General features: G+C 47.0%; 1 long non-coding RNA gene across 1 annotated transcript; it reads left to right on the top strand.

Annotated features, from left to right (window-relative positions):
- The first annotated feature begins 15832 nt into the window (after positions 1-15832).
- Positions 15833-116029, top strand: LOC147103352 (uncharacterized). Its single transcript, XR_015072996.1, has 3 exons — positions 15833-15890; positions 88312-88583; positions 115635-116029. It is a non-coding gene; the product is annotated as an uncharacterized LOC147103352 (long non-coding RNA).
- Positions 116030-121192: the final 5163 nt, after the last annotated feature.

Here is a 121192-nt window from a genome sequence, read left to right as displayed (position 1 = left end):
TCAAAACAGGTCTTTTCTCTTTCAATCCACACGAGGACTGGCTGGTCCCGCCCTCTACCTCTGACGTCATGACGTCATCCCGTTTCCCACCGAAGGGGACGTCACGTGACCCACATGATGACGTCATCGCGTCAGATCGCGATGTTGCCGATCTAGCTCTGTTTAACCAGAGCCAACTTGAAAGGTAATAACATTGGTTACAGACAATTAATGCTAGAGGTAATAACATTGGTTACAGACAATTATGTAAGTCACTTAGTGGTTTTGCCACATACGCCCCCCCAGAATTGTCTTTAACGAAAAGAGTCAATCGCTGAGGAGGTCGGATAAGTCTGTTGGACCGACTCCGAAATTCCCGGAGGGGAAAACGCTGAGCAGGCGGCGAACTGGTAGGCGGTACGGCGATGTCAGGTGTGGTAGCGGCCGGCGGCCGGCCCCGGCACGGAGGCTGCGCCAGCTCGATCGGTCGTTCGAGGTCCAGGTGCGCAGGCTTGAGGCGATCGACAGAGATGTGATCCGGTTTGCCCCCGACGTCAATCACGAAACTCTTGTCCCCTGCCTGCAAAACCTTGAAGGGTCCGGCATACGGCAGTGCGAGCGGGGTACGATGGCCGTCCTGGCACACAAACACGAACTTGGCTTTCGACAACTCCCCCAGGACGTTGGACGAAAGCAAACCGTGCCGTGAGGTCGGAACTGGACGGAAACAGCGGGCCGCATCCCGGAGGGTCTCTTTTTGTGTGGCCGCGGACCATGGTCGCGTAGGTAACAGCAGAAATTCACCTGGGACTCGAAGTGGTTGCCCGTAAACCATCTCCGCCGCCGTCGACTGGAGATCTTCCTTCGGTGCCGTGCGGAGTCCTAACATCACCCACGGTAGTTTGTCGACCCAGGATGCATCCAGCAGGCTGGCCCTGAGCGACGCCTTCAAGGAGCGGTGGAACCGCTCACACAAGCCGTTCGCCTGTGGGTGATAGGCCGTAGTGCGGTGGAGTTTAACGCCCAACACGGAAATCACCTCGTTCCACAGTTCGGACGAAAATTGCGGCCCCCGATCCGACGAAATATCCGCAGGGACACCAAAACGGGCTACCCAGGACGAAACAAAAGCTCGAGCAACGTCCGCAGATGTGGTGGACGTCAGGGGAACTGCCTCCGGCCACCTCGTGGTGCAATCCACCATCGTCAAAAGGTACGTAAAGCCCCGGGAAGGTGGGAGTGGTCCCACTAAGTCGATGTGAATATGGTCAAATCGCCGTTCCAGGACCTCGAAGGTGGCGAGCGGGGCTCTGACATGGCGCTGCATCTTGGACCGTTGGCAAACAACACAAGTGTTCGCCCAGTCCCTGACGTCCTTGCGTATTCCCCTCCATATGAATTTGGAGACCCACAGTTTTTGCGATGCCCGCACCCCAGGGTGCGATAGGCCGTGTAAGGCATCAAAAATCGTACGACGCCATTTAGACGGGACGATCGGACGGGGTGCACCCAGCAAAACATCGCAGAGCAGAGTGGTACCTGCGGAATGGAAAGGCACATCCCTCGGCTGGAGGCTGTTTGGAACCGAACGAAAACCCTGGGTCTCCGGGTCGTCCGCTTGGTCAACCGCCATCTGTGCGTAGTCAATGCCCAATTGGACGGCCTGGACGGCGGCGTGGGATAGGCAATCGGCGACAACGTTGTCCTTACCGGCCACATGTCGGATGTCGGTGGTGAACTCCAATATGTACGTCAGCTGCCGTTGCTGCCGAGCCGACCATGGTTCCGCAGACTTGGCCATTGCGAACAGCAATGGCTTGTGGTCGACAAACGCGATGAAGCGTCGTCCTTCGAGGAGGAAACGGAAATGGCGGATGGCCAAAAACAAAGCCAACAGCTCTCGGTCGAAAGTACTGTACCGTCGTTCATGCCGTTGTAGCTGGCGGCTAAAAAAGGCCAGGGGTTGCCACGCGCCGTCGACCCACTGCTCCTGGACGGCCCCCACCGCGTAGTCTGACGCGTCCGTCGTGATAGCAATGGTGGCTCCCGGCAGGGGGTGTGCTAACATGGTCGCATTGGCGAGTGCGGCTTTCGTCTCCTCGAAAGCACGATCCATGTCCTGTGACCATTCCACAGGGTCCTTTCCCGTCGAGCCTCTGAGGGCCTCATATAGAGGACGCATGAGCTGTGCAGCCCTGGGGATGAAACGATGATAGAAGTTAACCATCCCCAGGAACTCCTGTAAAGCTTTCACGGATTTCGGTTTCGGGAACGTTGCAATTGCCTCCACCTTGACCCGAAGTGGCGTTGCCCCCGTGAGGGTTATGCAGTGGCCCAGGAAATCCAGTTGCGATAGGCCAAAGCGGCATTTGTCCGAGTTAACGATGAGGCCGTGCTGCTGAAGCCATCTGAAAAGGACCCGAAGGTGCTCGAGGTGTTCCTCCTTGGAGGTGCTGGCAACCAGAATATCGTCCAAATAAACAAAGAGAAAATCAAGGTCCCGCAGGACTGAATCCATGAGACGCTGAAACGCCTGTGACGCGTTCTTAAGCCCAAAGGGCATTCGCAGGAATTCAAAGAGTCCAAAGGGGGTAATTACCGCTGTCTTTTCGACATCCTGAGGGTGCACCGGCACCTGATGGTAACCACGGACGAGGTCGATTTTGGAGAAGATGGACGTCCCCGCCAAATGTGCTGAGAAGTCCTGTATATGGGGAATGGGGTAGCGGTCGGGCGTCGTTATGTCGTTGAGGCGGCGATAATCCCCACAGGGCCGCCATCCCCCGCCGAGCTTGGGGACGATGTGGAGAGGGGAGGACCAGGGGCTACTGGACCGACGGATGATCCCCATTTTTTCCATCATGGCGAACTCCGCCTTTGCTGCCGCTAGCTTACTGGGCTCTAAACGTCGCGCCCTGGCGTAAACGGGAGAGCCGGTAGTCGAAATATGGTGCTCCACCCTATGCTTGACGGTCGGAGCCAAAAAGTTGGGCTTCGTCAGCGCGGGGAAATCCTCGAGGAGCTGGGCAAAATCGTCGGGCTGCGGCCGCGCACATGAAATCGTGTGTGACGCAGCCGTGCTGCGCGTCGCCGAAATATCGTTGAGCGTGGCGGCGCGAACGAGGCGTTGATTTTTCACGTCCACCAACAGGCCGTTGGCGCCTAAAAAGTCAGCACCCAACAGGGCCTGTGAGATTTGAGCGGTGATGAAATTCCAGCTGAAAAACTGTCCACCGAAACATACTCGGACGAGGCACTTCCCGCAAGTGCGGATCGAACCCCCGTTGGCCGCTTGCATAGGGGGACCACGGCTGCCGGAGCGAAGGTCTATGACCGAGGCGGGCAGTATGCTGCATTGCACCCCCGTGTCGCATAGAAAACGACGGCCGGAGATGGAGTCGGTTATGTAGGTGAGATTCCCGGAAGCACCGATCGCCATCGCGGCAGCGGGGGAAGTACCGGGACCAGCGTGCATGACTCGCGGCGGTCTATTCGATGGTCTGGTAACGAAAGTGCACGGCGAGCGGCAGCAGCGTGCCTTCGGGCCGAAACGAGCGTGGTAGTAGCAGAAACCGGTCGTCGGAGGCGCCTTTGTCGGAGCCGGGGCCGGGCACTTCGTGGCAGGGCGTTGCGCGAGGGCACAGTATTGTTGCCGGACCGCGTAAATCTTATCCGCCTCTTCGGCGAGCGCGACGCAGTCTGCGGTTTCTGCTCGGGCGAGGGACGCCTGTACTTGCTCAGGAAGTTGAGTAAGGAACAGTTTGCGAAACAGAAAGCACTGGGGCTTGGACCCCAGGAGAGTCAGCATATGACTCATCATTTCCGAGGGTTTGGAGTCTCCTAACCCTGGTAGAGTCAGTAAACGGCGCACGCGCTCCGCTTTGGTGAGACCACATACCTGCAGCAATCGTGTCTTGATGGCGACATACTTGTCAGCAGTCGGAGGACTCTCCAGCAGGCTGATGATTCTCGACACCATTGAGCTCTCGAGGGCGGAGACCACGTGGAGATATCTGGTCTGATCCTGAACGATGTTGCGGAGCTCAAATTGCGCCTCGGCTTGCACAAACCAAGAGGCTGCCTGTTGTTCCCAGAATTGGGGGAGCTTCAAGGCCACTGCGTTGGCCTCCATCACTGGCCTGTGTTCGGCGTTCACCGTGAAAAACGATCGCGAGGAATCGGGGTCACCAATGTAGGAGTCTCTGCACTCCTAACAAATAATCTATAACTTACTGGAAGTTAACAAACTGAATTTATTGTCTAAGAACTTTACAAAACAAGAAACTACAGGAGAAGCTTAAAACAGGTCTTTTCTCTTTCAATCCACACGAGGACTGGCTGGTCCCGCCCTCTACCTCTGACGTCATGACGTCATCACGTTTCCCGCCGAAGGGGACGTCACGTGACCCACGTGATGACGTCATCGCGTCAGATCGCGATGTTGTCGATCTAGCTCTGTTTAACCAGAGCCAACTTGAAAGGTAATAACATTGGTTACAGACAATTAATGCTAGAGGTAATAACATTGGTTACAGACAATTATGTAAGTCACTTAGTGGTTTTGCCACATGGTTACGGTTTTGGATGTGGTTTATACATGAAACGTTAACCTGTCTTTTCTTTTCACAGATGCTGGCTGGCCTGCACAGCATCACAACAGTGACCACACTTCAAAAGTACCTCATTGGCTGCAAAGCGCTTTGGGGCGTCCTGAGGTTGTGAAAGACGCTCTATAAATGCAAGTTCTTTCTTTCTAACACCTAGTGACTGGAGGAAAGATTCCTTCATGTCCTGTCACAAATATTTACACAGCTACTCCATTCATGGGACGTATGCATAAATTTATACAAATTTAAATCACAAATATCATAAAGGCAAAGCTTTCTAAAATAATTGGTGAACTGAAATTCCATGGAGGAGTTTTTTGGGGCACAGTCCATGCGTATTAAAGATGAAAGTCACAGGGGCAAAGCACCTGTTTTGGAGGCGGGTTTGGAGAGGGTTCAGGACCCGCTCCCATTCTTCCCAAAGCGCCAATGAAGTTCCTTTTTTTTGAAGTGTAGTCACTGCTGCAATGTAGGAAAATGTTAGTGACAGTGTAATGATTCCCTGTGTTCGTGAGTTCTAGCAATCAGAGCAAATCTTCCCACTACGCTTATAATGTTGCTCGTGTATAGTAACCAGACTAAATCTTCCCTCATCTCCAGGGTTTGCAGTGAATTCCAACAGGTAAAACAAATATCTTCTCAGTGCCTTTACAGGATTGTCAGATTCTAGATTAGCCCCAGGAAAAGAAGACAGGAACCTAAGAGATTTGAAGTTAATTTACGGTTAGTCCTTGGGGTTAAGCTGCACAGTGCAATACAACTCATTCAGATGATCCATCATTCCCTGGGGATGCAACTCCCAAACGAACGTGGGACTTGTCGACAATAGAAACAAGTGTTATTGAGGCCAAAACAAATAATGACGGGAAAGCTAACTGATAACATATTTGCAGAAAGGCATGATCAGGTCAGTAATCAGGAGGGCTGGCGAGGGGTGGAGGCTGGAGATCGGGGTTGGGAGGAGGCCAAAGGCTTCCTTGAGGGGCCTGCGGGGGGAGCACTCCTGCTCCTCTTGGCCCACAAGGATTGCTAAAAGAGCCAATTACCTTGGGGAGCCGGCAGCTCCCGTCTCGGTTCAGTCGCCGGGAATCCCACAGCTCGGATCTCCCCCTCACTTTCTGTTAAATTTAAGTCACGGCGCCAGTGATGTCATCAAGCCACCACTTTGGTGTGTTAATTTTGCCCCTGACTGCCGTTTGCGGGACCCTCATCCGTGGCCTGATTTCTGCGCTTTAATATTTAAAGGGGAGGGAATGCGATCAGGTTGGGGGGGGTTAAAGTTGAAGCCATAGGCTGGATTTTACCAGTCCCGAGGAGGCGGGTTTGGAGGCGGGACTGCTGGGAAAGTCAAAAAGAATGGGAGCGGGTCCCGAACCCACTCCCAACCCGCCTCCAAACAATCATCCCGGGAGTCGGGTCCCCGATTTGCGCAGGGACCCGACTCCTAGCGGCGGGAAGAGGATTATAGCCACTTAACTGCCTTTTAACAGGTAGTTAACAGGCAGTTAAGAGGCTTTTTCCCATTTTTAGACTTCTGCTGTGGGCTTCCCGACGTCGTGCTGTGGGTCTGTTGTAATGTTTCTGTATAGATAACAGCTGCAGAAGTGGTGTGAAGGATGCAATGGGACACTGGTGAGTATCAGAGGTAAAGAAATGTTGGGAAAGTCATTTTTAAAGTATTTAGATTTTTCTGTAGGTGACAAACTTTAAAGTGTTTGTGTGGCCTCACCTCATTGGGAGAAATGACAGATCGCTTCTATACCCTCACCTGCAGCTGCCATCTGTTTCATCCTAAGGAGAGAGTCATTGGAGAGCCTGGGTACAAGGGCTCACCTGTGTACAGTGATGGTCAGTGTTTGACAGCACCTCAATGCTATCAAACACTGTCAAATCATCTGTCAAAAATTTATGGTTCATGCGCCTTTAAGAAAACCGGCAGATGAAGCATCATCAACTGATGTCATCTGTTGGCCAACAAGCCCGCAGGGCGGGGCTTAACAAAGCCAATCAGGGGTAAACAGTGTCTGTACGTTGGACGTCGCTGGGGGCGGGACTAGAACCCGGAAGGCAGCAGTCCCACCCCCAACTCGTCTTGGCAGGTAAAATCCAGCCCCATAGTGTCAATATGGCCAACCTTTCAATGAGTTTTCAGGTTCTGCAGTTTCTAGTTATTCCTGAAATTTAGCTCCCCAATGAGGTTAAAATGCTTAATTTAAAGAGTGAGATTGGTACTGGGTTCAGCATTATAAATTTTAAAATAAATACACTTTGTAGAGTGCACAGCGGGTCAGTCAGCATCTGAGAGAGAAATATTGATGAACATTTCGGGAGACCCTTTATCAGAACTGAGTTCTGACTGTTCGGCCGTGCCTTCTGCTTTATTTCAGGTTTCCAAAATTCACAGTTTTCTTTTTTATTTCAGCTTTATAAATATTCTTTGATTGATTGGGCGTGAAGCGTCTGCCAGATTAAAAAGTAGGCACGAGAATGGCCAGAATTCCCATAGTATTTAAAATCTGTGTCCTCCGAAGAGGACACCTGAGGGCTCTGCTCCTGGCACGATGCCTAGGTCACTGGGAGTGAGGGCTGCACAATCTTCCCCACAGTGCTAAGCCACATATCTGTGACCAATCACGCAAGCCTCTAGTGCATTGTACATTTACAATGCTGTTTAAGCTTTATGGCCTTGTCACAGTTCCTTAATTATGTTGCAGCTCTGCACAGACCACAATTGTCACTGTCTCAATATTTTGTAATTTCATGATTCTTGGCGTGAGCTCAACAAATGCTTGAAAGAAAACAACAGGATCAGCAGAATCCAAACAAACTTTTCAATGTAAAGGGCTCAATAGCAGCAGCCTTAGCATACAGCTGCACAGCCAAACACTTCCCTCCCAGAGATGTTAACAACGCTAACTAAATGTATATAGCACCATTAACGCAGTGAAATCTCCCCTGGTGCTTCACAGAGTTGGAGTACAAGAGTAAGGAAGTCTTGCTGCAATTATATAGAGCTTTGGTGAGACCACACCTGGAGCCCTGTGTACAGTTTTGGTCTCCTTACCTAAGGAAAGTGACATAAGAAAACTACGAAGCACTTGGTTTGAGTATAACACAAGGCTTTAATCAACTGTTTCACAACCATGAGTTCTAGTTACATCACTAGTTCCTGGTTACAGAAACATCCTGAGCAAGCTGGGCCCACGCCCGAGTATTTATACTTTCCCTGGACGGCGCCCCCAGCAGGCTGCCCAGTGTTATCCCATGAGTCATTTCTACATGAATGGCAAGATTCATGACAGAAGGTTCACTAGATTGATTTCTGGGATGAGAGGGTTGTCCTCTGAGGTGAGATTGAGTAGAATGGGCCTATATTCTCTGGAGTTTAGAAGAATGAGAGGTGATCTCATTGAAATGTGTAAAATTCTTACAGGGCTTGACAGGGTAGATGCTGAGAGGCTGTTTCCCCTGTCTGGAGAGTCTAGAACTAGGGGGCATAGCTTCAGGATAAGGGGTCGGCCACTTAGGACTGAGATGAGGAGAAATTTCTTCACTCAGAGGGCTGTGGAGGCTCAGTCGTTGAGTATATTTAAGACAGAGATCGATAGATTTTTGGACACTAAGGGAATCAAGGGATATGGGGATCGGGCGGGAAAGTGAAGTTGAGGTAGAAGATCAGCCATAATCTTAATGAATGGCGGAGCAGGCTCAAGGGGCCATGTGGCCTACTCCTGCTCCTGTTTCTTATGTTCTTATGTTCTTAGAGGCAAAAGAAAGCAGATGTTCAACAACTGGAAAAGAGTTAGGGAAGGTGACTGAAGGCGTGCTGATAGAGATAAATCTTGAGAAAGCTCTTGAAGGTGGGGAAAGAGGTAACAGGGCAGAGGGGTTTAGGGTGAAGAGTCCCAGAGTGTGGGTCCAAGATAGCTGAAGACTCTGCCACGGAGAGAAACTGGAAGAGCAGAGGGTGAGTAATGGCACCCAGGACTAGAAAAGGTTGCAAGTTGGGCGGGGCAAAGCTGTGGAAGATTTTGAAAATGACAATGCGGGTTTCAAATTCAAAGCGACGAGGGGCTGCCGGAGATTGGTGGGGACAGGGATGACAGGACAGCAGGACTTTGTGTGGGGCAGGAAATGGGCAGCAGACTTTTAGATGAGTTTATGTAGGGTGGAACTAAAGAAGTAAGTGACAAGAGCATTGGGAAAATTGAGCCTCACGGTAACAAGGTGTAAATGACGGCTCAAGTAGTTGGAGATGGGGGGAGCGATGATGTAGATTATATGGTCCAGTTGGAGATAGATGGACTTGGATATGAGGTGTGAAGCTCAGATCAGGGTCAAATAGGGCACCAAAGTTGCACAGCCTGAGTGAACCATATGGGAGAGGGATGAAATTTGGGAGCTAGAGAATGGAGTTAAAGCTTGAGTTAGCAACCATCGTTTGGACAATGTATGAAATAATTCAATGAAAGCAATAATTAGAATTAGACAGCAGGAAGATCCAGAGAAAGATACTATTTCCATGGAATAATCTCTCCTGAAGTTCCTTCTCTACTTCCCCTGAACAACAATAATAGTTTACATTTATAAAGCACCTTTAACGTAGAAAAATATTCCAAGGCGCTTCACAGAGAAAAATAGATGCTAACCAGACAAAAGTAGATGCTGAGACAAAGAAAGGGCTATTGGGAGGCGTGGTCAAAAGCTTGGTCAAAGAGGTGGGTTTTAAGGAGGCTCAAGAGAGGAGAGGGAGGTCGGGAGGCGGAGGGTTTAGGGAGGGAATTCCAGAGCATGGGGCCTAAGTGGTCGAGGGCACGGCTGCCAATGGTGGGCTGAGGGAAATAGGATGCAAGAGGCCAGAGTCAGAGGAACGGAGAGCTTGGGGTGGGGGGAGGGGGCGTGGAGGCTTGTCGGGCAGTAGCAGGTTAGAGACAGGGAAGAGTGAGGCCATGAAGGGATTTAAGCACGAGGATGAGATATTTAAGTTAGAGGCATTGGTGGACTGGGAGCCAATGTAGATCAGCGAGGACAATAGTGATGGGTCAGTGCAACTTGGTGCGGGACAGGATACTGGCAGCAGAGATTTGGATGAACTTTATGGAGAGTGGAGGATGTGAGGCTGGCTAGTAGAGAATTAGAATACTCGCGTGCGTCGATAGTTCACAATTGCATGGATGAGGGTTTCGGCAGCAGATGGACTGAGATAGAGGCAGACGTGGGACATGCTACAGAGGTGGAAGTAGGCAGTCCTTGCGATGGAGAAGATATGGGATCAAAAGCTCAACTTGGGGTCAAATAGGAGGCAGAGGTCGCGAGCAGCTGGTTCAACCTGAGACAATGGAATCGGTGGCAAGGTTAAGAAGTTTGTGTGTCTGTGCGTCCCCTCTTGAAGGAGGGGAAGTGCTTTTCCCTTCCCTCGGGTAAAGGGTGGTTCGGTGTGGCAGAAATGTGGTGAGTCACATTCAGAAAGCTATTGCACGTTAATAGTGTGAAAATAATGTTCCGCACTCAAAGCGTTAAAAGAAAATTCAGCCTTGCTTAAGATCTGTTTGACAACTTAATTTTCAAGAAAGCAAACACATCTTTCAGCATCGAGATTTTATTAGCTCTCTACCAAACCTCACACCCTTCTGATAGTTACATGCCACTTTTCCAAATATGTACAGCAAGACTGTCCTGATAACTACAGCTGATGTTGCCTGGACTAATTACGAGCGAAGTTCATGCTGGTGGTATTGTCATGCTGAGCTTCAAAGTCTTCCATTTCCTACTGATTCTAAGGGGAAACCGAACCACTTTAAAGACTGTTTGTGTTGCTGTTGATTCTCCTGTGCTTACAGAGGCAAACACAAAATGAAATAAAAACTGAAAATGCTGGAAATACTCAGCAGGTCAGGCAGCATCTGTGGAGAGAGGAACAGAGTTAACGGTTCAGGTCATTGACCTTTCATCAGCACTGGGAAAGGTTAGAGATGTACCAGGTTATAAGCAAGTTCAGAGGCAGGGAAAGGGGGAGGGGAGGAAAGAACAAAAGGGAAGGTCTGTGATAGGGTGGAAAGCAGGAGAGATTGAATGACAAAAGGGATGGTGGGATCAAACACGAGAAGGGAAACAAAGCTGGGTGGGAATGTAAGTTGTGAGGAGGATGCAAAGAGGCTTCAAGGGGATATAGACAGGCTAAGTGAGTGGGCAAGAACATGGCAAATGAAATATAATGTGGAGAAATGTAAAGTTATCGGGCCCGATTTTGTGGATTGTGTGGGAAATGGTTGGATTCCCCGAATGTGGGGTTCTGACCCGAAAAAAAATGGGTCAGCCATCTGCATGCAATTTTCCCTCAAGTGGCCAATTAATTTCCAGCATGTGGACAGCCTTGCTAATTGTCCATTTCCAGTCAGGAAGCCCCACAGTATGATGTCATCATTCGTGGTGCTTTCAAGGTCCACAGCATGCATTGCTTCCTCTGTTGGCTTCCAAACGAACCATACAGGGTGGCAGAGGAGCCTGCAGCAGCTGTGGCCAGTGCCAGACCCCGAGCTGCCTCCAAATTTGACGAAGCATCACTGCAGGCATTATCGGATGAGGTTAAGGCCCACAGGGAGGTCCTCTTCCCTAGGTCAGGCAGGAAGAGGCCTCCCACTGAGACCAAGGCTGCATGGATGCAGGTGTCAGCAGATGTCAACTCGAATGTGCATGTAACCTTGGCATCACATCTCTAACTCCTTCCTCTACTCCCCCACAGGACCATCCAGAGCCCCCGTCCCCACTGTGGAGGAGGAAGATGCTGTGCAGCCAGACTCCTCAGAGGAAGCTCCAACTTTTGAGGGTGCAGCGTCAGCAGAAGTAAGCGCACCCAGCACCAGCGCAGACACTCACACCTCGGGGGGACCTTCGGGACATAGAGTAGTGCTGTTACCTGGTGTTTCACAGCTCACAAGTGAACCTCAGCAGATTCTGGAGACAGGGACAGCAGTGGAGAGTCCTTGTCGGAGGGCGCAGGACTCTGCCAGCTCAGCTCAGCTGTGCTGCATGTCGACCCTCTGCCTCTAGGTCCATCCACAAGAGAAGAGGTGATGGATCTCCATGCATAGATGCAGGAGTCTCTGGCAGGTTTTGTGTCCAGGGTCGCTGCGAGTGTGGAGCGAATGGAGGAGTCCATAGCGACCATGAGCAGAGCCTTTGTGGAGTCATTGGCGCATGAACGCATCACCATGGAAAGGTTGGCAACCTCCATGGAGGAGATAAGTCGCCAGGGTACGGAAAACATGGTGAGTGCTCATAAGAGAATGACATCTCTTGAGGAGCGATGGCCATCTATTGAACAGAGAAACCAGACCTTCATGGAAGTCCTTCTGAGTAGGACTGCCAGTGCAGATACGGGTCCCCATGCCCCCCTAAAGCGCAGCAAGGTGCTCTCAAGCCACTTCCAAGTGCTGGCCCCTTCTGGCCTGTGCAGCTTCAGGTGAGTGAGCAGCAACCTGGTGCTCCTGGTGCTCATCCTGCTGTTCCTGGTTCTGCTGCTGCCACCTCTGCTGCTGGAGATCCTCTAATGGCAAGAAGGGAAGGAAAAAAAGGCGTCCCATGCTTCTGGTAGATGCCTCCACTGAGGAAGCGCTGAGTGAGGGTGGTGAGAGGGGCTTCCCAGGAGATCACATTGGAGAAGTGTGTGAGGCTCCAACCTTCCACAGCTGTGCCTAAGGCTTGAAGAAGTAGCCCCAAGCCTGCAACAGCAAGGTCCTTCAACATACAAATGCTCTCCGATTAAATCGCAGCTTTCCCGAATGACCTGCAGCTGAGAGCAAGCAAGCCGGCAAGCTTCATGCCAGGTTTCATCAGCGGGGTACCCCGCAGGCGTGTTTAGCGTGGGGAACCCTTGAAAATAGCAAGGGCCCCTTAAAATGGCATTAAACATGTCAATAATTGGTGATCAGGGTCCCGACGGCCAGTCCCGCCAGCGGCGGGTGGGACTGATTCGGGTCGCAGAGAAACGGCGGTCCGAAAGTCGGACGGGGTGGGGAATCAGGCGGGGGGGGGTCGCGACCCCCTATTTCTGCGATTTTCAGCCCCCGCCCGCCTGGAAACCCGCCCGACGGCTGGGAGAAAATCGGGGCCATCCACTTTGGTGGGAAAAATAGAAAAGCGGAGTATGATTTAAATGGTGAGAGATTGGGAAATGTTGGTGTTCAGAGGGACCTGGGTGTCCTTGTACACGAATCATTGAAAGTTAACATGTAGGTACAGCAAGCAATTAGGAAAGCAAATGGTACGTTGGCCTTTATTACAAGAGGATTTGAGTATAAGAGTAAAGATGTCTTACTGCAATTATATAGGGCCCTGGTGAGACCACACCCGGAGTATTGTGTACAGTTTTGGTCTCCTTACCTAAGGAAGGATATACTTGCTATAGAGGGAGTGCAACGAAGGTTCACCAGGCTGATTCCTGGGATGGGGGGATTGTCCTATGAGGAGAGATTGAGTAGACTAGGCCTATATTCTCTGGAGTTTAGAAGAATGAGAGGTGATCTCATTGAAACATACAAAATTCTTACAGGGCTCAGCAGGGTAGATGCAGGAAAGATGTTTCGCCTGGCTGGGGAGTCTAGAACCAGGGGTCACAGTCTCAGAATAAGGGGTCGGCCATTTAGGACTGAGATGAGGAGAAATTTCTTCACTCAGAAGGTGGTGAATCTTTGGTATTCTCTACCCCAGAGGAGCTGGGGCGGCTCAGTCATTAAGTATATTCAAGACAGAGATCGATAGATGTTTGAATATTAAGAGAAACAAGGGATTTGGGGATAGTGCAGGAACGTAGAGTTGAGGTAGAAGATCAGCCATGATCTTAATGAATGGCGGGGCAGGCTTGATGGGCTGAATGGCCTACTCCTGCTCCTATTTCCTATCTTCTTATGAAACAGAAAGCAATGAAGGTGAACAGGGTAAAAGAGACAAATGGAAATTCTGTCGGTGAGAAGAGCAGAACTTCTTCAAGGTGGGCATTCCTGGAACAGACATGGCAGTGAATTAAACACTAAAACAAAAGCAAAATACAAAATGGAACTTTGTAAGAGCTCTGTTTTCAGTGAGTAAAGTAACCCCGCTGGTAACGTCAGATATTATCAGAGTCCCGCACTAACATTGCTCGAGACTATCTTGGAATTATCAGAGAGCCATTCCATTTGTCAGCTGTAACTCTTCATTCAAAAGATAATAGCGCTGTGGAATAAGTTATCAGGAAAGGCATTGAAGTGGAGAGTTTTTGAATGGATTCAAGAGGCAATCAGATGTATTTCTGGAGAGGGAAAGGATCAAGGGATACGTGAGAGGGCTGGTAGGCAGGGGTTGATCTATGAAAGAAGGAAATGTTTTTTTGGACCTAAAGGCCTTATCCTATTCCTAAGAAATTCAGTTTTGGCACAAGCCTTTTATGCGCCTAAATGTAGAGCACAGAGGATCGTAAGCCCGGATTTTAACCTGGGTCGTAACTGGGCCGATGAGGGTGGCAATCCGTTGGTCTAGGGTTGTCAAGTCTGGTTTGACATAATCCAGGAGGTTTAATCACAAGACCGACCACCTCCAACCGCCCCGCCTCCATGCTCCTGCCATTGGTCGGCCAACACGTCCGTCCTCGGGGCACATCGCCTTCCCGAGCCAGTGGGGACGCAAACAGACAACTTCATTACCCAACTGATAATTCTTGACTCTCAATCAAACAGTCTGCTTTTTCTCATTCCCCTATATTTTGATACTAACAAAGAAAGCGTTCAAAGAAAATTTAAAAGAAAGCACACAGATTTTTATAATGCCGCCAAGATTTTTCTCCAGGGTTTGCTCGCAGGAGCGACCTGGAGATTAATCTTTAATTCCAGGAGACTCCAGGGCAATCCTGGAGGGTTGGCAACCCTAGTCCGACCTCCCCCCCCTCGGTCTGAGGCCTGGGCCAATTTAACTCCCGGGCCTTGTCTTCATTTCTCCACGCTGACTCCCGCCCGAAACAAGCGGGGACGTCGTGGAGGCCGGTGCGCGGGAACAGAAAACGTGCGGCTGCAGATCGCAACCAAGGACCCAAGGGCACGGTTCCTGGCAAGGTTGAGGGGGTGGAGTGTCTGACATGATCACAGTCGGGAGAAGTGAGGGGGGTGGGGGGGAGCTCAAGATGGAGAAGGCCCAAATTTCCTTTGAGGGGCCAGGAGGGGCATGCCTGATCCTCTTGGCCCACAAGGGAACTGACATGAATCTTGTCATTCATGTGAAAATGACTTATGTAATAATACTGGGCGGCCTGCTGGTGGCGCTGTCCAGGGAGAGTATAAATACTCGGGCATGGGCCCAGCTTGCTCAGGACATTCTTTAACAGGAACTAGTGAAGGACACAACTAGATCGCCATGTTGAAATACAGTTGATTAAAGCCTTGTTTAATACTCAGACCAAGTGCCGAGTAGTTTTCTTATGTCAGAAACGTTAAAACATTTTTTTTTAACAAAACAACTTACTAGGGACTCTACCGGCAGTGATCTTTCTGGGACCGTGCGTGATTCATGCACCTCAGTGTTAAAATGCCGTTGGAGTCCGAATTAAATATTTAGGAGGTCCCTCCGCAGGCCTGTGTCTGGTTCCTGAGCACCCTGGAGTTAAAATTGCAGGGGTTACATATGCTGCGGCAAGCGCCCGGCGGCCATTTTAAACACCCCCGCGTGCGTGTGCGCGCACGCACAGACCATTCCCACTGTGCCAGCAGGGTTAAAATGGGGGCTGCACTACCAACACACTAAGCATTCAGTTTTAAGCTTTGCCAATCAGAATATACACTCCAGTGTCTGCAATAATCAAAGGCTTGTTGCCTGGAGGCAAATCTGCCGTCAATGAAGAAATGTCAGGAGCGCGATTTGCGATCAAAAAGAGAGCAAGTGACTGCGGATCCATTTAGAAAGCTGGAGCCGTTTTTCAGCGTGAGAAATGGCAAGACCGTTGATGATTTTCAAACCAAAAGAACGAGCTGGTTTCACTACCAATGAGTGAGAGTTGACTAGTAGTTTACCTCAAAGGCCTTCCTTCAACTTTGTAACATTTGCGTCTTAAGTCAAAAATAACATTAAAATTAAACCTACTTATTGCTTTTTATTATGTTATTAAGAATAGCTTAGTGATAGGGGGGAAAAAAATGTAGAATTCAGGGTTGGTACAGGACTCTCTGATATCTAGCCTTTGACCTATGATGTCACAGGGAGGCCTTCAGAATCTGCTGGCTTTGCGAGTTTGGTTGAACAATGGAAGACGAAAATGATTTTCTGTCAGATTCTCAAAGGGTAAGTGCAGGCCTTTCAAATCTCGCTCACTGCAAATGACTGTCGCTCATTTCGGTATAAAAAGGTATGGCATTTTGATGTATGACACTCAGAAAAATAAACACAGCTCCACATGTTTGAATAGGCTCGCAATCTGGTGTCAGTTTTGCTGATCATAAATCTCACTGCTAATACTTCCCTGCTGTTGACAGCCCTGAAAGCTGCTCGTATGCACAAGGAATATAAAAAGAACAAATAACTGAGACAGTACAAAACAGCGCATGGATTGTAATAGTTGCATTTAACCAAAAGGATCCACTTGGGTGAGCTTATAACACTTCACAAAATTAAAAGGATGGTCAAAAATTCATGATCATTCATAAGCGCCTTAATTTTTGGAAGATTTTCTTGTTTCTCTAGCAATTCAGCTGTGGCTCAGTGGGTAGCACTCTCGCCTCTGAGTCAGAAGGTTGTGGGTTCAGAGTCCCACTCCAGGGACTTGAGCACAAATATCTAGGCTGGCACTCCTAGTGCAATACTGAGGGAGTGCTGCGCTGTCGGAGGTGCCGTCTTTCGGATGAGACGTTAAACTGAGGCCCCGTCTGCCCTCTCAGGTAGACACAAAAGATCCCACCGCACTATTTCAAAGAAGAGCAGGGGAGTTCTCCCCGGTGTCCTGGCCGATATTTATCCTTCGATCAACATCACTAAAACAGATTATCTGGTCATTATCATGTTGCTGTTTGTGGGAGCTTGCTGTGCACAAATTGGCTGCCACGTTTCCTACATTACAACAGTGGCCATGCTTCAAAAATACTTCATTGACTTTGGGAGGTCGTGAAAGGCACCATATAAATGCAAGTCTTTTCTTAAAAAAGTCATGGGGTGCACAATCGCTTAAGAATGTTGGCAAAGCCTCATCCTTGTTTTCAAATCCCTCCATGGCCTTGCCCCTCCCTATCTCTGTAACATCCTCCCAGCCCTACAACCCTCCGAGATCTCTGCTCTCCTCTAATCTGGTTTCTTCCGCATCCCCGATTTTAATTGCTCCACCACTGGTGGCCGTGCTTTCTGTTACCTAGGCCCTATGCTGTGGAATTCACTCTCTAAACCTCTCCGCCTCTCTACCGCTCTCTCCTCCTTTAAGGCACTCCTTAAAACCTACCTCTTTGACCAGGCTTTTGGTTAGCTGCCCTAATGCCGCCTCCTGTGGCTCGGTATCAAGTTTTGTTTGATAACACTCCCGTGAAGTGCCTTGGGACATTTTACTACATTAAAGGCACTATACAAATGCAAGCTGTTGTTGTTACAGAATTGTCTTTTACGCAATATTTATACAAAACGAAATACCTGGTGGGAATCTTACTTGTGAGGAACATTCCGGAAGCAATAGCAAATCATTTAAATGAGATAGGTAAGGAGAGGGCAGAGAGGAAAGAGTATCCCAATTGAGACAGATTGTTGCGTAGAATGCTGCCAACACATGGGTCTGGAGACAGACACCGTGGGAAACATACAGAACCAGAGTCCAGCTATAGGCAGACACCGGGGAACTTGCAAGTAGGTAGATTTTATGCACCTTCTCCAGTGCCTCTATATCCATTTTTATAATATGGAGACCAGAACTGTGCACAGTACTCCAAGTGTGGTCTAACCAAGGTTCTATGCAAGTTGAACAGAACAGGGGGAATTTTAAACCCCCTCCCCAAAACCCCCCACCCCCAGAGGACGGGTGCGAGTGGGGTGGGGGGGGTGAATTAAGTTCTTAAAAATCTGAATGCCGACCCCCCAACCCACCGCGAATGTGCCACTTTCCTCCTTGGACCCTCAGTCGCAGATGCGAGGGGGCAAGTCGTGCAATTGTTAAATTTTTCATTTTATTGACATGTAAAATGTTGGCCCAGTAATTCCCTTCCAAATGCGCGAGTACGGTCAGGGTACTTACGCATCTGGCCAGATGAAATGCCGGTTTTCAGCATGCACAGTGCATGTGGGGAAAACCGGCATTTCCTGTCCTCTGAACGAAGGGGTTCAGAGGCAGAACGCGTGCGACTGCACAGGCAGCGCGTGCGCAGTATAATTCGCCGCTTTCATTAATGCTTTCAGTGAGGTCAAGTCATTACAACTTACACATGAAAAAAGCATGGGTACAGTTGCTCCAGAGGCTGCGGAGGAAGATATTTATTATCGTGGAGCTTCTGAAAGTATGTATGTCTGTATATATTCCTTTGCGTGTTATGTATATATTCCTTTACTTATGTGTATGAATGTATTATTTAATTATGACTTTCAGAGAAAGTAACTTATTGGAAAATCATAATTAAAAACATACATTCATACACATTAGTAAAGGAATATAAAACATACATACATATACGTAAAGGAATATATGTGGACATACATACATAACTCATTCTCACATTCCATTCACACAGCCACAATTGCTCCTTCTACCTACCGTTCTGAAAACCCTTTTTAAAAAAAAAAAAAAAATTTTAACTTTAAAACTTACTTAAAATTTCTTAAAATAACTTCCCTCCCTTTCCCAAACAAAAATATTGCATTTCAGAAGCTCCACGATAAAATATATCTTCCTCCGCAGCCAATGAACAACTTTACACTTGCTTTGTTCAAGTGTAACTTCTAAGGACTTACCCTCACTGAATCCATCATTGAAATCCACAAAGTTCACTGCGCAAGCGCTGCCTGTGCAGTCACACGCGCTGTGAATAGACCTCGGGTCTGGAAATGCCGGCGTTCCCCGCATGCGCTGTTCCTGCTGAACGCCGGCATTTCCAACGGCCAAATGCGTGAGTACCCCGACCGTACTCACGCTTCTGGCCGCGAATTTCTGGCCCATTATCTGTTACATCGCCAGCTTTTTCCAGTTCTGATGAAGGGTCCCAGACCTGAAACGTTAACTCTGTTTCTCTCTCCACGGATGCTGCCTGGCCTGCTGAGTATGTCCAGCATTTTCTGTTGTTATTTCAGATTTCCAGCATCCGCAGTATTTTGCTATTGTATTTGTGGCAGTGTATTTGGATTGTGTGAGAAGTCGCAGGATTCATTTGTGAAGGGAACTGGCTGGGTTGTTGGGAACAGAGAGGCTTTCTGAAGGGGAAAACTTTTTTGCCCAGAGTGTGATGAGAATGTGGAACTCGCTACCACATGGAGAACTTGAGGTGAACAGCACAGATGCATTTAAGGGGAAGCTAGATAAACACACGAGGGGGAAAGGAATAAAAGGGTATGCTGATAGGATTAGATGAAGAGGCTGGGAGAAGGAAGCTCGTGTGGAGCATAAACACCGGCACAGACCAGTTGGACAGAATGGCCTGTTTCTGTGCTATAAATTCTATGTAAAGACTGCGCCTGCTCTGATCACAAGGTATTTATGGATGAGGAAGACCATTCAGCCCATCTTAATTCACCCGTTCATCCAGAAACCTCCTAAAATCCCTCTTTGTAACATCTAATTGTTCCGGGATTTTTGCCTTCATGGCTCCATCTCAAAGACCTTTCCAACTGTTAATCGCTCATTTTGTGAAGAAGTTCCTGATTTCAGCCCTAAAATTACCCATTGCCAGTTTCGACCTGTATAGTTCAACATCCTGTTGACTTTGTTGATTGTTGCTCTGAGTTGTTTAGACACATTGAGCATTGAGTCGACTGAGACTCCTAAACTGTTTAATAAGGCCATTAAAAAAAAAGCCAACAAAGCACTGGGGTTCATTGCTAGAGGAATAGAATTGAAAAGCAGAGACGTTGGCCCCGATATTTGCGTGGAGGGAGCGGGGGCAACTGTCAGCGGCTGGGAAAACCGGAAATACAGAAAAGGCGGAGGTCCTGCCGAATTTAACGGTTATGGGGTGGGGGGAAATTCCAGGAGGGGGTCTGCCAATAGCAGGGAGGGGGCTTGGAGATTGCTGGGAGGGGGGTCGGCCGATCGTTGGCAGGGAGGCAGTCACGGGGAGGGAAAAGGCGCAGGAAACGTATGGGTGTCACCTTTTGTGCGGAGTGGGCCTTTTGCGTAGCAGTAAGCATCCCCGCCGCTGGGCCAGAAGGAGTAGGGTTTTGAACCCCACTCCAGACAGTCCCGGCAAGTGGAGTCGGAGCTCCAACTTTAAATTCTGGGTGGACATCCAGCGGGATACTTGCGTCCGTGGGTGTTGGTGGCCCCCCCCCCCCCCTCAGATGGGTTGTGGGAGCCCGTAAAACCCTCCCGCCATAGGACTAACCGCCCTAATGGCTGGTTCAAAGATGGTTACGGTCACGGAATGAGCGTTAATCATGGCCATAAATCCTTCCACCACTTCATACAGTTCCCCAAAGGGAACAGTGTGAAGACACGTATGACGACGACATTGCTAAATAAATAAATGGAATTTAAAAAATTCTTTTAGGGCTTTTAAAAGTCTTTAAATTGCTTTAATTCTCTTTAAAACTACTTCAGATTACTCAAAATAATGTAAACATTTAAAAAAGTTTATAAAAGTTACCAAAATCTTCAAAAAACTTCCAAAAACCTATTTAAACTGCTGCTTTGCATGTAAAAATGCTTAGCAGCTTGACAGAAACATTGGGGGCGTGTCCAGTGAAACTGAGACCTCAAGGGGCGTGTCTCACTTGCACTGCACGCTCCTGGCTTCGCGCTGGCTGCACTCCTGGGCGGCGTGACGTCATACGCTGCCCGGGATTCTTCTTTTTCAAACACCAAGTCCAGGCGTCCCTGGAGCTGATCGGCAGTAGTGCGGGGTAAGTGCATATACGGGGCTTGCACGCGCGGCAAGCCCCGTTCACCAATTTCTGGCCCATTAAGCAGGTGCAGAGACAGGGGGAGGGGGGGTGCGGGGTTAGGAGGGGAGGAAGGAATTGAAAGAACATACTGTGAAAATGTTGCAAATGGGAATGGCCAAATTATACAGCATGAAAAATGGGGGCAGGGATTATTATCTGAAATTGTTGAACTCGATATTGTTCCAATGAAGCTCAACGTAAGCTCGAGGAACAGCACCTCATCTTTCGATTAGGCACTTTACAGCCTGCCGGACTCAATATCAAGTTCAGCAATTTCAGATAATAATCCCTGCCCCCATTTTTCATGCTGTATGATTTTGCCATTCCCATTTTCACAGTATGTTCTTTCAATTCCTTCCTCCCCTCCTAACCCACCCGCCCCCCCCGCACCTGCTTAATATCTGTTACATTTCCAGCTTTTTCCAGTTCTGACGAAGGGTCCCAGACCTGAAACGTTAACTCTGTTTCTCTCTCCACGGATGCTGCCTGGCCTGCTGAGTGTTTCCAGCATTTTCTGTTGTTGTTTCAAATATGCTGCCACTGGAATCATCTTAGCCTTCCATTAATAGGCATTACCATAACAACCACATGCTCAGTGACAGGGAACCTGCTGACTCAATCAGTTTGGTTATTAACTAGCCTTAAGCAGGATGCACAGTGCAGCTGTCAGAGATTTAATTTAATTGATCTACTAACAACCATGCACCAACTAACAGGGAAACCATTACTTCAGCTTAACACTAGCAGAGAGCGCGTGTTTATATTAAAAGGAACGACCATCAGGCCCATCAAAGACGCATGTTTCATGCATTGCCCCTCCCTCCCCCCTCACAACTTCTAGATACGCTCATTTCTGAGTCGAAAGTGGAGTTTGTTTAAGAGCTTTACCTGTTTATATTTTTCGCCATTGACCTGAACCTTTGCACATGGTTCAGGTAACATAAATTCAGTGGCAGCTGCTGGGATCGGAGTGTCGCCAGAGCACATTTTCTCACTGGTAGGGTTAAAGATCTTCAGTGGATGGGTGGAATGAAAGCAAAAGAATAAGGATAGATCCTTGAGGGATTCCAAAGGTAACTGTGCGAGGTGGGAGGAGAGGCCATTGATGGAGATGCTCTGGCTATGATCAGATAGGTAAGAGTGGAACCAAGAGCGGGCAGTCCCACTGAGCTGGACAACAGAGGAGGATGGTATAGTCCAACATGTCAAAGGCTGCAAGGAGGTCGAGGAGGATGGGGAGGGAATTCTTTAGTGCCAGCTAAGTTCTAGCGTAGCAAATGGCTTTTTACTTCTTTGGGTGGAAAGTCTTGTGCTTGTCAAAGTGCCGGGGAATGGAGTGCTTTGCATTTCAGACACTCTTTGTGAAGAGGGTTGGTGAAGGTAGTGCGGTTGATATTGTGTATATGGATTTACAAAAGGCGTTTGATATAATACCACATAATACACTTATTAGCAAAATTGAAGCCCATGGGATTAAAGGGGCAGTGGCTGCAATGATACAAAATTGGCTAAGAGACAGAAAGCAGAAAGTAGTGGCAAACGGTTGTTTTTCAGCCCAGATGGTATCCCTCCCCCAGATGTTGATATTAGGACCACTGCTCTTTTTGATATCTTTTAATGACCTGGACTTGGATGTAGGGAGTAAAATTTCACAGTTTGCAGATGACACAAAACTTGGAAATGTAGTGAACAGTGAGGAGGATAGTAGCAGATTCCAGGAGGACATAGACAGAAGTTTGTTCATATTTATTTCAGGTTTACCTTTTCCCCATGTGAGAGCCCCAACCTTTGTTTTTGCTCTCTAACATTTTTTTAAAAAGTCAGGATAAAAACAGGTTCTCATTTCCTGCTTCCCTGTCTGTGAGAATTCTGCAATGTGATTGGCTGCCTAGACAGCTTGTTGATGTCACAGCAGATTGTGGTAGGGATTCCCCACTATAGAGCGTTGCACGTCGAAAAGGGAAAACTTCTCGCCACAGAGATCACGAGAGGCAGCTTTCTTCGGGGCCAGCGGTGAACTTTGCTCCGCTGCTGACCGCAAATTATGGGCCACAGGGCTTCTGCCAATACAGCCATTCTATGAGCAGCCACTAGGGGTGTGCAAGAGCACCCTTGGAGGGCACTGTCTCCAATTTACCAAATCCCACCACCCCCACTCCCCCACCGCTCCTTCTCCATTACCACATTGCTTAGAAAAAAGAAAGATTTGCATTTATACAGCACCTTTCACGACCTCAGGACATCCCAACGTGCTTTACAGCCAATGAAGTACTTTTGAAGTGTAGTCACTGTTGTAATGAACTCAAGCAATGATCCCATTCCCAACCACTTCTGTCCAATTCTTAGGTTTGCAATTCAATTGGTTTTTCACTGGCTCTGAAGTGTTCATGAAATTGCCACCCTTTGCCAGTTGGGAGTTTTAACCAGCCACGCAGTGATTTTGTTTTTGCATCAATGTACAGTATTTAAAAAAAACAAACACAATAAGAGCTATTACAAAATGCTATTATTGAGTTTAGAATGTAATAGTCATCTGTGCTTTTAGACAGATCTGATTTTTAGATCTCTCAGCACTTTGATGGACTACTTAAAAGGTTATTTGGAATTTCTATTAGAAAAAGAGAAGTACCTAGATGTCAACTTGAGCTGTTTTTGGAAATGGCATAGTCTGCAATGATTGCCATCATGGGGATTTTTATTGATAGTTTCAAAGATGCAATTTCAAAGCAATCGCTTTGGTAAGCCCGTCTGCCGAGATGATTTAGATTGTATTTCTCAAAGTGGTTTTCAAACATCATTGTTATGAAAATTAAAGTGAACGGCATTGATGTCTCGTAACAGAGGCAAGAAAGGCACTAGAACCGATACAACATCTTTCATTCTCCTCTGAAGAGAGCAGCTCAATTTCAAAGAGCCTACATTAGATCATGCTCATGTCAGAAATCCTATCTCAGGACGTTGGATTCAAAATTAACTCCACGATGCCCATCTTTCATGCAACTCCGTGTATAAATCTCTCCAATCAAGTTTCTGCCATTGCTACAGCCCTGAAACAGCCCTAATCAAAGTCACAAACGACATCCTCTGTGACTGTGACCGTGGTGCACTATCCCTCCTCATCCTCCTCGCCCTCACTGCAGCCTGTGACATGGTCAACCACAACAGCCTCTATGTCCAGTTCAGGGACATTGCCCTCGCTTGGTTCCACCTTTGTCGATATGATCGCAGCCAGAGCATCTCCAGCAATGCATCTGCTCCCGCCACTGCGTCATTACCTACAGAGTCCTCCACGGACCTATCCCTGTCCCCTCCCATTCCTCATCAGCACATTGATTCTTGGCGACATCATCCACAGATATCAGAGTCAGCTTTCACATTATGCTGATGATACCCAGCTCTACCTCTCCCTCAAATCTCTGAACCCCCCCTCCACTGCCATTGCGTGGTCACATTGCTTGGCCGACAACCAGTCTCTTGGCTGAGCAGCAATCTCATTGATTTCATCTTGAGGATTCCCATAGCTGTCGTCTTTGACACCCGCCATGAACTCCGTATCCTGATTCTGTCTGCCTTCCCGGCCACTGTTTCAAGCTCAGAGGCCTATTCAACCCCAATCTGAGCTTCTGACCCCATATCCTCTCTATCATACAGACCACCTACTTCCATCACCCGCATTAGCCCCCCATAAACTTCAGCTCACCCACCACTCTGCTACCTGTATTCTATCCCGCAGCAAGTCCCACTCACCCACCACTCTGCTACCTCTATTCTATCCCACAGCAAGTCCCACTCACCCATCACCTCTGCCCTTGCTGATCCACATTAGCTCCCGGTTTCCTAATGCCTCAAATTTAAAGTTCTCATCGTCATGTTTAGACCACTTTGTGACCTCGCCCCTCCCTATCTCTGTAACCTCCTCCACCCCGAACTCTCTATTCCTGATTCTGGTCTGCTGTGCATCCCTCACCCCCCACCTTGCCTCACCATTGGCAGATGGCCTTCAGCTACCTGTAGGGGGTTTTGGTTTGGGGTTTGTGTCTGGCCAGTCAGGCGTATCTGAGCTGCTCCAGCCCCGTGCAGTTTGAATCGCTTCCCCTCTGGTTCTGACCACCGGACTTATTACGAGTAGCGATATAAACAAAACGAGACCAGTGGTTTGGTGCAAAGAAAACCAATGTTTATTAAAAATAGAGAAAAATAAACACTATACAGAGAAAATCACTATGTATGTAACAATTACACTTAGCGGGGGAGGAGAAACGGACACATCGAGGGAAAATGACTAAAATGACAATTTTAGCAATCCTCTTAACTCCCACCCTTTACACCTATCTAAGTTGTCTTGCGATGGGCCAGAAAGTTTATGCTCACCAGTCTCAGATGTTAGAACGCCTGCTCCGTGCCCCGTTGCCTGCTGATGTCTTTAGGGTTTTCACCGCCCAGAGCAGAGATACCCCAGTGATTTAAAATGTAACTGCGGGTATCCTGCTTCCCTTGGACGGGCTCTTCGTCGTCGATCTTCTTGATGGTAAGGCAGGGCACCAGAGTCCAGGCGAGAGAGAGAGAGAGAGATGGCTTCCCGAGGGACTACTTATACCCCTTTCTGGGAGCCCTTATCACTCGCCAGATCAGCTTCTTTCTTTGTCTGACCTGGACGTGTTGAAGTCTATACAAAGGAAACCGTTCTGGGCCCATCGACCTGGATGGCCAGTTAATCGGTTTTTAAACGTCCCATAAGTGTTTTCCTTTGTGTAACTGGTCTTGTGATGGGGCCATTCCAGTTTGAATGCCCCGTTGATCGTTTCCAAACAGTGTTGAAGTCAGCTAACGAAGGTCTGAATGCAGCTATTACCCGTTGATTATCTGTGCAAACGGCCTTGATGGGTTTTAATCAGAGGCCCGAATGCCACTGTTTGCTTCTCATACATAAATGCAGAAGGCCTGTCTGCCTTCTAATTTCTGGAACATTCCTTCTTTGTCAGTCCAAAGCTGAACTTTGCAGGCCTTGGCCATGAGGTTGACCGTAGCCATCTTGTTGGGCCCTGGAGCCCTGGATTTTAAACTCAGTCCAGCCAGGGTTTCTCCAATAAGCCAGAAGTAAATCTTCAGGGGAGACATGAAATTTGCGAATCCTTTCAACCTAGACTCCCTCCTCCGCCCTTAACTTCTCCGCCTTTCCACCTCCCTCTCCTTCTTTAAGGCCGTACATAAAACCCACCACTTTGACCAAGTTTGTAGTCACCCCTCCCAATATCTCCTTTTTTGGCTCAGCTTCCTCTTTTCCAATTACGGCTCTGTGAAGCACCTTGGGATATTTGTCGACGTTAAAGGCGCTAAATAAATGCAAGTTGCTGTTGTTGTTGGTTTGCGTGACTTTTGATCCAATTAAATTGTTCACTATGTTGAAGAGTTCAAATAACAGGGAGCTCAAATTAAAAATGAAGAAGCTGGTAGGAGAAAGGGAAGCAAGGTGATTTTTTTTTTAAACACACAAAGATAATCGATTTTGGATTTAGTTACTAATGAAGGCCACTGAAGTGAACAATATCAATAGATTCAAGAGACAACAACTAGTTGTATTTTTAGATAGAGGGAAGAAATTGAGGAAGGTGGTAAAAAGGGGTGAATTATTTGATTCGATAGTGTCAGTCTTGTAGTTAGGGGCTGACATGAATCAGTCATTCATGAAAGAAAGACTTATGAAATAATACTGAGTGTCCAGGGAGAGTATAAATACTCGGGCACGGGCCCAGCTTGTGCAGGACATTCTTAACAGGAACTAGTGAAGGACACAACTAGACCTCCATGTTGTAAAACAGTTGATTAAAGCTTTGTTTAACGCTTAGGCCAAGTGCCTAGTAGTTTTCTTAAGTCAGGGGCTATATATTTTTTTCTTCTTGAACCGCTGTAGTCCATGAGGTGAAGGTACTCCCACAGTGCTGTTAGGGAGGGTGTTCCAGGATTTTGACCCAACGACGATGAAGGAACGCCAATAGATTTCCAAGTCAGGATGGTGTGTGACTTGGAGGGGAACTTGGGGGCGGTGGTGTTCCCATGCGCCTGCTGCCCTTGTCCTTCTAGGTGGTAGAGTTCGCGGGTTTGGGAGGCGTGACCGCGGTGCACTATCCCTCCTCATCCTCCCCCTCATCCTCATCACAGCCTGTTAGCTGCGTACCATAGTGAAGTACTCTATAAAATCCTGAGATAACCCCATCCCTACTCTGTAAAGTCTGGAGGACAAACAGAATGGGAATCTGATCATTACCATAGTAACTGACACTGCCTCAAGGGGTCTAAATCACTGCTAAGCAGATTGCACGAGCCACCAAATGAAAATATCACAAGATTACAATTTTTAAATGTACTAATATTGTTAATTTAAAATACCGTTGCTGTATAATTTAAAAAATAATTTATAGAGCAAATTTTAGGACACCAAACTACAGTGAAAGTCCCTTAAGTTTCCTCCTTATGGGATGTGCTGTAATTATATTTTTCCTGTGAGGGTTGGTGTAAATTCAAATATGAAAACTTTAATTTTATTTTGAAATAATCTCAATGTATAAGCACTTGGGCACTTGGTGCAAATTCACCCTCTCCAACAAAGCCTTCAGAACCATTTAATCCCAACTGTGCCTTGTAATGTGCCATCTATAATAGTGAACCACTGATCCACAGCTCAATTGCTTTGTGTATTTCTCTTATTTGGGCTTTATAATGCTTAGCTATAAATCAGTAAGTGCAGAAAATCATTTTCTTTTTTGCTGGATGATAAGGACTGCTTGTAGCAAAATCTATTCACGGCTTACGATCTCTGTGCAGCTCAATATTTAGAGGACTAATCGTCAGCACCATGGAGTGGAACAAATAATGCTTTGATCCACACTCTACTCTGTTGCTGATCTGAGCTACACCAAGTGGAGGTCGCAGTTCCTCCCTGCACCGAGGAAGGACAATCAGAAGAAGTATCGGAACTGGTGGAGGCCATTCAGCCCCTCGAGCTTTTTCCGCCATTCAATGAGATCATGGCTGATCTGTATCTTAACTCCATCCACCTGCCTTGGCTCCATATCCCTTAATACCCTTGGCTAGCAAAAATCCATCGATCTCAGGTTTTAAATGATTAATTGTGCTACCATCTACTGCTTTTCGTGGGCGAGAGTTCCACACTTCTACCACCCCTTGCGTGAAGAAGTATTTTCTAACTTCTCTCCTGAATGGTCTGGCTCTGATTTTAAGGTTATGTCCCCATCCAAGGCCAAGCTATCCTTCCTAAGGTACTGTAACGTCCGTGTGTAATTGAGACACGGACTGCAGGAGTTGGTTATAACAGGTGTTTACTGAATGGAGACAAAACTGGAACTACTATACAAAGTTACTGCACAGGCTTATATACAGGGGTGGTCACTACTGGTACTGCAGTATACAGGGGCTGCAGAATATAGTTCCTTCTTCAAGGTACATACACTACAATTCCTCGCCTTTTAGCTAAACAGTACATAACATTCGATTAATAATTAAATAACATATTTACAATTACAGTTGCTATATACATTAGCTGAAGTTAAGCAATTATAAATTCAGTCTTTGAGGAGGCTTCCTGATTCTGTCCGGATAACGCCTCTTTGGGGTATCAGGTTCTTCTGGCAAAGTTGATTCGGGATCAACGTCGTTGTTTGGTTCGTCTGCTTCCAATATCACCGATTCTGAGATAGATGCAATTGGTACTTCAGTTTCATCACCAGGTGTATAGGATCGTGCTGTAGATTTGACATTTTCCAGTGACTCTAGAATCTGGTCAGCATGGCATCTTACAATGCTCTCTCCAACGTCCACGGTATACATTAGAGGTCCTTGCCGTGTGCAGATCGTTCCTGGCTGCCATTTCTCTGTGCGGTAGTCCCGGGCCAAAACTGGTTGACCTATCTTAAAACTCCTGGTTGGCCTTTCATTCATATTCTGAAACTGCCTGTTCTCCACATCTCTTCTGATGTTTGGCTTAACCAAATCCAAGCGGCATCTTAGTCTTCGATTGAAGAACATCATGGCTGGAGTTTGGTTGGTAACCGCATGTAGGCAAACAAGAAGTTATCCACCTTGTGTTGTAGGGGTAGGTCTTCATTACACATTGCCTTGATAGCCTTCTTGTATGTTTGAATGAACCTCTCAGCCAATCCATTGGTGGCTGGATGATATGGGGTGGATGTGTAATGCTTAACATCATTGTTCTTTAAGAACCTCTGGAACTATTCAGACACAAACTGTGGCCCATTGTCGGAGCAAATCTGTTCAGGCAGCCCAATTCTGGCGAATATGGTTCATAAGACTGTGATAGTTTTTTCTGTGGTGGTTGAGGACATTTTTATTACCTCTGGCCACTTTGAATGTGCATCCACCGCAATTAAAAACATCGAGTCCATAAATGGACCAGCAAAATCAATGTGTACCCTTTGCCATGGAGATGAGGGCCACGCCCATGGATGTAGAGGGGCTTGTGGTGGGGCGTTTTGGACCTTCTGGCATCCTGTACAGCCCTTGGTCATCTCTTCGATTTCTCTATCAATTCCCGGCCACCACACAAATGCTCTGGCTAAGTTCTTCATTTTTACCCCTCCCAGATGACCCTCATGAAGCTCATTGAGCACTCTATCCTTCAATTTGGGTGGAATTACTACTCTGGATCCACACATCAAGGTTCCTCGGCACACTGACAGCTGTTCTCTTCTCGGCGAGAATGCTGGCAACAGTGGTTCGCCATGTGCTGGCCATACCTTCACCGTTAAATCATAGACCCTGGAGAGTGTCAGGTCATTTCGTGTTTCCTTTTCTATGTTTGCATTCGTCACAGGGAGACATTCGACTATGGTCGAGTGGAATATCTCCACAGGATCCACTGCAGGTGCTTCTTCCACCGTCGGCAACGGTAGGCGCGACAATCCATCAGCATTCCCATGCTGTTTAGTTCCTTTGTACTCGATGTCATATTGGTGTGCCCCTAGGAAAAGGGACCACCTCTGTAGCCGTTGTGCTGTCATTATCGGGACGCCCTTCTGAGGGTTGAAAATGGAGACAAGAGGTTGATGATCAGTTAGTAGAGTAAATTTCTGTCCGTGCAGGTAGTGATTGAACTTCTTCACCCCCCACACCAGGCTGAGGGCCTCTCTGTCAATCTGGGCATAGTTACGCTCGGCTGAAGCTAACGAGCGTGACGCAAAAGCTATCGGCCTCTCTGAACCATCAAGGAATTTATGTGACAGTACCGCTCCAATGCCGTAGGGAGACGCATCACACGCCAGTCTTATCGGTAGTGATGGGTTGTAGTGAGCCAATACTTCTCTTGAAGTGATCAGGCCTTTACACTTCTGAAAGGCCCGCTTACATTCATCGCTCCATTTCCATGCTACTCCAGTTTGTAGTAGGGCGTTCAGTGGGTGCAGAATCGTGGACAAATTCGGCAAAAACTTATGGTAGTAATTCACCAATCCGAGGAATGACCTCAGTTGCGACACATTTTCAGGCGCTGGAGCCTTAACTACCGCTTCAATTTTGTCAGGGGACTTATGTAGCCCCTCTTTATCAATCACGTGGCCACAATACGATATCTGTTTCTTATAAAACTCACACTTGGGGCGATTGGCTCGTAGCCCATGTTCTCTTAGTCTAGTGAGCACCTGCTCTAGGTTGGCAAGGTGTTCACTGTCATTTTCACCTGTCACTAGGATGTCGTCCAAGTAACACTGAGTCCCCGGAATCCCTTGCAGGACTTGTTCCATCGCTCTTTGCCATATCGCCGGAGCTGATGCTACTCCGAATACCAGTCGATTATACTGGTAAAGACCTTTGTGAGTGTTTATCGTGAGATATTTCCTAGAGGATTCTTCAACCTCCATCTGCAAATATGCTTGTGCTAGGTCAATTTTTGTAAAACGCTTCCCTCCAGATAGTGAGGCGAAAATATCTTCTATCCTTGGAAGAGGATACTGTACTGTGTGAAGGACTGGGTTCACAGTCACCTTGAAGTCCCCACAGATGCGAACCTTCCTTGGCTCCTCAGACTTATTGTTTAACGTTTTCTTCGTGACAGGAACGATGGGTGTCGCCCACTCGCTCCAGTCTACCTTAGATAACACGCCTGCATTCTCCAGATTCTCCAGCTCTGCCTCGACGGCTGGGCGAATTGCATACGGTACCGGTCTTGCTTTGAAAAACTTGGGAATTGCATTCTCTTCTATTTTTATCGAGGCAGCTATGCCTTTAAGAGTTCCCAGTTCTTGTTGAAATACCTCTTTAGCGTTAGCCAAGATTTTTGACAATCGTCCAGGTGTGACGTCGGCATCCTTTTTACCAGCCACCGTCAGTGCCTGAATGGAGTGCCAGTGTAAACTTATCTTTCTGATCCATTCACGTCCCAATAACGGTGGTCCACCATCTTGCAGTATGTACAGATACAATTTCTGTATTTCCTTGCCGTTGTATTCGACAGGCACCCTTATTTTCCCTCTGGGGTATACTTTCTGCCCCGTATATGTCTTCAAGACAATGGATGTGCCTTTCAAGGGTATGTGTGAGAATAGCCGCTCGTAGTCTCGTCGATTCATGACGGTCAGGGCTGATCCTGTATCCAATTCCATTTTGACTTGGGACCCTGCTATCGTGAGGGTGACCCAAATGGTTCGGTGATCCTCTTTTGTGATAACGTTGTGTAGTTTGAGACAGCTTAGTCTCTTGTTCCCGGATTCACTATCGCTCTTCTGGTCTTCGGAACTACTGTCCATCATCTTTTGTACTTTCCTGTACTTTTCCTTAGTAGTCTTTTTGTTGTCGTTAGTCTTCTTCCCGGACCTGCAAACTCGTGCAATGTGTCCCATCTTTCCGCATTGCCTGCATGTTTTGTCCTTGGACCAGCAGTCCTTCTGGTCATGGGTTGTTCTGCCGCAGCGATAACATTTTTCAAATCCCCGTGTCATTTCATGGGTGCCGTATTCCTGTGGCTTTTGCTGTATTTCCGCAGCTCCCCTTGCTGCTGCTTCGTACGATACTGCCTTATCTAGCGTCAGCTCTTTCTCTGAGAGCAACCTCTTCTGGGTTCCTTCACTCAGGAGTCCACAGACAAATTTGTCCCGTAGGGTATCTGCCAGTCCTGTTCCGAACTGGCAGTGCTTTGATAGCTTGCGTAGTTCCGTAAGGTAATCAGCATTGCTCTCATCTTTATGCTGATTTCTCTTGTGGAATTTAAATCTTTCTGCTATCAGCAGCGGTGTAGGATTTAGGTGTTCCTGTAGGATATCAACAATTTAGTTAAAACTCTTCGCCATCAGTTTGACTGGAGTGATCAGGTTCCGCAATAGGCCGTACGTTCTTGCGCCCATTAAGTTTAGTAGTACCGATGCTTTTTTCTCATCGGCTACTTCATTTGCCTTGCAATATACTTCGACTCTTTCCACATACGTGGTCCAGTCTTCTATTGCATTATCGAAGGCAGTGATATTGCCAGTCTTCGGCATCTTGGAGATCTAAGATGGCGCCTCCCGCGCTTTGCCTTCTTCCCCGATTGAACAAAATGGCGCCTCCCGCGCTTTGCCTTCTTCCCCGCTGGATTAAGATGGCGCCTCCCGCGCTTTCTGTCTTTTCCGCTGCTGCTAGCGCTGTTGCTGGCGTTTTTATGCTTTGATGGCGACGCCCTATGGTCTTCACGCACTTCCCCCCTGCGCTGCGGCCAACGCCGCTCTCCGCGGTTCCCGTGGCAAACTGCAGCTCCTCGCAGCTTTCTGCGCTTCTAATTTCTTTAATTTTAATTACTGTTCCCGTCGTCAGAGCAGACCCTATGGGACACTTTCCTCCCTCTTCTCGGGTCTGTACGCTGCCCGGCTTCGTAGCACCGGCCGCGCCCTGTGTGCTCCACCCTCTCTCTCTCTCTCCTCTTCCCGACAACGCTGCTCGGCCCCGTTGAAAAGCCACCCGATCGAGCTCTAGCCCGCCGCAGCCCAGGAAGGATCAGTGTACTACTTGCCACCAGCCCGATTAGCTGGAACACCATAGACTGGATAACCAAGCCCAGCTCTCGACAGCCTCTCCTGCAAATCTTCGAATTCGATGAATCAGAGGGCGGTTGCCCACGGTCGACGCCCGTTTCTTCTGTTTGTTTTTTTTTTCTTTTTGGATTTCTTCCTTCTGGCCTCGACCTCTAACAACTTCGCTTCAGGGATGGATCCCCATGAGGTGGTGCAGAACTGTAGGTAAGTTCGGATCTGTTCGTTGCCAGTGTAACTTCCGTGTGTAATTGAGACACGGACTGCAGGAGTTGGTTATAACAGGTGTTTACTGAATGGAGACAAAACTGGAACTACTATACAAAGTTACTACACAGGCTTATATACAGGGGTGGTCACTACTGGTACTGCAGTATACAGGGGCTGCAGAATATAGTTCCTTCTTCAAGGTACATACACTACAGGTACGGTGCCCAGAACGGTACACAGTACTGCAGATGTGATCTAACCAGGGCTTTGTATAGCTGTAGCAAAACTTCCTTCCCTTTATATTCTAGAAAAAACCCCATCTAGCACTGCCTCGTGACCAGCCGAAGGAACCCTTGACGCCGGCCTGAGAGCTGGCCTTGCACTTAGGGGCTGCCAACCCTCCAGGATTGCCCGGGAGTCTCCAGGAATTAAAGATAATCTCCAGGACACCGCTGCCAGCAAACCCTGGAGAAAAATCATCGGAGCATTAAAAAAAAACGTGTTTTTTAATTTTCTTTGAGCACTTTTGTTTGTTTATTTATTTATTTTTTATTCGTTTATGGGATGTGAGCGTCGCTGGCAAGGCCAGCATTTATGGCCAGTATTTATTGCCAGCATTTATTGCCCATCCCTTATTAGCTATAAAAATATTGGATTTGGGACAAAAAGCTGTTTGACTGGGTGGGGCTATTGAAGGCAGGAATACGTCCAATCAGAGTTGGTGACCCTACTTACAATCACCATTTTAGCAGTGGAGTTGTGGTTAGGCAGAAGATGGAAGATGGTTTACATGGACAACACTTAATTGCAGATGTAATTTATCTAGCTTTCCAAAAGGCTTTCGATAAGGTGCCACATAATAGACTAATGAATATGGTCAGAGCATGCGGAGTCAGGGGACAAGTAGCAGAATGGATAGCTAGCTGGCTGCAAGACAGAAAGCAGAGAGTAGGGGTAAAGGGTAGCTGTTCAGAGTGGCAGGAGGTGGAAAGTGGGTTAGACTACACGGAGTTCTGGTCGCCATATTATTAGCAGGATATAGAGGCACTGGAGAGGATGCAGAAAAGATTTACAAGGATGATACCAGAAAGGCGAGGGTATACCAATCAGGAAAGGATGAACAGGCTGGGTCGATTTTCTCTTGAAAAGAGAAGGCTGAGGGGTGACCTAATAGAGGTCTTTAAAATTATGAAAGATATTGATAGAGTGGATACAGAAAGAGTGTTTCCACTTGCGGGGAAGAACAAAACTTGAGGCCATCAATACAAGATAGTCACCAAGAAATCAAATAGGAAATTCAGAGGAAACTTCTTTACTCAGAGAGTGGTTTGAATGTGGAACTCGCTACCACAGGGAGTGGTTGTGGTGAATAATATCGATGCATTTAAGGGGAGGATAGATGAACATATGAGGGAGAAGGGAATAGAGGGTTATGCTGATAGAGTTAGATGAGGAAAGACGGGAGGAGGCTCGAGTGGAGCATAAACACCAGCATGGACTGGTTGGGCCGAATGGCCTGTTTCTGTGCTGTATATTCTATGTAATTCTATGTAAAGGAAACATAAAACGTACTCAGAGGGATACAATGATCCTTCCCTTTGTCAGACAGATGAAAAAAACTAGTCAGACATAAAATGTTGTGCACTAGTCCCCGCTCTTTGTGCCTTTCTAAAGAGGTAAAAGTTCATTATTTCCCATTTCTGTAGTACAAGAAAACAGACCTGTGAGTGACAAAGCCTTTATTGATCAGCCTGTTTATATCAGAGGAGGAACGGTTTAATCAAAAGCAAAGACAGGAGCAATTCGGAACCACTTAGCTAGAAATGCCGGGTTTTCCTGTTTCACTTCAACAGCAACTCGCATTTATATAGCGCCGGCAATGTAGTAAAACACCCCAAGGTGCTGCACAGGTGTCCTCAAACAAAATTTGACACCGAGCCTCATAAGGAGATATTAAGACAGGCGACCAAAGCTTGGTCAGAGAGGTAGGTTTTAAGGAGCGTCTTAAAGGAGGAGAGAGAGGCGGAGAGGTTTAGGGAGGGAATTCCAAAGCAGCCTAGGCAGCTGAAGGCACGCCCGCCAATGGCGGAGTGATGAAAATCGGGGATGCGCAAGAGGCCAGAATCGGAGAGATCTCAGCCAGAGAGTTAGTGGATTTGCTCAGCTGCCATTGCAGACAAATCAGGACCCCCTTACAGGCACATATAAGAGATAGACAAATTCAGTCATATTCATTCAATTTATTGGGCATCATTTTAAAAAGTGCTGCCTGAACTCTGTAATACTTTCTTTAGTTATGAATTCCTGTTCTATACTTAGACCTTATAACTTTTACTTTCATAGAGTCATATACAATCATACAGCACAGAAGGAGGCCATTCGGCCCATTGTGCCTATGCCATAAATTGAGATGTCCTGTGCTTTCTATGGGCTATAGGAACATTTGAGCATGAAGTGCAAAGTGTGGTAAAGTTTGCCGTGGTCCAGGAAAATTCCCCGGTGGATGACGGTGCTGGTTGTGCACCAGGTGTACTTAAGCCTGCCACGATCAAACTTAAAAAGTGTGAAAGTGGGGTTTGTACCAGGGGAATAATATGAATGGGAGATGGTTAAAGGCTTGGTAGGAACAGGCACGTCAAAGGCTTAAGAAGTAAGAGAGGGGATAAAGATTGTGAGGTTGAAGGTAGGCAGGGAGCTAGGGATTGTCCGGGAAATGTGGAATGGGTTGGAGGTGGCCATATCACAAATTGGAATGTTTATCCCAGCATATCTTCACGCTAACCTCAGAACCGTGTGCCCTACTTCTCAGTTGGAAATTCTCCATTACCCGCACCCATAAGGTTTCATAAGTGAAACTGTCGAATTGTTTAATTTTTTTTAGAAGATTTAATAATATTTTGGGGGGGTGGGGTAAGTTACGTTTATCTTCTCGATGGATGAGTTAAGATGTGCTGAATGGCTACGCTCAACCCTATCTATCTTGTAATAACAACAGAAAATGCTGGAAAAACTCAGCAGGTCAGGCAACATCCGTGGAGAGAAATTTGAGTTGACGTTTCGGACCGAACCCTTCTTCAAAACTGGAAAGAAAAGGAAATAGATCCAAGGCAGGGCTGCGATCGGACAAAAGAAGTGAAAGAAACAAAAGAGCTAGACGAGATGGTAATAGGCTGAGATTAGGTGTAAAGTGTACTGGCAGGGCAAGAGATAGCTGCCAGGTGTGAGAGAGAAACAAAAGGAAAGGGGGGGGGGAAAGGAGTGGAAAAATTACAAGAAAAAATGTGTAATAGGGGCCGAGGTTATGATCTGAAATTGTTGAACTCAATATTGAGTCCGGAAGGCTGTAGAGTGCCTAATCGGAAGATGAGGTGCTGTTCCTCGAGTTTACATTGAGCTTCCATGGAACAACACAAGAGGCCAAGGACGGTGAGGTCCGAGTGGGAATGGAGCGGTGAATTAAAATGACAGGCGACCGGAAGCTCGGGGTCACCCTTACGGACTGAACGGAGGTGTTCCGCAAAGCGGTCACCCAATCTGCGTTTGGTCTCCCCAATCTTGTGCTCTTAGTCTATAAGAGACTCTAAACAGTTTGCAGAGCCTTAGCCTACGCAGTGCTAGTTAGCTAAATTCAGCCACAGGCAGCTACTCATTCAACGCCTCAGTGTCACAATGACAAAAGCTTCATTCAAGCAGTTCATAATATTTCAAGAAGCATCAGGTCACATTACAGATTTTGATGTAAACAAGTGTGAACTTATTGATTGTGTGGTGAGGGAATGTACTGGGCACAGAGTAACAGCTTGGTGGGAGACAACAGCTGTAATGAAATCGAGGGGTTTTGACAACATCATTACAAATGGGATTGAAGCCTGAGACTACTAACATAGAAACATAGAAACATAGAAGATAGGAGCAGGAGTAGGCCATTCGGCCCCTCGAGCCTGCTCCGCCATTCAATGCGATCATGGCTGATCATCCAAATTCAGTACCCTGTCCCTGCTTTCTCCCCATATCCCTTGATCCCTTTAGCCTTAAGAAATATATCCAACTCCTTCTTGAATATATTTAATGAATTGGTCTCAACTGCCTTCTGTGGTAGAGAATTCCACAGGTTCACCACTCTCTGGGTGAAGAAATTCCTCCTCATCTCAGCCCTAAATCCCTTATCCTTAGACTGTGACCCCTGGTTCTGGACTCCCCTGCCATCGGGAACATCCTTCCTGCATCTAGTCTGTCTAGTCCTGTTAGAATTTTATAAGTTTCAATGAGATCCCCTCTCATTCTTCTAAACTCCAGCGAATGTAAGCCTAATCGACCCAATCTCTCCTCATACGTCATTCCTGCCATCCCAGGTATCAGTCTGGTGAATCTTCGCTGCACTCTCTCCATGGCAAGAACATTCTTCCTCAGATAAGGTGATCAAAACTGCACACAATACTCAAGGTGTGGTCTCACCAAGGCCCTGTACAACTGCAGCAAGACATCCTTGCTCCTGTACTCAAATCCTCTCGTTATGAAGGCCAACATACCATTTGCTTTCTTAACCGCCTGCTGCACCTGCATGCTTACCTTCAGCGACTGGTGCACAAGGACACCCAGGTCTCATTGCACTTCCCCTTTTCCCAATCTATTGCCATTCAGATAATAATCTGTCTTCCTGTTTTTGCCACCGAAGTGGATAAACTCGCATTTATCCACATTATACTGCATTTGCTATGCATCTGCCCAATCACCCAACCTGTCCAAATTGTACTGGAGTTTCTCTGCATCCTCCTCACAGCACACACACCCACCCAGCTTTGTGTCGTCTGCAAACTTGGGGATACTGGCCTAGAAATTCAGTCGCGTTTGCGGACACTTATGGGCTATAGAGTGGTTTGCGCCGGAAGTTTTTTCGCGCCCGAAATTCAGTTGGTCCGTAACATCGACGTTAGCCGGTAGTGCTGCGCCGGCACCGATGACGTCATCGGTGTGCGCAGCGCCCCGGTTCCAATGCAATTCCGGTCCGACCGCCAAATTCAGTTGCGGCCGCCTCTCCCGTGGCGGCCGCAAACAGCGTTTGCAAAACGGTGCCTTGCAGCTCAGAGAGGCCGGCGCATAAATGTGGAGGGGCGGCCGGCCGCTTTCCCGGCGGCCGCCTGGCCGCACCTCCCTCCCCGGACTCCTGCACCACCCCCCCGCGGCATTGGTGTGTCACTCCCGCGAGCCCGGCACTTCTCCGTGGTGCCGGGCTCATTTGCCGGGGGAATCCAGCGGCGATCTCACGGCTGCAGGCAGCTCCTCCTTAAGAGAAGGAGGAGGCCTGCAGTACCCCAGCCTGCCGCACCGCATCGGGTGCCGCAGCGGCAGCTGGACGCCTGAAACTGACATTCTTCGCCCCAAACGAGGCGGCCAAACCCTCCAATAGCGCCCGCCTCCGTGTTGGGGCGGCGCAACTGAATTTCAGGCGGGCGCTACGGGAATCCGGCCGAGCGCTAAATTTCGGGCGCTAAAGACCTGGCGGGGCTATACCTAATTTCTAGGCCATTACATCTAGTTCCTTCGTCTAGATCATTTATATATATTGTGAATAGCTGGGGTCCGAGCACCGATCCCTGCAGTACCCCACTAGTCACTGCCTGCCACTCGGAAAAAGACCCGTTTATTCCAACTCTTTGCTTCCTGTCTGCCAACCAGTTCTCTATCCAAGACAGTACCTTACCCCCAGTCCCATGTGCTTTAACTTTGCACGCTAATCTCTTATGCGGGACCTTATCGAAAGTCTTCTGAAAGTCCAAATACACCACATCCACTGGTTCTCCCTTATCTATTCTATCAGTTACATCCTCAAAAAATTCCAGTAGATTAGTCAAGCATGATTTACCTTTTGTAAATCCATGTTGACTTTGTCCGATCCTGTCACTGTTTTCCAAGTGCTCTGCTATTACATCTTTTATAATGGACTCTAGCATTTTCCCCACTACCGATGTCAGACTTACCAGTCTATAATTCCCCGTTTTCTCTCTACCTCCTTTTTTAAATAGTGGGGTAACATTAGCTATCCTCCAATCCATGGGAACTGTTCCAGAGTCTATAGAATTTTGGAAGATGACCAGCAATGCATCTACTATTTCTAGGGCCACTTCCTTAAGTACCCTAGGATGTAGATTATCAGGCCCTGAGGATTTATCGGCCTTCAATCCCATCAATTTCCCTAACACCAATTCCTCCCTCTCATTAGACCCTATTTTCCCCAACATCTCTGGGAGGTTATTTGTGTCCTCCTTTGTGAAGACAGAACCAAAGCATGTATTTAATTGGTCTGCCATTTCTTTGTTTCCCATTATAAATTCCCCTGATTCTGACTGCAAGGGACCTACTCTTGACTTCACCAATCTTTTTCTCTTCACATATCTATAGAAGCTTTTACAGTCAGTTTTTATGTTCCCTGCAAGCTTACTCTCATAATCTATTTTCCCCCTCTTAATTAATCCCTTTGTCCTCCTTTGCTGAATCCTAAACTGCTCCCAATCCTCCGGTTTGCTGCTTTTTCTGGCCAAATTATATGTCCTCTCCTTGGATCTTATGCTATCCCTAATTTCTCTTGATAGCCACGGTTGAGTCACCTTTTTTGTTTTATTTTTATGCCAAACAGGAATGAACAAATCCTATAGTTCATCCATGCGATCTTTAAATGTTTGCCATTGCCTATCCACCGTCAACCCTTTAAGTAACGTTCCCCAATCCATCCTAGCCAACTCATGCCTCATACCATCATATTTTCCTTTATTTAAATTCAGGACCCTAGTCTCTGAGTCAACTACTTCACTCTCCATTTTAATGAAGAATTCTATCATATTATGATCGCTCCTCCCCAAGGGGCCTCGCACAACAAGATTGCTAATTAATCCTTTCTCATTACATAATACCCACTACTGCGGCACAAGCAGCTATCTGATCTTTGGCTTATTTATTATGTAGGACAGCGCTTCACGGTGTCGCTTACAGAAGCATGAAGGTTGGGCCTGTTAGCCTGACTGCCAACTGCAGCATGGTAAAATAAACAAGCTGGCACTGACCCACTTAAAGAGGTGGGATTGCCCGGCACCTCTGGAGACACTGAGGCCCCCAGCATCAGTAAAAATACCACCGCCTTCCTGACTGCCGGTGGGCTGAGTGACTCTGTCTGCTCACTAGCATTGCCAGCCCTCCAGGCTAGCCCTGGATTCTCCGGAAACTGAAGATTCATCTCTTGGGCACTGCTGCGAGTAGCCCAAGAGGAAAATCTTAAAGACGTTCAAAAAATGATGTGTTGTTTTTTTTTCCTCATATGCTTTCAACATTTTTGTTTATTAGTTATAGAAATATTGGAAATGGGTGGGGCTGTTGGAGGCAGGAAGTGATGTAGTGAAACCTCCAGAATATGTCCAACCAGCCCATTCAGGCCCACGTGCGGTTTAATTCTCGCTGCCATGCACATACCTGCCAGCCATACACCAAGTGGTGTACCGCAAGTTCATTGTGTTTCTGTTTTGGTGCAATAGAATCTGCACTGTTGCATAAACAGGAGTTTTCCCAGCACTACAACAGGTCAGCGGCATTGCAAGAGTGCTGCTCGAAGCTGTTCTGCAACGTAAATTGGCCATAACATGGCCCGGGCAGTAAGCGGCAGAGTACAGCAGAATACCAGCAAGTCATGGCAGAGATGCACTTCCTCTCCAAGCCTTCCATCAGATCCGTTCCTGGCTCTGTAGGTGCTTTTTCGCCAGGGTCCCTCTTTTGCTGCGTTTCATTTTTCAAAGATTTCTGCTCCTTGCGGTTGATGTTGCTATCTTCCAATTTCAGCGGCAGGACCAGGTGTCCCAGTGCCCTCTTGTTTAACCATGAATCAGAAAACAGCCCTAAGTTTCCCTTCTGCAAGCGCAATCCATTATTGTTTGAGCGTAGAATGTATCATTCTGATCCCTGCTGGCTGTCTGCTCATACCGCGCACCGAACATTTCTACATTGTACGGTACTTTCAATCTAGATGTTCCTGGTCACTCTGCAAATCTTTCCTTGTGCAGAAATGGGTCAACTTACTTTTCTTTCTGGTTACGCGAATACTTAATTTGGAAGTGTGGAACTCTTTACTTCCCTCATTCTTCCCTCATTCTTCCCTCCCTCCAACAATCTATAATCTTTTAGAACCCATGTTTGGTGTCCCTTAAGCAGCACTTCCTGGTTTATACTATCTTCTCTTCTAATCGGTTCAGCCCTGGTTTCTTAAATTATGAGCCTTGGCCATTCATCTAGATTTCACAACCAAAGGATGCAACGGGGAGGTAACTTTTCATCTGATAAAGGTCACCCTTAATGGACCAGCAAAAAAAGACATAGGGCGCGATTTTACCAATGGATGCGGCTTGGGAGCGGGTCAGCTGGTTTCCGGGTTCCAGTCCCGCCCCCAACTGCATCCGGCCCATGGACGTGATTTTACGTCAATTGGCCTTGTTAAGCCCACCCTGCGGGCTTGCCAGACAATTAAGAGGAAGCCGGTCAGATGACGTCATTTGATGACGCATCATCTGCCGGTTTTCTTAAAGGAACCACGCACAATTTTTCTTTGACTGCTCATTTCTCAGTGTTTGACAGCATTGAGGTGCTGCAAACACTGACAATCACTGTACAAAGGTGAGATCTTGCACCCAGGCTCTCCAATGACTCCCTCCATAGGCTAGAACAGATAGCAGCTGCAGGTGAGGTTACAGAAACAATCTGTCACTAGCGAGAGAAGTTCTCCCAATGAGGTGGGACTCGACAGCCAATTCAAAACCTGTCACCTACAGAAAAGTGCAAGTGCATTAAAAATGATTTTCCCAACATTTTCTTACCTCTGAAACTCACCAATGTACCATTGGATCCTTCACACCACTTCTGCAGCTGTCATCAATGTAGAAACATTACAGCAGACTCATAACTTGCCACACTCACCTGGTGTGGTGTCCGGACATCGGGGAACCCGAGGCAGAAGTGGCAAAATTGAAAAAGAGCCTGTTAACAAGTATCAAGTACCTGTTAACGGCCAGGTAAGTGGCTATAATCCTCTTCTCGCCGCTAGGTGTCAGGTCCATGCGCAAATCGGGGACCCGACACTTGAGAAGATTGATTGGAGGCGGGTTGACAGCGGGTTTCCTACACGCTGTCAATCTTTGCGATTTTGACAGCGGTCCCGCCTCCAATCCCACACTCTGAAGATTTCCAGCCATAATGTTCAATTACAACAACAGCTTGTATTTATATAGCACCTTTAACGTAGTAAAACGTCCCAAGGCACTTCACAGGAGTATTATAAGACAAAAATTTGACACCGAGCCACATAAGAAGAAATTAGGGCAGATGACCAAAAGCTTGGTCAAAGAGATAGGTTTTAAGGAGCGTTTTAAAGGAGGTGAGGGAGGTAGAGAGGTGGAGAGGTTTAGGGAGGGAATTCAGAGTTTAGGGCCGAGGCAGCTGAAGGCACGGCCGCCAATGTTATCCCATTTTCTACTTCCTTTTCTCTGTGTACCACAAGGAGCAGTTGAGGCGAGTAGCATAGATGCATTTCAGGGGAAGCTAGGTAAGTACATGAGGGAGAAAGGAATAGAAAGGTTATGTTGATGGGGTTAGATGAAGTAGAATGAGAGGAGGCTTGTGTGGAGCATAAACGGTTGGGCCGAATGGCCTGTTTCTGGGCTGTAAATTCTATGTGTGATGTGTATGTAGGGAAATTACACAAAGGCTCCACGTTTTGGAGCTTGGATCTTTTATTCTGCTTTTCTGTACTTCCTGCCGAGCCAGTGGTGGTACATTTTCACCGTCACTGCCTGGTGGTAATCTGGGCGAGTAGATTGATGGCCCATTGTCGAACCCACCCGATCTTCATCACACTGATTGCAATGGGGTGAAAATCAGACAGGTTGTATAACAGGCGGCTGACCCACTCCACCAGATTACCACCCAGGCAGGGAAGGTGAAAATTACCCCCAATCTGTCCAGTTATGTATTAAAGCAAAGCGTGCGGATTACAGCTGATAGGATGTAACAATCCCAGAATATTCTTAAAGCAACATTACCCCCCTTTCATAAGCCTCTCATATTTTCCAGTAGATGAGAAGTGGACAGACAGACGACAGACTTCATAATTGTCAGTGTCATTGATCTGCAATGAAGGAAGTGCATTTACTAAGAGATGAGACAGCCAGAATGTCCCCATTCCCTCCACATCAAAGCCCCAGCAAGAGCCTGACACAGAAAGAAAAGAAAGACCTGCATTTCTATAGCACCTTTCACGACCTCAGGACGTTCCAAAGCGCTTTGCAGCCAATGAAGTATTTTTGAAGTGTAGTCGCTGTTGTGATGTAGGAAACACAGCCGCCAATTTGCTCACAGCGAGGTCCCACAAACAGCAATGTGATAATGACCAGATAATCTGACACAGATCTGATAAATTGTAATTCTCTCACAGGAGCCTTCATTACTGTTGCAGTATTAACGGCCTAATTCTTACAGACAAGCAACATTCTCTTTGGAAAAATCAAATACACAGTGGACAAATGATTGACACACCTTGCTTCAGGAACACGGAAGCTCTGGGTCATTTATTTACATGCTTCTATTGCCACACGAGTGTGCAGCTGAATTTGATGTGCCCATTGCTCTGCAGTAAACCAAGCACACGAGCCCTAAAATATGTCGAGTGGTTTACTTTTCTTTGGCAACAAATGGGAGAATTCTAGAGAAAATAATTTCACAAGATCCGTAATTCCTCACCCGATGTGACCTCTAATGAAACTGTATCCTTACTTATGGTGTCAGCTGTGGCTCAGTGGGCAGCACACTCGCCTCTGAGTTAGAAGGTTCAAGTCCCACTCCAGGGACATGAGCACATAAAGCTAGGATGACACTCCAGTGCAGTGCTGAGGGAGTGCTGCACTGTCGGAGGTGCCATCTTTCAGATGAGACGTTAAACCAAGTCTGCTCTCTCAGGTGGACATAAAAGATCCCATGGCACTATTTCGAAGAAGAGCAGGGGAGTTATCCCCGGTGTCCTGGGCCAATATTTATCCCTCAATCAACATAACAAAAGCAGATTATCTGGTCATTTTCACATTGCTGTTTGTGGGAGCTTGCTGTGTGCAAATTGGCTGCCACGTTTCCCACATTACAACAGTGACTACACTCCAAAAAAGTACTTCATTGGCTGTAAAGCGCTTTGAGACATCCGGTGGTCGTGAAAGGTGCTATATAAATGCGGAGCCTTGGTTTGACACTCTTTTGAAACAAAGCACTTCTGACAGTGCAGCACTCCCTTGCTACTGCATTGCAGGATTATATGCTGAAGCAGAACAAGGTCTATGTGCCACAGATAGCCCCTTTCTACTACATTATGGCCTTTGCTTTCAGCTGCTAATGGATGTACATTAACAGCGTAGCGTGTCTATGTAAGCGGACGGTTACTATTCCAAGGGGATGCTTAATAGGAAAGGTCCCTTTGGTAACTGGCTGGAAAAGCCATTTCAGAGAGGAACTAGCTTGGCCAAACAAAGCTGAGGAAACACCATCCTTTTCAATTTCTGTCAATTGGCTCCTCATTTGAGAGTCTAGAAATGCTGGTTTACAACAGAGTGTGCAGCAATAATGTAATTAACTGAAGTAATCAGTTACACAAGTATTACATTGAACAGACATCCCACTCATTGAATCGTTATTATGGCCATTCTATACAGTTGCGTAACTTTAGAAGGACAAGGAGAGCAGGCGCATGGGAACACCGCCACCTCCAAGTTCCCCTCCAAGTCACACACCATGCTGACTTGGAAATATATCGTTGTTCCTTCATCGTCGCTGGGTCAAAATCTTGGAACTCCCTCCCTAACAGCACTGCGGGAGTACCTTCACCACACGGACTGCAGCGGTTCAAGAAGGCAGCTCACCCCCACCTTCTCATGGGCAATTAGGCATGGGCAATAAATGCTGGCCTTGCCAGCGACGCCCTCATCCCATGAATGAATAAAACAAAAAAATTTAAAATCTTGGATTTTTAAGCAAAAACATGCTATTAGCTGATCAATTGTAATGTGATGTGATCACTGATACCATTCACGTACTGTACCTCTAAATAATAAGCTTGGGAATGAGTCACCAGTCTTGGGAAGACCGAAAGAGTATCTTTTCAAAAGACCAAGCACAAAAGGCAATTTGTATGTAGATGATACCATGAGAAAATGATTGATCTGACTTCGTACCTTCCTCTAGTCTACTTTATATAACCCAATAACAAGAGCCCTTGTTCTTTGCAATAACATTCCTTATCACAAGTTTCAAAGAGTGACTTTTTATATGAATCCTTTGAAATGGAGGTGACACTTTTAAAAGAGAGGCAAAAACTCCCAGTAACGCTCCAACCTGCTGCTATCTTGGACACGCCACTTTAAGGTGGTTCGGTTATGAACCAGAATTTCTTTCTTGCAAAGGAGAAATCCCATGTGACACAAAAGCCTTAATTCAGGCTGTCACCAGTATCTGAAGATGCCCAGTCCTATCTTTCACTGACATTTTGTGGCAGTTTTCTTTGTTTCAAAATCAATTATGTCAAATGGTGGATAGAAACACTTACTTGAAATGTTAACATATGCCGATTGCAATACAAAGGAATAAACAATTCTAATCAGTCTGAATACTGAACAAATTAGAGGAAATGTATGAAAGACGTGTCAATATCAAGACATTAACACCTCACCCTACTAGACATAAGGGGGGGGAAATTCAGTTGGTTTGTGCCTCCCGTTAGCGCCTTAAGAGGGCGCTAATGGGGCGCAAAGCAACTAGCGCCCGGGCGCAGCGATGTTTGCGCCGCTCGCGAAATTAACTAAACATTTTGCGGCGGCGCTAAACACTACCGCCACGATCTCCTGCGCCGGCAGATTGTGACGTCAGTCGAGGGCGCAACGCCCCAGTAGCGCCCTGGACCGGATATTGAGTGGCGCCCCTGCCTTACCGCTTGCCGCTAGCAATGACAGGTTGAGGGGAGCGTTTTGCAGTCAGGAAGGGACTAGGGGAGCGCTATTTAAAGGTGACCGCTTCCTGCCTTTTTTTGTTGGTGACATTTTTCCTCCACGCATTCTGAGAGAGAGATAGAGAGAGAGACTTCTGGAGAGATTCAACGCTGTGTGAAGGAGTTTTGGGCACTGAGCAGCACTTTGCAGGTTCATTTTGATTTGCCCTTCCTTGTATCGATTTAGAAGAGACTGTGGGGGCTGCACTCTGAGCTCTTTCCCTGGATCTCTCCGTTGTTCTTTCCAGCAGATTTGATGTACAGGTCTCTCCAGGCCGAGATTCAAGGCTGCAATGAGCAGGGTGTGGATGGAGAGCAAGATCAACCCTCCCCTTTAAGAACTGGCCAGCGCCAGTGTGTCTGTGTTCCATTGCTGACTGACATCACATGAGCTTTGCCAACGCTCTGAGGTTGCGCCTCGCTCCTCGGTGTTAGCGCCTTAAGAGAGGTGTGTAGCGCCTGATTTAGCGCTCCAATCACCTCATGGGGCGATAGAAGCCAGGTTTGCAGTCGGAGGCAATAATTAGCGCCAGGTGCTAAACTTTGTGCCCGGCCGATAATTGCGCCCCAAAATGGGAGATACTGAATTTTTCCCCCAAGATCCATTATACTGTGTCTGTTTATTGATAAAGAAAATAAGACTTGCATTTATATAGCGCCTTTCATGACCACAGGATATCCCAAAGTGCTTTAAAGCCAATGAAGTACCTTTGAAGTGTAGTCACTGTTGTAATGTAGGAAATGCGGCAGCCAATTTGCGCACAGCAAGCTCCCACAAACAGCAATGTGATAATGACCAGATAATGTTTTTGTGATATAACAACAGAAAATGCTGGAAACACTCAGCAGGCCAGGCAGCATCTGTCGAGAGAGAAACAGAGTCAACGTTTCAGGTCTGGGACCCTTCATGTTGTGATGTTGATTGAGGGATAAATATTGGCCAGGACACTGGGGAGAACTCCCCTGCTCTTCTTTGAAATAGTGCCATGGGATCCTTTACGTCCACCTGAGAGGGCAGACGGGGCCTCGGTTTAACGGCACCTTCAAAAGACGGCCCCTCCGACAGTGCAGCACTCCCTCAGCAGTGCACTGGGCGTGTCAGCCTAGATTTTTGTGCTCAAGTCTCTGGAGTGGGACTTGAACCCACAGCCTTCTGACTCAGAGGCAAGAGCGGTACCCACTGAGTCACAGCTGACAAATGTCAATGAAATGGTCAGAATATGAATTGGCATAAATTATGATGCTGAATGTTCCGCCTTCGTTCTGGCAAGAGATCTGAACACCACGAGTGAACTGGAATTTCCAATTTCTTTGTACATTATCACATCTTGGAAGTCTACCAAGGAGACTGGCTATGACTTCATTGACATGCATTGGCTGTGAAAGGTGCTATATAAATGCAAGTCTTTTTACTGCAAGAAAGGGTATGTTAACCCCTAAGGGAGTGATTCTACTTTTTTCTGCATTGTGCTGATTTAATATTTTGCTTTTATGCTGTTTATGTATTACTCAACCTGTAAATAAATCTGGTAAGTTATTTTAGCCTGTACACATTGGTCTGACATGTAACCTTCTACCTTTGTGAAGGGCCAGGAGAACCTGTTGTGTGTCCCATGCACTGCCCACTAACGAATACTGTGATCAGAGGTTAGTTGTTAAAATTTGGCATGCTAACCCAGATAGAGTATGTACAAAGGTGTAAGGTTAGGCTCATAAGAAACTCAGTAAATTTATAGGAACTACTTTTTTAGCTGTGAACACAAGACAAATGTTGGGGAAAATCCCAAACTGTAAGTAGGTTCTGGACACGCAAAACTATTTCAGAATAGATGGCTTCTGGTCATAAATGATAAAAAAGCATCTTAGATTCACCACTGTCAACAGTATTATGGAAGCCATGAAGGTAGCCTTACATCATTGTGAATGTTCACTTTACATCCACTGATTGGAGTTTTAATGGAAATGGCCGGAAGGCGTTCTGTTGTCATTGTAGGTGAATGAGTGAAAGAGTCTTGGCATCTGTGGAATTTGGCATAAAATGGTCTCTGGTTCCTGGTAATAAACCTAACATGGTGGTGTAGGGGGGCATCTTTTAACTGGTTTAAGGTAATTCACCTGGTCTGCAGCCTTTGCCTGCACTCTGACCAATTCCAATCTTTTACCTGGATTACGGTAATTCACCTGGTCAGGCAGCCTGCTGCTACACTGTAAACCAATTTCCAATAAACCAATTTTCAAACAGCTGTTTCGAATCGCTACCCCACCTTCCAGTTCTGACTGAAGGACTTATAATTAATGATATTAAAATGGACAAATGGTCTAGATGAGAGAAAAATCAAGCTTTATTAACTAAAAGAAACTATAATCAAATATCAAACTATACCACACGAACACAGTAATTACAGTAAAATTGCTTAAATGGAGGAATGCAGACAGCAAAAACGAGGGGTAAGTGGCTACAATGTTAATTAAACAATCTTAGCAATATCCCCTTAATTACCATCCCCCAACTCCTTACTTGGGTGCTTTGCTGAGGAGTCAGAAACTCTGCTCACATGTGGTCCAGCGAAGTGAGAGAGAGAGAGAGAGAGAGAGAGAGAGAGAGAGAGGCTCACCTGTGGTCCCAGGAAGTAAAGAGAGCGATAGCTTCTCAGGAGCTATCATATATACCTGGTGAGCAGCCCCACCCTGCTGTTTGCCTGTCAGGAAAATTCGTGCCCAAAAAGTTCCAATTCACAAGAGAAAAGCTGTGATTGGCTAACTCAAAGTGGTTGGACTGGGTTAGTGTGTCTGCACTGTGGGGCCGAAATGTTCCCACCCACATCCGGAGCTCACCTGGGCTAAAACAAAAGGGAATACAACTGCTCTATTGTCCAGAATGATGGGTGATTTAAACCCATTCAGTTCTTAAATTGTTGCAAATCAAAATCCGTTCCAGGGTTTCAATCTATCATTGTCTGTGAATGCTTTGAATGGCTGTGTAAACAGAAGCAGTATCAAATCGATTGTCCTGCTGTTATTCTGAAGTGGGCTAATCTCTTAATTAAATAAGCAACTTCAAGTGCTTCGAAGGGAAACTCCCTTTGATTGGCAGGTCATTGACTGCCACTGTAGCTCCTCCCACTTTATACACACAGACCTTTCGAGCTGCTTTTTTTTAAGCCCCAGTATTTTGGCCAATGCTTTCTGTGGCCATTTTAAAACCTTTTGTGATTGCCCAAACTCCAGGGAACGACTATATTAAGATGTACTGTCTCAAGGTGTGTGAATATTTTCCACACAATTCCTCGACTCCCATGTTGTCCACGTTCTTTCCATCTCAGAACAGTCTTTTGCAGTTCTAGGCACATTTTAAAACATTGTAGACAAGTCACATCACCCAAATCTTCGTCCACGATGTGGACCAATCTTTTCAATCTTCAGGGAAAAATAGGGGAATTTTGCAAAACCCCTACATTCCCTCCTTTTGATACTCCCAACTTGATTGAAGTATCAACTCGAAGGAGTGAGCAAAATTTTCAGACCCCCTCGCAAATAAGCCCCCCCTGTATTTACCTAAGAGCTATCTGCCACTGATCCCCCAAACCGTCTTTTCCCCTAAAATTCGAGAAAAACCGTGGTACAGTAGGCATCCTACAGATACATCAGTTTACAATAAGGGGTCTCATACCCCTACACGCTTGTAAAATTACAATGCAATCAAAATTTACAATCATTTTTCACATTATAACTTATTACAAAATGTTGCAATCTTAGTTACACAATGTAATCAAAATGATCCCAAGCACGGAGAGGGTCCTACACCTCTGCTCAACTTGGAGTTGTCACAAAATGATCCCAAGCACGGAGAGGATCCTACGCCACTGCTCAACTTGGGGCTGTAACATAAAATACTAAAAAAACTTGAACAACATGCTTAAATAAACCCTGACCATCATGTGCCAATGATGGGTCACAAAATTCGAGTGGGTATTGCTCCTCCCACCCAGGCAGTAAATGTACCTTCCACCCCCCTTTGATCGTCTTAAACTTTAAAACAGACAGAATGGATGTACAGACAAGCCTGCTCTGCCAGCCCCGAGCCGTTCCCTTGTCCCTGTGTGGAGGTGGGGTTCCCCTCATGTTTAAAATTCCCTGGCACAGACCGAGACCGGGGAGTATGGGATCACGACTCCCAGTCTCTCCCCCTCCCGTCTACCCTCGACTGGCTGCAGAAAATGATGGGTGCATGTGTGGCGGCTCTCCCTGGCCCCACACTGAAACTTGGATCCCAGATCTGGCCACCCACTCATCCTTCCCAGCCACACTTACCCTCTTTGCCCGTGGGCCCCCGGGTGAGTTCCTCCCTCCCCCGACCGCACCCACGCGACTCTTGGGTCTCCCCCTCCTCTATACAATCTTTCCCAGGCCATCACCACCCACCCCCGGGGAACGCATCCCTATCAGACAAGGCGCCCGCGCTTCCCCATCATGACTCCTCAACAGCGAGGTCTCCCGCAAGTGAACTTCGGTCAGGATAGTGCTGGGTTGGGGGCCGTGCCCCACCCAGCTGGGACCATCTCTTCCGCGTAGGAATAGTAGGCAAGTTCCTCTGGACCCTGTCCGGTTTCTCCCGAAGACCGCTGCGGGTTTTCCCTCTGGATTCGTCCGGTGGCGAGGTGATCCCCAACATTTCGTATCCATATCTTCATTCGGTGCCCAGCTCGGGCTGGGCGAACACGGCTGCTTCATTTTCCAATCTCCTGCAAAAACTTAAAAGGACACGCAGCCAGGTCTCACTGACCTGCTGCCTTAGGTGGAGACATGGTCGGGTCCCTTGACCTCGGACCAAAATACAAACATTTGGCACACATGTAAACTTAAACTCTTTAAACTTAAACTTAAAACTAGTTATATCAACAAAACTTAAAATACACCTTAAAAGCACGCTATATGCCCACCAAAGCTATAATACAGATGCTGCCCATCTTCGGACAGCCAGGCTAATCTCTGGCACAGTCTCAGATTGCTGCTGGCTGCAGCGAAGCTGGACTACGTCTTGTCTCTGGTCCCCCGCAGCTTATGGCTGTTGAGTGGGGGCCCCTGCCCTTTGGCTTCTCCCTGGTTCGGGAGTCCACCTTACTCCACTATAAAGTGGGTGACCATCTTGTCTCGGGCTTGTGGACCCGCAGAGACCTTCTGAGGGGCGTCTCTGTGGGGGAAACTTTGGCTGGCGGACCCTGAGCCAGGGTCGCAGCCCTAGCTGGCTGGGAGCCTTCTCCCCCTGGTGCCAACAGCCTGCACTGTATAAGATACCTGGCAGCCTGCCGGTACTCCGGGTTTGCCTCCTTTTCCCTGCCCACTCCTGTGCTGGGGGCAGGTATACCCTCGCCATCCGCTGCTGGTGGCTGCAAATCCTCCTCTCCAGGTCCACAACCTGGTGCCAGCTCCCCCCTGTGTCCCCTGTAAGAGGGATTCCTATCCCTGCCTCCCCATGGTCCCACATCATGGGGGGGGACCACTCTGGAAGCGGGCTGGGAAGCTGGTCCCTTTAAACAGGCGACTGCGCCTGCGTGAATCTCCTCCCGAGTCCCATGGCAGAGGCTGTGAAATCTCAGTCTTTAAACAAGCAGGTGCGCCTGTGTGAAAAAGCTGAGGAAGAGCCGCTGTGGTCCCGCCGGCAACTGCGCCTGCGTGAACAAGCAATTTACAGGGCTGGGGAACTGCTACACCAGCGCAGGCAACCGCGCCGGCGCGTTCGGTCTCTTTGAAAAAGGTTGGAAGAACCGCTGGGTCTTCCAAGCAGGCTTCTGCACCTGCGCATCTATTCTGGAAAGCGGGGATCTTTAAACGGTCGACTGTGCCTGCGCACTCGGCCTCGCAGAGGAAAGGAGTTGCTGGGGGTTCTGGGCTCGCGACTGCGCCTGCGCCTGCGTGAACCTCCTGTTGGCAAAACTCTCCTCTCAGGCGCGCGACCGCGCCTGCATGGGAAAACTGAGTAAGGGCCTCTCGGAGATCCGGGTCCGCAACTGTGCCTGCGCGAACCGGGTGTTGGGGAACCTTTTCCCTCAGGCGCTTGACTGCGTCTGTGCGGGAAAAGTAAAGATGATCCGCTGGGGGTACAAAGCTCGCGACTGCGCCTGCGCGAGCCCAGTGTTGGGGAACCTCTTCCCTCAGGCGCGCTACTGCGCCTGTGCGAGAAGAGTAAAGTAGATCCGCTGGGGGTACGGGCTGGGGAACCGCGTCTGCGCGAGTAGTTTCTGTGAATGGATGGGCAGCAGCCTGCTGATTTCTCATCCCAGGCTGCTGTTTCTCCATTTCTGAGCCACCTAACTTGCTCAAATTCAAACTTTGGGCAAAACTAGGGTCCCACTGGGGTATGGAAGTGTCCCAATTTGTGGGCTGGACAACTTTTCCTTGGGAACAAGCCACAGCACCTGTTTTTACCTTCAGTGAACTCGAACTTGTCTGGTGGGCAAACTCATGTTCTCTTACCCGGGTGGCTTTAAATGGGGAATTTTGGACTTGGACCTTCCTTTGGTCTGGGGCCAAAACTATCCCCTGTGTGCCTCCCTTGTCCCGGATTTCTGCTACTGGACCTGCTCTACAGGGGTCCCAGAACTCTCCTTCCCTGTTCCTTGGCTTAAACAGCTTACTCTGCCCAGGAATGGCTCCTCCCCCCACACAAGCCACCGCACTATCCTGTGAACTTGAACCTACTCTGGGCTAAGGATTCCTAGTCTCAGGCTCACTCCCAGCTGCCTGGTTGGGGTTGACTTTAAACCCCTTTCTTTCCAGTGATTGTGGGGAGGCAGAGGTGGGCGAGGGGGCTGCAGCACCACTGATGGCTGCTCCCTTTCCCTGATTGGCCCTCAGGAGAGATTTTAACGTCTACAGGACAGACTCGATTGTGTCTGTCTCTGCCTTCTGAGTTGGGGCTGCGGGGTTCCTGGCTGTATCATCTCTCCCAGGCCTTTTACAATCCCTGCGCCAGTGGCCCTCCTCCCCGCACTTGTAACAAGTGACCTTGTTCTGGGCGGGATGGCTCCCCTCCTGGCACCACTCTTTCTGATATGGAGCCCCAGGTTTATCCAATTCCCTATCCAGCACCGTTCTGGGTGCTGCCTGTGGGATGGTTCTACTTGGGCTGCCAGCAAAATCCGGCTGACCTGCCTTCGGGCTGATCAGGCAAATCATTCCCCTTGCTACCTTTAACGCCATGTTAAGGCTTTCTATCTCTGCCCTACAGGGGCCATGATCTGCTTCACTAAACCTTTGGGCGCAGGCCAGCTTATAAGCTGTCCTTACTTCTCTAAACCTTTGCTCCTGCTCTGTAACCTCTGACATGAGGCAGACATTCTCTTCCCGCAGTCTCATCTCGCTATCTCTGGCCTCAGTGACCTCCTGCACAAGGCGCTCTATCTCTGCCTGGCATTTCTCAAACTGGGACTCCTGATTCTTGGCCTCTTTAAACTCCTCCTGCTCCCCCATCTCACCCTTCTTAATCCAGCCACCAATACCATGATAGATCAGCCTACACGCTGCTGCTAACATCCGCAGGGCTACCCACATACCGAAAACGAGAGAAACAAGAGCTGATGCTTTCTCCAGATCCAGATCACTTACCAAATCAAAAACGGCCTGCAGTCCTGCCGCGGTCACCATTTTGTAGGGGGCATCTTTTAACTGGTTTAAGGTAATTCACCTGGTCTGCAGCCTTTGCCTGCACTCTGACCAATTCCAATCTTTTACCTGGATTACAGTAATTCACCTGGTCAGGCAGCCTGCTGCTACACTGTAAACCAATTTCCACTAAACCAATTTTCAAACAGCGGTTTCGAATCGCTACCCCACCTTCCAGTTCTGACTGAAGGACTTATAATTAATGATATTATAATGGACAAATGGTCTAGATGAGAGAAAAATCAAGCTTTATTAACTAACAGAAACTATAATCAAATATCAAACTATACCACACGAACACAGTAATTACAGTAAAATTGCTTAAATGGAGGAATGCAGACGGCAAAAATGAGGGGTAAGTGGCTACAATGTTGATTAAACAATCTTAGCAATATCCCCTTAATTACCATCCCCCAACTCCTTACTGGGTTGCTTTGCTGAGGAGTCAGAAACTCTGCTCACCTGTGGTCCAGCGAAGTGAGAGAGAGAGAGAGAGAGAGAGGCTCACCTGTGGTCCCAGGAAGTAAAGAGAGCGATAGCTTCTCAGGAGCTATCATATATACCTGGTGAGCCCCCCCACCCTGCTGTTTGCCTCTCTGGAAAATTCGCGCCCAAAAAGTTCCAATTCACAAGAGAAAAGCTGTGATTGGCTAACTCAAAGTGGTTGGACTGGGTTAGTGTGTCTGCACTGTGGGGCCAAAATTTTCCCGCCCACATCCGGAGCTCACCTGGGCTAAAACAAAAGGGAATACAACTGCTCTATTGTCCAGAATGATGGGTGATTTAAACCCATTCAGTTCTTAAACTGTTGCAGATCAAAATCCGTTCCAGGGTTTCAATCTATCATTGTCTGTGAATGCTTTGAATGGCTGTGTAAACAGAAGCAGTATCAAATCGATTGTCCTGCTGTTATTCTGAAGTGGGCTAATCTCTTAATTAAATAAGCAACTTCAAGTGCTTCGAAGGGAACCTCCCTTTGATTGGCAGGTCATTGACTGCCACTGTAGCTCCTCCCACTTTATACACACAGACCTCTCGAGCTGCTTTTTTTTAAGCCCCAGTATTTTGGCCAATGCTTTCTGTGGCCATTTAAAAAACTTTTGTGACTGCCCAAACTCCAGGGAATGACTTTATTAAGATGTACTGTCTCAAGGTGTGTGAATATTTTCCACACAATTCCTCGACTCCCATGTTGTCCACGTTCTTTCCATCTCAGAACAGTCTTTTGCGGTTCTAGGCACATTTTAAAACATTGTAGACAAGTCACATCGCCCAATTCTTCATCCACGATGTGGACCAATCTTTTCAATCTTCAGGGAAAAATAGGGGAATTTTGCGAAACCCCTACATTCCCCCCTTTTGATACTCCCAACTTCATTGAAGTATCAACTCGAAGGAGTGAGCAAAATTTTCAGACCCCCTCGCAAACAACCCCCCCTGTATTTACCTAATAGCTATCTGCCACTGATCCACCGAACCGTCTTTTCCCCTAAAATTTGAGAAAAACCGTGGTACAGTAGGCATCCTACAGATACATCAGTTTACAACAAGGGGTCTCATATCCCTACACGCTTGTAAAATTACAATGCAATCAAAATTTACAATCACTTTTCACATTATAACTTATTACAAAATGTTGCAATCTTAGTTACACAATGTAATCAAAATGATCCCAAGCACGGAGAGGGTCCTACGCCTCTGCTCAACTTGGAGTTGTCACAAAATGATCCCAAGCACGCAGAGGATCCTACGCCTCTGCTCAACTTGGGGCTGTAACATAAATTACAAAAAAAACTTGAACAACATGTTTAAATAAACCCCGACCATCATGTGCCAATGATGGGTCGCAAAATTCGAGTGGGTATTGCTCCTCCCACCCGGGCAGTAAATGTACCTTCCACCCCCCTTTGATCGTCTTAAACGTTAAAACAGACAGAATGGATGTACAGACAAGCCTGCTCCGCCAGCCCCGAGCCGTTCCCTTGTCCCTGTGTGGAGGCGGGGTACCCCTCATGTTTAAAATTCCCTGGCACAGACCGAGACCGGGGAGTATGGGATCACGACTCCCAGTCCCTCCCCCTCCCGTCTACCCTCGACTGGCTGCAGAAAATGATGGGTGCCTGTGTGGCGGCTCTCCCTGGCCCCACACTGAAACTTGGATCCCAGATCCGGCCACCCACTCATCCTTCCCAGCCACACTTACCCTCTTTGCCCGTGGGCCCCCGGGTGAGCTCCTCCCTCCCCCGACCACACCCACGCGACTCTTGGGTCTCCCCCTCCTCTATACAATCTTTCCCGGGCCATCACCACCCACCCCCGGGGAACGCGTCCCTATCAGACAAGGCGCCCGCGCTTCCCCATCATGACTCCTCAACAGCGAGGTCTCCCGCAAGTGAACTTCGGTCAGGATAGTGCTGGGTTGGGGGCCGTGCCCCACCCAGCTGGGACCATCTCTTCCGTGTAGGAGGAGTAGGCAAGTTCCTCCGGACCCTGTCCGGTTTCTCCCAAAGACCGCTGCGGGTTTTCCCTCTGGATTCGTCCGGTGGCGAGGTGATCCCCAACATTCCGTATCCATATCTTCATTCGGTGCCCAGCTCGGGCTGGGCGAACAGGGCTGCTTCATTTTCCAATCTCCTGCAAAAACTTAAAAGGACACGCAGCCAGGTCTCACTGACCTGCTGCCTTAGGTGGAGACATGGTCGGGTCCCTTGACCTCGGACCAAAATGCAAACATTTGGCACACATGTAAACTTAAACTCTTTAAACTTAAACTTAAAACTAGTTATATCAACAAAACTTAAAATACACCTTAAAAGCACGCTATATGCACACCAAAGCTGTAATACAGATGCCGCCCGTCTCCGGACAGCCAGGCTAATCTCTGACACGGTCACGGATTGCTGCTGGCTGCAGCGAAGCTGGACTGCCTCTTGTCTCTGGTCCCCCGCAGCTTATGGCTGTTGAGTGGGGGCCCCTGCCCTTTGGCTTCTCCCTGGTTCGGGAGTCCGCCTTACTCCACTATAAAGTGGGTGACCATCTTGTCTCGGGCTTGCGGACCCGCTGAGACCTTCTGAGGGGCGTCTCTGTGGGGGAAACTTTGGCTGGCGGACCCTGAGCCAGGGTCGCAGCCCTAGCTGGCTGGGAGCCTTCTCCCCCTGGTGCCAACAGCCTGCACTGTATAAGATACCTGGCAGCCTGCCGGTACTCCGGGTTTGCCTTCTTTACCCTGCCCACTCCTGTGCTGGGGGCAGGTATACCCTCACCACCCACTGCTGGTGGCTGCAAATCCTCCTCTCCAGGTCCACAGCCTGGTGCCAGCTCCCCGCTTGTGTCCCCTGTAAGAGGGATTGCTATCCCTGCTTCCCCAGGGTCCCACATCATGGGGGGACCACTCTGGAAGCGGGCTGGGAAGCTGGTCCCTTTAAACAGGCGACTGCGCCTTTGCGAATCTTCTCCCATGAGTCCCGAGGCAGAGGCTGTGAAATCTCTGTCTTTAAACAAGCAGGTGCGCCTGTGTGAAAAAGCTGAGGAAGAGCCGCTGTGGTCCCGCCGGCAACTGCGCCTGCGCGAACAAGCACTTTACAGGGCTGGGGAACTGCTACACCAGCGCAGGCAACTGCGCCTGCACGTTTGGTCTCTTTGAAAAAGGTTGGAAGAACCGCTGGGTCTTCCAAGCAGGCTTCTGTGCCTGCATGTCTATTCTGGGAAGCGGGGATCTTTAAACGGCCGACTTTGCCTGCGCGCTCGGCCTCGCAGAGGAAAGAAGTTGCTGGGGGTTCTGGGTTCACGACTGCACCTGCGCGAATCTCCTGTTGGCAAAACTCTCCCCTCAGGCGCGCGACCGCGCCTGCGTGGGAAAACTGAGTAAGGGCCTCTTGGAGTTCCGGGTCCGCGACTGCGCCTGCGCGAACCCAGTGTTGGGGAACCTTTTCCCTCAGGCGCTCGACTGCGTCTGTGCGGGAAAAGTAAAGATGATCCGCTGGGGGTACCAAGCTCGCGACTGCGCCTGCGCGAGCCCAGTGTTGGGGAACCTCTTCCCTCAGGCGCGCTACTGCGCCTGTGCGAGAAGAGTAAAGTAGATCTGCTGGGGGTATGGGCTGGGGAACCGCGTCTGCGCGAGCAGTTTCTGTGAATGGATGGGCAGCAGCCTGCTGATTTCTAATCCCAGGCTGCTGTTTCTCCATTTCTGAGCCACCTAACTTGCTCAAATTCAAACTTTGGGCAAAACTAGTGTCCCACTGGGGTATGGAAGTGTCCCAATTTGTGGGCTGGACAACTTTTCCTTGGGAACAAGCCACAGCACCTGTTTTTACCTTCAGTGAACTCGAACTTGTCTGGTGGGCAAACTCATGTTCTCTTACCCGGGTGGCTTTAAATGGGGAATTTTGGACTTGGACCTTCCTTTGGTCTGGGGCCAAAACTATCCCCTGTGTGCCTCCCTTGTCCCGGATTTCTGCTACTGGACCTGCTCTACAGGGGTCCCAGAACTCTCCTTCCCTGTTCCTTGGCTTAAACAGCTTACTCTGCCCAGGAATGGCTCCTCCCCCCACACAAGCCACCGCACTATCCTGTGAACTTGAACCTACTCTGGGCTAAGGATTCCTAGTCTCAGGCTCACTCCCAGCTGCCTGGTTGGGGTTGACTTTAAACCCCTTTCTTTCCAGTGATTGTGGGGAGGCAGAGGTGGGCGAGGGGGCTGCAGCACCACTGATGGCTGCTCCCTTTCCCTGATTGGCCCTCAGGAGAGATTTTAACGTCTCCAGGACAGACTCGATTGTGTCTGTCTCTGCCTTCTGAGTTGGGGCTGCGGGGTTCCTGGCTGTATCATCTCTCCCAGGCCTTTTACAATCCCTGTGCCAGTGGCCCTCCTCCCCGCACTTGTAACAAGTGACCTTGTCCTGGGAGGGATGGCTCCCCTCCTGGCACCACTTTTTGATATGGAGCCCCAGGTTTATCCAATTCCCTATCCAGCACCGTTCTGGGTGCTGCCTGTGGGGTGGTTCTACTTGGGCTGCCAGCAAAATCCGGCTGACCTGCCTTCGGGCTGATCAGGCAAATCATTCCCCTTGCTACCTTTAAAGCCACATTAAGGCTTTCTATCTCTGCCCTACAGGGGCCATGATCTGCTTCACTAAACCTTTGGACGCAGGCCAGCTTATAAGCTGTCCTTACTTCTCTAAACCTTTGCTCCTGTTCTGTAACCTCTGACATGAGGCAGACATTCTCTTCCCGCAGTCTCATCTCGCTATCTCTGGCCTCAGTGACCTCCTACACAAGGCGCTCTATCTCTGCCTGGCATTTCTCAAACTGGGACTCTTGATTCTTGGCCTCTTTAAACTCCTCCTGCTCCCTCATCTCACCCTTATCAATCCAGCCACCTATACCATGATAGGTCAGCCTACACGCTGCTGCTACCATCCGCAGGGCTACCCACATACCGAAAACGAGAGAAACGAGCTGATGCTTTCTCCAGATCCAGATCACTTATCAAATCAAAAATGGCCTGCAGTCCTGCCGTGGTCGCCATTTTGTAGGGGGGCATCTTTTAACTGGTTTAAGGTAATTCACCTGGTCTGCAGCCTTTGCCTGCAATCTGACCAATTCCAATCTTTTACCTGGATTACGGTAATTCACCTGGTCAGGCAGCCTGCTGCTACACTGTAAACCAATTTCCAATAAACCAATTTTCAAACAGCGGTTTCGAATCGCTACCCCACCTTCCAGTTCTGACTGAAGGACTTATAATTAATGATATTAAAATGGACAAATGGTCTAGATGAGAGAAAAATCAACCTTTATTAACTAAAAGAAATTATAATCAAATATCAAACTATACCACACGAACACAGTAATTACAGTAAAATTGCTTAAATGGAGGAATGCAGACAGCAAAAATGAGGGGTAAGTGGCTACAATGTTGATTAAACAATCTTAGCAATATCCCCTTAATTACCATCCCCCAACTCCTTACTAGGTTGCTTTGCTGAGGAGTCAGAAACTCTGCTCACATGTGGTCCAGCGAAGTGAGAGAGAGAGAGAGAGAGAGAGAGAGAGAGAGAGAGAGGCTCACCTGTGGTCCCAGGAAGTAAAGAGAGTGATAGCTTTGCAGGAGCTATCATATATACCTGGTGAGCCCCCCCACCCTGCTGTTTGCCTGTCTGGAAAATTCACGGCCAAAAAGTTCCAATTCACAAGAGAAAAGCTGTGATTGGCTAACTCAAAGTGGTTGGACTGGGTTCGTGTGTCTGCACTGTGGGGCCAAAATGATCCCGCCCACATCCGGAGCTCACCTGGGCTAAAACAAAAGGGAATACAACTGCTCTATTGTCCAGAATGATGGGTGATTTAAACCCATTCAGTTCTTAAACTGTTGCAGATCAAAATCCGTTCCAGGGTTTCAATCTATCATTGTCTGTGAATGCTTTGAATGGCTGTGTAAACAGAAGCAGTTTCAAATCGATTGTCCTGCTGTTATTCTGAAGTGGGCTAATCTCTTAATTAAATAAGCAACTTCAAGTGCTTCGAAGGGAACCTCCCTTTGATTGGCAGGTCATTGACTGCCACTGTAGCTCCTCCCACTTTATACACACAGACCTCTCGAGCTGCTTTTTTTTAAGCCCCAGTATTTTGGCCAATGCTTTCTGTGGCCATTTTAAAACCTTTTGTGATTGCCCAAACTCCAGGGAACGACTATATTAAGATGTACTGTCTCAAGGTGTGTGAATATTTTCCACAGAATTCGACTCCCGTGTTGTCCACGTTCTTTCCATCTCAAAACAGTCTTTTGCAGTTCTAGGCACATTTTAAAACATTGTAGACAAGTCACATCACCCAATTCTTCGTCCACGATGTGGACCAATCTTTTCAATCTTCAGTGAAAAATAGGGGAATTTTGCAAAACCCCTACAGTGGTCTCTTGTTAATCACTGCCTTCATCATACTGGCTATATGTTGCAGCTGTGCATAAATGCAGTTGTAAATTTCAAGGGTTAGAGTACTGCAAGCATCGGGACATATTGTAAGCCATTGCTGCCACAGAGCATTGGTTTCAAATACAATGGGAGAGAAACAGTGAAATGGGTATTCCAGAATACAAACATATCAGGAATATCCTGGTCACCAGCCATGGTAGGTGAATGACAAATCATCTCAAATCATCCAGCTATTCACAATATATATTAATGATCTAGACAAGGGAACAAGATCTAATATCTCCAAGTTTGCAGATGACACAAAGCTGGGTGGGCGTGTGTGCTGTGAGGAGGATGCCGAGAAACTCCAGGGTGATTTGGACAGGTTGGGTGATTGGGCAAAAGCATGGCAGATGCAATATAACGTGGATAAATGTGAGGTTATCCACTTTGGTGGCAAAAAGAGGAAGGCAGATTATTATCTGAATGGCAATAGATTGGGAGAAGGGGAAGTGCAACGAGACCTGGGTGTCCTTGTGCACCAGTTGCTGAAGGTAAGCATGCAGGTGCAGCAGGTGGTTAAGAAGGCAAATGGTATGTTGGCCTTCGTAGCGAGAGGGTTTGAGTACAGGAACAAGGATGTCTTGCTGCAGTTGTACAGGGCCTTGGTGAGACCACATCTTGAGTATTGTGTGCAGTTTTGGTTGCCTTATCTGAGGAAGGATGTTCTTGCCATGGAAGGAGTTCAGCGAAGATTCACCAGGCTGACACCTGGGATGGCAGGAATGACGTATGAGGAGAGATTGGGTCGATTGGGCTTATACTCGCTGGAGTTTAGAAGAATGAGAGGGGATCTCATTGAAACTTATAAAATTCTGACAGGACTGGACAGACTAGATGCAGGAAGGATGTTCCTGATGGTCGGGGAGTCCAGAACCAGAGGTCACAGTCTAAGGATAAGGGGTAAGCCATTTAGGACAGAAATGAGGAGGAATTTCTTCACCCAGAGTGGTGAACCTGTGGAATTCTCTACTACAGAAGGCAGTAGAGGCCAATTAATTAAATATATTCAAGAAGGAGTTGGATATATTTCTTAAGGCTAAAGGGATCAAGGGGTATGGGGAGAAAGCAGGGACAGGGTACTGAATTTGGATGATCAGCCATGATCGCATTGAATGGCGGAGCAGGCTCGAGGGGCCGAATGGCCTACTCCTGCTCCTATCTTCTATGTTTCTATGTTTCTATGTGATACTTTGACATTACTTGCTCAGTCCTATGGGTTTGAACAGTGAGATCTTAAGCAATAAAGGCTTCATTCTGTTTCAAAGATCTCCAAACCAAATTCTAATTGGGATGTGCTAAAAGATCGCTCTCTATTACTGCTCATGACACATCTGAGGTTTGTATCACATCCCAACAGACAGTGGAAACAGTTTCCCCTTATTTACTCTATCAAAACCCCATATCATTTTGAAGACTTCTATTAAATCTTCCTATAACCTTCTCTGCTCTAAGGAGAACAACCCCAGCTTTTCTGATCTCTCCATGTAACTGAAGTCCCTCATCCCTGGTAAATCTCCTCTCTCCAAGGCATTGTGTGTGTGTGTGTGTGTGTGTGTGCGCGCGCGCGCGCGCATGTGCGTGTGTGTGCGTCTATATGCTTGAGCATGTGTGAGCGTGTGCGTGCACGTGTGTGTGTGTACATGTGTTTGTGCATGTGTGTGTGTGCATGTCTGTGTGCGTATATGTGTGCATACATGTGTGTGTGTGCCGTGCGTGTGTGTATGTGTGAGTGTGTGAGTATGTCTGTGTGCGTATATGTGTGCATACATGTGTGTGTGTGGCGTGCGTATGTGTGAGTGTGTGTGTATGTGCGGTGTGAGTGTGAGTGTGAGTGTGTGTGTGAGTGTGTGTGTATGTGCGTGCCTGTATCTGTGCGTGTGTGCAATGTGCATGTGGGCACAGATGTTGGGTGAGGACAAGATCGGACTCAGCTGTGATGCCCTCCTCCAATAAATAACCTATCAAGGCTCCTCATCTATGTTCATACATGGAGATGGAATGAGGTACTGGAGAGGTGCCAACATATTATGGAACCAGACCCCAACGTGAATCATAAACTATAGGGCAAAGGTTGGGGGAAAAAGCACTCCTGACAGTGAGACTCTCTCTTTAATGCAGCAGTGATTCTGAACAACCACCTCTGCCTCACAGATAGAAGAGAAAAATAGAATGCAATATAGAGCAAAATGTTACAGTATATATTAAAAAATTTAAATAATTTGCAGTTGTATGGTAGATTATAATTAATGGCAGTAGTTTTATTCGAAGACTTGGTCTCCACTCTAATTACAAACTGCTGCGTTCCCACGCGTCCATTAAATTGCTTAATTAAATGACAGGCTTATAATAACCATTCTGGCCTACCTCACAGTATTGTGGTACAACATCTGAAATGTGTTAAATGTGATGAAAGCAGCAGACACTGCCATTTTTTAAATCACTAAATATTGGCCAACACTGGGTGTTGGCAGCAGTACAGTACAAAATCCAACAGGCATGTTGTGAAGGAAGGACTTCCAAAAGGTCCAACAAGTCCACCTGCACTTACTGCAGTGCAAACGTTTACTCTGATGCCTAATGAGGAAACAGTAACGGGCATTAAGTCAGAACCCAGTAAGATTCCCATTCTAATCCTTGTTACAGTGTCGGCCGTGGCTCAGTGGGTAGCACTCTTGCCTCTTAGATCAGAAGGTCCCACATCTAGAAACTTGCAGCCCGTAATCCAGGCTGACACACCCAGTGCAGTACTGAGGGAATGCTGCACCGTCGAAGGTGCTGTCTTTCGGAAGAGCCATTAAATGGAAGTGCTATCTGACATTCTCGAATGGTCGTAGTATGTCCCATGGCACAATTTGAAGGAGAGTAGGAAATTGTCCTGGCCCACATTGCCCCCTCGACCAACACCACCAAAAACAGATTACCAGGTCATTCATTTGCTGTTTGCAGGACCTTGGTAATTGGTTGCTGTGTTTAGGCTTATATCCAGATAATCTGTTTTTTTAGGTGTTGGTTGAGGGATAATTATTATGCTTACAGCTGCCCACAGACTTTCCGTGGGCTTTTGCGTAGCAACTTATGGTAATTAGGGAGCCATTTTGGCGTGGCGCCCTCTACTGGGGATCTGGGACCTGTGTGAGCAGGACAAGCAACAGCGCGTCTCTTCAACCTATCAGATTGAAGAATCCTTACTGAGACAGGCAGAGTCTGACTCAAAAAGTGTAAGTTAGGATATTTCATTGAATGTAAAATCAGGTACAGAAAACAAAATAAAGAGAGGGAAAGAAAGATGGGATCGAGAGAGATAAAAGAGACAGAAAGAAAAAGTAAGATAAAATGTTCTTTTTAATTTAAAAAAAATCTCCAACAATAATTAAAATCCGAAGGAATGAGACTCCACACTTGTAAAAGTACATTTTCAGGGCCAGAGAGATTGTTTGGCAGTAATGAAGACTTATCACGCCATTAAAAATGTACTTACACTGGAATGGATAAGCCCTAACTTTTTCTGGCGTGTTTAGTGGGTATCTAGTGGGTAAGTACAGCAACTTCATGCCCTTCCTATATTTGAATGCCGAGTCTCTTGGCGAGATACTGTTATCGCGAAGCTTTTGGAGGAGCAGGGCAACTCAGACAGCAGTGCCCAGATTTCTGCGTTTAACTGCACATGTGCGGTTGCCAGAAGATGCTGTCTGATTTACTATTTTATAACAGTGAGCGCTGATAGCCTCACTGTTATTCCTACCGCAATATCCGGGCCATAGAATTTACAGCACAGAAACAGGCCATTCGGCCCAACTGGTGTTTATGCTCCACACGAGCCTCCTCCCGCCCCATTTCATCTAACCTTATCAGTATAACCTTCTATTCCTATCTCCCTCATGTGTTTATCTAGCTTCCCCTTAAATGCATAAAACAAGCACTAATGACCACAGCTGGGGTATTCAGTGTACACTAATTTACGTGCTTTGTACCATAGCAGGATAAGATAATTCTTTTATACCCATATGAATATAGGGTACAGTCCCCCCACCCCCCAAATCTATACTGTTGTGAATCCTGCCCAACATCTGTCTTTGCGTTGCAGTAGAGTATTGTCAAGCTATTCAACCTTGTGGGTAACACAGGCAAGGGTGATCCTATTGTCTCACACACAAACCTTCTAGCTGGAGTCACTGGATAAGGTCAGGAGTGTGAACTCCACTGACTTTTCTCCCTGTGGTATCGTAACACCCCTCCACATAAGATCAGTGAACCCCGTTCAGACTGGAAACAAACCTGGGGCCTTCTTAGTCCCAATGACTCAGTGTCACACTGGGGCAGTGTACTCTGCAGTACAGCGGCCTTGACAACTACTTATAGGCGTCCTTGAACCATATTATAAAGTCCCACAGCTACAGGATATTCCCATCATGGTGCTTAACAGTTACTTAATCAAGTCTTAGTCTTTGTTAATGCTGTGCCAGGCCCATAGATCACTGACTTAAAGGCATATAGCTAAAGACCAATTAACAAACAATGGGATTCATTATTAACAGTGTAACGGTGAAGTCCTGATACAGCTCAGAGGCAATTTAACTGACACCAAGTTAGTGTTCTCATGGATCTGGTGGACTTATTTTGCAAAACCATTTTAACACAAAGTAATCAATGAGAATTCAAAACAACACACTGTAGGAACCTCTGTTCCTTACCAAAAGATGGAGTTCGACTCACGAAGTCAAAACAATAAACTTTAATGAGCAAACGAAGCAAGTTAACAACTACAGGATGAACTGGAAACGTGTCTGGTCTGCTTGGAAACCTTTCTCCAACAGCCAGGAACTGCTAGAAGGTTCCGAGCTATGACCCTCTCCCCAACTGTCTGGAATTGCTAGAAGGTTCTGAGCTATGACCCTCTCTCCAACTGTCTGGAACTGCTAGAGGGTTCCGAGCTCTGACGTCATGACGTCATCACGCAGAGTACAGGAATGAAGCCTGAGTGCAGTAACATCGTCAGACTATATAACAGAGCTGTAAAAAGGAATTATATACAATGTCCATAGCCCAATGGTGGCTCTGCCACATGCGCCCCCCCAGAATTGCTTTTAACGGCGAAGGTAAGGCGAGTAGGAGGTCTGACGAGCCTGTCCGAACGATTACGGTACTCTGGCGGCTGGAACGAAGAGGTAGAAGACAAAACAGCCATAGTTTGAGGCTGGGATGACGTTGCCGAAGCAGAAAAAGAAGAAGACGATCGCAGGCGACTCTGTGCGATGGACCCTGGTGTCTTGGTGGTCGACTGTGGCTGTGGGACACCGGCAGTCGAAGGAGGACGACCGCGACGAGGCGGCTGGGCAGTGACAACTGGTGCGCTGAGGTCAAGATGAGCAGGTTTCAGCCGGTCTACAGAGATGTGGTCACTTTTACCGCCGATGTCGACTATGAAGGTCTTATCGCCCGAGGAGATGACACAAAAAGGACCTGTGTACGGTGGCTTGAGAGGGTCTTTGTGTGCATCCTGCCGGCTGAACACGTACCCCGCGTTCTTGAGGTCCCCTGGAACGTGGGAACGTTGCCGGTCATGATATGAAGTAGGAACCGGGATGAAGTTCTTGGCCGCTTCCTGATGGCTGATGAGTTGCTGAGCTGGAGACCAAGGTTCAGTGTGAGGAGGAAGAAAGTCACCTGGAACCCTGAGCGGTTGCCCAAAGACTAGCTCCGCCGAGGATGATTGCAGGTCGTCCTTTGGCGCCGTGCGAAGACCTAGTAGCACCCAAGGAAGCTTGTCTATCCACCCCGGCCCGGTAAGACTGGCACGTAGTGCTGCTTTAAGAGACCTGTGAAACCTTTCACAGAGGCCGTTCGCCTGTGGATGGTAGGCGGTGGTACGATGAAGTTTGGCACCGAAACTTTGAGCAACGGCGTTCCAAAGCTCAGAGGTGAACTGAGGTCCTCGGTCCGAAGAGATGTCAGCCGGTACCCCAAAACGTGCCACCCATGACGAGATGAAAGCCCTGGAGATGTCCGCTGCCGTGGTTGCAACCAAAGGAATCGCCTCTGGCCATCTAGTAGTGCGATCAATTATGGTGAGAAGATGAGTGTGCCCGCGAGAAGGAGGAAGAGGGCCAACGAGGTCCACGTGTACATGGTCGAAGCGGCGCTCCGGGACCGGAAAAGTGGAGAGTGGGGCTTTAACGTGGCGTTGTATTTTGGCTTTCTGGCAGGTCACGCAGGAATTTATCCAGTCACGGACGTCGAGATGCATGCCCTTCCAAATGAATTTCTTTGCCATTAACCGCTGAGATGCTCTCATGCCGGGATGTGACAACCCGTGGATAGTGTCGAAGATTCTTTTGCGCCATTCGGCCGGGACGATTGGGCGTGGAACACCCATGGAAATGTCACACAGGAGTGTGGTCCTTGTGGACTGGATAGGCACGTCAGATACTTGCAAACTGGAAGGTGTGGTGCGGTATGCCTGCACGTCGGGATCCGCCCTCTGGTCTTCCGCCAATCTGAAATAGTCGACACCAAGATGTACTGTGTGGAGCTGAGCGTGGGAGAGGCAATCCGCCACCATGTTATCCTTCCCGGAGACATGCTGGATGTCGGTGGTGAACTCCGAGATATATGTGAGATGGCGTTGCTGGCGCGCCAACCATGGTTCTGTTGTCTTAGCCATCGCGAAGGTCAGCGGCTTGTGATCAACAAAAGCCGTAAATGGCCGTCCTTCCAGGAGGAAGCGGAAATGGCGGCTGGCCAGGAAGAGTGCCAACAGTTCTCTGTCGAAGGTGCTATACTTCTGTTCATTCTTCCTCAGCTGTCGGCTGAAGAAAGCCAGCGGTTGCCAAGCCCCATTGACCCACTGTTCTTGAACCGCCCCGATGGCGTAGTCGGAGGCGTCTGTAGTGAGGGCGATGGTTGTGCCTGGGAGGGGGTGAGCCAACATGGTTGCTGCAGCCAGGGCATTTTTGGTATCAACAAAGGCTTGGTTCATGTGAGGTGTCCACTCTATCTGATCTTTGCCTGCTCTGCCTCTGATGGCCTCGTACAATGGTTGCATCAACAAGGCTGCCTTGGGAACGAATCTGTGATAAAAGTTGACCATTCCCAAGAATTCCTGGAGGGACTTCACGGTCTTCGGCAGGGGAAAAGATGTGACGGCCTCCACCTTGGAGGCTAGAGGGACTGCACCATCTGCGGTGATTCTGTGGTCCAGGAAGTCGATAGTGCGCAGACCAAACTGGCACTTGGCCGGGTTGACGATTAGGCCATGCTGACTAAGGCGAGAGAACAGGGCACGCAGGTGCGTGATGTGCTCAGTGTGGCTGCTACTGGCGATGAGTATGTCGTCTAAATAGACGAAGACGAATGTTAGGTCTCGAAAGACGGAATCCATAAGCCGTTGGAAAGCCTGTGCTGCATTTTTTAGCCCAAACGGCATACAGAGAAACTCAAAAAGCCCGAAGGGTGTGATGATGGCGGTTTTGGGGACGTCTTGAGGATTAACCGGCACTTGATGATAGCCGCGTACGAGGTCTACTTTAGAGAAAATGCAATTCCCCGCCAGGTGGGCCGAAAAGTCCTGTATATGAGGGATTGGATATCTGTCCGGGGTAGTAGCCTCGTTCAGGCGCCTGTAGTCGCCACATGGTCGCCATCCACTGCCTGGCTTAGGGACTATGTGCAGGGGCGAGGACCAAGGACTAATGGACCGTCGGATGATGCCTAGGCGTTCCGTTGTGTGAAACACTGCCTTGGCCGCCGCAAGTTTGATGGGTTCCAACCTACGTGCTCTTGCATAAATGGGGGGCCCTGTTGTAGTAATATGGTGCGTCACACCGTGTCTTGCTACTGATGCAGAGAAGGTAGGCCTGGTGAGCTCGGGGAAATCTTTTAGGAGAAGAGAGAAATTATTGGCGGCGGGGACTGCAAAAACCACAGACCAATGCGCTGCAGTGCTTCGGTGGCAGGGTACCGAATGAAAAGTCGAGGCGTTGATGAGCCGGCAGTGTCGAACGTTGACTAAGAAACCATTAGCGCAGAGGAAATCCGCCCCCAGGATGGCCTGCGAAACCCTTGCAGTGATGAACTCCCATCTAAAACGCTGGCCGCCGAAACTTAATTGGACTCAACACTTTCCGAACGTGCGGATGGCTGTGCCGTTAGCTGCCTCGAGGGAGGGACCCTGGCCGCCGGACTGCTGGTCGAGCTTCGACGCCGGCAGGATACTGCGCTGGGAGCCAGTGTCGCAGAGGAAGTGGCGTCCTGAAAGGGAGTCAGTGATGTACAGGAGTTTTCCTGCAGATCCCACAGCCATCGTGATCCCCGCGTGTGCAGCAGGATTAGAATGGTGTCTCGAACCCCGGCGACTTGAAAAAGGATTTTTTCTTTCTTGGAAGAAACTGCAGGGTGGACGGCAATTCCTGGCTTTCACGCCAAAACGAGAATGGTAAATGCACCAACCCGTAGGAAGAGGAGACTGGTTCGCCCTCATGGGGGATGGGCGACTCGTGGTGGCGCAACATGGCTGCAGCTCAGGGTAAATTGGGTCAGTGTCGGCGGGGGCTCCGGACTGCCTCGGCGTTTTGTGGCTGCGCAGGACTGTTAGGCGACCAAAAAGATGTTATCCGCCTCCGCGGCGAGTTCGGCACAATCCGTGATTGCAGGGTTGGCCAAGGCTGTCTGCAAGGGCTCCGGTAGCTGGCAGAGGAAGAGCTCACGGAATAAAAAACACTGGGATTCCGAGCCGAGCAACGTGAACATCTGGCTCATGAGCTCTGAGGGTTTCGAGTCCCTGAGACCGAGCATGGCGATTAGGCGTCGGGCACGTTCAGATTCGGACAGACTGAAAATTTGGAGAAGGCGTGTTTTTAATGCTTCATACTTGCCGTCGGTAGGCGGACTTTCGAGGAGGCTGATGACTCGCAAGGCCGTGGCACTGTCGAGGGCAGAGACCACGTAGTAATAATGGGTCGAATCCGCTGTAATTCCCCGGATCTGGAATTGAGCTTCTGCCTGGCAAAACCACGCGGCTGGCTGCTGCTCCCAAAAGTGTGGTAGTTTGATGATGACGGCGTTCGTGTCCATGTTGTTTTTTCAACGAATTCGTTCGAAGAAAAACGGGGTCACCAATGTAGGAACCTCTGTTCCTTACCAAAAGATGGAGTTCGACTCACGAAGTCAAAACAATAAACTTTAATGAGCAAACGAAGCAAGTTAACAACTACAGGATGAACTGGAAACGTGTCTGGTCTGCTTGGAAACCTTTCTCCAACTGCCAGGAACTGCTAGAAGGTTCCGAGCTATGACCCTCTCCCCAACTGTCTGGAACTGCTAGAAGGTTCCGAGCTATGACCCTCTCTCCAACTGTCTGGAACTGCTAGAGGGTTCCAAGCTCTGACGTCATGACGTCATCACGTAGAGTACAGGAATGAAGCCTGAGTGCAGTAACAGATACATTTAAAGGTACATCGTCAGACTATATAACAGAGCTGTAAAAAGGAATTATATACAATGTCCATAGCCCAATGGTGGCTCTGCCACAACACCCCATATATAATGCAATAAGTCTCCTTCTCCGCTCAACCCACTGAATCAGCTCCGTACAGTAAACTGAGAACTTTATCTTGTAAATAACTACATTCAAACATCAGCAAACCGGGAAGACTATTCCCCAAATTTCTGATAAGGACCAAGTGAGAAATAATGAGAATTCACCAAATGACTCAGTGGGTAAATGCACTGCCCCAGTGTAGGGCAGAACCATACAGATCGAAAAGGTTCCCAGTTTTTGTGGTAGAATAGAGCAAACGGCAGAATTTGTTAATCTGATTCTGGAATTTCCCTGAGGAGATGTCACATAGTGACTCACAGACACAACCACACGAGTTTCGCAATGTGCGACTCGCAGACGCTCTGGCTCCCAGCTGTTGACTGAAGAGAACTCGTGCTTTCAAATTGGAACGCTCGTCCAGCCCTCACGTTACATGGTTTTATGATTAGTTGTTCCTTGTCGCAGCTGGTTACCTTTACATCTTCTCCCCTCGCAGGCAGCTAACCTCCACACTATCTCCTTCAACCGGAAGGTCAAGGCGAAGACAACATGGTCATCATCGTCGTCATCGCCAACATCTCTTCACCTTTACCCAGTAGGAGCAGTGCTTGCAGGAAGATCAGATGTTACTGGACTAGCAATCCAGAGGTCTGGACTCATAATTCAGAGAACGCAAGTTCAAATCCCTCCAAGGCAATTTGAGAATTTGAATTTTTTTTAAAATCTGGAAATAAAATGTTAGTATCATTAAAAGTGACCATGAAGCTGTCAGATTGTCGCAGAAACCCAACTGGTTTACTGATGTCATTCAGGGAAGGAAAACTGCCTACCTTACTCAGTCTGGCCAATATGTGACTGCAGTTCCACGTCAACGTGGTTGACCCTGAACTGCCCTCTGAAGTAGCCTAGGAATCAAACCACTAATCAGTGGCTCAAGAAGGCGGCCCACCACCACTTTCTCAGGTCAACTAGGGATGGGCAATAAATGCCGGCCTTGCCAGCAACGCCCACATCCCGAGAATGATTTATTTTAAAATGTTCCTCTTTGGTTGTCTCCCAAGATCGATTGATGAATTACTGTGAGCTACTCCACCTATGGCCAGGTTCAGAGCTATCAATGAGCAGTCACCCTGATAGTCAACCCATGAAACACGTGATTGTGAAACAAACATTGCTGACTGCAGAATTATGGAAATTACTGCATTGCAAGTGGCCATCGAGCCTGTATCCATGCTAATTCTTCAACTGGAGCCACCTAATCCTATTTCCCTGCCCGTTCCCCATATCCTTTTATGTTTTCCTTTTCAAGATGTCAGCCTTGGCTCAGTGGTAGCACCCACTCACGTTGCTTTGAGCTTTGACAGTCTAGGGACATTTATTCTCTTCCTCTCCATCATTTGCCACAGAGAATTTAATTACGAGAAAGGAGTTGGTGGAGTCTGTATTAATGTGGCACCGGAAAAGCTTCAACTGTAATTTATTGCTCTACTGGTTGTGCAGCTGTGATACTACAAAATGACCCATTTCACACAGAGGGTAGTAGAAATCTGTGTTTCCACCCCCGCCCCACTATTTTCTTTAAACATTTTTGTTTATCAGTTGGAGATGGGGGAAAGAATGCTGTTCAGATGACACTCAAGAATCATCCAATTGAGCAATGAAGAGTCTGTTTGCTTTCCAATTGGCGGGTAAGGCGGGCACTGCGCAGATGGACGTGTTGGGCGATCAATGGCGGGAGCGTGCGGGTGATGAAACCTACAGGAATACATCCCGCCAGAGTTGGCGACCCTGATTGTTACTCAGTGAGCGGTAAAATTTGGAATTCTGGCCCTCTGGTGCTTCCGACGGTTGTAGCACCTCTGATGGTGACAAAGGCACAGTAAACGGAGGCGGCCATATTTTTTTGATTATCCGCTTTGCTGAGTGGCTGAAGGGCACGTGCTCTTCCTGTACAGTGAAGCAGCTTTATTCCTGCTGGCCCTCCCCATCCCGACCCCAGGAAAGAGTCGCAACCAGCATCGGCAGCTTCAGCAACTGCCCCACAATAATAAACAGGGCAGGTTCTATGACTACAGGAACTGCAGTACAAAGTGCTGTCAGGAAGTGGGGTTGTCACATAGATGTGACATAACATAACAAGACTACTAAAGGTACAATAACAGCAAGGGAAAAAGATTTATGCTCCTGGAAGACACAATTTGGATTATTTTCTTCGCTGTCCAGAGGAAACTTCAAGCAGATAAATCTGAGTGTATCGCTTTTCAAACTCAGAGCGTACAAGAAGTGGACAGCAAATAATTTATGGATACAATCCAAGGCTTTAAAACTGAGTTTAATGTTCATTTTGGAATCAAGGAGCAGATTGCACTCTTAATTAACGTCTCTTCCCCTAATCATGGGCCAGCTTCCTCTTCACTTTCTTTTCTATGACATCCCACTCAGTGCCTGTTAGTGCTGTGACCTGCGTTTTCACACTCTGTCGATATGGCTCAGTTGATAATCTTCTCGTCAGCAGTTTGTGGGTTTGACCGCATAACCTAGGCTGACATTGCTGTGCCGAGGGAGCTCTGCATGATCGGAGGTGTCGTCCGTTGGAAGAGACACTATTCAATTCAATTCAATTCAAATCGCTTTATTGGCATGACAAGGTACATCTTATGTTGCCAAAGCATCGAAAAACATTCATGGTTGAACACATAAACACAGATCTATCCATACAGTGTATAAACAGATATATCCCTGAGTGTATAAATATACATTCATATAATTTGTATATACTCTTTTCTTATATTTAGTGGTTGTCCCTCTGTTTATGGCAAGCTGTAACATAGTGTGCCGCTAAGGTTACACAATTTCTCTCTTCCCCTAGTAGGTATGGGAGTTTTTGGTCGTCATTCAAGTTTCTGAATTCCGGGCATATTTTTGTGAATTTTGGGTAGAAATTCTCCCTTATGCCCTGATATTTTCTACAAGCTGTGAGGAAGTGCATCTCTGTCTCCACCACTCCCTGACTGCAGTGAGAGCATATCCTGTCCTCTCTTGGTAGCCGGGTCTGCCTGTGTCTACCTTTTTCGATCGCCAGGCTATGTTCACTAAGTCTGTACATTAAACAGGGAGCTCTCTAGACTGTTACAGTCCCACGGCAGTATTTGAAGAACGAGACAACATTCCTTACTAGTTATAGTCAATGATTTTGGCCAGTAGCCACTACAGCACCAAACAAACAGATTCAATGGTCATTCATCCCATTACTGTTTGTGACCAGTTTGTCTACGCAGCAATCACTGAACTTAAAAGTAATTCATTGTGTGAAGCACTTTGAAATGTTTGAACATGACAAGGCTCTATATAAATGTAGGCATTCCTTATTTAATTTCCGTATAGTTCTGCTTCAAAAATGCACAAGAGTTCCCATCTAGCTTCCTGTAAATCATGTGACTACTACAATATTAGTACACAAACAATTAATGCATTGCATGCCATTGCAAGAGCAGATACTTCTTGATATATCTCTGGTGTGTTTTCTAATCAAACAACAGATACGCTTATTCCATATATCTGCCTGGAATTTCCACGGTTGATCTTCCCCTCTGTCGTCATAACTTCTAATAACCCACCATGTGGAAAAAATGTCTTCTCTCTTCCCCCTTAATTCTTCTAGTGACTACCCTGGTTTTATGCCCCCCTTGTTACCAATTCACCAACAGTGAAAACAATCTTTCACTATTTACCCTCCTGGAATCTTTCAGCATTATGAAAACATCTATTAGTTCGCCCGTGTCCTGTAAAAGAGTACCAATCAGTTTTGGCTTGGCATCAGTTAGAGGCTGTGGAGTGAGATCCATTAGGAGGTCACATGAAGTATCTCAAAATTGGTGAATAAATAGTAGAAGTAAATGAACAATATTTCATATAAAAGGAAGACTTGTGTTTTCACAGTGCAATTCACAACCTCAGGACGTCCCAAAGCGCTATACAGCCAATGAAGTACATTTGAAGTGTAGTCTCTGTTGTAATGCAGGAAATACGGCAGCCAATTTGCTCATAACAAGCTTCCACAAACAGCAATTAAATAAATGACCAGATCATCATTTTTAAGCGTTGAGGGATAAATGTTGGCCAGGACACTGGGGAAAACGCCTCTGCTCTTGTTCGAAATAGAGCCATGGGATCTTTTACGTCCACCTGAGAGGGCAGACAGGGCCTCGGTTTAACGTCTCATCCGAAAGACGGCACCTGCAAGAGTGCAGCACTCCCTCAGCACTGCATCTAGACTGACACTCCAGTGCAGTGCTGAGGGAGTGCTGCACTGTAGGAGGTGCCGTCTTTCAGATGAGACGTTAAACCGAGGCCCCATCTGCCCTCTCAGGTGGACGTAAAAGATCCCACGGCTCTATTTCAAAGAAGAGCAGGGGAGTTCTCCCCGGTGTCCTGGCCAATATTCATCCCTCCATCAACATTTCTAAAAAGCAGATTGTCTGGTCATTATCACATTGCTGTTTGTGGTACCTTGCTCTGCGCAAATTGGCTGCCGCGTTTCCTATACTACAACAGTGACTACACTTCAAAAAGTACTTCTTTGGCTGTAAAGCACTTTGGGACGTCCGGTGGTCGTGAAGGATGCTATATAAATGCAAGTCTTTCTTTCTTTTGTGGACCTGTGCCCCACTGTAACTCAAGTCTCTTTAGGAAAGGACAGAAAAGCAAGTTTGGGGAATGTGTGATCTAGAAAATATCAAACCACATGACATTTTTCTTTTGAAATGATGCAGCCCTGGTTTGGGAGAGGCATAAGACACTGGTACAAAGCATGTGTTGTATACACTACAACACTCTCTGTCTTCAGCCAGTGCAACTGTGGTTAAAATGAGTCTAGCATTAACAGTGTTTTCAAAACTGCAGAATATATAATATAAAAATTATAGGCAGGATATCCCTGGTGACAGAGGACTGCATTATAAGGAAAAGAAACTTGAGCGCGTCAGTCTTGAAAGAATGCAACTAAGAGGGATCCTCAAAGAGCAATTAAAGGCAGTAAACATCGAATTAAACTGCAATGGTAGGACAAGGGACACAGGTTCAAAAGATAGATGTCAGGACGTTCTTCCTCATGCAAAGTGATCAACACATTGAATGAACAAAGAAGAAAGACTTGCATTTATAAAGTGCCTTTCATGACCTCAGGACGTCCCAAAGCCTTTTACAGCCAATGAAATACTTTTTGAAGTGTGGTCACTGTTATGAAACAGGAAACACGGCCGCCAATTTGTGCACAGCAAGCTCCCACAAACAACAATGTGATAAATGATCAGATAATCAGTTTCAGTGATGTTGGTTGAGGGATAAACATTGGCCAGGTCACCAAGAAGAACTCTTCTGTTCTTCAAATAGTGCCATGGGATCATTTCCATCCACCTGGAGCCTCAGTTTAACATCTCATTCAAAAGACGGCACTTCCGACAGTGCAGCACTCCCTCAGTACTGGGGTGTCAGCTTAGATTATGTGCTCAAGTCTCTGGAGTGGGACTTGAATCCCTTCTGACTCAGAGTGAGAGTGCAATCACTGAGCCACAGCTGACCCCTAAATGGACTTCTGGATCAGAAAATAAAGCAAAGCTACTAGCGGATGCTGTATTAGTCGGGACGGCAGGTTTGTTCTCGATGAATGAGATAAGATGGTCTGAATGGCCTTCCTCATTTGCACCTATCCTGTGACCTTGTGTCGAGCTGTCTTTCAAACCTGGGGTTCAAATTGGATCCACACACCACGCGAGCATATCTCTCCGGCTTTACAATGACAAGTCAGAGCGTGGTGAGAATGTGGCACTCACTACCAAATAGAGTGGTTGAGGCGAATAGCATAGATGCATTTAAGGGGACGCACGATAAGTACATAAGGGAGAAAGGAATAGAAGGATATGGTGATAAGGTGAGATGAAGTAAGCTGGGAAGAGGCTCGTGTGGAGCATAAACACTAGCATGGACCAGTTGGGCAGAATGGCCTGTTTCTGTGCTGTAAAAATTCTATGTATTTCTATGTAACTGAAACCCCTGGAGTAAATTAATGGATGATTAATGACTCACAACCATCCCAGAACTTTAACCAAACTCAAGATAGGAGACTACGAAGGTGAAACTCAAAGCTAACAATCCTTTAAACTATGGAAAAATGTCAGTGGCAGAACATTTTCAGCCCAGTTGTGTTTTCAATTAAGTGGTTCACACATGTAATTCCCTAATTATATGCATGAGGCTTACTCAGCTGCTGTCTAATGCATAAAGGGTTGGGGAGGTGACGCACATCCCTGTCTGAGGCATTCCCAGTCATCTGTTGGCATATTAATTAAACCGTTCCAGCATGGAGCCCCAGAGTCACTTAAAATCCTGCCACTGCTCCTTGACACTGCCGAGGCTGAATAATTCATGGCTCATTATTGCCTGTGTTGTGTGTACTTTTTACCAGTCGCACTGCAGCAGGATGTTATGTGAAAAGCCATTGAATTTCACAGTGTAAGGCCCCTGACCTCCCAATGGAACTGTAGGCTGCATTTGTAATGTGCCATCTTTAGCATTTTCACAACAGCCATTTTGGACTATTTGTGTACCTGTCCAATTAAAGGGGAAGGAAGCAGCAATAACTTGCATTTATATAGCGCCTTTAACATAGCAAAACGTCCCAAGGCACTTCACAGGAACGAGTATCAAACAAAATATAACACCCAGCCACGTAAGGAGACATTGGGACAGGCGGCCAAAAGCTTGGTCAAAGAGGAAGGCTTTAACGAGCATCTTAAAGGAGGAGAGAGAGGTAGAGAGGTTTAGAGATAGAAATTTCAAAGCTCAAGGACTGAGCTCAGCAACTGCAATGTGAGGTCTTCCGCAGCCTTTGCATCATCGTGTGTGTTGTCTGTGAGTATCATTCCCTCTCATACAATCTATAAGCAAAGACACTGCTTCTAGAACTTTTGCACAGAGACAACAGCTCCAAGCTTGTCCCTCTCACAGTATTAATCAACAGCCCCTTTAAGTTTACTGTATAATAGAACCTAATTGCGAAGCTAGTTTATAAAAATGGTTCTTTCCTTGCAGTTGCTAAAATTAGTCTTTGTAGAATCCTGACTACAAATGTCATTTTAGATTTTTAAAAAGCACAGATTAATATTTGGAGAAATATATGTGGGCGATTGTGACTAAGTGTCTGTCTAATAAACCTAGTCTAATCTGCTTTGATTAGTGCATTTGTCAGCCATGGCTCAGTTGGTAGCATGCTCATCTCTCAGTCAGAAGGTTATGGGTTCAAGTCCACTCCAGAGACTTGAGCATAAAATCTAGGCTGACACTCCAGTGAAGTACTGAGGGAGTGCTGCACTGTCGGAGATGCTGTCTTTTAGATGTGACATTAAACCAAAGCCCCATCTGCACTCTCAGGTGGACGTAAAAGACCCTATAGCACTATTTTGAAGAAGAGCAGGGGAGTTGTCCCATTGTCCTGGTCAGTATCTAACATAGTTTTCCCAGTGATATCATCACGATTTCTTGAAAGAGGGGCATCCCTGTCATTACCTTAATAATGGTCCGAATCTCCTGTCCCTAATTGCCAATGAGTGTGGGTTCCAGATCAAGTGAATATATTCCATTTCCAAACAGACCAGATTGTCTGAGTGAGATTCTCATGTTAGCCCCAGTGGTGACAAATCTGAGCAACGTCTGTGCTGATCAGAATGGTGGAACAGGCTCGAGGGCCTTAATGGCCTACCCCTGTTCCTATGTTCCTGCGCTGGGTCCTGAATGGAGAGTAGGAATAAACGGGCCTTTTTCGGGTTGGCAGGCTATAACTAGTGGGATACTGCAGGGATCAGCGTTGAGGCCTCAGCTATTTACAATCTATATTAATGACCTAGGTGAAGGGACTGAGTGTAACGTATCCAAGTTTGCTGATGATACAAAGTTAGGTGGGAAAGTAAGCTGTGAGGAGGAGGCAAAGAGGCTGCAGAGAGATATAGGCAGGTTGACTGAGTGGGCAAGAACTTGGCAAATGGGATACAATGTGGGGAAGTGTGAAGTTATCCACTTTGGTAGGGGGAAAAACCTGACTATTTTTTGAATAGAAACATAGAAGATAGGAGTAGGAGTAGGCCATTCGGCCCCTCAAGCCTGCTCTGCCATTCAATGTGATCATGGCTGATCATTCAAATTCAGTACCCTGTCCCTGCTTTCTCCCCATATCCCTTATCCCCTTAGCTTTAAGAAATATATCTAACTCCTTCTTGAATATATTTAATAAATTGGCCTCAACTGTCTTCTGTGGTAGAGAATTCCACAGGTTCACCACTCTCTGGGTGAAGAAATTCCTCCTCATCTCAGTCCTAAATGGCTTACCCCTTATCCTTAGACTGTGACCCCTGGTTCTGGACTGCCCCGCCATCGGGAACATCCTTCCTGCATCTAGTCTGTCTAGTCCTGTTAGAATTTTATAAGTTTCAATGAGACCCCTCTCATTCTTCTAAACTCCAGCGAATATAAGCCTAATCGACCCAATCTCTCTTCATACGTCATTCCTGCCATCCCAGGTATCAGTCTGGTGAATCTTCGCTGCACTCCCTCCATGGCAAGAACATCCTTCCTCAGATAAGGCGACCAAAATTGCACACAATGCTCAAGGTGTGGTCTCACCAAGGCCCTGTACAACTGCAGCAAGACATCCTTGCTCCTGTACTCGAATCCTCTCGCTATGAAGGCCAGCATACCATTTGCCTTCTTAAGTGCCTGCTGCACCTGCATGCTTACCTTCAGCGACTGGTGCACAAGGACACCCAGGTCTCGTTGCACTTCCCCTTTTCCCAATCTATTGCCGTTCAGATAATAATCTGCCTTCCTGTTTTTGCCACCAAAGTGGATAACCTCGCATTTATCCACATTATACTGCATCTGCCATGCATCTGCCCAATCGCCCAACCTGTCCAAATTGTACTGGAGTTTCTCTGCATCCTCCTCACAGCACACATGCTCACCCAGCTTTGTGTCGTCTGCAAACTTGGAGATATTACACCTAGTTCCCTCATCTAGATCATTAATATATATTGTGAATAACTGGGGTCCTAGCACCGATCCCTGCGGTACCCCACTAGTCACTGCCTTCTACTCGGAAAAAGACCCGTTTATTCCAACTCTTTGCTTCCTGTCTGCCAACCAGTTTTCTATCCGAGTCAGTACCTTACCCCCAATCCATGTGCTTTAACTTTGCACGCTAGTCTCTTATGCGGGACCTTATCGAAAGCCTTCTGAAAGTCCAAATACACCACATCCACTGGTTCTCCCTTATCTATTCTACTGTAGGAACGGAGGTTCCTATCAAAAGACTGAGTTCGACTCAGATAATTAAATTAATGAACTTTAATCAAAACAAACGAGTTTAAACTGGAAACTGCTAGGACACATCAATAACAGGTCTATTCTCTCTGAGGACTCCACGAGGACTGATCCCCTGATCAGGAGAGTGACGTCATGACATCATCACGTTCTTCCCGCCGTTGGGGCATCACGTGACTAACGGCACGACGTCATCACGTGCTGTAAAGGTAACTGGCATTGTACAGTCAAACAGTGTAATTAAAGGTACAGGCACAGACAGTAACTACATTGCTGTTAAAGGAATTATGTACAACCGCTCGGAGTCCTTTGGTGGCTCCGCCACAATACCGGTTACATCCTCAAAAATTGGTGAGAGACTGGGAAATGTTTGCATTCAGAGGGACCTGGGTGTCCTTGTACATGAATCACAGCAAGTTACCATACAGGTACAGCAAGCAATTAGTAAAGCAAATGGTATGTTAGCTTTTGTTACAAAGGGATTAGAGTATAAGAGTAAAGATGTCTTACTACAATTATACAGGGTGTTGATGAGGCCACATTTGGAGTACTGTGTACAGTTCTGGTCTCCTTATCTAAGGAAAGATATACTTGCCTTAGAGGGAGTGCAGCGAAGGTTCACCAGACTGGTTCCTGGGATGCGGGGATTGCCCTATGAGGAGAGATTGAGTAGACTAGGCCTATATTCCCTCGAGTTTAGAAGAATGAGAGGTGATCTAATTAAAACATGTAAAATTCTTAAGGGGCTTGACAGGGTTAATGCTGAGAAAATGTTTCCCCTGGCTGGGGAATCGAGAACACGGGGTCACAGTCTCAGAATAAGGGGTTGGCCATTTAGGACTGAACGAGGAGAAATTTCTTTACTCAGAGGGTTGTGAATCTTTGGAATTCTCTAGCCCAGAGAGCTGTGGATGCTCGGTATATTCAAGACAGAGGTCGATAGATTTTTGGGAACTAAGGGAATTAAGGGATATGGGGCTAGTGCGGGAAGGCGGAGTTGAGGTAGAAGATCAGCCATGATCTCGTTGAATGGCGAAGCAGGCTCGAGGGGCCGAATGGCCTACTCCAGCTCCTATTTCTTATGTTCTTATCAGAATGAAGAGAGTTTTATTCCATTAAGGGGTTGAAAATACGATAACAGGCATCCAATATGATCATGTTCACTTGGGCCCTATGGCCCATTACAGGGCGCAGAAGTCTGAGGCCCACAACGCACCTGGTGTATCCCAAGCACTATGGGGACAGAAGCTGTACGCTATTCTCCTCAGGCCACTGGCATTCACTTACATTAAGCACAATGCGGCTGCAGTGCCTTATTTTGAAAGGCGCGCTGAAGGAGAAGGGAGTTTTACAAGTTAAAAAAAATACCCAGCCACCCGCTGAGCCCACAGCCCCTTTGCTGTCACGGGCACAGAGGGCCCAGTTGGAGGGAAGTAACATTAGAGTAGATAGCTCTAGTGGAAGAGTTAATACTGGCACGGGCACAATGGGCTGGATATGCTTGATTAGGCTCATGTGAAGCGCCTTGGCATTTAGTTTTAGGCGCTATGTAAATGCAAGTTGTTGTTGTTGAATGTCCTCCTTCTGTGCTGTAAATTCCGTGGGGTTGATTTTTGTCTCCTGACTGCTCTGTTTTTTGGCATAAATTGGGTGGTAGCGGGACTAAAATCAGAAGGTAAAGACCTGCTGACTTACCGCTGGAGGTCCACCAATTCCAATTGTGGTCAGACCTTGATTTGGGCAGCCAGTGGAAACAGGTGGTGGGGTGGCTTCATTAATGTATAAAAATAGGGGCCAAATGCTATCTCCAGGGCTCCGCCACCATTTTTGTCTTTACCTGTGTGGCCAACATTGCTCCCACCACCACCACCACCACCACCACCACCACGGGCGGACAACATCGGGAGGCAGCCATTTCCGGTGGTATTTAAAGGCTCCCTTACCTGCCCTCAGCTGCAAAGATTTGGGAGGCAGGATCCTCAATAGGAGGAAGGAACTGCAGGGAGGCAGGTAGAAGGAGGCATGCTTGCAGCAACCCTTTCTGATGAAAGGTCATCGACCTGAAACACTGGGCTGGATTTTTCCAATCTCGGCGGGTCCAGGACGTGTGGGGACCTCGCATCTGTGTCGATCCCGACCTCCAACAAGATATTCCGATAATGGGGCTTGTTAAGCCCGCCCAGTGAGGTTCCCGGCCAATTAATAGGAAGCGGGTCTGATGACGTCATTTGATGAAGCGTCATCAGCCAGTTTCCTTAAAGGAGCCATGTCCAAATTGATTTTGACAGTTGTGCTGTCAGTGTTCTACAGCATTGAGGCGTTGCAACCACTGACAAGCACTGCACAAAGGTACAAGTCTGCACCCAAGCTCTCCCATGACTCCCTCCATATGGTGGGAGTCACAGCACGCAGGGAGGTTCTCTTCCCTTCCAATGGGCGGAAGAGACCTCCCCAGAAGATCAACACATTGCACAGGAGGACACAAGCAGGGATGTTGTCAGGAGGACCAGGCTGCAGTGGCACAAACCCTTCAATGATCGCAGTAGATCACGAAATATTACTGCCAAGCCACACTCAACCTCATCCTGCTGTGCCACTCATCACATCCCCATCACTCTGCCTTCACTACCCTACTCCTGCACATCTTTACTCACACCAACTTACCTTGCACCTCCACCCATCCCTTTCTATCTACATTATCACTTCCTCATCTCACTAGCCACCCCTCACACTCACACTCATCCTACTGCAAGCATACCAACTGAGAACACACAAGGGTAGGCACTTGGGTGGTTTAGCCAATGTTCATGTGAAGTTTCTGGTAATGTGCTGTCAAACATTGAAATCTTTATTTTCAACACTTTGCATTCTTGGACAGATTTATGTGCACCCTTGAAAGTGTCTTAGTGAGTTGCAGTGAATGGTGAGACATAACATTCCCCCCCACCCCCACCACCCCCCCCCCGCCACCCCCAATGGTGATGAGTGTGAAAGGAATGGCTTGGACATTGTAGGGATATTTTATGGTGCTGGTGTGGGGTGGTGCCAACCTGGTGCATCATGTGGCAGCCAGGGTGTAGAGCATCAAGTAAAGCTAATCTGGACATGGTGAGGCCATCACTGGAGTCCCGGGCTGCAATGTGCACGGGTGATGATGCCCTGGATCCAGTGCAGCATCAGTTGATTGCGGAGAAGGTTGGTGTGGATGTTGGTGTTGCTGGTGTGCCCGGTGATGCTGGTGTTGGGGCTGATCGTATTGGGATTCTGAGGACCAAGGTAAGATTTTTTCAAGGGCACTGATGCTGATGGAATAGATGACAGGTGAGGTCAAGATGGCAGAAGTAATCTGTCAATGGTGAGAGAGGTTGTTCCAAGGAGGTGACACTGGATAGAGAGATTACTCCAAACACTTCAAAAGTGAATAAGCTCAAAAGTGGGTTCCAAATCATTAATGCTTCAGCTTCTAAGATTGGGAAGTGACCAGCTGTGAAATGGTAGGTTTTAGACCACTTTCACAGCTTTCACCTATTCACAGCAATCCACAGTCATCGAGAACCCGACATACTTAACTGATGTGATAGCCACTCTCCGGGAACCTCGTTGAAAACCTGATAAAATGATAAGTACATGGGAACATGGCTCCTAACTACCTTTTAATAAGCTTTTAATTATCTAAATTGGCTGACCCGCCGCTTGGTGTCGGGTCTGTTCAGTGATGACAGACCCGACACTTGGGAAACTGACAAGGAGGCGGGTTTACAGCGGGATACCGACCCGCTGTCGATCTTTGTGATTTTGACAGCGGACCCGCCTCCAAACCCCCAGATTTCAAGCATCCGCAGTATTTTGCTTTTGTATCAGGATGGGTCTCTTGGGTTGATGCAAATATTGAGCTTTCCGCAAGTCCAGGACGTCCTTGACCCCATCCACATCACACTGCGGGCTCCTTCAGATGACCTAACTGCCTCCATAAATCACAAGGGCTTCCATTCCAGTAATATTACCTCCTGGGCTGGTTTCAATCGCTTGATGGGGTCGGAGAGAAATTTTCAAGAGTATATTTTTCCTTATTGGCCTTGTTTTTTTCCTCTGGTTTTTTTTCCTCTCCCAGGAGATTACATGGCAGCGGGGGTTGTGGGGTTGTGAGGTTGTGGGGGGGTGGTGAGGATGGAAGGCAGTGTTTAGTCACGATGCTCCAGCCATCATGGTGCAGGGCAGGGTTGATGGACCAGCTGGTCTTTATCTGCCCGTCAATTTTGTATGTTCGTAATGTTCAACTGTTGAGCGATCGCCATACCGGTCTGTCAGTCAGTGACTTTGAGAGTCGTTCCCCATCAGGGTTGAATATTCTTGTTTGTGGAGGATTCAGCTCAGGCTCAGAGATCACAGGGTTCAGATGCTTGAGGAGCTGAATGTTGAGTCTGTGTGTCCCAGTTATGTTTAGGATCAATCACTGGACACAGACAACAAGAATAACTTTTAACAGGTCTTTACTATTCGAAGGTCAGGGCTGAACTGCCCAGCAAATCCTTGCACAACACTTATATACCGGTGTGGTCACCACCGGTATTACAGTATACAGCAGCCAAGAGAAAGTAGTACATCTCTTAAGGTAGTTCTCTTAAGGTGGAACAGGTTACATACACCACAATCCTCCCTTTTTAGCTTAACAGTTATATCCCCATTTAACATAACATAATAACATATATATATACAACTTCATGCAAAACAGCTCAAAGATTCAGTCTCTGAGGAGGCCTCCTGATTTGAGTTGGATAACGCCTTTCAGGGGTCTCTGATTCTCGTTGCTGGGGTGACTCATCTAGTTGGTCTCTTATGGATTGGACATCATCATCAGGTACATTCACTTCTGAGGTAGATGTTTCAGGTTCACTAACTTCTTTCACGGTTGTCTCTGCCGTAACCATGGGTTCAACCCTTGTTCTCGATTCTACCAGTTGGTCAGCATGACGCCGTATTACATTTTCACCAATATCTACCGTGTACATCAGGGGTCCTTGTCTGGCCCGAATTGTTCCAGATTGCCATTTCTCGTTTTTATAGTCCCGGGCTAACACTGGTTGTCCTATTTCGAAACTCCGAGTGGTCTTGTTATTTATATGCTGGAACTGTTTGTTTTCAACTTCCCTCCGCACATATAAGTCCATTCCTCGGCTTTCTTTGCTCTTGTGGACCACCTTTACCTCTATCTTCCCGATGGGGTATACTCTTTGCCCCATGTATGTTTTCAATACAATCTCCGTATCCCGTAGGGGAATATGTGGGAATAACCTTTTGTAATCTTTCTTATTCATGACCGTCAATGCCGATCCAGTGTCCAATTCCATCTTCACTTGGACTCCTGCTATCTGAAGTGTGACCCAAATTGTTTGGAGGTCTGCTTCCTTACCAACGTTGTGTACTCTTAGACTACCCAGTTCATTACTGCTGGCGTCTGAATCTGACTTCTGTTCGTTCGAACTGTTCTCTGTCACCTTGTGTACCTTTTTGTACTTTTCCTGTGGTGACTTTTTGTTGCTGGTCTTCTTTCCTGACTGGCATACTTTAGCTATGTGACCAAGCCTGCCACATTTTCTGCATTCCTGATTTTTGAACCAGCACTGGTTCTGATCGTGTGTTGTCTTTCCACAACGATAACATTTTACTGTACTCAAGACCATTTGATTGGTGCAGAGTTCCGGTGACCGTAGCTGCATTTCCGCAGTGCCTCTTGCTGCGGCTTCTTGCGATGCTGCAATAGTGACAGCTTTATCAAGCGTAAGATCATTCTCTTCAAGCAGTCGCTTTTGTGTTCCTTCTTTTAACAATCCACACACAAATTTATCTCTCAGCGCATCTGCTAGCCCTGTCCCAAACTGACAGTACTTCAATAGCTTACGTAGTTCAATTAAAAATTCAGCGTTACTTTCGTCTTTCAACTGCGTTCTTCTGTCAAATTTAAATCGTTCCGCTATCATCAGCGGCGTGGGGTTTAAATGATTTTTCAGGACAGTAACAATATTCGCGAAGGTCTGATCCGCCGGTTTATTTGGTGATAGAAGGTGCTTCAATAGCCCGTATGTCTTCGCCCCTATTGAGCTTAATAAGGTTAATGCTTTCTCATCATCTGGTACCTTATTTGCTTTACAATAAACTTCCATGCATTCTACATACGTGGTCCAATCTTCGACATCACTATCAAAGGTATTAATGCTCCCATGTTTAGGCATCCTTGCAAGTTTTTAAAATATATATATTTTTTTAAATGGCGGCTTCCCGCGCTTGTCTTCTTCCCCCGCCTACTAAAATGGCGGCTTCCCGCGCTTGGCGGTCTTTCCCGCGCTCGTCTTCTTCCCCCGCCGACTACAATGGCGGATTCCCGCGTTTGCCTTCTTCCCCCGCTGGCTGCAATGGCGATTGCCTTGCTGCTGCCGTTCTCGCCTCCCCAGCGGTTCTCACTCCCCGATGCTGCTTTGCCTTGCAGCCCGGTCCTTTACACCGGCTGCGTTTGAATTCTCCGCGGCTCTCGTGCCTTAAGCTTCTCAACTCCCCGACGCTGCTTTGCCTCGCAGCCCCGCTTGCAGCCCGGTCCTGTACACCGGCTGCGTTTGAGTTCTCCGTGGCTCTCGAGCCTTAAGCTGCCCCAGTCGCTGCGCCTCTCGGCCTCGATTGCAGCCCGGCCCTTTCTACCGGCTGTGGTCGAGCTCTCCGCCCTTATTCCTCCGTTTTCCCTCCCCTACTCCACAGTCAATGCGGCCGACTTTCTGCTCGTGTCACTGATCGGCTTACCCACCACCATGGTAGAAGGGATGATCACTGCCTGTCGCTGATGGAGGGCTTCGTGTTCAGAATTCTTTTTCTTTTTAACCCGGGTTCTCGATGCCTCCCGTGCGATGGTGCTCAGCAGGATGATGAGGGCGGATGCCTCTTCTCGACGCCCGTTTTGAGGACGAAGCTGCCTTGGATGTAAATTTGCCGCAGGGTAAGATCGGACTCGTCGCCACTGTTGAGTCTGTATGTCCCAGTTATGTTTAGGATCAATCACTGGACGCAGACAACAAGAATAACTTTTAACAGGTCTTTACTATTCGAAGGTCAGGGCTGAACTGCCCAGCAAATCCTTGCACAACACTTATATACCGGTGTGGTCACCACCAGTATTACAGTATTACAGTATACAGCAGCCAAGAGAAAGTAGTACATCTCTTAAGGTAGTTCTCTTAAGGTGGAACAGGTTACATACACCACACTGAAGATTATAGGTCAGCAGTTAGTCCTCCAGAGATCCTCGAGGAATATGGACAGATCCCTACTTTAAGCCGCGAGGGAATATTGACACACGGACACCATTATACAATTGCCAGAGAAAATAAACACCTCACTTCACAAACCCGCCAGGAACTCTCTCCCCTCCAACCACACCAACAGGAATTGATCTTCCCAAAAATTGAACAAAGTTACAGTTAACAAAATGGAGAGTGGAGGAAGAGTCTGGCGTTGCTATGACAACCGCCATTCACTTTCCTCATGTGGGAATAATATTGTAACACAGAAAACGACTCCACATAAGAGACTTTGCTTCTTCTGCCTGTGTGCAGCACTTTACAAGCACATCCGAAGGGAAAGTGGATCAATCTTTGTAGCTTCTTCAATAGATCCCACAATGTTATTTGGGGCATTGCAGTCAGGTCCATGCTCATTGGTATTCCACAGGATTTAATCAATGTTAATGAGCATTATCATAGAATCACAGAATAGTACAGCACAGAAAGAGGCCATTCGGCCCATCGAGCCTGCGCCGGCTCTTCTGAAGAGCAATCCCGTTAGTCCCACTCCCCGGCTCTTTCCATATTCCTGCAATTTTTCCTCCTTCACGTATTTAACCAATTCCTTTTTGAAAGCTGCTATTGAATCTGTATCCACCACCCCATCAGGCAGTGCATTCCAAAACCTAACCACTCTTTGCGTAAAAAAGTTATTCCTCCAGTTCATTTGCCACTTCCACGTATCAGCATGGTGTTTCCCTCTCTACAATCAGTCCAGCACTGTCAAGAGCCACGATTGGTGAACTGGGCCCCTCAAGCAGGGTAACAGTTAGGGTGACAGCTATCAGGGCCTTTTATCCGCATTAATCAAACATTAACCGAATGAAACCCTTGCTCTCGGACAGCATTGTTTGCATATTTAGGATTCACACCTCTTATGAAGTGCAACACAACGCGATGTTCACAATCTGTCTCCCTCTCCTTTATTAACTCTCCTTTCCTAACTGTGTTACTGTCAAGTCTCTCTAACATATGGAGGGTGCATAAATCACAGCCCCATGCGGCAGGGACAGCTCCTGTTGAACATCTCCCTCGGATAAATAATATTTTTCACACATAAAAAGTGACATACCAAATTTTGCTTGGTATTATGTAACCTGATTATTTTCTGGGCTGTGTGCTAACTTGTTTTCACTGGGTTGAACATTAATAGTAATTTCCAGGCTTTGACGTTGGAAAGAGGATTTGTCTTTTGGAACAGTTCAGTCCACTTTAATCATCCCCTGGCAGAAAGTGGCTGAAGTGCTGGAGCTAACAGTATCACATGGATTCAAGAGGCAACTAGATGCATTTCCGGAGAGATAAGGGATGTAGAGATATGGTGAGAAGTCAGATAAGTGGGCTGAGATCAGTCAAGAAGGGGATGGAAGCTATTGGGTCCATTGGCTATTTCCTGTTGCTAAACAAGACTATGCTTTTAATGTTTAACATTACTCTTTTAGATACTTCCCATTCCTGAACAGTAATGAATGTAACTCTTCTTAAAGGTTCACAATGGCCTGGAAATTCTCTGGGGCTTCTCCTGATCTCCCACCATAACATCGTGAAGGAATATCGACACACAGACACCATTATACCATCGCCAGAGAAGATAAATACCTTCGCTTTCGCAAAGCTGCCAGGAATCGGGACCCTTCCCCTTCCAACCTGATCTCCCACCATAATTTACACGGTTTTTCTGGGGGTTATACTGATCTCCCGATGGCGTTATGGAGATCGCCCGCAGAATTTCAGGGCTGGTATCTTTCAGGACACTAATGTGAGTACCTCAGTCAGTACAGACGATAACTATGCTGATGTCAAGTGCTCGTGGCAAAACATTGGTATAAACCGTTGAACCAGTTTCACTCAGTTGGTAGCACTCACTCCCCTGAGTAACAGGTTGTGGGTTCAAGCCCCACATTAGGACTTGAGCACATAATCCACTCTGACGTTCCAGTGCAGTGCTGAGGGGGTGCTGCACTGTTGGGAGTCAGTGGCCTTTGGAAACTACATTAAACTGAAGCCTGTCTGTGGTTCAGATAGATGTTAAAATATTATTTTGAAGAAGAAAAGGGCGTCCTTGTGATGCCAAGTCAACATTCTTCCTTCAAGTGGCACCGTCAAATACCGATTAGCTTGTTTATGGGACCTTGCTGTGTGCAAGTGTGAGGTCATCCAATGTGGACCGAGGGTATTTTCTAAATGGTGAGAAACTGGGATCTGTGGAGGAGCAAAGAGATCTGGGAGACCAAGTACACAAATCATTCCTAGCTAAAAGACGGATACACAAATCAATCAAAAAGGTTAGTGGAATGTTGGCCTTTATCTCAAGGAGCTGGATTACAAAGGGGGGGAAGTTATGCTTCAGTTGTATCGAGCCTTGGTCAGACCCCATCTGGAGTGCAACATTCCGTTTTGCATCTCAGGAATGATATATTGGCTTTGGAAGAGATGCAGATTCACCAGAATGATACCAGGGCATAGAGGGTTAAATTATGAGGACAGGTTGCATAAACCTGGCTTGTATTCCCTTGAGTTTAGCAGATTGAGGGATGATCTGATCGAGGGGCTGAATAGCCTACTCCTGTTCCTATGGTGCCACATTTGTCTACATAACTTCAAAGCAATCCATTGTATATGAAGCACTTTGGGGATATGCTGTGAGAGGTGTGATGAGGTGGTACATAAATGCAAGATGTTCTATAATTGCATGGCTGTTTCTTAAACGCTGCATAGCCTGGGGTTCACAGGTTATTAATTAAACTGAATACTTTGCAGTTTTAAATACAAGTACTGCTTTATATATGTTAAGTATCCCTTGTGGGGAAACTGCTGATAAGAACCAGAGGACACACAGGAAGGCTTATCCCTGAAAGTTGATAGTAGGCCCTTGCATTAATTCAGAAATACAAGCCCATTTGTGTTTTGATTTTTGCTATAAATATTTAGTTGTGTTGCATTTTATTTTGCTACCAAACATAATGCCCATTAACAAATGGCCCTGGCTTCAGTCTTCGCCATCTGCTAATGACTAATTAATATGCAAATTAAGCTACATTATGCAAATAGGACATGAGTCCGGTGTTCATCAGTGTTTATTGGTCAGCAGAAAGCTGGGACTATGGAAGCAGAATAGGGGGAAAACTGCTTTGTGTGGTATGTTATCTTTAGTTTCCTCTGTTGCGAACCTTGTGATGCCGCTGTAGGGTATAAGAACCGTTCTATAGGGCTCTTCAGGTGCACTTCACGGGGGCAGGTGGGAGAGAAAGGGGCAAACAGAAGCTCAAGGTGAGAGGGAATGAAGGTATAGTCAAAGGGAAGCGTTTACGGGAGGTCTTTCAAAGCGGAGAGAGGGAGGTTGTGTGGCGGGGGGGAGGGGATTTATTTAGGGAGGAAACTCCAGAGGAATTGGGCAGGGCAGCAGAAGGAACAGGGTCCGGGGTACGAGGAGTAATCTTGTGTCGGAGGAGCGGAGGGGCAGGAACACGGAGCTGGAGGAGACTGCAGAGGTAAAGTGGGGCAGGTCCAAGGAGGCATTTTAAAAAATGAGCACAAGGTTCTATTAATTAATCCCCCAGGATATGGAAAGCCAGCGGAGCTTTGACATTTTACCGTGAGTCAGATTTATAGAATACATCCCCGGTATAGTTAAGGGGAATGACAGCTGTGGGAAAATTCTACAGCAAAGATTGTGCACATTTTGGGAATTGCATATCTAGTTTTAAGTGAAACTAATCTGAACACATTACTCTGCAAAAAGAGGGGCAGAAATCAGACCCTTGGTTGTTTAATACTCATTTACCTGCAATACCTCTGAGTCCTGTGTGTAAATGCTGCGTTTTCTATATTTTAGTTCAGATTGGCAGTACTTGCAGATTTCTTTTGTATCTCTGTAGATCTGCATCATTGCTGGTTGTCAAGGAGTTCAATTGCTCCAACCCGCCCCCCAATGGGGGGGGGGGGGTGTCATTGATTGATATGTACAGCAGCAGGTGGCAGGAGAAGACTGCTGCCCTTCATTGTCTGACTGGGTGAGGAGGAGAGCTGAGAGCTGTTCTCATGGTAGCTGCTCTGGAATAGAGAGCAGATAATCAAAAGGTCTTGGCCATTATGAAAGGAGGTCATCGCTCTGAAAATCTCAATTCACAGAGGAGTGGTTTCTGCATTCATGTGAAGCCTGCTGGGGCGATGATTCCCTTCCTCTATCCTTCACGCTCCTTCTGCAATGCGATACGTGCAAGATGAACCAAATGTCGAGGGGTTCTCGCCTGCTGCAGGGTCAACTGTGCTTGAGAGCACATATCAGTAGCCTGTTAGGTCTTGTGAAGACTGGATCACCTGCAGAGTGACATGTTTTACAGTATAAAGTACATGACCTTGAAAGTAATTAAAACTCCCATGTCCCTACAATTGTGCCCTGCTCAATATGAAGACTAGGGCCTAGAAATCTGTCTCGGGCGGTGGCTCAAAGCGGGCGGTGTCGGATGGGCCGCCCGTTCTACGCAGCGGCTGATATTCGGTTGCGCCGACTGCAATGGAACGGAGTATCAGGAGCTGCGTCTAACGGGCGGCCCATCCGATACTGCCCGCTTCACAGGAGCGTTATCGAACCCAGACACACTGGGGCCAATTTTGATCACTCTTGTACCCCAAAAATGGATGCCTATGGGACGTAACAAAACGGGAGATGTCTCCGAGATCGGTCCTAACTGATCTCAGCGCATTCTTCATCCTGTAGTTTTTCCTAATGGGAAGCTCCCGTCTAAAACATGTTGGGAGCTTCATTAACACATTCATTCGAGGGAGGGAACGTTTTACGAGCAACTCCCTACATACAGGCATGCAGGACATCAGGTAAATGTATTTTGGCCATTTCTGGGCTGTTTTTTTTTCCCGACTGACACTTATGCGCTTATGTGCCTTTGTGCTCTATGCCACTTTTACTGACACCAATGGGTTTCCCAATAGGAACTCTCTGAACCGACATGTTCAGAAGAAGAGGAGGAGCAACAGAGGATTGCCAGGCAGGTCAGGCTGCCCGGGAGGTGCGCGATGCTCAACTGCTGGTACAGGCTAGTTCAATCTTATAAGCTTTAGGACTTAGGCCAGACCAGCCTGCACACCCCTGCCCCAATGGAGCGGCAAGGTGCTCTGAAATCCCACTGGCTCCATGGCACGGGGGGAGCGCCACTGCGCTTCAAGTGGCCCTGTTCCTGGGATTCAAGGTGAAGCAGTAGTCCCAGCCCTCCGCACTTTCAGCGGCAGAGCGGGACTTCCGGAGTCTCTATCCCCTCCACTTTCAATAGCTTAGCAATTATTGTCAGTGATATTCATGGATGAACACTAAACAGGTGTGTCCGAGATTCCTCCGTCTGCTATTTTAATACAGGCGTTAACCCATCTAATGTAAATGGGCTAACTCCTCTGCTAAAACAGCGGACAGAGGGAGTCACATGCGCAAGTTAAGTGATTGTCCACTCATTTCACCAACAGTACTTTCTAAGTTTGTAAAATAAAATACGTTGTTCAACAGCACTGTTTGATTTTACTTTGTTAAAATGATATACATTTGCAGTCTGCAGGTGCTCCCTCTGTTAAGTCTTTGGTGAGTGAGAGTGAAAGCTGTTCCTCAAAGTGTCTGTCAGGAAAATGTTTCAATGTGAAATGCTAGCTTGGTGACATTGCAATCCCTCAGTGTCACAGACATCACGGAGCAGCAGATGAACTGTCAACATTCATAATGGTCAGAAATTTGGTTCTCTAATAATGACCTTTACAAAACTCTACAAGGGAGGTGGAAGAATCAATCAAATTCTACCTGAAAGCCAGGGGGCCAGGGGGCGACAACCTTTTTCATTTCATTATTGCAGTAAAAGTGCACATACGTTTTCTTAATATGCACAATTACTAGCTGGCACATGTGCAATTGTCCAGAGCTGCCAATTGTAAAAACGACATTTGCATAGCTTCTTATCACATCTCTCAGGAATGCCACAAAGTTCTTTATGCAGTGAATTATCTCGGAGTCATAGAGTTATACAGCACAGAGGGTTAAGGAGGCTAACACAGCGGCCAAAATGCTAGAGCAATGTCCCGCACACAACACCGAGATGACTAAAAACCGTAATCCATTCTTTGGTGGTGCTGGCGGAGGCAGGAACAGCCTGCTCCTCTTTGAATAGTGAGATCTTTAATGTCAACCTGTACTGCCAGAACAGGCAGACAAGGCCTCAACTTGATGGCTCATCCAAAGCACAGCCCTTTACAACGTTTCTTCCATATGGCAGTGGAGTGTCAGCCCAGATCTTGCACGCAAACCAAGCTGTGGGGCTTCCTGCCACAATCTTCTGACCCAGAGACGAGAGCCAATCTTCCAACTTAATGAATGACAATGAAGTCAATAAATTCTCACTGTGACTGTATTTTTGGACATGACAAAGTGAAAGAAAGTTTTCTTGCCCTGGAGCTTTGGCTAAACTCACTGCTGTCCCAGCAATGCATCCGTCCAGGCTGTGGAGGGGTTCTGATTGGCTCATATTGCTACTTGCATCATTCATGTCGAGGAAGAGGCCAAGGGGCGGCTGGGATGGCAAGAAAGCAGTACAGAGGCAAGCTGATCATCAGGAAATGAAAAACATTTCACGTTTACATATCATACAGTCTGTTAATTCATTACTCAGCATTTTTGTTTAAATAAGCCACCAAAACTCACCCTCTTACACGATCCCCTTGATTTCATTCAATGTTTAAAAAGTAGTGCACGCTATCCTTTAAAAAAAATCATAGATCAAAACATCACTGTCAATCTCAAAATTGAGGAAGATGGAAGTCTGAGATGTTCAAAGTGCAGCCCATGGGCCCCAAGCCCTGGGATTCAGGCCTTCAAACTCTGAGCAACTCAGTCCCTTATCTGATTATATATTTTTTGTTGCTGTTTCTGTGTTACCACCACCAAGCCCCGCCCCCCAACCCCACCTCCCACGAGAATATTGTGGGCCTGAAGGCTTGGAAAGGGCTGTTCTTGTTGCTATAGCCTCATAAGTAGATAAATCCAAAATCAGAATACCGTGATCTATTATATCAGCGATTTAAGAAATATTCAAATGAACGGGAACGTGGACTTCAGCTTCATGGAGCCCTGAGGCACACGCCTATGTGGCCCACAATGACACCCCGGCACTAAGTGCTTCCCCCTCAGTTATTGACCCCAAAATGGTGAAAGGTGGCAGCAGAAACAACCAACAATAAGAATTTTCCTAACATCTCTTACGTAGACTGTCTCCGAGCACCCCACAAGAGGTCAAGAAGGACACTGAGCACGAGATGGGGAGCAGGATGGATAAAGCACTTTTGGGAGAGATTTTTTTTTTTTAAGATGCTTTCCTAGGAAGCGAGAGCGGTGGCAAGGGGCAGTGTTTTTTGGGGGGAAAGTAATGGCGTAGAAACTGAAAGGTCAGCCGTTGATGGTAGAACGGAGAGTGTGAGGAACGAGCAGTGGCCCAGCCAGTGGCAGAAGGTAGTTGGCTGCAGGTTGGAATTCAATCACAGGCCTTCTTTTCTTATATTAAACTGTAGCGCATGAGCCATGGGACATTAGGGCAAACTCGGCAATCTTGCACACAGCCTGCCTAGACAGCAGCACGGGCTGGGGATGGAACAATTATCTAACACACAATGCAGGAGAGCATGGCTCCACACAGGGAGGAGCAGGATTACTGAATACACCCCACTGTGTGAGAAATCAAATTCTCTAAGAGTCATGAAGAAGCCATTTACCAACTCCACATCTTCCCATCTGGGGCTGTCAGTCGTCGGGATGAGAAATCTGACAGGCACTTCAGTGGCCTAATGGTTTTGTGCTTTGCTGAAGTGAAGGTAAACATAGGTAGAAAATAGGCAAATATTTGGAAAGTAAGGAACTTAAAAAGGATTTATCGCACTCCCAACTATTCAGATTGATTATGGAGTTTATCCACTGGAAGTAAAATAAAAGGTAAATTTCACCAATTGCACAATTCCACCCATTAAATGGATGGAATATCATTGGCCCAGTGTGCGCGACTCCCCGAATGTGCTCCCAGTGGGACACCCCATGCCAGGAGTACGTATTAGGAAAATTCACCTTTATGATCCCATCAAGTGCTCTGGCCAACATTTATACCTCAACTAGCATCAGTAAAATAGATTATCTGGTCATTATCACATTGCTGTTTGTGGCACCTTGCTGTGCGCAAATTGGCTGCCATGTTTCCTACACTAGAACAGTGACTACGCTTCAAAAAGTACTTCATTGGCTGTAAAGCGCTTTGGGACGTCCTGAGGTTGTGAGAGGCGCTATATAAGTGCATGCTCTTCTTTTATGCATAAGAAGGCCTGTGAGTGTCATGAACGTATTTGTAGTAGGGCAAATTCAGTAAGGCTCGGCTCCAGACGTGGACCCTCGCTAGACCCTCACTGAACGGGAGCCTGGGGAGGTGAATCAGGGCAGTTGTAGCCTTATCTCTGACACACGCCCTTTCTGGGAACGCTGAATTTCACCGATAGAACCAAACATCTGACGTAGTCATTTCCTTCCCAGGATCAGGTGGCTCTGGACCGTCTCCCAGACCAGCCCAAAAGCCGAGGCCCCCCCTTGCAGCGAATCTGGGCACCACATGCCGCCTCGCCGTCAGTGTTATCACCAGAGTGGCCAGGCAGGCTTTTTTTTAAATGTCAAGCTATTTTTCTGTAAATGTTAAGCGCAAATACTGGCAGAGTTCATTGTAGAAGAATAAAAAGGCATGTAATTCCTCTTTGAATTAAAAATAAACACTTTACGTGTCAGAATATATGAGAAGGAGAAGTTTGTCCTATCAATGTCAATGTGTTCTGCTTGAAACAAGATGCTGTTGTGAGATCCTCATTCCGCTGACTGCAGGACAGCCCATCATTGAATCCAGCCAAACCCTTCCCATCATTGAATCCGGCACCAAACCCTTCCCATCATTGAATCCGGCCAAACTCTTCCCATCATTGAATCCGGCCAAACTCTTCCTATCATTGAATCCGGCAGCAAAACTCTTCCCATCATTGAATCCGGCACCAAAACCTTCCCATCATTGAATCCGGCACCAAACTCTTCCCATCATTGAATCCAGCACCAAACTCTTCCCATCATTGAATCCAGCACCAAACTCTTCCCATCATTGAATCCGGCACCAAAACCTTCCCATCATTGAATCCGGCCAAACTCTTCCCATCATTGAATCCGGCACCAAACCCTTCCCATCATTGAATCCGGCACCAAAACCTTCCCATCATTGCATCCGGCACCAAACTCTTCCCATCATTGAATCCGGCACCAAACTCTTCCCATCATTGAATCCAGCACCAAACTTCCCATCATTGAATCCGGCACCAAACTGTTCCCATCATTGAATCCGGCACCAAACTCTTCCCATCATTAAATCCGGCACCAAACCCTTCCCATCATTGACTCCGGCACCAAACCCTTCCCATCATTGAATCCGGCCAAACTCTTCCCACCATTGAATCCGGCACCAAACCCTTCCCATCATTGAATCCGGCACCAAACCCTTCCCATCATTGAATCCGGCCAAACTCTTCCCATCATTGAATCCGGCCAAACTCTTCCTATCATTGAATCCGGCACCAAACTCTTCCCATCATTGAATCCGGCCAAACCCTTCCCATCATTGAATCCGGCACCAAACTCTTCCCATCATTGAATCCGGCACCAAACCCTTCCCATCATTGAATCCGGCACCAAAACCTTCCCATCATTGAATCCGGCCAAACTCTTCCCATCATTGAATCCGGCACCAAACTTCCCATCATTGAATCCGGCACCAAACTGTTCCCATCATTGAATCCGGCACCAAACTCTTCCCATCATTAAATCCGGCACCAAACCCTTCCCATCATTGACTCCGGCACCAAACCCTTCCCATCATTGAATCCGGCCAAACTCTTCCCATCATTGAATCCGGCACCAAACTCTTCCCATCATTGAATCCGGCCAAACCCTTCCCATCATTGAATCCGGCACCAAACTCTTCCCATCATTGAATCCGGCACCAAACCCTTCCCATCATTGAATCCGGCACCAAAACCTTCCCATCATTGAATCCGGCCAAACTCTTCCCATCATTGAATCCGGCACCAAACCCTTCCCATTATTGAATCCAGCACCAAAACCTTCCCATCATTGAATCCGGCACCAAACTCTTCCCATCATTGAATCCAGCACCAAACTCTTCCCATCATTGAATCCAGCACCAAACTCTTCCCATCATTGAATCCGGCACCAAACCCTTCCCATCATTGAATCCGGCACCAAACTCTTCCCATCATTGAATCCGGCACCAAACTCTTCCCATCATTCAATCCGGCACCAAACTCTTCCAATCATTGAATCCGGCACCAAACTCTTCCCATCATTGAATCCGGCACCAAACTCTTCACATCATTGAATCCGGCACCAAACTCTTCCCATCATTGAATCCGGCACCAAACTCTTCCCATCATTGAATCCGGCACCAAACTCTTCCCATCATTGAATCAGGCACCAAACTCTTCCCATCATTGAATCCGGCACCAAACTCTTCCCATCATTGAATCCGGCACCAAACTCTTCGCATCATTGAATCCGGCACCAAACTCTTCCCATCATTGAATCCGGCACCAAACTCTTCCCATCATTCAATCCGGCACCAAACTCTTCCCATCATTGAAACCGGCACCAAACTCTTCCCATCATTGAATCCGGCCAAACTCTTTCCATCATTGAATCCGGCACCAAACTCTTCCCATCATTGAATCCGGCACCAAACTCTTCCCATCATTGAATCTGGCACCAAACTCTTCCCATCATTGAATCTGGCACCAAACTATTCCCATCATTGAATCCGGCACCAAACTCTTCCCATCATTGAATCCGGCACCAAACTCTTCCCATCATTGAATCCAGCACCAAACTCTTCCCATCATTGAATCCGGCACCAAACTCTTCCCATCATTGAATCCGGCACCAAACTCTTCCCATCATTGAATCCGGCACCAACCTCTTCCCATCATTGAATCCGGCCAAACTCTTCCCATCATTGAATCCAGCACCAAACTCTTCCCATCATTGAATCCGGCACCAAACTCTTCCCATCATTGAATCCGGCACCAAACTCTTCCCATCATTGAATCCGGCACCAAACTCTTCCCATCATTGAATCCAGCACCAAACTCTTCCCATCATTGAATCCGGCACCAAACTCTTCCCGTCATTGAATCCGGCACCAAACTCTTCCCATCATTGAATCCGGCACCAAACTCTTCCCATCATTGAATCCGGCACCAAACACTTCGCATCATTGAATCCGGCACCAAACTCTTCCCATCATTGAATCCAGCCAAACTCTTCCCATCATTGAATCCGGCACCAAACTCTTCCCATCATTGAATCCGGCACCAAACTCTTCCCATCATTGAATCCGACACCAAACTCTTCCCATCATTGAATCCGGCCAAACTCTTCCCATCATTGAATCCGGCACCAAACTCTTGCCATCATTGAATCCGGCACCAAACCCTTCCCATCATTGAATCCGGCACCAAACTCTTCCCATCATTAAATCCGGCACCAAACTCTTCCCATCATTGAATCCGGCACCAAACTCTTCCCATCATTGAATCCGGCACCAAACTCTTCCCATCATTGAATCCAGTTCCAAACTCTTCCCATCATTGAATCGGGCCAAACTCTTCCCATCATTGTATCCGGCACCAAACCTTTCCCATCATTGAATCCGGCACCAAACTCTTCCCATCATTGAATCCGGCACCAAACTCTTCCCATCATTGAATCCGGCCAAACTCTTCCCATCATTGAATCCGGCACCAAACCCTTCCCATCATTAAATCCGGCACCAAACTCTTCCCATCATTGAATCCGGCCAAACTCTTCCCATCATTGAATCCGGCACCAAACTCTTCCCATCATTGAATCCGGCACCAAACTCTTCCCATCATTGAATCCAGCCAAACTCTTCCTATCATTGAATCCGGCACCAAACTCTTCCCATCATTGAATCAGGCACCAAACTCTTCCCATCATTGAATCCGGCACCAAACTCTTCCCATCATTGAATCCGGCACCAAACTCTTCCCATCATTGAATCCGGCACCAAACTCTTCCCATCATTGAATCCGGCACCAAACTCTTCCCATCATTGAATCCGGCCAAACTCTTCCCATCATTGAATCCGGCACCAAACTCTTCCCATCATTGAATCCGGCACCAAACTCTTCCCATCATTGAATCCGGCCAAACTCTTCCCATCATTGAATCCGGCACCAAACTCTTGCCATCATTGAATCCGGCACCAAACCTTTCCCATCATTGAATCCAGCACCAAACTCTTCCCATCATTGAATCCGGCACCAAACCCTTCCCATCATTGAATCCGGCACCAAACTCTTCCCATCATTGAATCCAGCACCAAACCCTTCCCATCATTGAATCCGGCACCAAACTCTTCCCATCATTGAATCCGGCACCAAACCCTTCCCATCATTGAATCCGGCACCAAACTCTTCCCATCATTGAATCCGGCACCAAACTCTTCCCATCTTTGAATCCAGCCAAACTCTTCCCATCATTGAATCCAGCACCAAACTCTTCCCATCATTGAATCCGGCACCAAACTCTTCCCATCATTGAATCTGGCACCAAACTCTTCCCATCATTGAATCCAGCACCAAACTCGTCCCATCATTCAATCCAGCACCAAACTCTTCCCATCATTCAATCCAGCACCAATCCCGTCCATTCTACACCGCACTCTATTTTCCTTTCCATTGAAGCCAACGGTAGGGAAATTAGAGCAAGCGAGGTGTAGAATGGACGGCTCAATCAATGTTGCCCGTTTTACACCTTCAGCCAAAATTAAAGTGACCCTGGAGGTGTACAGAGGAAAACTGAATGAACACGTGCAGACAGACTGAGACCAGCCAGCGTCAATGGCCTCATGCTGGTAACGGATATTGCAGGTTTTCCTCCACCACTTATAAATTCTGGCTATTCCCATCTGTTTTATTTTAGACAGTAGATTGTAGTGTGGGCATCCAGACAGATGAGCTTGATTTCATTTTACTGCCCTTGCAGGATGATGTCTGGCCCCTCGCCCTTCACTTACTACAGGCTTCTAAACAAAGAGCAGAAACACAAAGTGTCCATGAGTCAGATCATTCAGGAAATTCTCGACACCAGACTGACTGGAGCGGAAACTCAACTTCCTGTGATTCACCGGCACTTCCAGATTGTGATGATGTGTAGCCCCAGTTCTCAGAACTCCACAGCTGATTAGCATCCCTTCCCTTCCTTGCTCTCGCACTTGTGTCCTACTCAAGTCTCTAGAATGGGACATGAAACCATATCCTTCTGACTCTAAGAAAGAGCATGCATTTATGTAACGCCTTTCACGGCCTCAGTACGTCCCCAAAGCCCTCTTACAGCCAATAAAGTACTTTTGAAGTGCGGGCACTATTATAATGTAGGGAAAAGAAATTAAGTCACTACATCTTTAAAATACTTTGTGTTTCAAAACTTCCACCAAGAAATAATTCCACCCTTTCCAGTGTACAAAGTGCCAAATGTTACAAAAGACAAATAACAAAACTTTTGAAGGACCACATTACCTCATATTAATGGAGTAATTGCTCAAATCCCCAATACATTCACTTCAGTCCATTGTGCATGACAGTATCCAATAGTTGTGTATGATTTTACATGGAAACACTGTTACATAGAAACATAGAAGATAGGAGCAGGAGTAGGCCATTCGGCCCTTCGAGCCTGCTCCGCCATTCAATGAGATCATGGCTGATCATCCAAATTCAGTACCCTGTCCCTGCCTTCTCCCCATATCCCTTGATCCCTTTAGCCTTAAGAAATATATCCAACTCTTTCTTGAATATATTTAATGAACTGGCCTCCACCGCCCTCTGTGGCAGAGAATTCCACAGGTTCACCACTCTTTGGGTGAAGAAATTCCTCCTCATTTCAGTCCTAAATGTCCTACCCCTTATCCTTAGACTATGACCCCTGGTTCTGGACTCCCCGACCATCGGGAACATCCTTCCAGCATCTAGTCTGTCCAGGCCTGACAGAATTTTATAGGTTTCGATGAGATCCCCTCTCAATCTTCTAAACTCCAGTGAGTATAAGCCCAATCGACGCAATCTCTCCTCATACATCATTCCTGCCATCCCAGGTATCAGCCTGGTGAATCTTCGCTGCACTCCTTCCATGGTCCATTAAACGTTCACTGAAGATACACGAGCAGCTGGAAAAGCCCAACAAACAAAAAAACACTTAGATAAGAAAACTACATCTTCCAATATTAATTAGCTTGCAACAACAAAGGAAAAATAACCTTGCTTCTGGTATACTGTGATCCCAACTTGAATCAACGACTTTCTTTATGGGTTCACATTACTAGGTTGCACTGGAATCATAAAATTCAAATAAAAATATAAAGCCCCCAACCCCCAATGGGTAAGTGTCTAGTGTATTCCTCAGCATCACAGACCAGGACGATTCCAGGCTCTACCCTTGGTCTGTGCTGAGTTGATGATCTTAGCCAGAGTGACAGCATTGGTGCCACAGGATTAGGTTGACACCTCTGGGGAGGGCTGAGGAATATCGGTCAGGGTTCCCATTCCCAATTGCTATCCAGCGCCCCCTATTGAAAGGTTGTAATAATGGGTTTTGGGTGAGGCCCCACTGTGATGCTGGCTACCAGTCAAAGAGCCTATCACTACACACGACCAAACACATGACTAATGGCCATGTGAGCCACGTATTAGAGAGCCACTGCCAACTCAGGAATCATCGTCCAGCAAGGAGTCAATGTCTTCAGAAAAGGAGGGGTGGAATGGGCAGAGAGAGAGAAAAAAAAGAAAGTTAATTGGGGGGAAAAAAGCAGCACTGTCCCCTCCCTGTGATCAGGGAATTCCCACTGAGCAACAAAATGCAGCATCTGAATGAATCCATGAGTCCAAAAGGGAAGACTACACATCCAAAACTTGATAAACAGTCATTCTACTTTTCCACACACTTCTATATGAGTCAACAGGCAATATCATTAATCTACTATCACCCCAGATGGAAGACATTGTCCAGGTTTCTGAGCTTAAGCAACAAAACACCAGCCCTGCAAATAGATTAAATGGTAGTCCACAATCAACTACTGCAAATTTCTCACTTGGGACCACTTTTAATGGGAGATATGGGCACAATTAAGTCTGCAGGCAAGCAGAAAGATGACCAGTAAAGTTGCTAACTGGGTTCCCCTAACTTACAGTAGTAACGTGTTATTCAGGATACTTGATAGGGAGCTTGATTTAACACTTGAAATCTTAATTTTCTTAAAGATAGCTAAAACTAGTTAGATGAGTTTCTATGGGCTGGATTTTACCAACCTCAGCGGGTCCATGGTGGGCGACTTAGGTGGTGGGTCCCAGCCTCGCTGCTGGCTCCAGCCCGCTGTCCAAAATGATTTTCCCCTGATTGGGCTTATTAAGCCCACCCAGCACGATAGCCAGCCAATTGAAGGAAGTGGGTCTGATGACGTCATTCGATGACGCGCCATCAACCAGTTTCCTTAAAGAGACCATGTGCAAATTAATTTTGACATTTGTGCTATCAGTGTTCTACAGCATTGAGGTGCTGCAAACACTGACAGAGGTGCACAAAGGTGCAGGGCTGCACCCAGACTCTCCCATGACTCCCTCCATAGGTTCTCTTCCCTTCCAATGGGCAGAAGAGACCTCCCCAGGAGATCAACACAGCCTGGTTGCACATTGCACAGGAGGACACATGCAGGGATGTTGTAAGGAGGACCAGGCTGCAGTGGCACAAACCTTTCAATGATCTCAGTAGATCACGAAATGTTACTGCAAAGCCACACTCAACCTCATCCCCCTGTGCCACTCATCACATCCCTATCACTCTGCCTTCCCTACCCTATACCTGCACATCCTTACTCACACCAACTTAGCTTGCACCTTCACCTATCCCTATCTACATTATCACTTCCCCATCTCACTAGCCATCCCTCACACTCACCATCAGCCTAGTCCAATCATACCAACAAATAACACACAAGGATAGGCACCTGTGTGTTTTAGCCAATGTTCATGTGAAGTTTCTGTTAATGTGCTGTCAAATTTCAGAGGTGAGGTGAGAGTGACTGCCCTTGACATCAAGGCAGCATTTGACCGAGTCTGGCATCAAGGAGCCCTAGTAAAACTGAAGTCAATAGGAATCAGGGGGAAAACGCTCCACTGGCTGGAGTCATACCTAGCACAAAGGTCAATCATCACAGCCCCAGGACATCGCTGCAGGAGTTCCTCAGGGCAGTGTCCTAGACCGAACCATCTTCAGCTGCTTCATCAATGACCTTCCCTCCAACATAAGGTCAGAAATGGGGATGTTCGCTGATGACTGCACAGTGTTCAGCGCCATTCGCAACTCCACAGATAATGAAGCAGTCCATGCCCGCATGCAACAAGACCTGGACGACATTCAGACTTGGGCTAATAAGTGGCAGGTAACATTTGCACCACAGACGTGCCAGGCAATGACTATCTCCAACAAGCGAGAGTCTAACCACCTCCCCTTGACATTCAATGGCATTACCATCGCCGAATCCCCCACCATCAATGTCCTGGGGGTCACCATTAACCAGAAACTTAACTGGACCAGCCACATAAATACAGTGACAACAAGAGCAGGTCAGAGGCTAGGGATTCTGCGGCGAGTGTCTCACCTCCTGACTCCCCAAAGCCTTTCCGCCATCTACAAGGCACAAGTAAGGAGTGCGATGGAATACTCTCCACTTGCCTGGATGAGTGCAGCTCCAACAACACTCAAGAAGCTCGACACCATCCAGGACAAAGCAGTCCACTTGATTGGCACCCCATCCACCACCTTAAACATTCACTCCCTCCACCACCGGTGTACCGTGGCTGCAGTGCGTACCCTCTACAAGATGCAATGCAGCAACTCGCCAAGGCTTCTTCGGCAGCACCTCCCAAACCCACGACCTCTTCCACCTAGAAGGACAAGGGCAGCAGGCGCATGGGAACATCACCACCTCCAAGTTCCCCTCCAAGTCACACACCATCCTAACTTAGAAATATATCGCCGATCCTTCATCATCGCTGGGTCAAAATCCTGGAACTCCCTACCTAACAGCACTGTGGGAGTACCATCACCACACGGGCTGCAGCGGTTCAAGAAGGCGGCTCACCACCACCTTCTCAAGGGCAACTAGGGATGGGCAATAAATGCTGGCATTGCCAGCGACGCCCTGATCTCATAAACGAATTTTTTAAAAACATTGAAATCTTTATTTTCAACACTTTGCGTTCTTGGACAGATTTGTGTGACTCTTTGGAAGTGGCTTAGTGAGTGGCAGTGAATGGTGAAACATAATGGTACCCCCCGCAATGCTGATGAGTGTGAAAGGAATGGCTTGGACATTGTAGGGATGCATTATGGTGTTGATGTGGGGTGGTGCCAACCTGGCACATCATCCCTGGCACACCAGGGTGTACAGCATCAAGTGAAGTAAATCTGGCCATGGTGAGGCCATACCTGGTGTCCTGGGCAGCAATGTGGTCGATTGCTGATGCCCTGTGTCCTGTGCAGCATCAGTTGATTGCAGAGAAGGTTGGTGATGTTGTTTGTGCTGCTGGTGTTCCTGGTGCTGCTGGTGTTGGGGCTGATCATGGTGGAATTCTGAGGACCAAGTTGAGATAGTTCCATGGGCAACAATGCTGATGTAATAGATGGGAGGTGAACTTGAGATGACAGAAGTGATCTGTCAATGGTGAGAGAGGTTGTTCCAATGAGGTGACACTGGATACAGAGTTTACTCCAAATACTTGCAACCTGCTTAAAGCTCAATCTGTCTTCCAAATGCAGTAAGCAACAGCTTCTGAGCTTGGAAAGTGAACAGATGTGAGATGGGAGCTTTTATAGCAAATTTGCAGCTGTCAAGTAATGAGATGATCCCATGATCATTCAACTCCCGACCTGCTTACCTGACATGATCCCCGAGCAGCGTGGACCCCGTGGACGACCTCATAAGGTGAGCTCAATATACTTTTTAGTGGGATGTTAACAAGGTCATGACTTGAATTGCCTCCCCTGCCGCTGCATGTCGGGTCTGTTCAGCCGTGACAGACCCGACATCTGGGAAAGTCGCGTGTCAGCAGGTTGACAGTGGGGTCCCGACCGGCCACTGAATGTGCCCTCTGACCACCCACCCCCACCTCCCTGCAAAATTCCCTGCTATGTGTTTTTTGAAGATGGAAAATTGAGCTACAAAGCATTGATTAAAGATAGACTTGAATAAAGAAATCTTTAACTCTTACTGCAATGTGGGTGACACCTCACTCAAAGATGATGGGGATACCACCTCTTTAGACACGATAACCCACCCAATGGACTTGACGCTAGAAAATCAACTTAATGGTTGACTTCTGATGCAACCACGTCAATCTCCAGTGTTAATTGGCTGAACACGTAAGGTGGTTTTGGTTTTAGCCAAGCAGAGGGCTTTTCATTGTAAGTTCCACCTACAAAATTGACGATTGGGCGAAAGGGAAAGTTTTAAAAAAAGGGAGCTGATAGGGTTAGTAGAAAAAAAATGAAGTAAAAGTAAAGATGAACTGATAAAAATAGAATGGGGAAGAGGAGAGAATGAGGAAAGAGGAAGGTCATGCAAATAGAAATGTTTCATTTTCATTCATTTAGTTTTAACAACAGGGCTACGGACAAAAAGTGGGAATGTGGTTCAAAGCACGATTGCCCTTTCAAAGAGCCAGCACAGGCACGACAGGCTGAATGGCCTCCTGTGCTGTAAGTTTCTATGATTCTAATAGTACTGAACTACTGACATATACTGACAATAACAACAACTTGCATTTATATAGCACCTTTAACATAGTAAAATGTCCCAAGTCGCTGCACAGCTTGATTAATATTGATGTCATAATATTGTTTGTGCCTGTGCCACAGTGAATGAAATGCTTGGCTCGGGGAGACAGACACTTCCCTGAACCTGCTGGGAATCAAAGAGTTAAGGATAAGAGAGCAGCAAAAACGGGCACAGCGACAGAAACAACATTTTCAAAGTGTTAGGACTTCTGAAAAGAGGAATCATCACAATCCAGTGAGTCATCGCCACAGCACTGTCATAGAATAGAATCTATACACCAGACTAAAGATGAGTAATAGCGGCCGCCTTTAGCCTATGTCAGACTTGTGCTTAAATGTATCCTGTGGGAACTCAGACTAGACGGTATCCAGAAAGAATTACATTTCAACAAATTTGCCTTTTATCTCAAAAATATTGATTTTTTTTGAAAAAATGGCATCAAAGTTAAAAGCCGAGATTTGCAACAGCACACAATACCTTGAATAATATTATGACTAAAAAGCTTTGCTATCCCTCGTGTAAGCTCAATAATTACATTCACTGACATCAGCAGACAATGACCGATAGGATAACCTTAATTTACTGACCAACCTGTAGACAGTCAATTCATTCAACTTAGTCAGACTTCAATCTTTTGAACTTTTCACCAACGAAAGTCAATTAATTCTGTGTAAAATATTAGATTGGAACTTACGAATTGAAACATAAGCAGTCGGATTGAAACTTAACTTCACAATGCTGATTAAAGCAGTCACAGAGCTCACTTCATTTTGCTTCAGAACTAGGGTCCATTTGGTGATTCAGGAGTTTGTGAATATTGCACTGTGAATATTGTGTCAGCTGTAGACACTCAATGGATAAAAGTTTTATTGGATAAAGATTGTTCAAAACTCCAGCCTCTCCCAGAAATACAGGGACACACATCAGTTTGACAACAATGACCTTTCCTGAAGTGTACATGTGGATTTTTACCACACCAGCTCCAATATAGCTTTCCACCTTGCCAAATTGGTCAAAATTATACATATTTATGTATTCAGTAATGGGCTCAATTGTGAAAGACATTCAGATTTGAATTGGCTTTATTGTACATCTACTTTGATTATATGAGTAATTTGAGACATGGCATGTGGTGAGTGTAGCATGCTTGGGTGTGTGGCTTTGGACTTTGGGAGTGTGTCATGTGATTTTGGATCTATGGGCCTAGAAATTGAGTTTTGGCGCAGCCAGGGCTTTAGCGCCGGAAGTTAGTGCCGGAGCTAAGTCGCGCTGGTCGGGCCCAAAATTCAATAGTTCTGCGCCCAAACAGCTGCCGGCGCTGCTGAGAGCTGTTTGCGCCTGAAAACTGGCGCAACGCGCTGAATTTCGGCGCTATTCCGGCGCTGCGGCGCCCGCTGCGGTGCGGCAGGTTCGGGAAGTGCAGGCCTCCTCCTTCCCTTAAGGAGGAGCTGCCTGCACCCGGCCGCGGCCCGCGAAAATCTTTTTAAAAATGAGCCCGGCACCTCGGACAAGTGCCGGGCTTGCTTCTGTTCCGGGGGGGGGGGTGGGGGAAGTCCGGGGAGGGAGCTGCGGCCAGGCGGCCGGCGGGAAAGCGGCCGGCCGCCGCGGGGCCTTTAATGCGCCGGCGCAAAGTCATGTAAGACTCTGTTGCCAGAGTCTTAGTTGCGGCTGCCACGGGCGAGGCGGCCGCAACTGAATTTCGGCGCTGGGGCCCGTCGGCATGGCAACCGGGACGCTGCGCACACCGATGACATCATCGGTGCCGGCGCAGCGCTACCGGTCTACCGCGGCGGAAGGGCCCCAGGCAATTTCGGCGCCGGCGCCAATTGCAGCGCTAGGCCCTCTAGCGCCGCAAAATCGGCGCTAAGGGCACTGAATTTCTAGGCCATGGTTCCCAAAGCTCTCCACCACTGGGGTTTTTCCTCGCCTCATGTCTGGGCCTGTTGTAGACTCATTGATAGAGATTGGTCAACCACCCCATTATCGTTGTATTGTGCGACTGCCAGGATGGTAGAAGGCAAACTAGATGGACCGTGGCTATTTTTCATCTAGCAATTCCTATGTTCCTACATTCCTATGATTTTACCCGATTCAGATGAAGTTGGAATCGAGAATCTAAATTTCACCTCAATACCTTCCATTTGGATTTTTGAACCAAAATTTACAGAATCGGACCCTCAATTTAACTTGTTACAGTGTTGTTAAGATGATGACGAAATAATGAAATTGTGCAACATTCTGCTGCTGCAGTCACATGACTCGAGTTCAGACAACAATAACAATTTGTATTTATATAGCGCCTTTAATGTAGTAAAATGTCCCAAGGCGCTTCACAGAAGCAATTATCAAACACAATTTGACACCAAGCCACATAAGGAGATATTAGGACAGGTGACCAAAGGCTTGGTCAAAGAGGTAGGTTTTAAGGAGTATATTAAAGGCGGAGAGATAGATAGAGAGGCGGAAAGGTTGGGGGAGGGAATTCCAGAGCTTAGGGCCCAGGCAATTGAAGATACGGCCATTGATGGTGGCACGATTAAATTTGGGGATGTGTCAAAGGCCAGAATTCGAGGAGCGCAGCAATTTCAGTGGGTTCTAGGACTGGAGGAGGTTACAGAGATAGGGTGGTGCGAGGCCATGGAGGGATTTGAAAACAGTGATGAGCATTTTAAAGTCGAGGTGTTGCCGGACCGGGAGCCAGTGTAGGTCCGCGAACAAAAGGGACGATTTTGAGGTATCAGCGCAGCAGTGAGGGAAATGGGTAATGCAGAGGAGATTCCTGTCTGAGAGCATGAGCGTAGGGGCCATTGGTGGATCACCAGGCACTAAAAAGAGGAGGAGACATGGGCAGCCCAGGAGTGCACAACACACAGGAGACGCCCAACTCGCAGCAGGTACTACCCAGGCAGTGGGTAAACTGCAAAAGAGTCAGCTGCTTGGGCATGGTGGAGGAGCAGGGCATGAGGTTGTGAGGTGTGCCATCTGTGGCAGTCAACTACCTACAATGCACAGTAGTGGTAGTGAGGGTCAATGTTCCCAGTAACCTGCACTTTGTTCTACACGGCCTGTTTCTTTTAGTGCGCAGTCCCTTTAAATTTCCACGCATGTGCGGTATTTACAATGGAGGAGCCGGTGAGCGGCCTGCATGGGACCTTTCCCATTGGTGAGGGTCATTGTCACTGAGGGAATGGTTCAAAAGTGTACAGGTAACTTACCTCAGACGTGCATTTTGACAATGCTTCCGATATCAACGGCATTGGTAGTAGTTTGTCCTTGAAAATTTTCAAAGATGAGACATCCTTGATATTTCCTGAATATAAACCTAATTTTATCACAAAGGCAAAAAGTTAATAGCTAAATAGTATGGGTTTTTATTGAGAGAATTTAAGATTACTGGCAGAGTACTAAATGAACAATCATCGTGACGAAACTAAATTTTTTGCAAACAGACATAATAAATTAGATCTAATTCAGAAAGTAGTGGGTGCAGGAACAGAGAGACCTGGAGGTGTATGTACACAAATCTTTGAATGTGGCAGAACAATTTGAGAAGGCTGTTAAAAAGCATATGGTATCCTTGGCTTTATTAATAGAGGCATAGAGTATAAAAGCAAGGAAGTTATGCTAAACTTTTATAAGGCACTGGTTAGGCCTCAGCTGGAGTATTATGTCCAATTCTGGGCACCACATTTTAGGAAGGATGTCAAGGCCTTGGAGAGGGTGCAGAGGAGATTGACTAGAATGGTACCAGGGATGAGGGACTTCAGTTATGTGGAGAGACTGGAGAAGCTGGGATTGTTCTCCTTAGAGCAGAGAAGGTTAAGAGGAGATTTGATAGAGGTGTTCAAAATCATGAAGGGTTTGGATAAAGTAAAGAAGGAAAAACTGTTTCCAGTGGCAGAAGGGTCAGTAACCAAAGGACACAGATTTAAGGTGATTGGCAAAAGAACCAGAGGTGAAATGACGAAACATTTTTTTACACAGCGAGTTGTTATGATCTGGAACGCACTGCCTGAAGGGGTGGTGGAGGCAAATTCAATAGTAACATTCAAAAGAGATTGGATAAATACCTTAAGGGAAAAAGTTTACAGGGCTATGGGGAAGGAGCAGGGGACTGGGACTAATTGGATAGCTCTTTCAAAGAGCTGGTATAGGCACGATGGGCATGAATGGAATTTGGAATTCTCTACCCTAAAGGGCTGTGAATGCTGAATCATTGAGTATATTCAAGGCTGAGATCGATAGATTTTTGGACTCTAACATTGCAAGTGAGGGAGGGCAGTAGGTGGGGCGAGTGAGGATGAACGAGGTGACTGCAAGACACCATGATGCCCTTGGATCTAAGTCCCTGCTTCTCATTGCGCCTCATTCCATGCATCCCCCATGGAGTACCCTAAACAAAGCTGGGAGAAAGGGGAGGTAGAATGGATGGTGGGAGGAAGGGGACAATAGGTGTCAGTGAGGGAAGGAGTTGATGGCTTTGAAAGGGGGAGCAGAGTGGATGGTAACGAAGGGGGAGGTCAATGGATGTAAATAGAAGGTAGTGGGAATTGAATGGTGATGAAGGGGGAAATCAATGGATGTAAATAGAAGGTAGCGGGAATTGGATGGTGATGAAGGGGGAGGAAGCTGAAAGTGGCACTTTGGGAGGAAGGGGGAAGAATTTGGAAATGAGACTTTGGAGTGGGGGAGGAAGGAAAGTGCCAGCATTAATTGAATGGGAGTGGGGAGGCAGTGAGCCAGAGTGAACTGGTTGGGCGACAAGGAGTCCCAGCATGAATTGGGGGTGGGGGAATACCAACTTGAACAGGGGAGGTGAAGAATAGGACCAGCTTAATTGGGTTGGAAGGAACAAGAATGTCAGATTAAATGGACGAGGAAGAGGGAGATGAGTGTCGGTATGAAATGGGAGCGTTAGAGAAGAGAATGTTGGGGAATTGGATGAAATACAGTGACTATGTGAACTGTGTTTGAAGGGGGTCGAGTGCCTTTGTGAACTGGAGCAGGATGTGCGGGGGTGGGGGGGGGGGGGTTGCGGGTGTTGAATGTGGAAGAGAGACCGCTGAAGTAACTTGTCGGTAAGCCTGGATGATTAGTTGAAAATCCAAACGTCATTTTGTTTTTCCTTTTTTTAGATTAAAAATCTACTAATTGCGAAGTAGAAAAGTGTTTAGATTTAACCAGAGTGCATCACTTTTAATGGCAAATTTTAACATTTCCTGGGGGAACTCACCCACAGATCCCCCCCTCCCCTCCCCCCAAAAAATGCAACACTAATTTTATGCTTTCAACATTTGAATTTCCACTATTGGCTTTCATGTAGTTATGGTTTTTTTCTCCTAAAGAACTGAAAGTGCTGTGTGTATCTACCACTTAAGTTATAAAGCCAGTTTAACTGATTGTCTTCCCATCAGAGGTATTCTTGAGTTGTAAGATTTTGTGGACTGTGTTTAGCTTTTGCTACCTTTCAAACCTGGCATGTATGATCGGCCAAGGATTTCGATCCCAAATGTGACTCCATTTCACTGAATATATCAGGCGCACCCTGGCTGGCGCTGGGTCCATCAGTAATGAAGCCTCCATTGTTTGTGGAATAAACCCAAATTATTATTCATTTTTGTACTTTTCATAGTCAAAGAAGTTCAAAAGGATACTGTGAGGTCACGTCACTTTATTGTGGTTTTCACACGAACAGAAATATGGCTCGTTTTCCACTCCTATTTCTTCACGAAATATGGCAACCTTGTCCTGAAGGGTAATGAAAGAGTAATGACTCCCTAGTAACAGTGATTGATAAGCTGCAGAGGTCACTGGTAATTACAAACGTAATGGCTTTACATCCAACTGACCAGATGAATTAGTGTCAGAGACCCGAGGCATCTCATTCATATTTAACAAGGGATAGCATTTTACTCTTGCCTTCAAGAGATTGTTTTCCAAAGCCTGTGCTTCATTTTAACATAGTAAATGTGCTGATAAGTTAAGAGAAATAATTACCACTAACAGTTATTTTAATTTCCCCATTGTTTTTGTGGCTTTATTCCCGCTTTTCTCTTCCTTTTCTGAAGGTGATGACTGATAGTGGGGTATAGTCTGTCGCTGCTGGTGGGCCCCTGATTTCTTACCCAGGTTGCCATTCTTTGTGAGCCAGTTTAGACCAGGGGTGTCCAAACTATGACCAGTGGGCCAATATGGCCTATGGACACCTGTCAATCTGGCCCACAAACTACAGGCAACTTAGTTCTATTTATACTTATATGTCTTGGTTTGCTGTTTTTTCCTGTTTGAATTTCACGGCCCTGAAAGTTTAGAAAGGGGCTGTTCTTAGTGCTGCTGCCTCATATAATCATAGAAATGATACAGCATAGAAGGAGGCCATTCAGCCCATCGTGCCTGTGATGGCTCTTTGGGAGAGCTATCCAATTAATCCCAGTCCCCTACTCTTTCCCCACAGTCCTATATATTTTTTCCCTTCAAGTATTAATCCAATTCTCTTTTGAAAGTTACTATTGAATCTGCTTCCACCGCCCTTTCGGGCAGCGCATTCCCAATCACAACAACTTGCTGCGTAAAAGAATGTTTCCTTGTGTCGCCTCTGGTTCCTTTGCCAATCACCTTAAAATCACCGCCTCATTGCTGGATAAAGCAGAACAGCAACATTCATTAATATTGATAGCTTGAGATAAATGCAATGGGAACATGGATTTAAACTTCATACTTTATATGTGAGGCTCTATGGTATGCACCTATGTAGCCCATGACAACAACAAGATACTTCTGGTCTGGACAATAACCAACGGACATATATTACAGATATTTGGCAAAAGAACCAGAGGAGAGATGAGGAGGAGTTATTTTTATGCAGCAAATTGTTATGATCTGCAATGCACTGCCTGAAAGGGAAGCAGATTCAATAGTAACTTTCAAAAGGGAATTGGATAAATACTTGAAAAGGAAAAAAAATTGCAGGGCTATGGGGAAAGAGTTAGGGGAGTGGGACTAATTGGATCGCTCGTTCAAAAGAGCCGGCACAGGCACGATGGGCAGAATGGCCTCCTTCCGTGCTGTATTATTCGAAGTACCACCAGGCTTTCCGACTGTGGAGGGAAAGGCAGCTGAGCTTGATTTGGTTCTCAGCCAGCATCTGCACACAAACTCATTCCAACAATCGGGAGCAGGAACCCTGGATGATTCCCTGTAACACTGCTCCAGCCCAGGGCTACTGAGGTCAAATGTAGTATCCCTGGTATGGGATGAGCTAACCACAGGCAGGCTGGGAATTGAACCTGGGACCTATCGGTAGGGTGTATTACCTTGTCACATGGTGCATTTACCCACTAAGCCATTGAGGGGAAGCAAATCCCAGCATTGATATTATATCATGGACAACAACAACAACTTGTATTTATATAGCGCCTTTAACATAGTAAAACGTTCCAAAGTGCTGCACAGGAGTATTTTAAGACAAAAAATTTGACACCGATCCACATAAGGATAAATTAGGGCAGGTGACCAAAAGCTTGGTCAAAGAGTTAGGTTTTAAGGAGCGTCTTAAAGGAGGAAAGAGAGGTAGCGAAGCGGACAGGTTTAGGCAGAGAATTCCAGAGCTCAGGGCCTAGGCAACAGAAGGCACGGCCACCAAAGGTTGAGTGATTATAATCAGGGATGCTCAAGAGGGCAGAATTAGAGGAGTGCAGTTATCTCGGGCGGTTGTGGGGTTGAAGGAGATTACAGAGATAGGGAGGGGCGAGGCTATGGAGGGATTTGAAAACAAGGATGAGAATTTTGAAATCGAGGCGTTGCTTAACTGGGAGCCAATGTAGGTCAGCGAGCATAGGGGTGATGGGCGAACGGAACTTGGTGCGAGTTAGGACACGGGCAGCCACGTTTTGGATGACCTCAAGTTTACGTAGGGCGGAATGTGGGAGGCCAGCCAGGACTGCGTTAGAGTAGTCAAAGGGCAGCACGGTGGCATAGTGGTTAGCACTGTTGCCTCACAGCGCCAGAGACCCAGGTTCGAATCCGGCCTCGGGCGGCTGTCTGTGTGGAGTTTGCACATTCTCCCCGTGTTTGCATGGGTTTTCTCCAGGTGCTCCGGTTTCCTCCCACAGTCCAAAGATGTGCGGGTTAGGTTGATTGGCTATGATAAATTGACCCTTAGTGTTAGGGGGATTAAATACGTGGGGTTACAGGGATAGGGTGGGATATGTGTTGGTGTAGGGGTTACGGGGATCAGGTGGGATATGTGTCGGTGCAGGCTCGATGGGTCGAAATGGCCTCTATCTGCACTGTGGGGTTTCTGTTTCTGTGAAATCTAGAGGTAACAAAGGCATGGATGAGGGTTTCAGCAGCAGATGAGCTGAGACAAGGGCGGAGACGGGCGATGTTACAGAGGTGGAAGTAGGTGGTCTTTGTTATGTTGCGGATATGTGGTCGGAAGCTCATTTCAGGGTCAGATATGACACCAAGGTTGCAAACAGTGTGGTTCAGCCTCAGACAGATGTAAGGGAGAGGGATGGAGTCAGTGACTAGGGAACGGAGTTTGTGGCGGGGACCGAAAACAATGGCTTCGGTCTTCCCAATATTTAATTGGAGAAGATTTTTGCTCATCCAGAACTGGGTGTCAGACAAGCAGTTTGACAATTTAGACACCGTGGAGGGGTCGAGAGAAGAGGTAGTGAGGTAGAGCTGGGTGTCGTCAGCGTACATGTGGAAACTGACGCTGTGTTTTCGGATGATGTCACCAAGGGGCAACATGTAGATGAGAAATAGGAGGGGCCAAGGATAGATCCTTGGGGGACACCAGAGGTAACGATGTAGGAGCGGGAAGAGAAGCCGTTGCAGGTGAGTCTCTGGTTACGATTAGATAGATAAGAATGGAACCAGGCGAGTGCAGTCCCACCCAGCTGGACAACGGTGGAGAGGCATTGGAGAAGGATGGAGTGGTCAACCGTGTCAAAAGCTGCAGCCAAGTCAAGAAGGATGAGGAGGGATAGTTTACCTTTGTCACAGTCACAAAGGATGTAATTTGTGACTTTGATGAGAGCCGTTTCGGTACTGTGGCAAGGGCGGAAACTTGATTGGAGGGATTCAGACATGGAATTGCGGGAAAGATGGGCACAGATTTGGGAGGCGACAACACGTTCAAGGACTCTGGAGAGGAAAGGGATGCCTCTGATCAGTGCACTTTTCATTCACAGTTGAATTAATTGTTGCAGCCCGATGTCTTGTGGATATAATAGCCACAAATATGCAAAAGCTATACATTAAACCTAAAAAACGCTACAAATTCAATGGAGCATCACCTAATTATCAACTGCCCTTGAAGTTTTCTGGTGCTGTGGGCCCTAGCAACCTTAGTGTCAGCCGTGGCTCAGTCGGTAGCATCCTCCCCTCTGAGTCAGAAGGTTGTGGGTTCTAATCCTCACTCCTGAGACTTGAGCACAAAAATCTAGGCTGACATTCCAGTGCAGTGCTGAGGGAGTGTCGGAGTTGCCGCCTTTTGTATGAGACGTTAAACTGAGGCCCCATCTGCCCTCGCAGGTGGACGTAAAAGATCCCATGGTACTATTTTGAAGAAGAGCAGGAGAGTTATCCCCGGTGTCCTGGCCAATATTTATCCCTCAATCAGCATCACTAAAAACAGATTATCTGGTCATTATCACATGGGAGCTTGCTGTGTGCAATTTTGGCTGCTGTGTTTCCTACATTACAACAGTGACTACACTTCAAAAAGTACTTCATTGGCTGTAAACTGCTTTGGGACAACCGGTGGTCGTGAAAGGTGCTATAGAAATGCAAGTCTTTCTTTCTTCTTTTTCTTTCAGCTCCAGCACTGGGCTTAGCCACAGGCACAGTCTTACATAAAATTCTACACAGATGCGGCCGAACCTGCTGTGATTTCCAGCAAAAAAAATGTTTTTTTGTCTGCTTTTTGTTTTTCATACAGACCCCAGCATCTGCAACATTTGACCCCTTGTGACCCCACCTCATTGTTCTTTGATGTAATGTTTTCCTGACTAACCTGTTTGGACACCATTCACACCTTTGATTGCTGTGATTATCTCTCTGCCGAGGTGTGATAAATGGCAGTTAGAAAGATTACCTGTAATCATCTGGCATTATTCTCTGACTATATAAGCTGTGTCTTTATGCATCTCTCCACTTCACCTGACGAAGGAGCAGCGCTCCGAAAGCTTGTGATTTCAAATAAAGCTGTTGGACTATAACCTGGTGTTGTGTGACTTCTTACATAAAATTTACAGCACAGAAACAGGCCATTTGGCCCAACAGGTCTATGCCGGTGTTCATGCTCCACATGAGCCTCCCCCACCCTACTTCATCTCACCCTATCAGCATATCCCTCTATTCCTTTTCCCCTCATATACTTATCCAGCTTCCCCTTAAATGCATCTATGCTGTTCGTCTCAACCACTCGAGGTTCACATTCTCACCACTCTCTGAGTAAAGAAGTTTCTCCTGAATCCCCTATTGGATTTATTAGTGACTATCTTATATTTATGGCCCCTAGTTTTGGTCTCCCCCACAAGTGGAAACATCTTCTCTGTATCCACTCTATCAAACCCCTTCATAATTTTAAAGACCTCTATCCGGTCACCCCTCAGCCTTCTCTTTTCTAGAGAAAAAAGCCCCAGCCTGTTCAGCCTTTCCTGATAGATATAACCCTCTCCGTTCTGGTGTCATCCTTGTCAATCTTTTGTGCACCTTCTCCAGTGCCTTGATATCCTTTTTGTAATATGGAGACCAGAACTGTGTACAGTTCTGTGTGAATTTCAGTGACCCGCACCCTATTAAAAGAAACCTTTTACCGAACCACATTTATACAGTGCCGGTACGTAATGAAATGTAAAACCCCTCGCAATCTCTTCACCTTGAAGTGGGGGGGGGGGGGGGGGTGGAGGCGGGAAGGGAAAAGCAACACAGACTCCCAGCAACACCTGGTGACGCACAGCACCTTGAGTCAGACATTACCTCATCTTCCTTCATCTCCAATGACCCTTCAGCTCTCTGCATCCCATTAATCCTGGGTTTCCATAGCAGCTCTGCTTTTGTCTCCTCCACATTAGATGAGAATATTGGCTGTCTGAGCATCGGAGCAATAAATTTGTAGATAAAGAGACTGCCTCCCTTTTATTTATTTTTTTCCGGACGGCACTGTTTAGTTGTTTATTAAACCGAAAGAATAAAACGTTTCACATAATCAGATCCTTTAAGATGGTGGATGGTTCAGGGTGGCAAGTTTGTGATGAAACATTTAATTTACCTGGAAACAAATAAGAAGTGTCATGCAAATGATAAATCTGTTCTGACAATGCTTTAAAAAAGAGATATCGTCTTATTAAACAGGGGCTGTCAAAGGTGGGGATCAATTCAATTGGAATCCTGGGACAACGAAGGATAACTGCTTCTCATATTTCAGTGATGTAAATAGCAAGACAAGGTGGTGCAGCAGACGTGACTCTTTCTTTCACCTCTGGGGCATGGATATCCCTCTAGCCCAGACAGAGGAAAAGGACATCTCCTCAACCAGATTAGCTGTTAATCATGTTCACTGCAATATCCCCTGTATTATAACAAGGGATAATATCAGCAATAATTACTGCTTCCCCCCCGTTTCAGAACAGCCGATCAAAATAGCCTGGGGGAAATAAAGGACATTTTTGTATCTGTGCCAAGCTCATAAGGTTCCACTCAATTACCCTCATGAATTGACTTTGAGGGTTGAGGGCTGTAGGCAGCAGAAGCAATTGAAGCTTCTTGATCCACAATATGGCCTCGGCCATTCGTCCTCTTCTAACAGGCCTGGACCAGATGCAATATACTCCAGAACCCTGAAGGAAATGTGTGAGGAAATAGATGAGGCCCTGGCTAATACTGGTTCCGATAGCTTTCTCACACATCACGATTTCTTTCCTAGATGAATTCTTGGTATTGATCATTCTTTTGTGGGGTGTTTTTTTTAAGGCAAGCTGTTGCTTTCGAGTAATAGTTTTGTCAGTTGTATCTTTGGCAATTCAGTCAATCTGAAATTAAGTATGCACAAGGCACCAAAATGAATGCCCTATGACGACAGGGTGACCATTTTTTCTACTAATGTGAATTGCCAAGCTGAACTAAAAGTAAAATACTGCTTATATAGTGTCTTTAACGACCTCAGGATGTCCCAAAGTGCTTCACAATCAATGAAATACTTTTGAAGTGTAGTCACGATTGTAATGTAGGGAAACGCAGCAGCCAATTTTCACACAGCAAGATTCCACAAACTGCAACGAGATAAGTGGCCAAGAGAGTCTGTTTTTACTGATACAATAGCAAAATACTGCGGATGCTGGAAATCCGAAATAACAACAGAAAACGCTGGAAAAACTCAGCAGGCCAGTCAACATCCGTGGAGAGAGAAATAGAGTCAACGTTTCAGGTCGAAACCCTTCTTCAGAACTGAGAAAAAAGCAGGAAATGAAACAGATTAAAAGGCCAGTTTGGGGGCTGGGAAATGGGGGAGGGGATGAAAGAACAAAAGGGAAGGTCTGAGAGGTGAAGAGACATTAAGAGATATTCAAGACGACACGAGATGGTAATAGGACAGGTAAAGAGACAAAAGACGGCTCTAGATGAAGTGTGAAATGCGCTGGCAGAGTGAGAGACAGCTGCCATGTGGGAGAGAAAAAAAGGAAAAGGCACCGGTTGAGAGATACATGTTGGCCTGGACACAGGGGAGAACTCCCCTGCTCTTCTTCGAAATAGGGCCGTGGGATTTTTTTTTTTTTACTTCCACCTTAAATCCGAAACAAATACCAGAAAGTGCTAGCAACGCTCAGCTGGTCAGGCAGCAACTGTGCAGAGAACAGACAAAACCTTGCGGGTACGGACCTTGAGGAAGTTCTAGCCGCAGATGCTGTCTGGCCTGCTGAATGTTTCCAACTTTGTCGATGTTCATTTGCCAAGCCACTCTATTTACACCTAGTGTACAGGCTATTCATTCAATTTCAGCCTTGATATTTTGGATGCAAAGGTTAGTCTCAAATTCTCACCCAATTTCATGGCACCTCTCTATACAAGAATTATACTGCGCTCTGTGTGAACTCAGACCAGTGTGAGCTATGCTCCTAGATAGAATCTCACACCTCCTGACTTTAGTGCACCAGGAGGTCTCGAGTTATATTATGACCTTTTGCATTGTTGCAAACTTAACATTTATTTCCATTGAAGCAAAAGTAGCAGTATAACTGCACTCTTAGAGGTCCCATGTACCCAACCAAGCAACAGTTTGACCCCAAAAGCCACAAATTGAATTAGCCTATGATCATAAGCATTCCAGATTTTCCATGTGTCCCTTTTGGGCCCCACACCTCAGGAAGAATATATCGGCCTTGAAGGGGCTACAGCGCAGATTCACCAGTGTGACACCAGGGCTTAAAAGGTTAAATTATGAGGACAGGTTGTATGAAAATTGATTGTATTCCCTTGAGTTTCGAAGGTTGAGAGGTGATCTAATTGAGGTGTGTAAGCTGATATAATGATTTGAGATACAGAGAAACTTTCCTCTAGTGGGGAAATCCAGACAAATGGGGGCACAGTCTTAAAATCAGAGCTCTGCCATTGAGGAGGGGAAATCAGGAAGCACTATTCCACACAAAGGGTAGTAGAAATCTGGAACTCTCCCTACCAAAGGCTGTGGATGCTGGGGGTCAATTGAAATTTTCTAGACTGAGATCATTAAATTTTTATTGGGGAAGGGTATCAAGGGGTATGGATCAAAGGCGGGTAACTGGAGTTGAGGTACAGATCAGCCATGATCTAACCTAATGGTGGAACAGGCTGAATGGCCTCTTCCTGTTCCTCTGTGCCTCGACTGAATTACCCAGGTATTAAGAATTTCAACGAACGAGGTAGATAACAATAAAAAAAAGCCATGTTTGAAGTCAATATAACAACATCAATGCATAGCTCCACATGTAACGGAGTGAATGTTTTGGGACGATTAATCTGGTTGGGTACTACAAAACCTAGTTTTAACAAAGCACTGCCTCATTTTAGGAAGCACCATCGCCAGCAGGATTACAATTCCATATCACATCTCAAAAAATTGTCATTTAGACACAAGTCTGTGAAAATTAGGTGACAAGGTAATTGTGAGCAAATTAGTTGCTCTCTCGCACCTTCACATAAATGGGGCCAATCAGGAGTCCAGGAATTGTAATATGCAATTACCAGCTTTCTTATAGAGCTCAGATAACACAATACGTGACATGTTTGTTAGACGAGAGACATGCCAGTGCAGTTAAATAATTAGAGACAGATACAGTATCTGCTAAGGGAGCTCAGACAAATTAACAGCTTCTCTGCTCCCATATTCTTTGAAGTTTTATATTATTTGGAATTTATGTTAATCCATTTATATTGGGTTTTCAAAAATTAGACCGTTCACGAAAGAAAAATTATGTACATAGAATGACAAGGAATGTACAGCACAAAAACAGACCATTCGGACAAACTGGTCTATGCCGGTGTTTATGCTCCACATGAGCCTCCTCGCACCTTATTGCATCTCACCCCATCAGCATAGTCTTCTATTCCTTTCTCCCTCATGTACTTGTCTAGCTTCCCCTTAAATGCATCTATGCTATTCGGCTCAACCACTCCATGTGGCAGCAAGTTCCACGTTAAATTCAAAGCTCCCATCCCTGGGTGGGCTCGAACCCACCAACCATACAGTTTTGGTGTCCATACTTAAGAAAAGACATACTTGCTCTCGAGTCAGTACAAAGAAGGTTCACTCGGTTAATCCCGGGGATGAGTGGATGGACATATGAGGAGAGGTTGAGTAGATTGGGACTCTACTCATTGGAGTTCAGAAGAATGAGAGGCGATCTTATTGAAACATATAAGATTGTGAAGGGGTTGGATCGGGTGGATGCGGGGAGGATGTTCCTGATGATGGGTGAAACTAGAACTAGGGGGCATAGTCTTAGAATAAGGGGCTGCTCTTTCAAAACTGAGATGAGGAGGAACTACTTCACTCAGAGGGTGGTAGGTCCATGGAATATGCTGCCCCAAAAAGCTGTAGAAGCTACATCATTACATAAATTTAAAACAGAAATAGACAGTTTCCTAGAAGTAAAGGGAATTAAGGGTTACAGGGAGCAGGCAGGAATTTGGACATGAGTCTAGGTTCAGATCGGACATGGCCCTGTGGGTAGCGGAGCGGGCCCAGGGGCCGTGTAGCCTGGTCCTGCTCCTATTTCGTGTGTCTAATTCTGTTAGATTCAGGAGATGGTTCTGTGATAGTAGATTGGCGGTTAGGATCAGATCAGCCATGATCTTATTGAATGGCGGAGCAGGCTCGAGGGGCCGATTGGCCTAC

The sequence above is a fragment of the Somniosus microcephalus genome, chromosome 20 (assembly GCF_052327205.1).
Source record: "Somniosus microcephalus isolate GS21.2 chromosome 20, FLI_Smic_1.0, whole genome shotgun sequence".
NCBI lineage: Eukaryota > Metazoa > Chordata > Chondrichthyes > Squaliformes > Somniosidae > Somniosus > Somniosus microcephalus.
Note: the sequence above shows the minus strand (reverse complement) of the source record. Positions and strands in the feature narration are given on the sequence as shown.